The sequence below is a fragment of the Bufo bufo genome, chromosome 1 (genome assembly GCF_905171765.1).
Source record: "Bufo bufo chromosome 1, aBufBuf1.1, whole genome shotgun sequence".
Classification (NCBI taxonomy): Eukaryota; Metazoa; Chordata; class Amphibia; order Anura; family Bufonidae; genus Bufo; species Bufo bufo.
Window position 1 is genome coordinate 291,840,836 of NC_053389.1, and position 138,594 is coordinate 291,979,429.

The window sequence follows — 138,594 nt, forward strand, 5'->3', positions numbered from 1 at the left end:
CCATACCCTCCACCCCATGAACTGTGCCTGCTTATTATGTAGTGGGCCATAACCCCCCATGAACTGTGCCTGCTGCTGTATACTATATAGTGTGCCATTTCTCCTATGTACTTTGTCTGCTGCATATTATATAGTATGCCATTCCATCCACCCCATGAACTGTGCTTGCTGCTGCCTGCTTATTATGTAGTGTGCCATAAGCCCCCCATGAACTGTGTTTGCTTCTGAATATTATATAGTGTGCCATATCCACATGAACTTTACCTTCTGCTGAGTATTGTATAGTGTGCCATACCCCCCATGAATTGTGCCTGCTGCTGCATACTGTATAGTCTTCCATACCACCCATGAACTATGCCTGCTGCTGCATATTGTATAGTGTGCTTAACCCCCATGAACTGTGCCTGCTGCTGCGTATTATATAGTGTGCCATTTCCCCATGTACTGTGACTGCTGTGTATTATATAAAGTGCCATACCCCCACCCCCATGAACTGCTTATTATGTAGTGTACCATAAGCCCCCTTATGAACTGTGCCTGCTGCTGCCTGTAGTGTACCATAATCTCCCCTATCCACAGACTCTGCCCCACCTCCCATGAACATTCTATTTTAAAAACGTAAACAACTCCATCCTATAACAATATCTGTACAGGTTTTACTGAATCTTTTCCCTCAAAAATGTATATCAATCTACTCATCTTCTTCTGCTCTTTAACATGTTCATTTCAGATTGCATTGCATATTGTGGTGACATTTCCTTTTTAAGTGGCAGTGGGTCATTAGCAGTGTTGACTTTACTTACTTGGACTGGCAGAGCACGGTTTGCAGATATTGACAGTGCCTGGACTCATGAATGTGATGCTGCCTGCAGACAGTGCTGGTATGAGGTCACTTGCTGGCAGAAGTCCTGACTCCTGCGTCATGGCTCAGCTCATTAAAGTTTCTATGCTAATCAAGCCAATCAGCAGCAGAACCTTCTAGCCCTGCTAATGCTGATTGGTCAGCCAAGTGCCCATCAGGTAAACAAGACTTCGGCAGGGAAAGCTGCTGGGTATGGTGAAAGGAGGCAGGGGCGGACTGACAACTCTTGGGGCCCCCGGGCAATAGGAGATTATGGGGCCCCTGTGTCCCCGCCCACCCTCAAGCCACACCCACATATCGCACCACCCACATCACCTATATCAATATATAAATCCCAGAGAACCCTTTTACCTTATGTTATCTGTAGTGTTACATAGGACTGCAAAAATACCCAGGAGCCAAATTACATTTTTAGTTGCCAAATTTAAAATACATAAATTATGCTACTTTTACACTTCCATTACTGATAATACAACTATCTGTACCCATTATGAACAGATCCGGTTGTATTATCTTTAAAGGAAACCTATCACCTGGAATTTGGCAATAGAGCTGAGGACATGGGCTGCTAGATCGCCACCAGCATGTCCGCAATATCCAGTCACCATAGCACTCTGTGTTTTTATTGTGTCAAAAAAACTATTTGATAGATATGCAAATTAACCTGAGATAAGTCCTGTCCCTTAGATGAGTCCAGCGTGAAGGAGCCCAGCACCGCCCCGCATCCTCCGAATCTCCTCCTTGTTCACCAATGTCACAAAGCTAGAGCGCCGTAATCTCATGATGCCCGAGCTATCGCATGCGCAGTGTCAACATAGTGTTCCTTCCCTGTGCTGGCATCAGCCTCAGGGAACGAACTGCGCATGTGCTAGCTCGCACATAGCGAGATTACGGCACTCTAGCTTTGTGACGTCGGGGAACAAGGAGGAGATTCGGAGGATGCGGCGCGGGCTGGGCTCCTTCAAGCTGGACTTATGTCAGTGACAGGACTCATCTCAGGTAATTAGCATATCTATCAAATCGTTTTTTTTGACACAATAAAAACACAGAGAGCTATGGGGACTGAATATTGCGGACGTGCTAGCGGCGATCTAGCAGCCCCTGTCCTCAGCTCTATTGCCAAATTCCAGGTTCCCTTTAACGTTGCCAAGACGGATCCGTCATGAACTCCACTGAAAGTCAAAGGGGGACGGAACTGTTTTCTTTTGCGTCAGATCCGTCTTGCTCCACATCCCAGGACGGAAAGCAAAATATTGCGGTTTCCTCTCAGGTATGGGAACGCAACTAAATGGAATGGAATGCATTTTGGAGGATTCCGATCTGTTCAGTTCAGTTTTGTCCCCATTGACAATGAATGGGGAAAAACAAAAGCGTTTTTTTTCCGGTATTGAGATCCTATGACAGAACTCAATACCGGAAAACTTTAACGCTAGTGTGATAGTAGCTTTATAAAAAAAAAGACTTGGAGGAGAAGATGAGATGCAGGTCACAGTAGTGAGCCAGCTCTACATATCGGAGAATACAGCACCACCTACCTCTTACATCCAGTGACATCTCCTGTCATGTAGATCTTCTCTTTCCTCTTCTCCTCCATTTGACCCAGACCACCATGACAAATTCTTTCATCTCGTCTCTACAGAGTTTGTTACACAGACATGTTAGATTTCTCATAATTGGGGTCATTTATCAAACTGGTGTATAGTACAATTGGCTTAGTTGCCCATAGCAACCAATCAGATTCCACCTTTCATTCTCAAAAGGAGCTGTCTAAAATTAAAAGTGGAATCTGGTTGCAACTTAGCCAGTTCTACTTTATACCAGTTTGATAAATGACCCCCAAATGTCCCTATGGTGTCTACAGCAATTATAATGTCCCCTAGAGTACCCCCAGTAATAATAACATCCTATATTGTGCTCCAGGTAATAATACCTGTATAGTGTCCCTGAAAAATAATGTCCCCTAATATGTCCTTGTAATAGAAATGCCCCTATCGTTGCTACCCAATAGCGACATCCCCCACACTTCCATCACAGTAGTAATTGTCCCCCACACTGCCCCCACAGTAGTAATTGTCCCCCACACTGCCCCCACAGTAGTAATTGTCACCCACACTTCCCCCACAGTACAAATTGTCTCCACACTGCCCCCACAGTACCAATTGCCCCCACACTGCCCCCACAGTAGTAATTGTCCCCCACACTGCCCCCACAGTAGTAATTGTCCCCCACAGTACCAATTGTCCCCCACACTGCCCCCACAGTAGTAATTGTCCCCCACACTGCCCCCACAGTAGTAATTGTCCCCCACACTGCCCCACAGTAGTAATTGTCTCCCACACTGCCCCCACAGTACCAATTGACCCCCACACTGCCCCCACAGAACCAATTGTCCCTCACACTGCCCCCACAGTAGTAATTGTCCCCCCACACTGCCCCCACAGTACCAATTGTTCTCCACACTGCCCCCACAGTATTAATTTCCCCCACACTGCCCCCACAGTACTAATTGTCCCCCACACTGCCCCCACAGTTCCAATTGTCCCCCACACTGCCCCCACAGTTCCAATTGTCCCCCACACTGCCCCCACAGTACCAATTGTCCCCTACACTGTCCCCACAGTAACAATTGTCCCCTACACTGCCCCCACAGTAACAATTGTCCCCCACACTGCCCCCACAGTACCAATTGTCCCCCACAATATCAATTTCCCCCACAGTATTGATTTCCCTTCAGACTGCCCCCACAGTAGTAATTTTCCCCCCACACTGCCCCAAAGTATTAATTGTCTCCCACACTGCCCCCACAGTATTAATTGTCCCCCACACTGCCCCCACAGTAGTAATTTTTCCCTCACACTGCCCCATAGTATTAATTGTACCCCACACTGCCCCCACAGTATTAATTGTCCCCCACACTGTTCCCACAGTAATATTTTTTCCCTCACACTGCCCCACAGTATTAATTTCCCCCCACACTGCCCCATGTCGTAGTTTTCTCCCCATGTAGTAATTTGCCCCCCATTGTCCCTTCAGTAATATGTATCCTTGCCTCCTGTGTTCCCCAGTAATGTCCCCCAAAGTTGGCTTGGCACACCAAAAAATCAAATAAAAGACAATACTTACCTGTGTCCTACACTCCTGGCACTCACTCGTCGTCCCGGGACAGGCGCGTGATGACGTTATCGCGCCCGACTGCGCCGGGAATACTATAGGTAATATCGCGATTTGCAACGCTGCGCCAGCCGTCGGGCACGGGTGAATAACTTTGCAGTCCGTGCACATTATGTTATGTGCACGGCTGCGGCGGGCCCCCATCCCGGCTGGGCCCTCGGACAACGTAATTCAATTCAAAAAGTGAAACTCATATACTATATAGATTCAGTACACACAGAGTGATCTATTTCAAGTGTTTGTTTTTTATTTTGGCTTACAGCTAATGAAAACCCAAAAGTCAGTATCTCAAAAAATTTGAATAAAAGAGATATATCAAGACTGGCAGAAGCCTGTTAACAAATCAGGCGATCTCTGCCCTGCCATGCGCCAGAAAGTGAAGTCTGCGCCGGCCTGTAGCTGGCGAAAGTTATAGTATTGCAGTATAGTATAGTAAATGTGTTGTGAAGCCACGCCCCTTCCGCTAAGCCATGCCCCCTTTTTCTTGGCACAGATTTTTTTGTGGCGTATAGGGCTTGATAAATGTCCCCCATTGTGTCTAACTCTAAATAGGTAATCAACACAAAGCCTTTACACGGTCCCTCAGTCTGGTTCAGTAGGCTACACAATCATGAGGAAGATTGCTGACTTGGCAGTTGTACAGAAGACAGTCATTGACACCCTCCACAAAGAGGGCAAGCCACAAAAGATCATTGCTAAACAAGCTGGATGTTCACAGAGCGCTGTATCCGAACATATTAATGGAAGGTTGGAAGAAAAAAGTGTCATAGAAAATGGTGCACAAGCAGCCCTGAAAAGATTGTCAAGAAAAGGCCATTTAAGAATTTGGGGGAAATTTACAAGGAGTGGACTGCAGCTGGAGTCAGTGCTTCAAGAGCCACCACACACACCCAGGACATGGGCTACACCTGTCGCATTCCTTGTGTCAAGCCACTCATGACCCAGAGACAATTCAGAAGCGTCTTACCTGGGCTAAGAAGAAAAAGAACTGTACTGTTGCTCAGTGGTCCAAAGTCCTGTTTTCAGATTAAAGTAAATTTTGCATTTCATTTGGAAATCAAGGATCAGGGTCTGGAGGAAGAGTGTTTGAGGTCCAGTGTTTCCACTGTCAGTGATGGTTTGAGGAGCCATGTCATCTGCTGGTGTTGTTTCACTGTGTTATATCAAGTCCAAAGTCAGCGCAGCCATCTACCAGGAAAATTTAGAGCACTTCATGCTTCCCTCTGCTGACAAGCTTTATTGAGATGCTGATTTCATTTTCCAGCAGGACTTGGCACCTGTCCACACTGCCAAAAGTACCAATACCTGGTTTACTAACCATGGTATGACTGTGCTTGATTGTCCAGCAAACTCACTCGCCTGACCTAAACCACATAGAGAATCTACAGGGTATTGTCAAGAGGAAGATGAGAGACACCAGACCCAACAATGCAGATGAGCTGAAGGCCACTGTCAAAGCAAGCTGGGCTTCCATAACACCTCAGCAGTGCCATATGCTGATCGCTTCAGTGCCATACCGCATTGATGTAGTTATTCATGCAAAGGGATCCCCAACCAAGTATTAAATCATATACTGTACATACTTTTCAGTAGGTCAACATCTCTGTAATAGAAATCATATTTTAAATTGGTCTTATTCAATATAATGATTTTCAGAGATACTGACTTTTGGGTTTTCGTTAGCTGTAAGCCAGGTTCACCAACATTAAAAGAAATAAACGCTTGAAATAAATCACTCTGTGTCTAATAAATCTATAATATATGAGTTTAACTTTTTGAACTGAATTACTGAAATAAATTAACTTTTCGATGATAATGCTTTGAAGATATTGAGATGCACCTGTAGATACATATTAGATACAGTAGATAGATAGATAGATAGATAGATAGATACTTATGTGTATGTCGATTATTGACTCCCATTGTATACTTTTTTTTCTGTATCCCAATACTGCACATTTTTATACGGTAAACAATAGGCATGACAAAGTATACTGACTCAACGTATGTCAAAGTAACACTTTCTTAGCATATGATGGGTGCATGGGCACATATGGATACATTTGGTGTATGGTCCGGGAGTTTTCTGGAAAACATCAGGAAAAAAACAAGGTCTCAACAGAGCCTAAATTGGGTGCCACAGTGAGTTGCCATGCTTCAAGGGCAGAATATCTTTACTGTACGGCCCATTTTCTTTTAAGTTATGACCCATTGTTTATATAGCTCCCACATATTCCAAAGCACTATACATAGACTGCCCTCACATGAATCCCTGTGCCCAGCGAAACTCAAAATCTAATTCTTTATCACTTACCACTGCCAAAATCATAGAATTTCTTGGCAGAAAATGTGGAAGGAAACCGAAGTATCTGTAGGAAATCCACACAAACATTGAACAAATTTCAGACAGATGTTGTCCTTGGTCAGGTTTGAACCCAGGTCTTTTGGAACTGAAAAAAAACATATTTCGGCAATGTCACTTTTTTCGCAAAGCAGTGTTTTTTAAGTGATTCTGCAAAGGTTGCTGTAAGTAATAGCAATAAAACCATCCAAAGCTTTTCCACTAATTGTCCCCATCCGACCTACTTGTTTAGCCCCATCTTGGTTGTGTTGGCCCTGGCTACTTGTGTTGCATTGCCGAGTCAATCTGGACCTGCCTACAACATGGAGGCCACTTTTATACTTTTTTTCCAGCCTGCCCCTGGAACAAGTGATGTATAAGACTCCTGAACACAGACTTGGGTTTGTACAGTGAATGTGCTGTTGGATCAGTATAAGGTGGTGAAGTGACCCCCTCTGGACATGTTCAAGAATGGTATTGATTATCTGTTAATCTTAGCCAAGATTAGAGAAGTTTTCAAGGATTTTTCTATTGATGTCCTATCCTAAGGATAGGCCATCAATATATGATTGGCAAGGGTCCAACTCCCCACACCCTTGCCAATCAGCTATTCTGCAGTAGCCCCGGTGGCAGCACCTGAACTATACATCTCTCCCACTGTGAGCAGAGCTGCAGTAACCAGCTCTATCTGCTACACCAGTGGTTCTCAAACTTTTCACACCCAGTTCCCCCTAGTGACATGAGTACCCCCAAGGAAGCAAACAGTGATAAATGTTAACTACATAAAGCTATTCTCACACCGCTGGCATAGCCTCTGTTCTAAGTCCTTGTCAGCACTTCCTTCAGATTTTACAGAAAGAATGGTGCAGCATGCAGTACATACACTGCCTGTCCAAAAAAATAGTCGCCACCTGGATTTAACTTAGCAAATAGTTATTAGCCTCCTATTGGATAATTACTGCATGGGTGATTATCTTTCAGCTGGCAATAAGTTATTTAACCCCAACTGGTGCAATGAGTTGCTTCTCATTTCTAAAAGAACCATGTCGAAAGACACATCTCGTGGTCGTGGAAAAGTTGGTAGTCTGTTTGAGAAGGGTCAAATCATTGGCATGTATCAAGCAGAGAAAATATCTAAGGAGATTGCAGAAACTACTAAAATTGGGTTAAGAACTGTCCAACGCATTATCAAAAACTGGAAGGATAGTGGGGACCCATCGTATTCGAGGAAGAAATGTGGCCGGAAAAAAATCCTGAATGATCGTGATCGGGGATCACTTAAACGTTTGGTGAAATCAAATCTAAGAAAAACAACAGTAGAACTCAGGGCTATGTTTAATAGTGAAAGTAAGAGCATTTCCACATGCTCAATGCGAAGGGAACTCAAGGGATTGGGACTGAACAGCTGTGTAGCTGTAAGAAAACCCCTTATCAGTGAGGCAAACCAGAAAAAAAAGGCTTCAATTTGCTGGGGAGCATAAAGATTGGACTCTGGAGCAATGGAAGAAGGTCATGTGTTCTGATGAGTCCAGATTTACCCTGTTCCAGAGTGATGGGCGCATCAGGGTAAGAATAGAGGCAGATGAAGTGATGCACCCATCATGCCTAGTGCCTACTGTACAAGCCTGTGGGGGCAGTGCTATGATCTGGGGTTGCTGCAGTTGGTCAGGTCTAGGTTCAGCAACACTATGTGCTCCAAGAATGAGGTCATCTGATTACCTGAACATACTGAATGAACAGGTTATTCCATCAATGGATTTTTTCTTCCCTGATGGCACAGGCATAGTCCAAGATGATAATGCCAGGATTCATCTGGCTCATATTGTGAAAGAGTGGTTCAGGGAGCTTGAGACATCATTTTCACACATGGATTGGCCACCACAGAGTCCAGACCTTAACCACATTGAGAATATTTGGGATGTGCTGGAGAAGGCTTTGCGCAGCAGTCAGACTCTACCATCATCAATGCAAGATCTTGGTGAAAAATGTATGCTACACTGGATGGAAATAAATCTTGTGACATTGCAGAAGCTTATCGAAACAATGCCACAGCGAATGCGTGCCGTAATCAAAGCTAAAAGTGGTCTAACGAAATATTAGAGTGTGTAAATTTTTTTGGGGGTGGCGACTTTTTTTTGGACAGGCAGTGTATCTTCCTATCAAACAGATGCCACATTAGGACTCATGATGGATAACTATTACTTTTTAAATTACATTCTGTGCTATCAAATAGGAGAATACAGCATCACATACCTCTTACAGACAGTGATGTCTCCCCTGATGTCCATGTTCTCTTTCCTTATCTTCTCCATTTGGACCAGACCCCCAGACATCTTAGATTCCTACTTTTCCATCCTCCTCCCATCTTCTGAACACTCCATCCTGCCACCCCCAATACTGTGCCTGTTGTGCTCCCAAATACTATACTGCATGAAAAGATAGCCCCATTGAAAAAAACTAGCACCACACGGATAGTGCCTCCTTCAAAAATTATTGCCACACAGTGCCCTCAAAAATAACTGCATCTAGCAAATAGCACCCAAGAAAGTAATAGAGCTTTACAATGTCTTCCAAAAATAATTACGCTAAGCTGATACTGTGCTGGGTGCACTCATAGTAATAGTGCTCCCAAAAGTCCCACCAATAGTAATAGTTTTCTCCCAGAGTGGCCTAAGTAGTAATACTCTGCCTACAGTGTCCTCAATAAGTTCCCCCAGAAGTAATAATGTTCCCCTAGTACTAATAAAGAAAACCATAATGCCCTCCAATAGTAGTCCCCTAGTAGTAAATATGCCCCTTATAGTGCCGCCAGTAGTACCAAAGCCCCCTTTATGTCTGCCTGTAGAAAAAATGTCCTTTTAAAATATCCTCTCAATATGTGTGTAAGTACAAAAAGTACCCCCTTATAATGTGTGCCAGTACAAAAAAAGACCCCTTATAATGTATGCTAGTAGAGAAAAATGCCCTCTTATATGTGCCAATTAAAAAAATGGCCCTTTATAATGTGTGCCAGTAGAGAATGAATTACCCCCTATAATGTGTGCCGATAGAGAAAAGATGCTCCCTTATAGCCCTTAGCAAAGTCACTAACGAACTGCCAAAGCTAAACGACATTACACTCTCCTCCTCATTGCCTTTGACATAGCTGACCCCTTCTTCTGCTACAAACTCTGTCATCACAGACTTGGCCCTCTCCTGGATGAAATCATACCTCACAAACCAGACACTTAGTGGGTCATTTATCAAACTGGTGGAAAGCAGAACTGGCTTAGTTGCCCGTAGCAACCAATCAGATTCCTCATTTCATTTTCCAAAGGAGCTGTCCAAAATGAAAGGTGGAATCTGATTGGTTGCTATAGGCAACTAAGCCAGTTCTACTTTACACCAGTTTGATAAATGATGCCCTTAGTGTTTCCCACTTACACACCACCTCCTTGCCCTGTCTCCTCTCTGTTGGTGTTCCTTAAGGCTCTGTCCTAGGATCCCTGCTCTTCTCAATTCTATACCTTCAACCTGGGTCAGCTCAAAGAGTCTTGTAGCTTTCAGTATTACTTCTATGATGGCAACATGCAAATTTACCTTTCTGGTCCAGATATCACCACCCTGCTATCCATGGTGTCATAGACCCCAATCTTGTATCCAACATAAATATGAAACGCTAAATAATTAACCACTCCCCTTAAAGGGGTTCTGCAGTTTGTTTTAACTGATGATCTATCCTCTGGATAGATCATCAGCTTCTGATCGGCTGGGGTCCGACACCCGGGACCCCCGCCGATCAGCTCTTTGAGAAGGCAGCCGCACTCCAGTAGCGCCGCAACCTTCTCACAGTTTACCGCCGGACCACTGACGTCACAACTAGTATCAACTAACGTGGGCGGGGCTAAGCTCTGTTGATACTAGTCGTCGTGTCAGTTGGCCGGCGGTAAACAGTGAGAAGGCCGCGACGTTACTGGAGCGCCGCTGCCTTCTCAAAGAGCTGATCGGCGGGGGTCCCAGGTGTCGGACCCCCGCCGATCAGAAGCTAATGATCTATCCAGAGGATAGATCATCAGTTAAAACAAAGTGCAGAACCCCTTGAAGGACCCTAAGATTTTCAATTTCTGCGTTTTCGTTTTTCACTCCCCGCCTTCCCATAGTCCTAACTTTTTTATTTTTACATTCACATAGCCTTATGAGGGCTTATTTTTTGTGGGACAAGTTGTACTTTCTAATGGCACCATTTACAGTTGCATAGCATGTAGTAGGGAGCAGGAAAAAAAATCCAAATGGGGTAGAATTGGGAAAAAACGCAATTCTGATAAAGGTTTTTTTTTTTTTTTTTTACTCTGTACACTATGCGGTAAAATTGACCTGTTATCTTAATTCTCCAGGTCAGTACGGTTCCAACGATACCACACTTGTATCATTTTTCTTGTGTTTTAATACTGAAAAAAAAAGTGAAACCTTTGAGGAAAATTCTTTTTTTTTTTCATAACCATATTCTGACCCCTATAACTTTTTTGTAGCTATGTGTACGGGGCTGTGTGAGGGCTCATTTTTTGCGGCACGATCTGTTCTTTTCAGTGAAACCAATTTTAAGTGTGTGCGACTTTTTGATCACTTTTTATTAAAAAATTATTGCGAAGTTGAAGTGACAAAAAATGGCAAATTGGCAGGTTTTTTTTTTTCCCGTTTCGCCATCTGCCATATGCCATTAATATTGTTATATTTTAATTTTCACACGGGGCAATGCCCATGATGTTTATTTTTTTTATTGGTTAAGTATTTTTATTTTAAGAAAAGGGGGGTTATTTGAACTTTTTGGTTTTTTTTCATTTCTTTTATATTTGTAAAAACTTTTTTTTAACTTTTTTTAAGTCATCTTTGGTGACAATAACTGGCAATCATTCGATTGCCCATAGCCATCATTGAAGACTTCATTTGCACTATATCAATACAAGGCTGCCACCTAGTGGCCTGTATTGATATATACATCTAATTGACTCTGAAGCCTGCTTGAGGCTTCGGTCAATTCGATCGAGGTAACAGGTCCCCCGATCTCAGCTGGGGAACGCTGTTACTGGACCGGAAGTATGCGACTTCCGGTTCCGGTCTGCGCAGATGCCGTGGTCACATTTTGACCACGGCATCTGAAAGGTAAGATGTATGCGATCAGCCTTATGGCTGATCGCATACATGTGCCGCGGGTCTCTGCTATTTAAAATAGCAGAGACCCCGCGGCTAAGGAGCCCGCTGCACGCACGAGTGGGCGCCATGTTTAGGGATCGGACCCATGACGTACAGCTACGTCATGGGTCCTTAAAGGGTTAAATCATTAAATATGTTTTTATTGTTGGAATATAATTGGCCATGGTGCTTAATGTTACCTAATAATTATATTTCATTAAACCATATTAATACCAACATAAATAAATACTGAATAAATAATATCCAACTAGTCCACTCAGCCAGTGACTATTACCCCATTCTTAGCACCATGATATTTTAATTCTAAAATGGGGGAGGGGGGAAGGGGATTCTTCACTGCCACTTACGTGAGTGTGCAGCCACTGATATCTCCTTTCTTTAAAGGTTTCTCCACGCGACCGGCAGTTGATCCATCCTCCAACCGAGATGCTCCAGAAGACTTCAGCCTGCAACAAGTACAACTGTTACCAGTTAAGTAATACTTCACACGCACATCATTTGCGCATGCAAATAACTGGGGGAATGACACCCTGTCCCCCCTATTTGCATCCGTAAATATGGATTCCTCAGAATCTCACAATACTTTTCTTCTATAGCCTCCTTCTTCTCTTCTTGATTTCTTAGATATAACATGGATAAAACAGAATTTATCATTTCCCCCCCATCTCACTCAGCCCCACCCCACCCCATGCCTGCACACTCTCCCTGGTCAACCAAGTCGGCTGCCTTGGAGTAACCTTTGATTCTGCTCTATCCTTCAAACCGCACATTCAAGCCCTATCCACCACATGCCCCTCCAAATCAAAAGTATCCTCAATTCAGAGTGTGAAAAATGCTTGTGCATGCCCTCATCTTCTCCCACCTAGCGTCCTGTAACATCCTCCTCTGTGACCTCCCATCCTGCACTCTCACACCCCTCCAATCTATCCTCAACTCTGCCCTATCACTAATCCCCCTTTCCCCCATTACTCTTCTGTCTCTTCTCTCTGCCAATCCCTTCACTGGCTCCCCGTTGCCCAGAGAGTCCAGTCCAAAACACTAAGTATGATAAACAAGGCTGTCCACAACCTGTCCCCTCCATACATCCGTGACCTGATCTCCCGATACATTCCCACGCGCAATCTCCACTCCTCACAAGACCTCCTTCTCTACTCTCCTGGTCCTACAATCACCTCCAAGATTTCCCCCATGCAGCCCCCACACTCTGGAACTCATTACCCCAACATATCAGACTCTCACCTACTATGGAAACCTTCAAAAGAAACCTGAAAGCCCACCTCTTCAGACACCTCCACATCCTACAGTAACCCTGCTGCCGCTATACCACCATATGACCAGCGATTCGGGAGAAACACTGCAGCACTCGATGTCTTTAAAGCAATTCCAAATTTTTTCACCAAGAATGGGACTTTTTGACTTCTTGTAGCAAAAGACTCATTGTAGTCGAAACATTGCATTCTGGGTGTATACATTAGGAATTGCATTGAAGACATCAAGTGCTGCAGTGTTTCTCCCAAATCCTGGATTATCAGGGGCCTGCTGGGCTAAGGCCTAACACTGCTGGCCCCGCCACATCATGGACTTTCCAATTTGGACCTAATGGTAGTGCTGCTTAATTTTGGATATTACCATATGACCAGTTATACCCTCACCTACTGTATCCTTCTTCCATCCCTGTTAGATTGTAAGCTCTCGCGGTCAGGGTCCTCTCTCCTTCTGTACCAGTTTGTAACTAGTCTTGTTCATGTTTATTGTACTTGTTTTTTTATTATGTATGTGCACCCCTTATCTTAAGTACAGCGACATGGAACGAATGGCACTTTAATAGAAGTAATAATAATAATAATAATGTGTGTCAGTATAAAAAAATGCCCCCTTATGTGTTCCAGTAGAGAAAGTAACAAACTCAAATACTCACCTCCATGCTGCTGTCAACGACTCGGTGCAGGACATAGGTCTCTTCCAGTCTGCTTCTTGAGCTGTATGCTGCCAGGTTTAGGCGGCACATTTATGCCATCGCGCTGCCTGTGCTGGCCTCTATTAGGCTATAGGCGCTAGACCTGAAGTCGGTGGCGGGGTAGGGAGAAATTGCTCCTGTGCAGCATCATTTTACTTTTTTTGCAGTTGTCAGCGACAGTTGAATACCGAGAGGTCCTAACAACCAGCAATAAAATATTGCCCCCTCAACCTGCTGTGCAACCCCAAGGGCCACTGCACTATACAATAGAAGGAGCAATGTAGTTCTAATGCGAACTTTCGGGGCCGGAGCTACTGAAGTATAGCTGATCAGCAAGGGTGCGGGTTCATGGACCCCTGCCAATCAGATACTGATGGAGGGACTATTGGCAGGTAAGTTAAGCCTTTTTTTCTTCCTATTATAAGGCTGTCTGCACCCCAGAAAATTTCTGCCAGTGCGCTCCAAATTTGCTGATTTCTTTCCCATGGTAAATTATAAAACTCTTGACGCTTGCAGCCACCACTAGGGGGAGCTAAGTACATGAATTTATACAGCTAGAGGCTGTATAAATCTCTGTGTGGTCAGCTCTCCTTAGTGGCAGCTGCAGGAAAAACATGCGACAGTGCTGGGAAACAGTAAAAGCAGGTCAGTGCGGAGTCCCTTAGCAGCTGCATGGACTGCCACCATGTACATTACGCCACTGGACTGGGGTGGCTTTACTAACTACAAGTGTTCCAAGACGGTGAAGGGGGAGCGCAGCCCATGACTGTTGCGGTATGACACAGTGGATGGACCAAGGTCCCCGTGCAGAGATGTGCGGTCCGCAAAATGTGGAACGCACATTGCCGGTGTCCGTGTTTTGCAGATCCGCAAATCACATACGGACGTGTGAATGGACCCTTATCCTGAGGATAAATCAATATCAGAATCTTGGAAAACCTTATTAACCACATTCAGCGAGGCTAAGGGCCTGTTCACATCTCGTTTTTGCTGTACGTCAGACGAATACGTTTAGACATACAGCAAACATGCTTATGTTTCAATACGTTTGTGTCCGTTTTTTTAACAAAAACTTATACGTTTTTGTGAAACCTTTCTTTTTTAAATAAAGATTTGTAGTGTATCAAACAAAGTTGGAAGTACCTGGATAAAAACTGATATGTTTAACAGATGATAAACGTATTGTCTTACATTTCCATCTGTCTACCATTCACTGCAATTATAAAAAAACGTATACGCTTCTATAGGTTTATTTTTTTTTTGCTGGACAGAAAAGAGTGGTATGCTACCTTATTCTGTCCTGCAAAAAAAAAAAAACGTACAGAAACGTAAACCGTGACAAACAGAGTCAAAAGTATGCACAACGTTGGCCAAATTATAGTCGTATCCGCTTGACGTACAACAAAAACGAGATGTGAACAGCACCCAACCTGCGCGTGGCTTTTCCTTGCGGAATCACCAGAAGAATGACAAAAATCCACACATTTTCCCCAGTGCTTGTGTGCACGGAATCTGCATCAAATCCAACGTGCACAAACTCTTGGTATGTTAGACCGAGGATTTTGGGCGTGAGTTTCAGCAGAAAACCAGGACAAATCCGTGCTGAAACCATCTTCCATTGTTTTCAATGGGATGTGGCTGAGGGTTTTTGCCGCACAGCTTTCAAGGCAGCGCCAAGAATGGACAGGCTATTCTTTGCCCGGTGACCGCACAGACCCTACGCAAAGCCACGGCGGGAGCCTGATGGCAATCAGGGGGTCTGCATGAAAACTCACTCCAGAACCCACAGCGGTTGCTGCCATGAGATACGCGGAAGGTTTTGTTACGGACAAAATCCTCTGTGTAAACCTACCCTTATCTAGGCTGAGTTCACAATCATTTTTTACAATGTGGATTTTGGCGCGAATTCCGTGCCTAAAATCCACACTGGGAAAAAAGCATGCAATCCGCCTCCCATTGATTTCAATGTTAAAGCCACATGGTAATTTAGAAGGCATGTTCATTTAACGTTCATTCTTGGTGCGGATTCCGTTCTGGATCCGGCGGACTGGCCATAGACCCTTCAGGAAGTTTTCACGGTGGGCTGATGCCCACAGGGCCATCTGAGCAATCCTCACTGCCTCTGGCTGGGTCCATACTACTCGGGGCACTATAGTGGTCATATCAGAGGAAGTCCAGGCAGCATGCTGAGAGCAGGCCCGGCATGGTGCTGCGGCCCACATCTCATCTCCGGAGCCCCCGAATTGGAGGAGGACAGAACGTGGCAGCTATTGATGGCCACCACAGATGGACAGCTTCTGGGGAGGTATTTGGTTCTGTGGGATGGTACTCTGTGCTGCACTATGGTATTACTGACCCTACCCACTTGTATTGGCCCCATCTACTTGTGTTGCCGCACCTTCTGTCAGTTTGGATCCACCTACAACATTGGGGCCACTTTTAGTGTTTTTTTCCTGGGCCACTTTAAGGCCGAGTTCACACGAACGTGTGTGACCCGTGCCCGTGCTGCGGCCCGCAAATAGCAGGCCGCAATGCACGATCGCCGGCCGTAGGTCAGCCGCATCGGATCGCGGACCCATTCACTTTAATGGGTCCGCGATCCGGCCGTTCCGCTAAAAGATAGGACTTGTTCTATCTTTTTGCGGAACGGAAGAACGGGACGTAACCCCAGGAGGCACTCCGTAGTGCTTCCGAGGGGTCCCGTCCTGTGCGGCCGTTCCGCGATTCCGGACCCATTGAAGTGAATGGGTCCGCATCCGTGATGCGGAATTCACACGGAACTGTGGCCGTGTATTGCGGCCTGCGATTTGCGGGCCGCAATACGGCCACGGATCACACACGTTAGTGTGAACTTAGCCTAAGTTCTCGGTCCACGTCCGCATTACGGACAAGGATAGGACTGTTCTATTAGGGGCCAGCTGTTCCGTTCCGTAAAATACAGAATGCACACGGACGTCATCGGTATTTTTTGCGGATACGTTTTTTGCGGACCGCAAAATACATGTGCAGGAGGCCTAGGTGTGATTCTAGGCGGCAGGTATTAAGTACATCTATGAGTGGCAGGTATGGACGGTGTGAGGAGGAGGCAGCTCTGCGGCGTGGCACGGGTTAATGCGAGGAAGCCTTTGTGAAGGGTTTGCTAACCTCCCCCTCCTCTCAGCCTCCCCTCCTCCCCCTCCCTCTCTCCAGCCGTGGTGCAGGCGCTGGATTCCCCCTCGCAGCCTGTGAAAGCTTCTCTCTGCACGGGGACCGGGCCCCGGAGCTTCACAGCCATGGACAGGGCAGGTAAGCTGGCAGCAGGGAGGGCAGGCTGGCAAGAGCACGTCTGTTCAGGCAGGGCACCCGTGCCCATACAGTGCGGGCAGTGCAGCAGCTCTGATCCGGTGGATATGAATGTAATGTGTCTCCGTGCCCACAGCCTGCCGTGCCCTGGAGTGGGGAGAAGCCCTCCACGTGTGGCACCACTTGTTTGTCCGTGTCCTGATGGGACTGGGCAGGTGAGGGGCACATAGGCCACATCCTGGGGATAAAGTTCTGGCTGCAGGCTGGAGCTGTGGAGGCAGATGCCTGGGAGGAGGCCTGCAGACTGGAGGGTCGTTTATGGGGCAATTAAGGGATGGCAGAGCTGTCAGCTGCTGAGGACCAAGTTTGGGGTGAGGGGATCTTCTGGGTCATTTCCATGACCTCAACCATAGTGGTCAGTAGAGTCCTGGTGCAAGTTCGGTGACTACCACATTGTTAGGATGTGCCCTCAGTGCCATGGGGCAGGAGATATAAATGAATGGGACGGTTAGAACATTTTACAGAGCGGAGAGTGAGCCCCCTCCACTCTATTGTCCATAGGGATCGATCTTCTCTGAGCCAAACCCCATGTATTTAAGGATGCCAGGTCTGGGCACCGGGGCTAGCCTCCAACCATGTGATATGCCTTCATCAGAGGACCCCTTTAACTCTGCAGATCCTTCATTGTGTTGCGCCACCAGTGGATATGGCATCAGTCTTCTGTAGAAGTATTCCCATATTACTTTAACATTTTATGGCAAATGTCTCCTAAAAATTGGCTGCGTTATCAGCATAATTATCTATTATAAGTGAAAAATCTAAAAATGACCTTTTTCTGCCAATGACCTGGAATTTTAGAATTTCTCTGTTGCCAGATTAAAGTGCATTTCTTCCCTAATACTGTAACATGCTGGTGACAACCCTTGTAGAACAGCTATAATGGTGCCCGTGGGGTTGTCACCCAGCTTTTCATGCACCCTGAGTAGTATTCACATCTCCATTACATGCTGTAACAATCCGGGTATATATATATATATAAGTGTGGGATGCAGGATGGCACTGCCTGCGGGCACTGTCATGACTGCTGGATGTCACCCAGCATTTGCCACCTTTGTGACTACGCTAACTCAGAGATGTCTCGAGAGGTCAACCCTTACATGGTCTGGAGCTATAGTGCTGATTCATCAACAAAATTCTAGAATTGCCTTGAAGACTGTCCCTTAAAGGGCACATCCACAGCTCCCCATGGTCTCCACATAGGGCTCAGAGGTGGGATCCCCAACTAGCAGACCTTTATGGCATATCCTGTGTTGGAGAAGATGATACGGATTGTTCTGCCATTCTTGTGGAAAGCTGAGTCACAGCCTCCGTGGACACTGTAATGGCTGCCATGTGTGGTTGTCGCCCATCATTTCTTATCCGTGTAAGAGACTAAATGTTAAAATTTTGACAACTCGGAGACTTATATTTGAGGGAAAATAGCTTTTTGTATGTTGTAGTATAAACTCTGATCTAGTTCTCTATGACTTGCCCTTTTGTAGGATTGTTGGAAAGGCATAATAAGTGTTATCCATTTGTTGCAATGTGGACAAATTTGAGGACCAGTGCACTTAAAATGTACCACCAAGGGCACAATTTACAGAGGAACAGTGTACCACCACTGGCACAATGTACTAAAGAACAGTGTACCACCACTGGCACAATGTACTAAAGAACAGTGTACCACCACTGGCACAATGTACTAAGGAACAGTGTCCCACCACTGGCACAATGTACAAGTGTACCACCACTGGCACAATGTACTAAAGAACAGTGTACCACCACTGGCACAATGTACTAAAGAACAGTGTACCACCACTGGCACAATGTACTAAAGAACAGTGTACCACCACTGGCACAATGTACTAAAGAACAGTGTACCACCACTGGCACAATGTACTAAAGAACAGTGTACCACCACTGGCACAATGTACTAAAGAACAATGTACCACCACTGGCACAATGTACTAAAGAACAGTGTACCACCACTGGCACAATGTACTAAAGAACAGTGTACCACCACTGGCACAATGTACTAAAGAACAGTGTACCACCACTGGCACAATGTACTAAAGAACAGTGTACCACCACTGGCACAATGTACTAAAGAACAGTGTACCACCACTGGCAAAATGTACTAAGGAACAGTGTACCACCACTGGCACAATGTACTAAGGAACAGTGTACCACCACTGGCACAATGTACTAAGGAACAGTGTACCACCACTGGCACAATGTACTAAGGAACAGTGTACCACCACTGGCACAATGTACTAAAGAACAGTGTACCACCACTGGCACAATGTACTAAAGAACAGTGTACCACCACTGGCACAATGTACTAAAGAACAGTGTACCACCACTGGCACAATGTACTAAAGAACAGTGTACCACCACTGGCACAATGTACTAAAGAACAGTGTGCCATGGAAGAAACAAGTGGTTCCCATGGGGTCTTAAAGAGATAAGACCCTTCCTGGTTGGTTCCATCCACATTGGTATTAGATGGTGAGAGCACCTCCAGAACTTCGCCCTACAGAGGAACTACATTGTAAACCAGATAGTGGGAAATATAGGGCGAATGGTTTTCTTTGGTGGTAAAACTTGTCACCATATTGGCCCAGTTTGGTCTTATTATGGAGACAACTGCTCTTCTTTGTAAACCCCTCATTGGGACCCAACTTTTTGGACTGTCACTAGCGGTAATAGTGAAAAGTGACTTTTTCTAGCCCTCTAAATAGGTAGGAGCGGCTCCTGGAGAGCTCTGATCAGCTCCTAAACCCTATAGTATTCACCCACTCCTGATACCCTCTAGGAATGATGCAATTCATTAGACTGCAAAGCAGGGATTAGAGGGTTATAGACTTGCAAATTTTATACACCCATGTGAAAAGGTTTGTAATCTAAGGAAACCTTGCCCTTAGGGGTAGTCTAGGAGAAGGTATACTGGTGGCATTCTGGTTGGCCTCTGCTTATACCGTATTTACTTGTGTAGCTCTGCTTGTCAGAATTCCTAGTCTTGGACTTTGTAAATCTCATCAGGTTTTTATTACTTAATATTAAGCAATGTTCCACTCAATCATGTTGTCAGATACGTTTATCAGTCCTCATTAATGGTCAACAGATGAAGCCTAAATTCTTCCTTCTAATTTAGCGATTCATGGGATTTTAGTAGGTCATAACAAATTAAGGTTGTAGCTATAGGAATGTAGAGACCGGTGTCGCACCCAGGTCCTTGTGTCTGGGGGGACTTCGAGGCCCCATTGTCACATTAAACTACACCATGGCATGTGAGGAGTCCCGTTCAAGATTTTGCATTACTCCTCTATGGATAGTTTTGTTACTACAACCACTTTTCAGCCATTTACGGGGGTTGTGTCTGTGGCCACCCACTGTGTCCACTGATGTAGGTCCAGAAGGAATGATCTCTAGGGCTTCTGTCAGTCCCAGTGAAAACTGATATAAATTTATGCTGCAGAATGTTCTTGCTTCTCTTTTCGTATCTCGTGTAGTGTTTAAAAGGATTTGACCAATAGCATTCAGCACTATGGGACAAGCCTACTCACTCGGCTATATGTGACCTACTCTTCATCGTCGTTGCCTTCCTCTTAGGCCTCATGCACACGACCGTATTTTGTTTCCGTGTCCATTCCGTTTTTTTTGCGGATAGGATGCGGACCCATTCATTTCAATGGGTCCGCAAAAAACATGGACAGCACACCGTGCATGTCCTATTTTTTTCTAGTTTGCGGACAAGGATAGGCATTATTACAATGGATCAGCAAAAAAAAAAACGGATGCCATACGGAACGTCATCCGTTTTTTTTTGCGGATCTGCTATTTGCGGACCGCAAAACACATACGGTCGTGTGCATGTAGCCTTAGGATGAAAATTATATGGAATGTACTGTATGTCCTAGTTGAATATCGGGGGTTTTGCTCCTGTCCTGGGTGGTCACTGAGCAACTATTAGGACCATGCGTATCTTTTTCGGGAGATCCACTGTACAAGAGGGAAGGGAAGCGTAATGTATCAGCAGGTCCTGAAGTCTACAGTGATGTTTGCCTGAGCATTACTGCTGTGAGAACCATGCCTAGCCTAGCCTCAGTGATGGCTTCGCTATGCTTTGGGGACCCCATTTTGGTAACAGAGTTACATAGAACAGCTAATCTGCGGGATGCCGGACCCCCATCGCTGATCATACCCTTTAATATAAAATATATTCATTGTACATACCTTACACACACAAAAAAAAACTACACATATTAACTATCTATACAATCCTAATACCTAATTTCAGGTTTTGTTTTAAAACTTGAACAGTATTAAAAATATATATTTTTTCATTATTTGTGACACAAGAAAAAGATAATTTGCACAGTAATTTGTTTGTACCCGTAAGAAAATACAGTTTCTCCCACATAAAACAAGGTGTCTTACAGACTAAATTAAGTAAGATTTTTTTTTTTTTAGGTCATTATAGGGGTTCTCCCATTACAAACACTGGACCGGCACTCCATTCAAATGAGGGGACACTGGGCCCCTGTTCTTTTGATTAGCGGGATTCCCAACAGTCGGACCTCAGCAGATCAGACACTTATCTCCTGTGGATAGGGCTAAGCGTCATGGGACAACTCCTTTAAGTGGTTGTCTAGCCGCCCTTTAATAGGCAGCCTGTCTGTGTGATGGTTTGTTCCCACAAAATCCACAGTGCAGTCGTGGCAAAATTTACAAGTAACACGTGGATTCCACATTAAGCATTTGCAAAGTGTGAAAAGTGCAGCATAAAACGACACTTTGCTGTAAATGCACAAACTATTCCGCAGCGAAAAATCTGTAGCATCTCCATCCTGTGGGAACATATTGTACAATTCACAGGTATCAACGTGAATTTTAAAGGGGCTGTCTCATCTCATATATTGGGGCATATCGCTAGGATCAATGTTAGATAGGTGCGGGTGCCACCTTTGGGACCCATTCCTATCTCCAGAAAAGGGTCCTCAAAGTGAATGGACGCATGTACGACCACCCCCGTTCACCGTTCTGAGCAATAGCATTTACCACTATGGGACTTCCGAAAATAGTCAAGCATGCTCACTCGGCTATTTTCATAATCCCATAGAGATGAATGGAGAGGACGCCGCGCATGCGCATTGTGTTCTCCTTTGCTTTGGGGGCCCTGTTCTGGATATGGGTGCAGATCCCAGCTCTGGGTTCCACTCCTATCTGACATTGATGGCATATCCTAGCGATATGTATGAGATGAGTTAACCTCTTTAAAGGGGTATTCCGGTTAGATTAAGTTATCCCTTATCCACAGCAGTAGGACCCCCACCCATCACGAGAACGGGGGCCCCCGTACCCCCTGCGGCCCCCTGAAATGAACGGAGCAGCGTGTTGCACATGCGTGTGGCTGCTCACTTCATTTCCATGGGAGTTTAGGAGATTACCAAGTACAGCGCTCAGCCATCTCCAGAATTCCCATAGAAATGAATAGAGGGGCAACGCTCATGCCCAACCAGCCACTCTGTTCATTTCAGGGGGGGGCAGCAGGGCGTACGGGCCCCCCATTCTCGTGATTGGTGGGGGTCCCAGCGGTAGAACACCCACCGATCTAATAGTTGTCCCCTATACTGTGGGTAAGAGATAACTTAGTCTAACTGGAATACCCGTTTAAATTCCCTTTGGCTTAACAATTTTATTTTATTCTAAAAAAAAAATAAAGAAATACAAAATAAAAATAAAAAAAAACACCTTTTCTACCACAAATCCTATAAAAAAATTAAAAAAAAAGTCTTTGTTTATCCCACCTCTGCTAAAACCAAATAACCCCCTGATCAGATGTTTGTAGAGGTTGTGGCGCTCGTGTGAGCACCATTCCGTCTCCCTTGTGGTGGCGGCGCAGTGTAATTACAGCTGTTTGTCCCGTTCACTTGGGGACGTGGCTTAGCGAGAAAGCAGGCATGACTTAAAGGGATTATCCGTCTAAAAGATCCCCGCCCAGGCCCCTCGTTTACATTATACTTACCTGGCACCCGCGTCGCTCAGGATCCCTGCACGGACGCCACTGCATCTCGCGCGGATCAAAACCTCCAGTGTTGGGGTGGGAAGCAGCCAATAGCAGGCCGCGACAGGGACGATCCACCCTAGCTGCTAGCTGCCTGCTATTGGCTGCCGAACTCCCCCCACCCCGCTTGCCAGATGTTTTGATCCGCGTGACGGGGAGATGCAGCAGGTAACTATAATGTACGAAGGGGCTCTTTAAGGCTACTTTCACACTCGCGTTTTGACTTTCTGTTTGTGAGATCCGTTCAGGGCTCTCACAAGCGGTCCAAAACGGATCAGTTTGCATTCTAATGCATTCTGAATGGAAAAGGATCCGCTCAGAACGCATCAGTTTGGTCTCCATTCCGCTTTGGAGGCGGACACCAAAATGCTGCTTGCAGCGTTTTGGTGTCCGTCAATGGGGGCGGATCCGTTTTCACTGACACAATCTGGCACAATAGAAAACGGATCCGTCCTCCATTGACTTTCAGTGGTGTTCAAGACGGATCCGTCTTGGCTATGTTAGATAATACAAAATGATCCGTTCTGAACGGATGCAGACGGTTGTATTATCTGAACGGATCCGCAGCTGGTCATGTCTGCGTTCCTGCTAGGCCACGCCCACAAGTGAACGGGACAAACAGCTGTAGTTACACTAAATCTTGGTGACAACTAAGCCAAACAAAGGTGCTTTTACAGTTGGATTTCTCACCCCCCTGAGCCATCTTTAGGCCATCTGCATGTCAGACAGGATAATGTCCTCTGTTTTCAGCTATCCTGATCTTTAGACACCAGGTGGCAACCACTCCTACTGTGTGTCCGTCTTCACTGCAGTTCTGGAATTCTATTCAATAAAAAAATAAACCATGCTAAGTATACAGTACATTCCATACTTTTGTCTTCCAAATATGTATACAGCACTCCTTTACGGTATATTTTTTATGATAGAAAAATATATTTAAATATATCCATCCCCAAGCAAAGTGTCACTACTAATGAAGTAAGTGCCCCCCGCCTCTTTCCAAGGGACGTGACCCTGACCCTATTTCTTTTCTAGGTCCGGGGTTAGGTATTTGAAGCCGCCACCTTTTGTCTGATTTCTACATAAACACCTTTGTTCCGCGTCCCCTGTGCATTGTTCTTCGGTGTACGATGCCGCCGAAATATATTTGCTCTGTTTAAATAAAGGATGATAATTTGTGTCTCCGTCAAAAGCTAGAGCGTGCGGCGGTGACAGGCGTGCTCGGGCCAGGCCTTCTGAGAATCGCACAGTCTTTAGAAACGCACTCTATGAAATCTAATGCTTCTGCATCCCAGAGGCAATTATGGCATTTAAATCCTTTTACTGCTCAGCATTACCGGTCCGGCGGTGACGTGACTAACCATTTTTCTGGCTTTGTAAGCCGTTTGCTGAGGCTATTATGAAGAAGAATAGAGGCGAAGGCCCGGGTTTCTTCTGGGAGAGTGCGGTATGGAGGCATTGTCTGGGTAGATATCTCCGTCACCAGATGGAAGCACAAGGTGAGTTATTTAGGGAGAGCGAGCGGTGCGGATGCTGCAGCAGTCATTAGCTGCCTGGGGCAGATGTGCATTATACATGGAATGTGCTGGAGAGGGCTTAGTGCAGCTGCAGGCTACGGCTGGCATTTTTCTTTCCTTTTTTTTTTTCTTGCTTGTGCAAATTTTTAGTTTACCCATGCAGAATGTGACCCCAGTCATATGAATATCTTGGTCATTAAAGGTAAAAGGGCTACGAGTCGGCCTTCTGACATGCCTGTGGTGTTTTTTTTAATTTTATTTACTTATTGTATGCACTTATATAGCGCTACTATATTCCGCAGCGCTTTACAGACATTAGCATCCAACCGTCCCCAATGGGGCTCACAATCTAAGGCCCCTATCAGTATGTCTTTGGAGTGTGGGAGGAAACAGGAGTACCCAGTGGAAACCCACACAAACACAGGGAGAACATACAAACTCCATGCAGATGTTGTCCTTGGTCGGATTCGAACCTAGGACCCCAGAGCTGCAAGGCACCAGTATTAACCACTGAGATCTTTTCTTACAACTCTGCATTGTGTTGTACCGTTGTTATTACTCTTAGAGATCAGAAATTTACCTCTTGTATTAACCACTTGCCGCACACGTAACGCCGATAGGCGTCCGGGCGGCAGCGCTCTCAGCGACGCCTATTGGCGTCATCTCGTGAGACCCGAGATTTCCTGTGAACGCGCGCTCACAGGAGCGCACGTTCACAGGATCGCGCAGTTCACAAGTTGATCTACAGCCTGCCAGCGCTGATCATTCGCTGGCAGGCTGTAGATGTTAAAAAAATCGCATCAGAAAGGTATATTAGACGCTGTTTTGTTAACGGCGTCTGATATACCTGGTCCTCTGGTGGTCCCCTTTGCTTGGATCGACCACCAGAGGACACAGGCAACTCTGTAAGTAGCACCAATCACCACACTACACCCCCCCCCCCCCCCCGTCACTTATTAACCCCTTATTAACCCCTGATCACCCCATATAGACTCCCTGATCACCCCCCTATCATTGATCACCCCCCTGTAAGGCTCCATTCAGACGTCCGTATGTGTTTTGCGGATCCGCACATTGCCAGAACTATATAGAAAATGCCTTTTCTTGTCCGCAATTGCAGACAAGAATAGGACATGTTCTATATTTTTGCGGAACGGAAGTGCGGACCCGGAAGTGCAGATCCGCAATTCTGGATCCGAGCGGGACAAAGTATGTCCCCATAGAAATGAATGCGGAACAGAATTGCAGACGTGTGAGTGGGGCCTAAGGGTCCCTTATCACCGCCAGTTAGTTAGCTACTTGTTAGCATCCAGCCCACTGCACCGCAGTCACTGATTAGCGTCATTGCTGTCGCTAATCAGCACTAGTACTATATAGTATCTGTAAGTGATCAAGACTGATCGCAATCAGATCTATATCAGTACATTAGGGTCACCTTAGGCTCTACAAAAAACGCAGTGTTCGCCCGATCAGGCCTGATCTTCTGCGCACACTTGCGTTCAGTCCACCCCACCGCAGTGACAGAAATTATTTTTTTCTGATCACTGCAAAAACACCGTAAAATCGCTGCAGCGCTATAAAGATCTTTTGAGCTTTTTGGATCTTTATTAGCGAGCAGCTTTACTTCGCAAGCACTCCTATGTCCTTTCCCCTTTTTTTTTTGCTCATATTTTTTGGCTGAGATTTTTTCATCCACATTGATCGATGCGAATGAAGAAATCTGTGCCGTTCATTTTTTCTTTCAGCCCAGAGGCTGAACGGAAAAAAAAAAATCTCATTACCCGTATGTTTAATATAAGGCCTCATGCACACGACCGTGCCGTTTTTTGCGGTCCGCAAAAAACGGAAGGCGCCCATGTTGCATTCCTCAATTTGCAGAACGGAACAGGTGCCGGCAATATAAATGCCTATTCTTGTCTGCAAAGCGCGGACAAGAATAGGACATGTTATATTTTTTTTAGCGGGGCCGCGGAACGGAGCAACGGATGCGGACAGCACACGGAGTGCTGTCCGCATCTTTTGCGGCCCCATTGAAATGAATGGGTCCGCATCCGAGCCGCCAAAAAGGCGGCTCGGATGTGGACCCAAACAACGGTCGTGTGCATGAGGCCTAAGGAGAATAGCAGAAACTCCTATTGCTGGCCATACATGTAATGATTGCTGAGACCCTCAAATGCCAGGGCAGTACAAACACCCCACAAATGACCCCATTTTGGAAAGAAGACACCCCAAGGTTTTCGCTGAGGGGCATATTGAGTCCATGAAAAATTTAACTTTTTGTCACAAGTTAGCGGAAAGGGAGACTTTGTGAGAAAAAACAAAAAAAAATCTATTTCTGCTAACTTGTGCCAAAAAAAATAATCTATGAACTCGCCATGCCCCTCACAGAATACCTTGGGGTGTCTTCTTTCCAAAATGGGGTCACATGTGGGGTATTTATACTGCCCTGGCATTTTAGGGGCCTTAAGCGTGAGAAGAAGTCTGGAATCCAAATGCCTGCCTAAAAATGCCCTCCTAAAAGGTACTCGTTGGACTTTCGGCCCCTTTGCGCATCTTGGCTGCAAAAAAGGGTCACATGTGGTATCGCCGTACTCAGGAGAAGTAGGGCAATGTGTTTTGGGGTGTATTTTTACATATACCCATGCTGGGTGAGAGAAATATCTCTGTAAATTGACAACTTTGTATAAAAAAATGGAAAAAGTTGTCATTTACAGAGATATTTCTCACACACAGTATGTGTATATGTAAAAATACACCCCAAAACACATTGCCCTACTTCTCCTGAGTACGGCGATACCACATGTGTGACACTTTTTTGCAGCCAAGATGCACAAAGGGGCCCAAATTCCAATGAGTACTTTTAGGATTTCACAGGGCATTTTTACGCATTTGGATTCCAAACTACTTCTCAGCTTTAGGGCCCCTAAAATGTCAGGGCAGTATAAATACCCCACAAGTGAGCCTATTTTAGAAAGAAGACACCCCAAGGTATTCCGTGAGGGGTATGGTGAGTTCATGTAAAATTAAATTTTTTGTCACAAGTTAGTGGAATATGAGACTTTGTAAGAAAAAAAAAATATCAATTTCCGCTAACTTGTGCCAAAAAAGAAAATCTTCTATGAACTCGCCATGCCCCTCACGGAATACCTTGGGGTGTCTTCTTTCCAAAATGGGGTCACTTGTGGTGTATTTTAGGGGCCCTAAAGCGTGAGAAGTAGTTTGGAATCCAAATGCGTAAAAATGCCCTGTGAAATCCTAAAGGTAGTCATTGGAATTTGGGCCCCTTTGTGCACCTATGCTGCAAAAAAGTGTCACACATGTGGTATCGCCGTACTCAGAAGAATTAGGGCAATGTGTTTTGGGGTATATTTTTACATATACCCATGCTGTGTGTGAGAAATATCTCTGTAAATAACTTTTTAATTTTTTTTTTTATACAAAGTTGTCAATTTACAGATATTTCTCTCACCCAGCATGGGTATATGTAAATATAAACCCCAAATCACATTGCCCTACTTCTCCTGAGTACGGCGATACCACATGTGTGACACTTTTTTGCAGCCTAGGTGCGTAAAGGGGCCGAAAGTCCAACGAGTACCTTTAGGCTTTACAGGGTTGCTCACAATTTAGCCCTGCCCAAAATGCCAGAACAGTAAACACACCCCACAAATGACCCCATTTCGGAAAGGTATTCACTGAGGGGCATAGTGAGTCCGTGGGAGATTTTTTATTATTATTATTATTTATTATGGGAACGCCTCTGTGTTAGAATATACTGTCGCTAAAAAGCTTTTATGCAGACGGATCAGCGGATCCGTCTGTGTGAAAGTAGCCTACGGATACGGATGACTGACGCGGATGACAATCTTGTGTGCATCCGTGTTTTTTCACGGACCCATTGACTTGAATGGGTCCGTGAACCGTTGTCCGTCAAAAAAATAGGACAGGTCATATTTTTTGGACGGACAGGAAACACGGATCACGGACGCGGATGTACAACGGTGCATCTGCCGAGTTTTCAACGGACCCATTGAAAGTCAATGGGTCCGCAGAAAATCACGGAAAACGGATCAACGGACACGGATGCACACAACGGTCGTGTGCATGAGGCCTTTCACTGAGATTTCCTGTTCTCTTGATCTTCCCATCTCCAGTGACATTGTAAAGGTGGAAGTTAATTGCAGCATGACTGCTGATGGTGGCCATGGTTCAGAGGTGATATTATATTGAAGATATCAGCTCTTATCATCCTGGTAGATTGCTATTAAATCATTGTACATACAGACCATAGACTATTACAGTCTTATGTCATGCGGTGTGAATTGGGAATTAATTCTACAGCAGTAGCATTGGTATGGAGTAGGTAGAGGACATGGAGGTTCTGGTCCATGTCCTCTACCTACTCCATACCAATGCTACTGCTGTAGAATTAATTCCCAAGTAAAGGGCCACCTATGGAGTCACTTTAAGGGCTCGTTCACATGAACGTGTGCTGCCCATTGCCGTATTGCAGATCGCATTTGCTAATCCACAATACACGGGCACCGTTTCGTGTGCATTCCACATCACTGATGCGGATCCATTCACTTTAATGGGTCCGCAAATCCGGAGATGCGGAACGCTACGGAAGCACTATGGAGTGCTTCCCGGGGTTCCGTTCCGTACCTCCACACCGCAGAAAGATAGAAAATCTTTTTGCGGAACGGAGAGATCGCGGACCCATTCAAGTGAATGGGTCCACGATCCCCATGCGGCTGCCCCACGGACAGTGCCCGTGCATTGCGGACCGCAATTTGCGGTCCACAGCATGGGCACGGGCTTCACACGTTTGTGTGAATGAGCCCTAACAAATATGCAGCATTGCCAAATCATTTGGGTATGTCTGAGATTAGGAAACACTGCCACTCCTGTCCATGGTATAGCAGCACAACCCCATTCACTGAACAGTGGATGAGTTGCAATACCAGACATGACCCAATGTCAGTAGTGGTGGGGAAGTTAGTTTGGTAGAGCTTAGATGTTAAGGTGGAAGGTATTGGCAGGGAGAGGTTCTATTTTAAGTATTTCCTTGGTAGATATCAAGTTCCAGATGATTGCTCCTGTAGTATACCCACAATACCCAACAATGGATCTACTAACCCAAACTAATGGCATCATAGAGACTAGCTTAAAGGGAACCTGTCATCAACTTTATGCTGTCCATACTAACGGCAGAATAAAGTAGAGACAGGTGAGTTGATTTCAGCGGTCTGTCATTTATAAGTTAAAGGGCTTCTGTCACCCCACTAAAGTCATTTTTTTTTTTGGGCTAGTTAAATTACTTATATTGTGATATTTGAAAATATAATGGTCTTACTTTGATTCAGCAGTTTCTTCTAAAAACGAAGTTTTATAATATGTAAATTGGGTCTCTACCAGCAAGTAGGGCGGCTACTTGCTGGTAGCAGCTGCAGAAAACCGCCCCCTCGTCGTGTTGATTGACAGGGCCAGACGGGATCTCCTCCTCCGGCCAGGCCTGTCGGCATTTCAAAAATCGCGCGCCTGTGTTCATTCGGCGCAGGCGCTCTGAGATGAGGAGGCTTGCCTCCTCAGAACTCCCTCAGTGCGCCTGCGCCGATGACATCACCGAAATAGAAGACGTCATCGGCGCAGGCGCACTGAGGGAGTGCTGAGGAGGCGAGCCTCCTCATCTCAGAGCGCCTGCGCCGAATGAACACAGGTTCGCGATTTTTTAAATGCCGACAGGGCTGGCCGGAGGAGGAGATCCCGGCTGGCCCTGTCAATCAACACGACGAGGGGGCGGTTTTCTGCAGCTGCTACCAGCAAGTAGCCGCCCTACTTGCTGGTAGAGACCTAATTTACATATTATAAAACTTCGTTTTTCGAAGAAACTGCTGAATCAAAGTAAGTAAGACTATTATATTTTCATATATCGCAATATAAGTAATTTAACTAGCCCAAAAAAAAAAAATGACTTTAGTGGGGTGACAGAAGCCCTTTTAAAAGTAAGTGGTTCCTGAGAACCAACATCACAATTATTGCAGACTAGGCCTGGAAAAGAGTCACGGCCACCTGAGAAGAGTCATGGTTATTCATAAATTCCTGCTCTCCCTGCCCACCTGCTGATGACTGACAGTCTTCTACCCAGTTTTATCCCTTTCTCTTTAGAAGAGAACAGCCAATCATCAGCAGATGGGTGAGAGATTATGAATAACCATGACTCCTTCTCAGGTAGATTTGACTCTTTTGCAGGCCTGTGCTGCAATGATTATGATGCTGGTTCTCAGCAACCACTTACTTTTAGCTCATGAGTGACACGCCGCTGAATTCAGCATTTCTGTCACTAATTTATGCTGCCCCCAGTGAGGTCAGCATAAAGTTGATGACAGGTTGTCCGAGTTATTTTTTTTGTTCTTTGTATGTTTCTAACTAATCAAATGTAAAAGCTTTACCATGCACTTACTGCATCTACAGCTGCTGCTTTCTCAGATTTCACTGAGGGTCACATGACCTGTGGTGTCGGCTTCTCTCCCTGCTCTGATGATGATTCGTGCGTTACCTGCGCAACCCTGAGAGAGCAGATATGTGTCTGTACACGAGACATCACTGTGCTGGCCACACACCCCATGCACTGCCGGTTGCTGCTGTCTGCTCTCCCTGGATTCTTCAGGAAAAACTTTAACCCCTTCAGCAGCACAGGCTGAGGGCTGAAGGCTTTACTGAGTAGCTGCAGACAGTGAGGAGACAAATGCTGGGCATAGGAACTGACAGACTAGAGGAGTTCTGCAGAGCATTGCACAAGAACAGGTAGGGGGGAGATCCTGTGTGTACCAGCAGTGTCATTGTACAGGTGGGACTTGTAGTCCTACACATACAACATGCTGCTGAGTCTCCCAGCAGGCAGACATGTCATTCAGGGCAGCTCTTGTATTCACTCCCTTTACAGAGCAGGGGGAGGGGCAGAGATTGTTGTTATTGCAAGTAAACAAAGGGCCAGAAGAGAACCAGGGAAATTAGGAAATACAATATTTTTTGCCTCAAACTTGCTTAGCTTAGTTATATATTGCTGCCCATCAGATTTACAGTGCTATATATATATATATATATATATATATATATATATATATATTTTATTTTTTAAAGGGGGTTTCCAAGTGTTCATTATTAATGGCCTGTCCTCAGAGTAGGCCAACAGTATCTGATCAGTGGGGGTGCAATGCCCTGAACCCTTGTAAATCAGCTGTTTAAAGAGGTCACTGTGTTCCAGTGAGCTCTGTGACCTCCTAACACAGTGGTCTCGACCCACCGGGCCACTGACCAATACCAGGCTGTGGGTCATCTAATACAAGTCCGTGGGGAGCGCTGCAGTTGAATGGCGAGGACAGGAACTATTGGCTCCTGGGTCCCGCCGTTTAGCCTCATATGCTGATGCCTGCTAGGCCTGAGGCCTATGAGGCAATACTAAGGTACAGGATGGTCGTGATTACCGGCCCCTGATACAAAAAAGGTTGAGGACCACTGTCCTAACAGCTTACCAAGCAGATGTATAATGGCTGTGCTTGGTAATGCAGCGCAGAGGATGGGACTTAGCTACAAATAGGTCATGTGACCGTTGAACGCGCCATTGCTTTTTCAAACAGCTGATCAGCGATGGTGCTGGGAGTTGGGCCTCACCGATCAAAGATTGTTGACTTTATAGAACATGTCAGATTCTTGTCCGTTTTGTTTCATACAATGGGGCCCTAGAAAAGTGCGGGATGCCCACAGACCACATCCTTATTTTGTGGACCGCAAAACAGATACTGTCGTGTGACTGTAGCCTAATTGTGCGGATAGGCCATCAATAGTAAACTCCTGGAAAACCTTTTTAAACTGGCTTAAAGGTGATAGGGGCTACAAAAAATATTTTAATAGGTCCAACAAAAACAAATTTCTTATTTTTTATTTATTTTTGTACAGATTTTAACTTAAACTCCATGCTAGATCTTTTGATCAGGTTTGGTTGCTTGGTTCATGGTGGTAGGCCTCAGCATTGTTTCCCTTGTTTTAGGCCAGGGATCAGCAACCTTCGGCACTCCAGCTGTTGTGAAACTACAATTCCCAGCATGCTCCATTCATTTCGATGTGAGTTCTAAGAAGAGCAGAACAAGTTTGCATGCTGGGAGTTGTAGTTTCTCAACAGCTGGAGTGCCGGAGGTTGCCTACCCCTGTTTTAGGCTATGAAATTCCAGCCTCCATTATGGAAGTAAATTTCTGTTCAAAATGTAAAATGGCTGCCCTGATGAATCAAAATATAACGTGGCCGTGTTGTTATCGGGGTGCAGTGATATTATCTGTGTAGGTCCCCTCGTTAGATGCTTTTAATGTTGTCTTTTACATTTAATGGCAATTTTTGGGTCATCACCTGTCTGTGGCTCTCAGTAGGATATAACAAATTCCGACTAGTGTTCAGCGTTGACAGCCTGGCTTCCAGACACCTTCCCCTGGGAAAAGTGCTATAATCTTTCCAGGTATCCTGAGAGATCAGCAGATGCTTGTAAACACCACTTCTACAAATGAGAGGTTCCCAAGTGGTGTGCCGTACAGGAGCCACAGTATTGAAGCCTACTGAGTTGTATGTAGGCCTAGGGGTCTAACAGCCTGAGCAGTATGATTTTTTTTTTTTTTTTTTTATATATTTTTATTTTTTTGGGATTCTAATGAGATGCGAAAATAAGTCTTTTTGCTTTTTTCTATTTGATTTTTTATTTTTTTTTTGGCGTTTTTTTTGTTTCTGATTTATTTTTTATATTTTCTAATTTGTATTATCCAGGGCTGTGGAGTCGGTAGATAAATGGTCTGACTCCTCAGTTTTTGGTACTTCCGACGACTCTGTATTTCATACATTCCTTGAAGGAAAGAAAGGCAACATACATGTCATTACCACCGAACTACTGGCTAGGAAGCTGCTGCCTTCTCCTTTGTGTGCTGATCTTCTGCTGAAGATGGGGCAGTGGGGGGATCCAGGAAGGGGCAGGGGAAGGGGCATTTATTGTAAAACATGATTTCCCTAGTAGAATCCCATAGTCATGTTTAAAGTTTAAGCAAACAATCTGAGTTTACAAGTTTTTATAACCTTAGCTGAATGACAGCAGTTTTTCAAATGGTTTACAGCTTCAGTCTTGAGCTATTGACTACCCATTCCCTTCACTTATACAAGTGTCTCTAGTCCTGCAAAAGACATATCTACTTAATCAGTTATCAGTGAGAGGCTAGGTTAACCTGTAACAGCGGAACACAACACAATGGAAAGTATAAGTATTGCCGCTCCTTAACTGTGCGTTGCGTGCCATATAGTGAAGCACATGAAAAGCATGCTTCTTCATGGTCACTTAACGTGTTCGTTTTGCGGTAACGTGACACACTGCATGCATTGGCCTTTATTCTTACAGTAGAGAAGTACCGAATTTTTCGCAAAAGTGGGGGAAAAATAGCAGTGCGTCTTATAGGGGCGAATGCTGCGACCGTCCGGTGAATAGGCTGAGAGGGAGGAGGGGCTGGGGGCCGGCATCTGTTTCTGTAATGGCAGCGGGGCCCGGTGCAGTCACTGTATTCTACTACACCGGGCCCCGCTCACTGTAGTATACGGTAATCATATCTAACTTGTGGGTATTGTTAAAGTATTCCAATCATCTTAAATCTAGCGCTGTACTACTTACTACTAACTTCTTGGCAGTCAGGAGGCCGGGTGGGCGCTCGTTGTGTAGCTCACCACGTCACGCGCCTGCTCCGCCCACTTTATGAATGAACAGTGCCACCCACAGACCACCATTAGTTCAACATTTTTTTTTTTCTTATTTTCCTCCTCAAAAACCTAGGTGCGTCTTATAGGGCGAAAAATATGGTAATTCATTATAACGTTTTGTGAATTGGGACATTTAAACTTGCTTTTTTTTTTAATTTTTATTCCAATTTAAATCTAGTCTGAGTTGGTTCATTTTTTGCTGACTCCAGGTACCCAAAATTGCCTCCGACTCCTCGACTCCGACCCCCTCTCCACAGCCCTGGTATCATCTTGTGTAGCAGAAACCATTTTTATCCGGCTTTTTTTTTTATTTTTATATATTTTGAGTCCAGCTGAACAGGTTAAGACCTTTCTAGTGAGAACACAAGGCAGATGCAGTTAGAGGAGCTTGTCATTACCTCAGCACCCCTGGGAAGGAGCTCTGAAAGTGGTGATTGTGGAAATTACGACAAGGGAATACCGGAATGACCGGTAGCCAGCCAGAGAGGTGCTAAATACAGTATGGGTACCTTAGAGTAGCACAAAGGAAGGGGGGGGGGGGGTATTCTTTGCCTTCTACAAGCTTAGATGAAGAATGCTGTGTGTGGGCTGAGATCTATCCTAATCTTCCATGTTTCAGTAAAGTTGAACAAGTATTAAATCTACTGAGATAAGACAAGAAGCTGGTTAGTTGCTAAGGAAAGCAGAGACTCCTATTCTGCTTTTTATTTTGAGTCAGTGATTTCTTTTGCCCACACGAATTACGAGGGCTTATAGTCATAAGAGCTTCAGAAATTCTTCATTTTTAATGGTAAAGTAACATGATCATAGGTTATTCCACTGCTGGGATCCCAATCAATCAGAAGAACAAAGGCTATAGCTAGGGAGACGTAGCCACTCTCTGCCCTGGTCCTAGACAAGGATCACCCGTTATTAACCCAGAACACCTTATGGGATATTTCAAAATGGTTTTACAGATAACCCCTTAATTTCTGATGGTGGGACCTGGCTGATCATCACCAACACATTTGTGGTGCACAGCTTAACCATTTTAGAACTCTCTCTCGTAATTGACTGATGGACCACCGATGTCTCAGTATTGGGCTGGATTCAAGTCACTACTTCTGCTGTCTAAGCTTATCAGTCACCATTCAACCTTTGTCGTTTGTGTTAGGAACATAGCTAAATACCTGTGTATAGAATGCCTGACAGTCCCTGTTCCTAACCGTGATTAAATATGGACACCTAATTTATATTGTCTCTTGCAGTTTGTGTGAGGGAACAGAGCAAGATGTCTCCTAATGTGAGATGTGGCTGAAGCCCCACTATCTTAGATGTACAGTAGACAAGCACACACTAACTCTGGATAAATGGAAACTCTGGTATAGAAAAGATAGGCTTACCATTTTTAATTACTCATCATGTCAGTAGTCCTTAATATGTACATCTTCAGAGGAATTTTTTTAATGATTGCATTTTACTCAATTTTGGCTCCAAATCATATTTTCATTTGGTTTATATTTAAAATGCTCAGCCATATCTGAGTTAAAAAATCAGTCTGTGTGCAAGCAGTCACTTTCTTTTTTTTATCCTGTCATCTGACTGCTTATGTGTAGCTCTTATCTGACCTTATGACCTCATAAACACTTATTTAAGCCATATTCTTATCAGTTTGATAAATTGAGCTATAATCTGAGTTTATGAAGTCAGGAGATCAGAGATGGGAGCTATGCATGAGCTGTCAGGAATTCAAAGAAAAGACAAAATTACAGTTTACACACAGACTGATTTGTTAACTTTTGCATCTCAGAAATGGCTGAACATTTTTAATAAAGACCAATTGAAAACATGATTTGTAGCCCAAAATGAGCAAAATGCTATTTAAAAAAAATTCCCTCGAAGGAGTACATGGTCTTTAACCCCTTAAGGACTCGGCCCTATTTCACCTTACGGACTTGGCCATTTTTTGCAAATCTGACCAGTGTCACTTTAAGTGCTGATAACTTTAAAACGCTTTGATTTATCCAGGCCATTCTGAGATTCTTTTTTCGTCACATATTGTACTTCATGACACTGGTAAAATGAAGTAAAAAAAATTTCATTTTTATTTATAAAAAAATACCAAATTTACCAAAATTGTTTCCAAGTTTCAATTTCTCTACTTCTATAATACATAGTAATACCTCCAAAAATAGTTATTAATGTACATTTCCCATATGTCTACTTCATGTTTGGATCATTTTGGGAATGATATTTTGTTTTTTGGGGATGTTACAAGACTTAGAAGTTTAGAAGCACATCTTGAAATTTTTCAGAAATTTTCAAAAACCCAATTTTTAGGGACCAGTTCAGGTCTGAAGTCACTTTGCGAGGCTTACATAATAGAAACCACCCAAAAATGACACCATTCTATAAACTACACCCCTCAAGCTATTCAAAACTGATTTTACAAACTTTGTTAACCCTTTAGGTGTTCCACAAGAATTAATGGAAAATAGAGATACAATTTCAAAATTTCACTTTTGTTGGCAGATTTTCCATTTTAATAATTTTTTTTCCAGTTACAAAGCAAGGGTTAACAGCCAAACCAAACTCAATATTTATGGCCCTGATTCTGTAGTTTACAGAAACACCCCATGTGTGGTCGTAAACTACTGTACGGGCACACGTCAGGGCGCAGAAGGAAAGGAATGCCATACGGTTTTTGAAAGGCAGATTTTGCTGGACTGTTTTTTTTTTTTTTTTTTTTACACAATGTCCCATTTGAAGCCCCCCTAGAGTAGAAACTCCAAAAAAGTGGCCCCATTTTAGAAACTACGGGATAGCAGTGCTCCAGACAAAAAAAAATGACCAGGAGCCATTGGCTCCTAAACTAAAAAATTTAGAAGCCAAATTCAATTTTTTAGTCGCCAAATTTAAAATGCATATAATTTTTAAAAAAGGACTTTGAGAAGATGAGACGCAGGTGCACTACATATAGGAGAAAACAGCACCACATACCTCTCACATCCAGGGACATTTTCTGGGGGACAAGGTGACTAAAAATGGCGAATTGCGTGGTTTAGAGTTTTTTTTTTCTGTTACGGCCTTCACCGAGCGGAAATATTTTTTTTATATTTTAATAGCTCACACTTTTTGGGACGTGGCGATATGTAATATGTTTATTCTTTATTGTTTGTAAATTTTATATGTAAAACTGGGAAGGGGGCCATTTAAACTTTTAGTATTTTGGTGTTTCTTTTTTTTTTTTTTTTTTTTTTTTTTTTTACTTTTTATTTAATAACCATTTCTTCCCTTAGGGACTAGAACCTGGATTTTTTCATCCCTTGTGCTATTCACCCTGATAGAGATCTATCAGGGTGAATAGGATCTCACATCTCCCTGCTGCTCTGTGCTCTGTGCACACAGCAGCAGGGAGCTGAACATGGCAGCCAGGGCTTCAGTAGCGTCCTGGCTGCCATGGTAACGATCTGAGCCCCAGCAGTGTAATCTGCCACTGCCACCAATGAACGGGATGGGACCCTGTGGCCACCATATAACAATGGGGGGGGGGGGGGACACGACAACTTGTGGCCAGTGATAATGGGGGGGGGGGGGGGAGAGGCTTTGGGAGAGCGCCACCACCAATGAATGTAATTAAAGAGGACCTTTCATGGGTCCAAAGAATATGTACTTAGTAGCAGGATGCATAGAGCGGCGCCCAGGGATCTAAGTGCACTTACTATTAATCCTGGGCGCCGCTCCGTTCGTCCACTGTGGCCCCCGGTATTTTCAGCATTCAGAGGAAGGAGGAGGAGACGCCAGTGTCTCTCCTTCTCCCTGACAGCAGCGCTGTCCAATCACAGCGCAGAGCTCAGAGCCAGGGAGGTTTTTTCCTCCCTGGCTCTGAGCTCTGCGCTCTGATTGGACAGCGCTGCTGTCAGGGAGAAGGAGAGACACTGGCGTCTCCTCCTTCCTCTGAATGCTGAAAATACCGGGGGCCACAGCGGACGAACGGAGCGGCGCCCAGGAATTATAGTAAGTGCACTTAGATCCCTGGGCGCCGCTCTATGCAGCCTGCTACTAAGTACATATTCTTTGGACCCACGAAAGGTCCTACAATTGTCAGCAGCGGTATAACAGACCCGGCACCCGGCCTCAATAACAGGGCATGCGATCTGGGGCACCTGAGGGGTTAATGGCCGCGGATCGCATGTCCTGTTATTGAGGCCGGGTCTGTTATACCGCTGCCTATACTTATGTTTTACATTCATTGGTGGCGCAGTGGCGACAGCTCCTCCCCTCCTCCTCCCTGCTATAACCCCATTGGTGGTAGTGGCGGCCGCGTCACAGTGGAGAGGGAGGGACTCCTTCCTTCTCCACTGTGCACTGTGCTACCGTAGTGAAGAGAACGTAGGCTGCGCAGGATCGCGGCGGTCCAGTCGCAATTGGCGACAAGACTAAAAAGTCTTGTCGCCATCTGCAAATTTTAAGGCGCATTGGCGACCGTTTTGGTCGCCATCTGGAGCCCTGGATAGGGTGGCAGTATTGTTGGTACTAGTTTAGGGTACATATGATTTTTGGTTGCTCTATATTACACTTTTTGTGAGGCAAGATAACAAGAAATAGCTGTTTTGGCACCGTTTTTATTTTTTGTTATTTACAACATTCATCTGACAGGTTGGATCATGTGATATTTTTATAGACCAGGTTGTCACAGATGCGGCGATACCTAATATGAATACTTTTTTTATTTATGTAAGTTTTACACTGATTTCTTTTTTGAAGCAAAAAAAATCATGTTTTAGTGTTTCCATAGTTTGAGAGCGATACTTACTATGTATACTTTTTTTCCCTCTATTTTTTACCATTTTTTTTTTTAACTTTATTTGGGGAAAATTACGTTTTTGTTTATTTTTACTTGAAACTTTTAATTTATTCACTTTATTTTTTGTCCCACTTTGGGACTTGATCTTTTGGGGGCCTAATCCTTTACAATGCATTCCAATACTTCTGTATTGGAATGCATTGGCTGTATGAGTAATACAGTGTGTATTACTCATACAGCTTCCGGCCTGTGAGATCCAGGGGGCTGGATCTCACAGGCTCTTCACCGGAAGGCAGTGTGATGCCTCAGGAAGGCATCGCGCTGCCTTCCATGCCATCGGGTCCCCCCCACAGCCCCATGGGGACCCGATGGCACCGCCGCCGCACCAGGTAAAAGCCGCAAACCGCAGGTCTGAATTGACCTGCGGCGATCGCCGACACGGGGGGGGGGTCACGGGACCCCCCCGCGCATTTAGCTGTGGTGCCTGCTCAATGATTTGAGCAGGCACCGTGTTGCGATCACCGGGCGGCGGTGATCGGAACTATAGATGACGTACCGGTACGTCATGGGTCCTTAAGGACTCGGGAACCTGCCATCTTGCCTGAGCTGTTAACAGCATTTAGAGAGAGGCTTTACAGCAGCCACCATAGGTCAAAGGCAGGATAGTCTAGAGACCACTCATGGGCTCCTATGGGAGAGTTTTCTAGGCATGCTGTGTGACCTGTACTGACGTCAGGAGGGAGAATTGTGGATCCTGGATTATCTATACGGCGGTGATAGGTCATTATAATCCTGCATGTGATGATAATGAAAGGGCTGCTGAAAAGTGATCTGTACAGAGCAGGAAGTGATGCCTAGTGTAAAAGTGAATTAAGATGGGCATATGAGCCACAGATTGTTGGGAAGGAAGCTCTCCTTCCTGACAGTCGGCTGCACGTTCAGTGGAGGTGAAGCTATTGTGATCACTCATCCTCATACAGCTGCATTGTTTCTGGGCAGCAGATTACTGTTTTGACCCCGAGATTTGCTGCCCAGAAACGATAATTTAGGTGCCTACACTAATGACAGTTGATCTGCTGCAACTTTAGATGGGCGTATTGTCAGGAACGAGTGTTTGTTTGCAGGAACGTTCATTCCCAATAATCTGCCGGATTATCTGGCCATCTAAATCCACGTTAACTGGGTTCTATGGGAATTAAGAAAATGAAAATACTGAAATATTACTTTATTATAAATATATTCCCAAATACCTTTCATTAGTTATAATGGCTCATTTTGTCTGGGAAACAATCATTAGGAGAAACAAAATGGCCGCTGTCCTATAGGTACAGACAAACCCTGTCCTAATCACACATGGACAAGTTACTTCAGAACGAGGACAAGTTACTTCAGAACACGGACGTAAAGAGCTGCCTCATCCTCCTCTCCTGCTTGTCAGGGATTATGTTCCCGAATACAGATAAGAACTTCAGCTGAATCTTTGTAGGAATGGAGGAGACATGAAGTACAGAGAGGACAGACAGTGGTAATGTGTGGTAATGGAGACTGCATACAAGTGCAGCTGCTCATTAGCCACATCCCCACCTTCTCTCTGTACTTCATGTCTCCTCGTGAACTCCATTCCTACAGAGATTCAGCTGAAGATCATATTAAACTATATTTAGGATCATAATACCTGACCAGCAGAGAGGAGGATGAGGAAGATCTTTATCTCAGTGTTGTGAAGTAACTTGTCCTCATGTGTGATTAGGACAGGTTCGATCTGTACTAAAAGAACGGTGGCCATTTTGTTTCTCCTAAAGATTGCTCCCCAGACAAAATGAGCCAATTTAACTAACGAAAGGTATTTGGGAACATATTTATAATAAAGTAATATTTAAGTATTTTCATTTTCTTAATTCCTGGAGAACCCCTTTAAGGCTTAGTGGCCACCGCGAAAACGGGAAGATTTTTTTTATATAGCCACATTAATATGACACTTTAAGGATCAGTTTACTACCATGTGTCTGGATCCTGAGACCCTCATCAAACAGCTGAAAGTTTCCTTTGGAGAAATGTAATATTCCATCAGTTCAGTTAATTGAATGGCCATCCTTGTATTACATGGATATACCAAGTCCTCCAGAGCCATTATTTATTAGCATCTCTCCTCATATTACATAAGTTTGATCTGATAACTAGGGTATATGGAAAGGGTTTGTTGGGATGAGAGCTTTTTGCTAGGCATCACCTCCAGTATTATAATTTAAAGGGAATCTGTCACCAGTGACCTCCTTACCTAACTGTTTGCATAGACACACTGAATACAGTTTTTCTTTTTTTGATCTGAGGCTACGTTCCAGAGTTAGGGTATTTTCACACTTGCGTTAACGTTTTCTAGTATTGAGTTCTGTCCTCAGGGTTTTATCCTAATGTATTCTGAATGGAAAGCATTCCATTCAATATGCATCAGGATTTCTTCAGTTCAGTCCTTTCACGGTATTTGGATGGAGAAGAAACCACAGCATGCTGCATTTTTCTCTCCTTCCAAAATTCCGTAACACTTGCCGGAATGCTAGATCCGGCATTCATTTTCATTGAAAATTAATGATCCGGCATTAAAATTGTAGCATTGACGGATCTGCTGTTCTGCTCTGCGCATGAGCAGACCTTTAAAAATGTGAAAATAATAAATACCGGATCCGTTTTTTTGGATGACACCGGAGAGACAGATCCGGTATTGCAATGCATTTGTAAGACGGATCCGCATCTGGATCTGTGTACAAATAGGAGTCATTTGCATACAGCTTGCCGGCGATGGAACTGCCTGCCGGAATTCTGCAACGCAAGTGGGAAAGTACCCTTATGATACTTTTTCTTAATATGCAAATTAGGACTTTGGTGCAATGAGGGTGTCTCCATTGCTCTTTTTGCACCCAAGCTCAGCTTCTTTTTGTGACCAGCCACTCCTTCACAGCTTTGCCACTGCTTGGTCAGGTCAATCAAAGCAGCTAGGGAGGGGCTGGCCATAGGAAGGAGCGGAGCTAGGAGGCAATGATAATGCCCTCATTGCACCAAATTTGCATATTAAGAAAAAGTATCAGAACTTGGATCAACAAAAGAAAAACGGCTTTTTAATCACACAGATCTCAGCTACTGTGTCCCTTTAAAGGCAAGTTTATCAGTGGTTGACAACGCAAAATGTCCATACTGTTGTGGGCACCAGGATAATCTTCAGGATGTCTGCACAAGTGTTGGTGATGCCTACTGATTCACAACATGCCCTTTGGTACCAAGTATATGTATATATGTGTGTGTGTGTGTGTATATATGTGTGCGTGTGTGTGTATGTATATATATATATATATATATATATATATATATATATATATATATATACACACTGCTCAAAAAAATAAAGGGAACACTTAAACAACACAATGTAACTCCAAATCAATCACACTTCTGTGAAATCAAACTGTCCACTTAGGAAGCAACACTGAGTGACAATCAATTTCACATGCTGTTGTGCAAATGGGATAGACAACAGGTGGAAATTATAGGCAATTAGCAAGACACCCCCAATAAAGGAGTGGTTCTGCAGGTGGTGACCTGACCACTTCTCAGTTCCTATGCTTCCTGGCTGATGTTTTGGTCACTTTTGAATGCTGGCGGTGCTTTCCTTCTAGTGGTAGCATGAGACGGAGTCTATAACCCACACAAGTGGCTCAGGTAGTGCAGCTTATCCAGGATGTCACATCAATGCGAGCTGTGGCAAGAAGGTTTGCTGTGTCTGTCAGCGTAGTGTCCAGAGCATGGAGGCGCTACCAGGAGACAGGCAGGAACATCAGGAGATGTGGAGGAGGCCGTAGGAGGGCAACAACCCAGCAGCAGGACCACTACCTCCGCCTTTGTGCAAGGAGGAACAGGAGGAGCACTGCCAGAGCCCTGCAAAATGACCTCCAGCAGGCCACAAATGTGCATGTGTCTGCTCAAACGGTCAGAAACAGACTCCATGAGGGTGATATGAGGGTCCGACGTCCACAGGTGGGGGTTGTGCTTACAGCCCAACACTGTGCAGGACGTTTGGCATTTGCCAGAAAACGCCAAGATTGGCAAATTCGCCACTGGCGCCCTGTGCTCTTCACAGATGAAAGTAGGTTCACACTGAGCACATGTGACAGACGTGACAGAGTCTGGAGACGCCGTGGAGAACGTTCTGCTGCCTGCAACATCCTCCAGCATGACCGGTTTGGCATTGGGTCAGTAATGGTGTGGGTGGCATTTCTTTGGAGGGCCGCACAGCCCTCCATGTGCTCGCCAGAGGTAGCCTGACTGCCATTAGGTACCGAGATGAGATCCTCAGACCCCTTGTGAGACTATATGCTGGTGCGGTTGGCCCTGGGTTCCTCCTAATGCAAGACAATGCTAGACCTCATGTGGCTGGAGTGTGTCAGCAGTTCCTGCAAGACGAAGGCATTGATGCTATGGACTGGCCCGCCCGTTCCCCAGAGCTGAATCCAATTGAGCACATCTGGGACATCACGTCTCGCTCTATCCACCAACGTCACGTTGCACCACAGACTGTCCAGGAGTTGGCAGATGCTTTAGTCCAGGTCTGGGAGGAGATCCCTCAGTAGACCGTCTGCCACCTCATCAGGAGCATGCACAGGCGTTGTAGGGAGGTCATACAGGCACGTGGAGGCCACACACACTACTGAGCCTCATTTTGACTTGTTTTAAGGACATTACATCAAAGTTGGATCAGCCTGTAGTGTGTTTTTCCACTTTAATTTTGAGGGTGACTCCAAATCCAGACCTCCATGGGTTAAAAAATGTGATTTCCATTTTTTTTTTTTGTGTGATTTTGTTGTCAGCACATTCAACTATGTAAAGAACAAAGTATTTCAGAAGAATATTTAATTAATTCAGATCTAGGATGTGTTATTTTTGTGTTCCCTTTATTTTTTTGAGCAGTGTGTGTATATATATATATATATATATATATATATATATATATATATTTATTTATTTTTTACTATTTTGCACTAATTACATTTTATAGCAATTTCTAGTACTGATGGGGCAGATAGCGCTTCTGCACCATGGAGTGACAGACTGTCTTCAAAGAATGAAAGGCAAGGCAGGCTATTCTTGGCGTTATGTCGCCCGGTGGCTGATTGGCAGCCAGCGCTATGCCTAAAAACATGCTAACTATTGACTTCCTAGAGTCTGAAATTGCTTTGCAGCCATTCCCAATGATGTCAGACGATATCTGCTCCATAGGTTCAGATATGTATTTTCCTGATTGCCGAGGAAGCAGTTCATGCACAGTTCACACGTCTAATGGGGCTCGCTTAATTGACAGGGAACGCAGATTCCACTGCATCCATCTTCCAAGTCTAGGAATCGCTGGGCAGCGGCAACACTCTCCAGATACTGCAGGCACCCAACCGTGTGCCTTCTTTGTGATAAGACATGCTGAGAAGAAGGAAAAAAATCATCTTGTGGATGCCGGCTGTGTGATAACAAAAATAATCAGCTTAAGGCATTGTTACTTGAGCATCTTCCATTCCATGGCGGCCTGGAACTAATTGCTCTAGGATGCGCTTTGGTGTTTGATGGATTTGAATGTGATAAATGTCTTAAATGTTGCTTGAAAATGTAAAATAATGGCGGGTGGGGGGTGGGGTTATTTTAATGATTTACTTGATAATGGCTGTGGGACTTCACTCCCCTCCATTTACCAGAGAAAAGACAGAAATCAAAATCTTGAGAGAATGTACAATGCTGACTATTGATGCACCCAGCAAACGTTACTTTACATGGATCTATGAAAGTGAAGACTAGGGGATAGTTTTCACGGCAATGTGCGAAGATAGAATAGAAAAATGCTAAGGCTTTACATGTCTGAACGATCCTCTGGAAGGATTGGGATTATTCCCCAACTGTTAGATCTCAGACCACAGTCCAGGGTATGGAATGGTGCATCTCAAGCTGGGGCTCAACTTCTAATTTTCTGGTCTCAAGGCTAGACAGATCCCTGGAGTTAGTCAGTATGCCTGCAAATGTATAGTTATTGGCTAATTTTTGAGTAGTTTTCATTTGACTGCTAGGAAAATAATTTATTCCCTTTGTCTTCATAGCACCAGCATATTCTGCAGAGATGGTCCTCAATCGCATCAGTCCCTGTCCCCAGTGGGGCTGTAATTTCCTTGTCTCAGACACCTGTCCATATACCTCATTCAGCTGCCAGCTGTTACTCCAAGTCTTGCATACACACATGGTTGGCTGAGTGTGCATGTGTTTTCAATGGCAAGAGAGGAGATAGGTGCTACCAGATATCTCTGGTGGCTTACAGTTGTGTTCAAAATTATTCAACCCCCAATGCTGTAAAGGGTTTTAGGGAATTTAGTGTACATTTGTAATTGTGTTCAGAATGAAATCTTACAAGGACTTTTTAAAGAACCAAATGCAACTAAAATGACATCAATTGTTTTTGTAATACAGTATTAAATGTTTTTTTTGTGATTTCTTCATTGACACAATTATTCAACCCCTTAAAGACTACCACTCTTAAGAACAGAGGTTCATTCAAGTGTTTTCGATCAGGTATTGAAAACACCTGTGGATGTCAAGGAGCAGCAATCAAGCATAATAAGCACCAATTAGGCAGATTTAAAAGGACTGTGATACTCAGCTCCTTCTAGACATTTACTGGTGTGTTTACAAACATGGTGAAGTCAAGAGAATGGTCCAGGAAGACAAGAGAAGAGGTGATTTCTCTTCACAGGAAGGGCAATGGCTATAAGAAGATTGCAAAGATGTTAAACATACCAAGAGACACCATAGGAAGCATCATTCGCAAATTCAAGGCAAAGGGCACTGTTGAAACGCTACCTGGTCGTGGCAGAAAGAAGATGCTGACTTTGACTGCTGTGCGCTACCTGAAGCGCAAAGTGGAGAAAAGTCCCTGTGTGACTGCTGAGGAACTGAAAAAAGATTTGTCAGATGTGGGCACTGAAGTTTCAGCTCAGACAATAAGGCGCACACTGCATAATGAAGGCCTCCATGCCAGAACTCCCAGACGCACCCCCTTGCTGTCTCCAAAGAATAAGAAGAGTCGACTGCAGTATGCCAAAAGTCATGTGGACAAACCACAAAAGTTTTGGGATAGTGTTCTGTGGACTGATGAAACAAAATTAGAACTGTTTGGGCCCATGGATCAACGCTATGTTTGGAGGAGGAAGAACAAGGCCTATGAAGAAAAGAACACCTTGCCTACTGTGAAGCATGGCGGGGGGTCAATCATGCTTTGGGGCTGTTTTGCTTCTACAGGTACAGGGAAGCTTCAGCGTGTGCAAGGTACCATGAATTCTCTTCAGTACCAGGAGATATTGGATGAAAATGTGATGCAGTCCGTCACAAACCTGAGGCTTGGGAGACGTTGAACCTTTCAACAGGACAATGATCCCAAGCATACCTCCAAGTCCACTAAAGCATGGTTGCAGATTAAAGGCTGGAACATTTTGAAGTGGCCATCGCAGTCACCAGACTTAAATCCGATTGAGAACCTCTGGTGGGACTTAAAGAAAGCAGTTGCAGCGCGCAAGCCTAAGAATGTGACTGAACTGGAGGCTTTTGCCCATGAAGAATGGGCGAAGATACCCGTAGATCGCTGCAAGACACTTGTGTCAAGCTATGCTTCACGTTTAAAAGCTGTTATAACTGGAAAAGGATGTTGTACTAAGTACTAAGATTGAATGTCACTTGGGGGTTGAATAAAACTGATAATGATGTGAGCACAGAAAAGACATTTGTGGTTATTTCATTATAAATGTTATGTTATATTTGTCTGACTTACAAGTGCCTCTTTGATTTAATTGTAAACAACATGACTGAAATGATCAAAATCAATGTCAAACTGGCCAAAACACTCAATTTCAGTGGGGGTTGAATAATTTTGAACACAACTGTATCTCCTGCCAAAACAAAAGGATTGACGGATGATAATTTAATGTGTATGGGGGCCTTAGGTTAATTGGTTTCCTATGAAATTGGAACTCATACAAACTCCATGTAGATTTTGCCCTTCATCCCAGGACCCTAGTGGTGCCCATTCGAGTCATGTTGTCCCCATTTCTTCTCAAATGAAAACAAAGTCATTTTGAGGTGGTTACTTGGTTCCTAGAATCTAACAATATATTCTCAGCCCCTGCTTATCTCACACATCCCTAGGGCCAGTTGTCTAAGGAAACTAGTTCACCTACAAATCGATTTTTGATTTATGAGGGAACATAATATGAAAACGTTGATGAAAATGTTCTTCTTGTATACCTACTGGATCCTGGAAATCCATGCGCATGTGGCATAGGAAGTTGTTCTTCACAGAAATACTTTTTATAATACGAGCATGGATTTCCAGGATCCAGAAGGAAACAACCGGTTGGTGTTAGCTAGCCATCTTAAACGGGTGAAAATGGACAAATATCTTTCAGAAAGTATACTGAATTTGCTTACTTTGAACAGCACTCTGACAAGATTCATGTTAAAATTATTCCGCCATTTCAGTATGTTTTACTGAAAACCTTCAAATCTGTGGTCAAAATCCATTGTTGTGCAATGCTTCGGACGTCATTCATTTCTGTTACTAGAAACAAGCATTTATTTTCATTGAGGGTCAATGCTAGGGCCACCATTCAAAGTGCCGTGGTCCTTTTGTTCATAGTCCCTAAAGTACTTTGGTGGGGGATGAGTGCTTTTCTTATACCGTATTTTTGCTTGTCCCTGAACCAGAAGGAAGGGTAATTAGGGACTGTGAAATTAACCGGGTCCCATGTGTGCACATTATTTTCTGGTACACGGAGACCAATGATACAGGTAGATATGTTACAGATCCATGCAGCCAATAGGTGAGCATGAGTCCCTTTATTTGGACTCATTAGCCTGGGTCCCTGACTATAGTACCACCTGTACTGCCTAGGGTTGTCTCATTACCAAAATTTTGATTCGATTTCAATACCATAAAAAAGTATTGCGATTATTCGATACCACGCGAAAAAAATAAAGCACCAAAAATGCAGCGTGCATTCCGCATTTTATGGAACGTCCGGCCCATAATCGAACAGTCTGATCCTATTTTTGGGGGGGGACAAGGTGGCTAAAAAATGGTGGTGAATTCCCCTTTTTTTTTTTCTTTTGCTTTTTTTCCTGTTATGGCGTTCACTGCATAGGAGATATTTTTTATACTTTTAATAGTTCGTACCTTTTTGGGCGTGGCAATATGTAATATGTTTATTGTTTATATATTTTATATGTAAAATTAGGAAATGGAGCTTACCATGGAAGGCTTCAGTAGCGTCCTGGCTGCCATGGTAACCGATCGGAGCCCCAGGATTACACTGCTGGGGCTCCGATCAGAAGCTGCTGCTGCACCACCAATGAATGAAGAGGAGGGGAGGGGACCCTGTGGCCACTGCCACCAATGATTAGAATACTGGGGGGGGGGTGTGCACTGCGCCACCAATGAAGATAAGTAACCTTTTAATACAAATACAGGAGGCGGGTGCCAGCGGCAGAATCACATAGCCAGCACCCGACCTCTATGACAGGGCGCTGCGATCCGCGGCAGTTAACCCCTCAGGTGCGGCACATGAGGGGTTAACTGCCGCGGGTCACAGCCCCCTGTCATACAGGTCGGATGCCGGCTATGTGATTCTGCCGCCGGCACCCGCCGCCTATATTTTATTAAAGGGTGAGTTATCATTGGCGCAGTGGCCACAGCCCCTCCGCACCTCTCTTCTTATTGGCCGCAGCACAGGGAGGTGAGGGAGTGACTCCTTTCTCCCCTGTGCTGCTGAGGAGAACATGGAGTGCACCGAGAGCAGCGCGCGCCATGTTCTCTGATACTAGGCTGTAGCCCAGCCTAGTATCGAATCGATACCGGTACAAAAGTATAGATTGGGTATCGATAATTCGATACCCGCTGCAACCCTAGTACTGCCATAAGGGTCCCTTTTCTATGATAATTTGTATTGTAATTTCCATAGGCTATGAGACTATTGTTCTGATCATAGAGAACACATTGCACATGAACTGTTCTCAAACACCAAACTGCTAAGAAAATCTCATGACCATAAAGGATTATATTGTTTGGGTCACTTGCACGGGCAATGCTTTTGCAAGTACATTCCTGCACTGCCAAAGATGCTTGAGACATCTCTTGCCCAGGGCTGCTGAGCTAAATATCTTAGTAATGGCTCATTCATGTACTAAGTTTCCATTTATTAGTTTTCAAGGTGTATTGGACTGTACTGCAAGGTACCATGAAAAGAGTTGAGACCCTCTCCTGTAAAGCTCCATGACTTATAGCACCAACGACATCTCCGTGCCAATACAGGGGAAATGAAGCCTTACATAGTTCCCATCAAAATCAAAGGGCTCCTGGACATTCTACTCTTTGAAGCCACTCTCCACTCTGGCTTATACATTTTGTTTCTTAAAGTGAAGCACCCTTTTTCTCAATTAACTCCAGATATCCTTATCAAGTTCTTAAAAAATGAGTTCTCTAAAGCCACTCAGTGCTCAGAAACTGTAATGCATTATCAGTATGTTTGTACACCTGGGAATGTGTTGTCCCAGGATATGAACTGCACCAGACACCTGCAAGTAGATCTATTGTCACGCCTCAAGGAGACCTGAAATCTCAGTATCTGTCATTTATTAAGTGGAGAGTTCCTGAATAAAGCCTGAACACTTAACCGTAGACTCTCTTGTCCTTTATGTGTAGATATCCTGTTTTGAGGCATCTACTGATAAGTTATGTCTCATAGGCTGTGTCTATGCTACATGAAGGACCGAGCAGTCTACACAACTATAATAGCCCATGGTATACAATGCATTTGAAAAGTCTTCAGACCCTTTAAATTTTTTTAACATTTTGTTATGCTGCGGCCTTGTGCTAAAGTAAAAACAAATTCAAGTTTTTTTCTCATCATTTTGCACTCAATCCCTCTCAATGGCAAACTGAAACAGAATGTTAGAAATCTTTGAGATGTTCGATTGGGTTCAAGTCAGGGCTGTAGCTTTGCCACTCAAGGACATTCACAGAATTGTCCCTATTTAAAGAGGACCTTTCATCGGTCCAAACATTGTAAAATAACTATCAGACTGTGTAGAGCGGCGCCCCAGGATCTCGCTGCACTTACTATTATTCGGGGCGCCGCTCTGTTCGCCTGCTATGTCCCCCGGTATTTTCGCTGACCTGGTTATACTGGGAGGAGCCTGCCCTTTTTCTCCTGGGTGTCTCCTTCTCCCAGGCCATGAGCTCTGCGCTGCGATTGGACAGCCTGGGAGAAGGAGACACCCAGGAGAAAAAGGGCAGGCTCCTCCCAGTATAACCAAGTCAGCGAAAATACCGGTGGACATAGCGGGAGAACGGAGCGGCTCAGTTCGTCAGGTGGACAGCAAAATGCTGCAAGCAGCGTTTTGGTGTCCGCATCCAGAGCGGAATGGAGATCTGAGCGGATCCTTTTCCATTCAGAATGCATTAGAGCAAAACTTGATGGATCTCGCAAACGGAAAGCCTAAACGCGAGTGTGAAAGTAGCCTAAGAATATCTCTGTACTTTACTCCATTCACCTTTCTCTACAACCTGACCAGTCTGCCTGCCCCAGCCACTAGAAACTACCACCACAACATGATGCTGCCCTACAATGCTTCACTGTAGGGATGATATTGGGCAGATGATGAGCACTGCCTGGTTTCCTCCAGACATGACGCTTACAACTGAAGCCAAAAAAGTCAATCTTGGTTTCATCAGACCAGAGAATCTGGTTTGTCATAATCTGTCAGTCAGGTGTTTTTTGTTCTTGTTTTTTTTTTTATATATATTTTTTTTTGCAAACTTCAGGCGTGCTTTAATATTTCTTTTACCAAGGAAAGGCTTCTTTCTGGCCGCTCTTCCATAAAGCCTGACTGGTAGAGTGCTGTAGTGATGGATGTCCTTCTGGAAGTTTTTGCCATCTGCACAGAGGATCTTTGGAGTTTAGCCACAGTGACCATTGGGGTTCTTGGTTACCTCTCTTACCAAGGCCCTTCTCCCCCGTTTACTTAGTATGGCGGGATGGCCAGTTCTAATTTGCTTCAAACTTCTTCAATTCAATGCTCTTGGGAACTTTCATTGCAGCAGAAATTGTTTTTGTACCCTTCTCCAGGTCTGGGCCCCCACACAATCCTGTCTCTTTGCTCTACAGGCAGTTCTTTCTCTTTATGGTCTGATTTGTGCTCTGATATGCATTGTCAGCTGTGAGACCTTCTATAGACCGGGATTTGTCTTTCCAAATCATGTCCTATCAACTGAATTTACAACAAGTGGACTAAAAAACCTCAAAGACGATCAAGAGAAAAGAGAGGCCACCAGAGCTAAATTTCAAGTGTCTAAATACTTATGTCCATGTGAAATTTTCTTTTTTAATGTTTGCAAAAAATGCCGGAATTCTGTTTTTACTTTGTCATTATGGAGTATTGAGTGCAGATTGATGGGGGAAATAAAATGTATTTTTTATATAATATCCGTAGTGCTTCCGTGGCATTCCGCTCCATGCCTTCGCACCGTATGTTCTGGATTGCGGACCTTTTCAAGTGAATGGGCCGTATATTGCGGATCCTCTGTTTGCAGGCTGCAATATGGGTACGGCCGACACATTGGTGTGCATGAGCCCTTAAGTGACCCCTATTATAAGCTTCAGTGGCCAGTGCGAAAACTGCAGGATGCCCTATAATAAGGACCATAATATTACTCTAAACTCCAAAGAGTACTGTGTACCACGTTCCACCAGCTGCCAGCACTGCTCAGGAGACACATAATGTCTTATATTCACCCCCCAGTCATGGATTCCTTATGTGTGTGGATAGTTACAACATGTAATTCCAGAATACTAGAGGGGTTTTTCCAGTCAGTAAGGTAGTAAGTATATATACTATATATTTTGGTGCTGGTTAGGACCGATAGATAGCATGAATTGGATAGATATGGGATAGATGAATTTTCACATAGTATCTGTATACTATACAAAGAGCATGCTTAATGTTATAAGGGAACACGGTGCAAGAACATTAGCTTTGGCTTCAACTAACTGGATTGGCATGCTGGGACTTTCTATAAAAAAATGGCATCTAGTTACATGTAGTTCCCTGTGTGCCACCGACGCCTCTGATGTCAGCAGGATCTGCTGACAACCTAATGTCCATGGTACCTGGCAATCTTGGGTGAAGGCCAAGGCTTTGCTCACACGATTAAAATCAATGTCAGAAAAATCACTAGCAGATTTAGTAGTGGAAAACAGGTTGTTTTTAGTGGCAGATTTGTACTTTGGTGATGGTTTTAGAGGATTTTTTACAAACATTTTAGAAAATATTAAGAAGCCTTTTTGCCAGTATTTGTCTGATCCAGCCCTTCAGAAGCATTTTGGCATCAGAAACACTTGTAAAGCCACTTCTAAAACTGCTAGTGTGCTTCTCCATTGACCATGTAACATGCCAATTCTGAAATAAAAACTTTTCTGTGTGGAAAAGTGCCAGTGGGCAATGCAAGGTCCAAATCTATTCATCAGTGTGCACCAGGTTGATGAATATGGCGCACACTACTCTAACACTGTTATGCTGTTAGGCATATTGTCATAGGTTTTCCTTATATATTACATTGTCATTTTTTTGTTTGAATGCTTCCATGATACAGTTTTAGTGCACAATGCACTAAACCCACAATTTTACTTTACTTTAGTTTTTTTCCCATGATGCAATGGTGCAACCTCCACTACCAGTTCATGTAGTTAACTGGCAAGTGGAAAATTAAAAGGAAACCAGTCCAGCTCACCAGTGGATAGTAGCTTCAGGATGTCAGGCCACATGTAAGATGGTGAACGGATACAACATACCAACAAAAGGATCCCAGCTGACCATCCTAAAATCTTTTCCTTTATTGGCTTATATTAAAAGAATAAATATACAGCAAAGTGCCTTATAGCTAACGCATTTCGGATAGTCCCTGTTATCTTTGATCATGGTGTCATAACGCAAGGGCAGCAGGTCACATGCCCCCCATCAACAGGATGTTGATATCAGCACACCAGGGAGATGAAGAGTCGGCTGGGCAGTGACAGAGACTGAACCAAGTGGTGGGGACAGTAAGGCCTCATGCACACGACCGTTGTTCTGGCCCGCATCCGAGCCGTAGTTTTTGCGGCTCGGGTGCGGACCCATTCACTTCAATGGGGCCGCAAAAGATGCGGACAGCACTCCGTGTGCTGTCCGCATCCGTGGCCCTGCAAAAAAAAATATAACATGTCCTATTCTTGTCCGTTTGGGGACAATAGGCATTTCTACAATGGGCCGCCTGTTCCGTTCTGCAAATTGCGGAAGGCAGACGGGCAGCTTCTGTGTTTTGCGGACCCGCAATTTGCAGACCGCAAAAAAAACGGAACGGTCGTGTGCATGAGGCCCAAGTATGATCACTGCGGGTCGGCCACTCTGTGAGGTCTGTTATAATGTTGGATAACCCCTTTAAGGCTCTTCTTTCATCACATGGTGAAGCACAGATTACACTGCATAGGTGGTGACTGTAGCCCAAAGGCGTTGCTATAGGGGATGCAGAGAGTGTGGTTGCATCCAGCCCCAGGAGCCTGAGGGGCCCCATAAGGTCTCTCTTCCCCATATGAGGAGACCAGTACTGTAAGTGAAGCATGATATATAGGGGGCCCTGTTAATGATTTTTGCATTTGGGCCCAGAAGCTACAAGTTACAAGCCCCAACCTATGCCACTGTATAGTATACTGTATCACGAGTCATCACTAGGCCACCATGCAAAAACATGATGTACTTTTTGGAGCATTGGCTCACGGTATTGGAAAATATGGCAAAAAAGCTATACGTCCTAAAAGGACACACTTTGGTTTCCATCAGGTCTGTAAAGATCCATGGACCGTTTAGCGTATACTCCTGGTACACACCATGAATTGGTGTTGACACCTGTTTACCTAAAGCCTTGCGGTTGTTTAGTAGATTCAGTTGCATTCAGGATTTTTGGTGCAATGTTTTGTGAGATTTATATTTCCGTGTAATATGCTATTAATTGATGATCAGGATTTTTTATTTTTTTTTAAGTACTCCTTGAAAAGTAAAGCGCTGTATTGTGACCTGTTTCTGTCTTATGTGTAAATTGTACCATGCTGGTATTTCACAGCTCTCTGTGCCGTGCTAGAAAATGCTGCCCCCAGAGGCCAATTACCAGTGTCACCACCTCGTCTGCTGGAGAGGGGTACAGTGGGGCATTTTTGACAGTCTGTAATGGATGGTATAATAATTACGAGTATATGTCTCTGTTTTGGGCAAAGCTCTAAGGGTATAAAATAGAAATATGAGCTGGTGTTGCCAACTTCACCCCCTCCCCCAGTTGGAGTAGTTGCTCATTGTAGGACAGTGTTGGCAGAGCGTTGTGTGATTTTTGTCAGGGTAGATGAGCTTGGTAGGAGAGGATTAGGGTGCAGTAGGAGCCATGTTTGCAGAATACTAATTCAGAAAAGTCGAGTAATTGAAAGCTGCGGGGCAGAATTAGGATGCTCTTGCAAATGCGCATTACTCATGTGGGTACCTGGGAAGCATATACGGTGGCCTTCTAGAAATGCTTTGGGGAGTCTTGGCCTGACCACTTGTCAGTGAGAGATTAGATCTCCAAGAAGCACCTGTCAAGGTGTTGAGACGCAGCAAGAAGTATCTAGCAGGCTTCTCCCCAGAGGGAACATGACCTAGATAGTTGTTCTCTCTCTCTGCCTGTCACTGGGCAGGTTTGATTCATGTGGAGGGCCAGGAGGCGGAAAGGAGAAAAATTGTTTTGGGAGTTTAGAATGCAAATGAGCCTCAAGTAATGAGGGCTTAGGAATTCCAGCAGGGCAGCATTGTGTATGTGCTTCATGCCTAATCTAAAATTGAAAGGGTGTTCGTAAATGAGGAGAGGTGATATGATGGAACCATTGAAATCTATCAGGGATAATATAGGCTAAAAAGGAATTATGCTGTCACGTTCTAAAGAAAAGGTTAGCCTATTTAAGCATTGCTGAGAATGTAGCATTCGTGCCGGGCCTTCAGCACTGGAGCTTACAATCTAATTTCTTGACTGTGCTTAACAAACTGGTATGAATCAGTAGTCAATAGTACAGTGTTCTGTGTGTGGGAAATTGGAGGGAAACAATACAGGTGACTGCAGAGAACATCCAGACAGGAAGGAAAACCAAAGCCATGGGAGTGCTTTGGAAATCGGGGTATCCCATAGTTCTCTCACACAGTCTCATTGTAATTCTGCTGCCTTCATAGATGCAGTGCATTCATATGGATGCATACATGACTGCTGAGGGCAGTGGTTGGCTGCAGCAGTCATGTGACCAAGAATGGGAAGTCATTACTTCCGGTGTGGTGTGTGTGTTACAAGGAGGAGAGGGGTTGTGAAGCCGCTCAGTGCAGAGAACACTTCACAGTGAAGTTCTGCCTCCAGTCAGTGGCGTAGCATGGGTTGCCAACACCCGGGGCAAGCCATGTATTGTGCCCGTCCCTCCCGCCCCAACCTGTGGACACGCCCCTTTTTTTTTTTTTATACAGATAATGTAGTAGATGTCACCTGCAGTCCTATGTAACATCACCGATAAAATAAGTGATAACTGAGTACAGATAATGTAGTAGATGTCACCTGCAGTCCTATGTAACACCACAGATCACACAGTGATAACTGAGTACAGATAATGTAGTAGATGTCACCTGCAGTCCTATGTAACACCACAGATAACACAGTGATAACTGAGTACAGATAATGTAGTAGATGTCACCTGCAGTCCTATGTAACATCACCGATAACAGTGATAACTGAGTACAGATAATGTAGTAGATGTCACCTGCAGTCCTATGTAACATCACCGATAACACAGTGATAACTGAGTACAGATAATGTAGTAGATGTCACCTGCAGTCCTATGTAACATCACCGATAACACGGTGATAACTGAGTACAGATAATGTAGTAGATGTCACCTGCAGTCCTATGTAACATCACCGATAACACAGTGATAACGGAGTACAGATAATGTAGTAGATGTCACCTGCAGTCCTATGTAACATCACCAATAACACAGTGATAACTGAGTACAGATAATGTAGTAGATGGGTGTGAGGCCCCAGAATTCAGACAACGCACAGTGTGACCTGAAGTCTGGGTTCAGAATGTGGCAGGGTGGGCCATATTCTCAATCCACCCCCAACCCTACCGTGAAACAGATATGTGGATGGACATTACATACATCACTACAAAATATACAGGAGAATACAGCACCACATACTTCATCCATATCCTGTGATGTAGACTCTTTCCTCAACATCTTCATTCAGAGATAAGACCGCCATGATACCTTCTTTCAGCCACGTCTCGTCTCTGCAGAGTTTCACTGAAAACATTTTTAGATTCCTCACTTTACAATCATCCTCTACTATCATTATACACAGGGGGCAATATATACTAATAATACAGAGAGGGCCATTTTTATATATATATATATATATATATATATATATATATATATATATATATATATATACTAATAATACAGAAGGGGCCATTATATATACTAATAATAAAGAGTGGGCCATTAAATATACTAATAATACAGAGGGGGCCATTAAATATACTAATAATACAGAGGGGGCCATTATATATACTAATAATACAGAGGGGGCCATTATATATACTAATAATACAGAGGGGGCCATTATATATACTAATAATACAGAGGGGGCCATTATATATACTAATAATACAGAGGGGGCCATTATATATACTAATAATACAGAGGGGGCCATTATATATACTAATAATACAGAGGGGGCCATTATATATACTAATAATACAGAGGGGGCCATTATATATACTAATAATACAGAGGGGGCCATTATATATACTAATAATACAGAGGGGGCCATTATATATACTAATAATACAGAGGGGGCCATTATATATACTAATAATACAGAGGGGGCCATTAAATATACTAATAATACAGAGGGGGCCATTAAATATACTAATAATACAGAGGGGGCCATTATATATACTAATAATACAGAGGGGGCCATTATATATACTAATAATACAGAGGGGGCCATTATATATACTAATAATACAGAGGGGGCCATTATATATACTAATAATACAGAGGGGGCCATTATATATACTAATAATACAGAGGGGGCCATTATATATACTAATAATACAGAGGGGGCCATTATATATACTAATAATACAGAGGGGGCCATTATATATACTAATAATACAGAGGGGGCCATTATATATACTAATAATACAGAGGGGGCCATTATATATACTAATAATACAGAGGGGGCCATTATATATACTAATAATACAGAGGGGGCCATTATATATACTAATAATACAGAGGGGGCCATTATATATACTAATAATACAGAGGGGGCCATTATATATACTAATAATACAGAGGGGGCCATTAAATATACTAATAATACAGAGGGGGCCATTAAATATACTAATAATACAAAGGGGGCCATTATATATACTAATAATACAGAGGGGGCCATTATATATACTAATAATACAGAGGGGGCCATTAAATATACTAATAATACAGAGGGGGCCATTAAATATACTAATAATACAGAGGGGGCCATTATATATACTAATAATACAGAGGGGGCCATTATATATACTAATAATACAGAGGGGGCCATTATATATACTAATAATACAGAGGGGGCCATTATATATACTAATAATACAGAGGGGGCCATTATATATACTAATAATACAGAGGGGGCCATTATATATACTAATAATACAGAGGGGGCCATTATATATACTAATAATACAGAGGGGGCCATTATATATACTAATAATACAGAGGGGGCCATTATATATACTAATAATACAGAGGGGGCCATTATATATACTAATAATACAGAGGGGGCCATTATATATACTAATAATACAGAGGGGGCCATTATATATACTAATAATACAGAGGGGGCCATTATATATACTAATAATACAGAGGGGGCCATTATATATACTAATAATACAGAGGGGGCCATTAAATATACTAATAATACAGAGGGGGCCATTAAATATACTAATAATACAAAGGGGGCCATTATATATACTAATAATACAAAGGGGGCCATTATATATACTAATAATACAGAGGGGGCCATTATATATACTAATAATACAGAGGGGGCCATTATATATACTAATAATACAGAGGGGGGGCATTAAATATACTAATACAGAGGGGGCCATTATATATACTAATAATACAGAGGGGGCCATTATATATACTAATAATACAGAGGGGGCCATTATATATACTAATAATACAGAGGGGGCCATTATATATACTAATAATACAGAGGGGGCCATTATATATACTAATAATACAGAGGGGGGGCATTAAATATACTAATACAGAGGGGGCCATTATATATACTAATAATACAGAGGGGGCCATTATATATACTAATAATACAGAGGGGGCCATTATATATACTAATAATACAGAGGGGGGGCATTAAATATACTAATACAGAGGGGGCCATTATATATACTAATAATACAGGGGGGCATATATATATATCACACTAATAATACAGAGGGAGGCATTAAATATACTAATAATACGGAGGGGGCCATTATATATACTAATAATACGGAGGGGGCGGGTGAGAGCAAGGCGACCAACAAACATGGCTCAGTTACACCAGTTTTGTCAGGAGGAATGGGCCCAAATTCCGACCAACTATTGTGAGAAACTTGTGGAGGGATATCCAAAACGTTTGACCCAAGTCACACAGTTTAAGGGCAATGGTACCAAATAATAATGAAATGTATGTAAACTTTTGACTTTGCAGAAAGTAATAAAAATGCCTTAAAACATTCTTTCTCTCATTATTCTGGCATTTGGCAAATAATAACCATTATGGTAATCCTAATTGACCAAAAACAGGAAAGGTTTATTCTGATTTCATGTCCGATATTGAGAACATGCAGATGTGTCTTTTTATATAATGTATATAAACTTCTGGTTCCAACTGTACACATGGAGACTTGGCTCAGCTGAGTATGCGTGAGTTCTCAATAGGGATGGTGGAGTAAGCTGCTGCCAGACACCCCTGGAATCTTATCAGTTGAGACCAAAAGTATTTGGACATGTTGTAATTCAGCAACCCAATCCTTCTCTTAACAACTGCCTTCAGGGAGGGAGTCTGGAGGCCCTCATTCACATTAAATGGTCGCCGACACCTGCTGAGATCAGCGGGTTTGTCCAACCTATATATAAGGGTACTTTTCATACTTGTGTTGCTGGATTCCGGCAGGCAGTTCCGTCGCCGGATCCGGCAATCTGTATGCAAAGTTTGCAAACGGATCCCATTTGTAGACAGATCCGGATGCAAATCAGTCTCACAAATGCATTGCAATACTGGATCCGTCTCTCCGGTGTCATCCGGAAAAACAGATCCGGTATTTAGTATTTTCACATTTTTAAAGGTCTGCGCATGCGCAGGCTGGAAGACCTGATCCGTCAATGCGGCAATTTTAATGCCTGATCCGGCACTATTACATTTCTATGGAAAAAAAAATTCCGGCAAGTGTTTTTTTTTTTTTTTTTTTTCCTCCGTCCAAATACCGTAAAAGGACTGAACTGAAGACATCCTGATGCATACTGAACGGATTGCTCTCCATTCAGATTGCATTAGGATAGGACGGAACTCAGTGCCGGAAAACTTTGACGCAAGTGTGAAAGTACCCTAAGATGTAGGCCAGCTTTAGTTGCAATGCTGCTGTATTGTGGTGACCCCACAAGTTCCTCCTTGCCTTCAGGCTACTTTTCTTTATTCAAAGAAGAGTCTGTTATTTTTATGATTTTGATCCTCCCTATTTAGTTATCTGTCATGAGTTGGGGCTTTTTACACAGGTCAGGCAAATTATGAGAAATGAATGTTCATACGAACACCCGATCCTCTGTAAATGTGCCGGCAATCCCTTGAAGGAGAATTCCTCCTCTTTAACGAGCAGTTGTGGCAGGTTTTTACTGATGAGTAGGACATATTTTATACCATCATAAGGTAGATCTGACTTTGCAGTATGAGTTGCAATTGCTGTAAAGTTTGAAAGTGACAATTTCTAAGCGTAAGGCTGGGTTCAGACCTGAGCGTTTTACAGCGCGTTCCTACGTAAAACGCTCAACAGGCAAAAACCAATGTTTCCCTATGGGCATGGTTCTCACCCTACGCCTCAAGTACAGGAGCTTCTTTGGGGCATATTGTCGCGCGTTCCCGCCCATAGACTTCAGCGGGAACGCGCCTAAATGGGCGTTTGCTTGTTTCCTGCCCATTAAAAACGCCTGAAAAAAGCGCATATCGCATACGCTCAGGTCTGAACCCAGCCTTAAGCATACATCCTTCAGTCAGCTGCCAAGCTTAGTTTCATTGTGCAGCCCTGTAAGCACTCCCTTTATGCAGTCCATGTTGCCTTCAATGTCCAGAATTTGATCGCCACAGCAGAAGATGGGAAAACCTGGTGACACCATTGCTTGTAAGCCACATCTTCTATGGTCTAGTCCAGGGATCAGCAACCTCCGGAACTCCAGGTGTTGTGAAACTACATCTCCCATCATGCACACTTGCTTAGCTGTTCTCTGAACTCCCACAGAAGTGTAAGGAGCATGCTGGGAGTTGTAGTTTCACAACAGCTGGAGTGCCGAAGGTTGCTGATCCCTGATCTAGTCTTTATTTCAGGCCTCACCTTTTTTTCTCACCAATGATGATTCTGTCTGTTTAGTTCTCTGCATTCTTTTCTACATATCTGGCTACTTTCACACTGGCGTTTTGACTTTCCGTTTGCGATATCCGTTCAGGGCTCTCACAAGCGGTCCAAAACAGATCAGTTTTGCCCTAATGCATTTTGAATGGAAAAGGATCCGCTCAGAACGCATCAGTTTGCCTCCGATCAGTCTCCATTCCGCTTTGGAGGCGGACACCAAAACGCTGCTTGCAGTGTTTTGGTGTCCGTTTTACGAAACTGAGCCAAACGGATCCGTTCTAGCACAAGTCAATGAGGACAGATCCATTTTCTATGGCACAATAGAAAACGGATCCCTCCTCCATTGACTTTCTATGGTGTTCAAGACGGATCCGTCTCGACTATGTTAAAGATAATACAAACGGATCCATTCTGAACGGATGCAGACGTTTGTATTATCTGAACGGATCCGTCTGTGCAGATCCATGACGGATCCGCACCAAACGCCAGTGGGAAAGTAGCCTAAGGGTTCACTGATGTGAGTTGCAACAGTTTTCATGTGCATGAGAAGAGATATGAGCAGATGGGTGCTACTGACTATACTTGTTTGATCTCCTGCTACTGCTGAACTCTTGAGAAGTTGTTGGACCCTCCTTTGATGTTGATAACTTTGATGTTTTCTCTTACAGCCAATGAATTCCATCAATACCCTGTACCTTTGCAATCCTGATTCCACAAATGATGAATGACAGCCAGTTACACCTAAGCTTTCCTCCGGCACATAATCTTTCCAACACGGCCGGAGAATCCTGCAAGAAACCAGCCTTACACACCCAATTCCTTCTAGGGTTGGACTTCCGATGGACATGCCATGGTGACATGAACAGAATGAGTTAAGGGTACTTTCTACATAACTAAGGTGTGTGGGCTTGTGTTAGTGAGTGCTTGTGCCACTCCTCCTGGGAAGGTGCAAGGACCATGAGCTTGCCCCTGAAGTTACGAAGGTTTGGGAGGCCAGTAAGCCCACAACTAGTTCTTTTACTTTTGTTTGCTTTCTGTCTTCTGAGTGTCTTCATCTCAGCCTATTATCTCTATGGATGGAAAAGAGGACTGGAGCCTTCAGGTGGTGAGACACAATCCCTGGACTGTGATGATTTCAAGATTAGCCCTTCACGTCTGCTCCCTGTAAAACCTATGAGATCAATGGACACTTCTAGAACTGACCCACTGGTGCTAGTCTTTGTGGAAAGCCTATATTCTCAACTTGGGCAGGAAATAGTGGCTATATTAGAGTCAAGCCGCTTTAAGTATCGGACCGAGATAGCTCCAGGCAAGGGTGATATGCCTACCCTTACCAATAAAGATAGGGGGCGATTTGCACTAATTGTGTATGAAAATATTCTAAAATATGTTAACCTGGACGCATGGAATCGAGAGTTACTGGACAAGTACTGTGTGGAGTATGGCGTGGGCATCATAGGCTTCTTCAAGGTAAGGTGGTCATGGATTTATATGCTTAAGTCTCTTTTTTTTCTGGATACACAGCATTGAGGAACATGTTTTAAACTGCATCCAGTGGTAGTACAATAAAAGTCTATTCTAATTCTCAATGTCTGATAGTTGTAGCATTGATGCACTGAAATTCTCCTGTCTGTGGAATCTCTTTTGTGGTCAGCTCATTTGTTCTCTTTTCTTCCCTGTCCCCAATACTCAACTTATTTAGTCCAGTTGAGTGGCCTTAATCTTCTGAAAACGCTGTAAAAGGAACATTGTTCTGGAAGCGGGGTCTTGCTGGACAAACCCTTTTCAACTGATGTCGTTCCATTCATTACGTTTCCCTTCCTCTCCCTCCCAGTCTGCTAGACAACACATGGCCTTTAAGCCCTATTTAGACTTTTTAGAATTTTCGACTTTTATGTTTCATCTCAGATGCAGCAGTTATCTTGGGCAGAGTAAATGAAATTAGCAATGCTACTTGCACTTACATTTCTGTATGTTGTTTGTGACTCAAGTGTTGTGGGGGTGGTAGGTTTTATGTAAATCACCTACTCGCTTATCAAAAGCTGTAGTCTGTGATGCAGTCTATAAGTGACCATTTTAAACCATCCAGGCAATTGCCCAGTCTGTAGGTGACATTTTTGATATATGATTTTACACTTTAATGTAATATTTTACATATTCTTCCCATTGTGTATTGTGTACTGATCTTCAGCTATATACTAAATTGCACTCCGTTCTCACCCAGAGCTGGGTTTGGAATCCTCAAGGGGTCTCGTCCCTGTCGTGGCCTGCTATTGGCTGCTGTCCTCCGTTGCCGGATGTTTTGATCCGAGCGACTGGGAGATGCAGCAGCGGCTGTATAGGGATCTGGAGTGATGTGGGTGCCGGGGAGCAGGTAAGTATAATCAATACAAGGGGCCCGTTGGGGGGGATATTTCAGATATGGGATAACCCCTTTAACACCACCCCCAACAGCTGAGATCCCATAATTTACTACAGTCTAATACATTACGGGAGGTTTTTTTTTTGTGTGTGTCATGCATGTGAGCACCACAGCCATAGAATTCTATGCTAGGCAATATTTCTGAAATGCTCTTGTTTTCTAGTAGTAAGATGCTGAATGCTGTATACTATACTTCCTTCAGATACATCAATACAGCCTAATGGATCAGTAGGTCTGTTGGTTCAGGAAGCCTTCCACTATGACTGGAGGCCTCCATAGAGTGCAATAATATGGTATGGCCCATAGCACTTTCTATCCTGAGCTTCTGATACTTGCACAGGGAGAGAGGTTATATATGTGTGTAACTGCAAACTATTCAGTGATTGGTCTCTGAGCACAGCCGAGTGACCACCTATAGGTATTGAATACTGCTGCTGAACACTATTGGTAGCAATCCTCGTTTGCTATCCTCCTTTAGTCCTACGCTCCATCTTTTACTAGGACAATGCATATAACCAATACTTTCCAACATTTTTTAAACAAAATATTTTCTATGGTCAGGTTGTGGTTTATTGGGGTGAATCTTCTTGCGCATGGCTTGCCATGGGTAAGGTTTGTCAAAAAAATAAATAAAAAAATCCTGACTATCCCTGCATATTGTCCTCACTATGAAGACCTTACAATGAGGACAGTGTAGAGGGAGGGGATAGCCTCTCGTACACCATTTGTTGTTAAAGTTACAGCTTTTTTTGTAATACTTGGAGAAACCTTTTTACCAAGACCAGGCTCCAATATTCAAACCTCAGATCATACCCCATAACTGAGACCTTAGACCAGGGATGGCCAACCTGAAGCTCGCCAGCTGTTGCAAAACTACGACTCCCAGCATGCCCAGACTGCCTACAGCAAGGCATGGTGGGAGTTGTAGTTTTACAACAGCTGGAGAGCCACAGGTTGGCCATCCCTGCCCTAGACTGAACCCCAAAATTCAGACCCCAAATCAGACTCTCTTAATTTCTCTCTCTCTCCTCGGTCCTTGACATCATGATTCTGGCAAACACAAAGACTTTATGTGAGCTGCTGTTGTGGTTCTCCTGATCTCATAGGGGGACAGCGTATCAGACAAGTCAAAACCCAATCTATCCAAACTTTGTTTCCTCTAATGGGAGATTAATAGAGACAATTCATATGTTCAAGTACATAAACAATTGTGTGTTGGATCTACCGATAAATATTTAGTGTATGTCATCGGCTTTACTGTTAGTAGGAGACCAAAGTAATACAAAGTTATTGGAATGCTGGAGAACCGCTTTTGGGCAGGTAATAATTTTTTTTTCTTTTGGGAAGAAATTGTTTTTTCATCCATATTAGAAAAATTTGTAGCAGGTGTCAATATCGTGACGGATAGAACCAGGAATAAAAAAAAAATCCTAAAGACTTCAGGAACAAGATACACCAGTGCAGGAGCCATTGTGACCTTACAGTGACATAAAGCACTTTCATTGCTATCCAGAGGAACCTCAACATATGAAGTAGCAGTATATAATATGTTGACACCATGGAGTAAGGTATGTGAGATATGGAGGGCAGTTGTTTTATCTCACCGTGAAATCCATACCAAGAATTTGATCCTCACAGAGCTGATCATTATTAGAACATCTAAAATACTCTGGATTCTTCTAGAAGCTCATTCTCTCTGTACTTCAGACCTTTCACACGTGTAGCTCCTTTGTATAGACCCAGTTAACATAATGCTGCTGTCTGGAGTGACCTAACAGAATAGATAGGAGCCAGTAGTTTCACCACATGCTTACACTTTTATAAATTCATATTTCGATATGTGAGACACTCGTGTATTGGTTTTTGTCTATTTCAAAACCTGGCAGACCCCACTGACTTGTATGCAGTGCTGTTCTTCACATTTAAGGGGTTGTCCCACAAAAAATATTCAACGGTTTTCAATCCAGCATCTGGATCTGAATACTTCTGTACCTGGATGTAATTAAGTGTTTAGTATAGCAGCTGAGTTATTCAATGAAATGTATCTGCATAGCGCCACCTGCTGTCTGCTATTTTTCAAATTTCTCTGTCCACCTCAGGGACGTTGATGCCCATGCTTAGTTCCATCCTTCAACTTCCACCAGCTGCAGTAGAAAGTACCTGAGCAGCCAGCCTGAAATAATTCTAGCAGAACTATTGGAGCAATGGATGGGGATATCTCTGGATCCATGCAAGATACAAGGCTGGTTCTAACTTTGTACTATATGATGTCAGATGATCCTTTTTTTGCATTAATCATGGAATAACCACTTTAATTTTGACCAGATTTTTTATAGAGGCTCTGAAGGGAGGCTTCAACAAGAATGTGAGCAGAGCTTTATCGCCATCTTTTCAACAGGTCTTGTAAACTAAATAGAGAAAATAAACACAATATGGAAGAAAATACTAATGATACATACAAAAAAAACACAATAAAGCTAATAATCTATGAATCTAAAGGTATCTATTCACATATGAGCAAAGTCAGCCAAAGCAGCCACTTTCCAAGGGCCTGGATGACTATTTATTTTGTGCAGGGGCAAATTGGCCATAGACCCTACAGGGAAATTTCCTGATGGGCGGATGCCTAGGAGCGCCACCCAAGCCCTCTTCATGGCCACAAGTTGGGTACAATATCATCTGATTGTGAGCCGCAGTGGGGACAGGGACATATGTGCTATGAGTCTCATTCACTGCAGAATGTCGCTTCTATAAAGCAACGAGAAATAAATATAAAATTAAAACACAGAAATGTCACACTTTTCAGAAATGTGTTATAGTTTCTAGGGTGTATAAGCATCATGTGTGAGTGGGTATGGTGCCGTGCTATATCCTTAGAGAGCAAGGTAGTGGCATACGTCTAACTACCATGGAAGCGGGCATAGCAGCTGCTACAAGGTCCCGCAGCTGACTTCCACTTTTAAAGATGACCTATAACCTCTCCTGACATGTCTGATTTATTAACTACTTGCATTCCTTGTGTAATACCATTTCTGGGTCTATTCTTATGACTACGCTGTGCCATTCCTTTATTATTCCTTCTACAAGTTATGAATGGATTACTAGCAGTATACAATGGAGGTCCAAATGGGTGTTACCAGATAGCGGTGTTTTACCTCCACAGTTTGACACTGGCAGCACTGATTGAATAATGGCAGACTGTGCAGGGACACTCCCCCCCCCCCCCCCCCCCCCCCCTTCCCCCAACTAAACCTTAATCGCAAGCTGCTAGTAACCATTCATAACTTCTAGTAGAAATAATAATGTAATGGCACAACATAGTCATAAGAAAAGATGCTCCAGAATTGTTATAAGTACTTACTAGGGGTACTTTCACACTTGCGTTGTTTGATTCCGGTAGGCAGTTCCGTTGCCTGAACTGCCTGCCTGATCAGGCAAACTGTATGCAAACGCATGTCATTTTTCTGATTGATCAGGCATTTTTCAGACTGATCAGGATCCTGATCAGTCTGAAAAATGCCTGATCAGTCAGAAAAATGCATTGCAATACCGGATCAGTTTTTCCGGTGTCATCAGGCAAAACGGATTCGGTATTTATTTTTTTTCTCATTTTTAAAGGTCTGTGCATGCGCAGACCGGAAGGCTGGATTCGGCATTCAGGTAAGTCTTCAGTTTTTTTCGCCAGAGATAAAACCGTAGCATGCTACGGTTTTCTTTTTTGCCTGATCAGTCAAAAAGACTGAACTGAAGACATCCTGATGCATCCTGAACGGATTACTCTCCATTCAGAATGCATGGGGATAAAACTGATCAGTTCTTTTCCGATATAGAGCCCCTGTGACGGAACTCTATGCCGGAAAAGAACAACGCAAGTGTGAAAGTACCCTAATGTGAAAGTAGCCTAAAATAGACATGTCAGAATGGGTTACAGGTCCTCTTGATGGATACCTGCACACAGGTGCAGGCTGTCTTTCAGAAATTCTGCACGAATTGCCATGCGGCTTTCTGTGTATTTCCACCCCCAAAAACGCACGTGTTAGGCTGCGATCACACGGGCGAGTATTCCGCGCGGGTGCAATGCGGTAGGTGAACGCATTGCACCCGCGCTGAATCCTGACCCATTCATTTCTATGGGGCTGTTCAGATGAGCGGTGATTTTCACGCATCACTTGTGCGTTGCGTGAAAATCGCAGCATGCTCTATATTCTGCGTTTTTCATGCAACGCAGGCCCCATAGAAGTGAATGGGGTTGCGTGAAAATCGCAAGCATCCGCAAGCAAGTGCGGATGCGGTGTGATTTTCACGCATGGTTGCTAGGTGACAGTCTATTCACTATATTATTTTCCCTTATAACATGGTTATAAGGGAAAATAATAGCATTCTGAAAACAGAATGCTTAGTACAAGGTCAATTGAGGGTTAAAAATAATAAAAAAAAATTAACTCACATTTTCCTCTTGTTCGCGTAGTTCTCCCGGTCTTTAGTTCTTTAAAAGATAAACTATGGGCTAAAGGACCTTTGGTGACGTCAGATCACATGCTCCAATCACATGGTCCATCACCGCGGTAATGGACCATGTGATTGGAGCATGTGATCTGACGTCACCAAAGGTCCTTTAGCCCATAGTTTATCTTTTAAAGAACTAAAGACCGGGAGAACTACGCGAACAAGAGGAGAAGGTGAGTTAATTTTTTTTATTATTTTTAACCCTCAATTGACCTTGTACTAAGCATTCTGTTTTCAGAATGCTATTATTTTCCCTTTATAACCATGTTATAAGGGAAAATAATAACATCTACACAGCCCCGATCCCAAACCTGAACTTCTGTGAAGAAGTTCGGGTCTGGGTACCACAGTCTGTTTTTTATCACGCGCGTGCAAAACACATTGCACCCGCGCGATAAAAACTGAACATCGGAACGCAATCGCAGTCAAAACTGACTGCAATTGCATTCCTACTCGCGCGGGTTTGCCGCAACACACCGGGACGCATCCGGAACTAATCCGGACACGCTCGTGTGAACCCAGCCTTAGTTGCGGTTTTTGATGCAGATTAGATGCGTTTTTTCTACAGATCTCACCCTTGCATTGAAAAGGGTGAAATCTGTATAGAAAAAAATAAAAAAAATGCACAAAGACATGCTGCAGATTTCAAAATCCACATGGCGGGTCAATTTCCGCACAGAGCAAAAAGATTAGTGGTATCTCATACACTTTACTGGTACTCCTTGCTTTTGTGATGGTGGCATTTGTCTCCCTGTTGTTGGTCCTTGATATGTATCAGGGCCCAGAAGTATGGCACCATGTTATAGCTATGATCGCGTGTTGCTCAACATAAGGCCGCCTATGTCATCAGATTTCGGTGTAACAAGATCTGTACTTAGCAGTCCGACTATGTAGGGCCACCTGTTTACATAACTTTTCATACGTAATCCTGCATTCTCTGCTATGTTGAATGGAAAAATAAACAGATTTTATCCTTCCTTTTGAAATTCATGTATGTGACATAATATGCTGCCATGTTCTGCATGACTTGGCTTCCTCCCCTCTCTTTTATGTGAAGAGAGCAAAATAACTGAAAGCACAGCAGTTCCTTACTTTTTACATGTTCAACATTTAGTTTTGATCACCATATTTTCTGATGTATTTGCAGAGGAAGAAATTCTTTAGAAAATGAAAAAAAAATAAAAAAAATATATTATAATATATATATATATATATATATATATATATATATATATATATACACATGCATGCATACATATATATACACACTCAATCGCATCGATTCCCTCACTGCTCCTGCTTCGACACTTTTCAAGCCCGTGCTGGTCCTTACTTCCTGGTCCCGTCTCCACGTCTGCTCATCCAATCACAGGCTGAGGCGGTCACCAACCAGTGGGGACCTGGTAAGCTCGGAGCATTTTTATATTTCTTTCTACAGAATTTTCCACCACCGGACAGCCTCATTAAGTCGAAAATGAACCCTTTTCTACCAGGAGGCGGTGCAGTATTATATGTTTCGTTACTGCACTAAGACCTCCTGCACCAAATGACTCCCACCTTTTATGCTGGTAGCTTTGTAGGCAACTTTAATTATGGCACCACCTCATGTTGTGTAGGGGTTTATAGTTTGGCCACAATTCGTGATGGTGTGCGTTTTTCAAAAACTTAAGATTTTTCAGTGGTCTTGCTTTCATTGCCAATTATCGATCCATTAATGAATACTTCAGTAGTTTGGGTTTAGTAACCCAGTAATTTATTAATGATTTGGTTTCAGCAACAATGAAACCAGCTGTGCTTTGCAAAGTCATTAGAGTACAAACATATACCAAAAGGTTGTATCTGTCTCCACCGTTCCAAAGCCATTTTTGGTCCATGCAATTGGCTTTATCTGAGACTTAGGACAAGGCATATAGTGAAAACAATCCATTTCAAAAATGCTTTAGATCACACTAAGATTTTCCAGGATGTCAAGGTGGTCATTCAGAGTCAGAGAACGTGTTCTGCTGACTGCCAGCCCTCCTGACATCCCCAAAAATTTACCCTTTTAGATCTGCCAAGTATACAAGTTGGACAGCTACTTATTCCTTTCTCCGTCAAACCTCTGGCAGTAGGTATTTGCCTGGGTGAACCATAGGCATATGCTTAAGTCTGACATGCTCAATCCTTATTTCCCCTGATGGCTTATGTAGGAGGACTGTTGGCCTCCCACCATGCATTATGTATGGCAAGCTTTTAGGCACAGTCCTAGGTTGACACTTATTAGGTATCATACTTTGACCCCCAGCCATCTGGTGGAAGTGAGGGTTACCAAGGATACCCAGTCCACTGCAACACACTCAGTAGTTAAATAGATGCAACACAAAGTCATCTGATGGGTTCGCTGTCAGCTCTTATAAGCAGGGAATCGCATCTCATAAGAATACACTGGAGATTCTGCACACAGCAGACACTGGTAGTACAGACAGTGTGAGTCAGTGGAGTTCTATACTAGATCATTGCACTCCCAATCTCTTCAGTAAAGCACTATATAAAAGAAGAAAGGAACAGGGAGGGTGGATGTGAATTGGGATGCAGGATGGATCTCATAACTGCTGATGTAATCCTGTAGCTCACACGAAGTCAGCCATACAGGAGAGTAATCTCTGGACTGGTGGTCAGACTGGTGATCAGCTGCCCACAAAGAAACATTCTTTCAGCCTTTCAATTGAACTTCTTATTGGCACTATTAAAGTGCACATTCTTTAAAGGGAACCTGTCGCCAGTTTTATGGTGTCCTAACTAAGGGCAACATAAATAAGTGACTGATTCTCCTAGCAAAATGCTGGGTCACTTTCTTTAATTGAACCAGTCAATCTGCCAACATCTTGTATTGAAAAGCTCCAGCTGATAATGAGGAGTCCTGAATATTCATGAGCTCCTGACTCTCCCCGCCCACCTGCTGCTGAATGACAGTTATTTTCCATATGAATCAGCAGCAGGTGGGCAGGGGAGTGGCTATAGCTCTGAATTAAATATACGCTGGACTCAATGACATCACGCCGGACTCCAATCATCTCATTAGCATGCGGCATCTTTGTGTGTATATTATGAGGTAACCATCTGTCACACCAGTAAGTGACTACATCTAAGGCACTTTTTAGTAATTAATGATTGTATATAATTAGTTAGATTATAATCAAATATCCACATGACAGGTTCCCTTTAAGCATTGTTGTTTTCCTTCCTTCTATTTCAACAGACACTGGGGGAGATTTCTCAAACTGGTCTAAAGTAGAACTGGTTTAGTTGCCCTTAGCAACCAGTCAGATTCCACCTTTTCATTTTCCAAAGGATCTGTGAAAAATGAAAGGTGGAATCTAATTGGTTGCTATGGGCAACTAAGCCAGTTCTACTTTACACCAATTTGATAAATCTCCCCCAGTACTGAGTCTTGTCTATACCAGCACTACAGTAGGCTTCCTGCGATGCAGTCTTGCAGTGTTGTTGACAGCGCATAAACACTTTCTCTTTTTATGTGTGATGTTTGTCAAGGAAAAGTGCTAAGAAAATTCAGTAATTTTGCTTCTTGTATCTGGAAGCTGTAATATTTAGCAAAACACTCTTTGTTGTCACTTGAGCAGGAGATGTGGTTTGTACCCTGTAGGAGCAGGTGTGAATATTTCTTGTGCTCGGTAAGCAAAGCTTTGTATTTGTCTCCAGTGTAAATAGAAACACAAACTGTTGGATTAAATGGAATATGACTGGGCTTGAGAAGAGATGGATGGGGCATGAAGGATTTTGTGCACGTATAGAATTACATTCTTGATGTATAGCATAGGCCTATACTCTAATGTGACTCTTATTCCTGCTGCTTGGTTCTTGGCATGCTGACCATGCAGTATTTAATCATCTTCTGCCAAAAATAGTTGTGGTCATGACTACATTAGAAATACATTTCTTTTTTTTCCACCCACAGGCCAATGAAAACAGCCTACTGAGCGCTCAACTGAAAGGATTCCCCCTATACCTTCACTCCAATTTAGGCCTCAAAGACTGCAGTTTAAACCCCAAGTCTCCTCTCTTGTATATAACCAAGCCCAACCAGGTGGAAAAGGGTGATCTACCAGGAGAAGACTGGACAGTTTTCCAGTCCAATCATTCTACCTATGAACCGGTTCTTCTGGCCAAGACAAAGTCAGCGGAGACCATACCTCACCTAAGTGTCGACGCAGCCCTACACACAACTGTAGTACAGGATCTTGGGCTACATGATGGTATCCAAAGGGTCCTTTTTGGTAACAACTTGAACTTTTGGCTCCATAAGCTAGTGTTTGTGGATGCTGTATCATTCCTGACGGGAAAGAGGTTGTCTCTTCCACTAAATCGCTATGTACTCGTTGACATCGATGATATATTTGTTGGCAAGGAGGGAACTCGTATGAAAGTAGAAGATGTGAAGGTAAGAGTGGTTCTGTCAATTTTAGCGGTCTACTTGTTCATTTATTAAGTGTGTGTCCAAAAGTGACTTACCCTTGTTTCATTCTAGGCTCTCTATGACACGCAAAATGAGTTGAGAGCACACATCCCCAACTTCACTTTTAATCTTGGCTTTTCTGGAAAGTTCTTTCACACTGGTGAGTTTTCTGAGTATTGATTGTTTCAACTCCGTTCAGATTGGAGGTGCTATGCTGATCGGCTGAATGCTTGTTGTCCAGCCTCCAGCAAACAGCTGATATTACCGGGGGAAGCTGTGGCCACTGCTAGGGATATGTAGTGTTATTGGGCGGACATTCATATGAATGGCTGCCAGTGTAATACAAGTACGGCTTAAGTCCACCAGAATAGGACATGCTCATACATAGTAACTAGAGGATGGTGTCATCCTGGAAACCTATCTTTATGATATACATATACTTTAACAGGCTACCTGGGCAGGGGTCGTGTTAATCACAACCCTGTAACTCAAGTCCTCATCATTTTAGTGTAGAAAAGGTTACTAACAATAGAGAATATCTGAAAATGATAGATCTGCAGTGGAAATTTTTAGATATCAGCCAGCCTACAGACTATATATTGATGCACAGTTCTGCGATGGGCAACCACAGGGAATCTGAACCTCCCAAGCCCCCCACCCCCACTATGCAGTGTTTTTCCATTACTCCTACAAATTTTTATTTGGACTTGTTCTTCTGAAGTCTGGGACATATTTAAATAACTGAACTTTTAAAGGAATGATAACAAAATAATTGGAGCAAAGCTGAAGGATATACTGCAGCAACAGAGATATTATGAGCATGGTCTAGAGTCTTCATACATGGTCTATTCTACTAGGAACGGATGCAGAAGATGAAGGAGATGACCTCCTGCTTTCTTACGTGAAGCAGTTCTGGTGGTTTCCTCATATGTGGAGTCACATGCAACCTCATCTCTTCCACAATCAGTCAGTGCTGGCAGAGCAGATGGCATTGAACCGGAAGTTTGCTGTGGTGAGTGGGTCCATTAGATTTTTTGCATATCAGTCTTGGGAAGCTCTTCCATGATTATGCCTCTCTTGCCTAACTATTGGAGCACAAGAGGTTCTCATGGGTTAGGAGGTTTCTTTTTTTTTTTTTTTAGCATGACTTCTGCTAGAGTTGAGGGAACCTGCAGGTTTGAGTTTGGGGTTTAAGTAAATTAAGTAATGGGTTCTGTTCTCACGGAATCCATCACGTAATTCAATGCCGGCATGCCTCATAATACAAGTGTATGGCCAGCTCCGAGGGTTCCGTTCTGCTGGCCATGCACTTGTTTTATGATTGCATGCAAAACGGAATGCCTCTAAAGGCGTTGGGATAGCACACAATAGTAGCTCTTGGGACAGCATTGGGACTCAGAAGTGACTTAAAATCGGATGGAGACATATGCTGACTCTGGTGTTAGGATAACCTCTCACCCCTCAACCACTCAGGAGTAAAGGATTAGAAACTGTAGACTATGGGACTGCACAGTAAAGTAGCACCAGAATTTTTTTTTGTAAAGTGAGACTTCTGTAAGTTGAGCATACTGCCATTTTATATTTTAGGATCATGGAATACCTACTGATATGGGGTACGCTGTGGCCCCTCATCACTCTGGTGTGTACCCCATACATGTACAACTCTACGAAGCCTGGAAGCAAATTTGGGGAATAAAAGTTACGAGTACTGAGGAGTATCCACACCTGAAACCTGCACGCTTCCGAAGAGGGTTCATCCACAATGGCATTATGGTTAGTCCTAACTAAGAGTTCCTACAGTTTTTAGTACAACCACTGTACCACATAGGAATCTTTGAATGTCCCTCACCTATATGGATGAAAAATAAGAAATTCATCCTTCTCCCAATTAGTACCGTGACCCATTTTATGACAAGGACTTCAGGACCTGAGGTCAGAAAACGTAGGTATACAATATGACATGTTGGTGACAGTTGACGGCTGTCTGGGGGGTAGCACTTAGTTAAGGGGTTGTGGTTTAGTGCTTCTGAGCCAGTATTGCAAACAGTGGGGGAGGTCTCCTGCAGCCAGTTGCAGGCAGACACTGGAATTGTGAGAAAGAGGAAAGAAATAGACCTCTTTGGGGGCGCATATAAAAGAATTGTTTATAGATTTCGGATCAATGACGTTATTAAGAAATAGTCGGTTATGAGAAATGCATGTTCACTTCTAACAATTTGCTTTCTTTGCCACAGGTGCTACCGCGCCAGACCTGCGGCCTCTTCACACACACCATATTCTATAATGAATATCCCGGGGGTCCTGTGGAACTGGATAAGATTGTTAATGGAGGCGAACTTTTCCTCACCGTACTGCTAAACCCTGTGAGTTCCAAAGAAAGCAAAATGTCTGGGTGTGGGATCCAGCCGCGTTGTTTATTTTCCGTGTGCGTTCGTCTCCCCCGTGATATCATTTGTTCTGCTCATTCCTGTCCCCATGCAGCTATTTGTGTCCAGCGTGTGATCTAGTGCTGCAGCCTGACCCTCTTTACTGATGCTTTGTGTACAACCTCAGATATATAGCGGAACAGATGAGGCTGCAGTGTCCCAGCCGCGGATCCCAGGTGCTTGCGTTGAGGCTGTTCCAGTCGGTCCGATCAATAAACTGCCAGGCTGTTGTAAACTATAAAAAGCCATTAAATGCTCTATCAATATTTGATGAAGGAGTAATTGTTTCCCAGCTTACTTCATGGACCATATACATTGCAGTGCACTGATAACCTTCCCTCGGCTCCAGCATTCTGAGATTTATTCCTGTTAGATAACGGAAGCCTGAACTCTGCTTCCTGATAGATGCTTGGAGGACACTGGGGACAAAGCCACCAGGGATGAAGTCACCAAGCACAGATTTACTAAAAACTAGACATTCTAAAAATGCACCCAGTTTATCATGGTGGCTGATGCTGAATGACAGTTGTGATACACCTTAACCCCTTACCAACCCTGTAGTGCTTAATTTATTTTTTTACAGCGTTCACCGTAGGGGATAATTTACATGATATTTATGTAGTGTGGGTCATTACTAATGCGGCAATACCATATTGAGGAGATTTTAATTTATTTTGACATTTATTTATTTATTTTCCTTAAAAAATCGTATTTTCAATGCGAAGAAAAGCGTATTTTTACTGGAATTTTTTTATTTTAATGTTTGTTTGTTTTTTACACTTTTTTTGTAACTTTTTTTTTTTACCACTTAATAGTCCCAAAAGGGGACTATAACAGACAACATTCTGATTGATTTTTAAAATGCAATGCACGATCTTTGTAGTGCATTGCATTTTAATGTGAGTGCTTTACTAACATTGACCAGCAGGCTGAGCCAGAGAGGCGCAGCCTGCTGGAAACTACTCAAGGCTGGTTTGGGGCCTACATCAAACCTCAGCCAGCCTTCACGCACACACCGCCACCCTGTGCATTTGTGGGATGCCGATGCGAGACAGAGGGAGTCTGCTCCCTCTGTCACTGCTAACATGCGGCGGGCGCCATTGCACGTGCTGGCCTGGGTTGTTAGAGCAGGAGCGCGGCTCTCTTGTGAGAGCCGGGCCCCCGCTCCCCGGGGGACCCGAACAGCTCTTAGACTGGGCCGCCGTAAAAAAAGCCGTGGCCCAGCCTAAGGCCCCTTAGTGACTGCCGTAAAAAGGCGTATGGGTGATCACTAAGGGGTTAAAGGAGTTGTCTCACTTCAGTAAGTGGTATTTATCATGTAGAGAAAGTTAATACAAGGCACTTAATAATATATTGTTATTATCCATATTATTTCCTTTGCTGGCTGGATTCATTTTTATCACATTATACACTGCTCGTTTCCATGGTTACAGACCACCCTGCAATCCATCAGTGGTGGTCATGCTTGTACACTATAGGAAAAAGCACCAGCCTATATGCGCTCCCATGGTCCCGGCTACCAGAGAGGCTGATGCTTTTTCCTATAGTGTGCAAGCATGACTACCATTGATGGATTGCAGGGTGGTCGTAACCATGGAAACGAGCAGTGTATAATGTGATGGAAAAATTATTCCAGCCAGCAAAGGAAGCAATATGGATAATAACAATACATTAGTAAGTGCCTTGTATTAACTTTCTCTATATGATAAATGCCACTTACTGAAGTGAGACAACCCCTTTAATACAAGGGTCTTATGAATGTATTGTGATTGTCCATATTGCCTCCTTTGCTGGCTTGCTTCATCTTTCCATCACGTTATACACTGCCCGTATCCTGGCGTTATGACCACCCTGCAATCCAGCAGCAGTGGTCGTGCTTGTACACATAATAGTGCCGACCTCTCTGGTGGCCAGAAGTACAACCACTGCTGCTGGATTGCAGGGTGGTCATCACCCCTGGATATGAGCAGTGTATAATGCCATGGAAAGATGAAGCCAGCCAGATTAGCTCCTCGGCTCTTTTTTCAGCTTCTCAGCAGCAGGAGACATTTCCTTGGATTGCGGCTCTGTGGAGATTCACAGTAATGTGCCATATGTGCTATCGCACTGCAGTAGAGTTGACTTCTATAATGTAATCTCATTTGGCACTTTCTTACTTTGAAGCATAAAATGTAAAAGAGCCTTCCAGAAGCTCAAGGCTGCAAACCTATCAGCTAGTCCCCATACTGCTGCGAGCCGGGAATTGAACATGGCCCAGTTCATTTCTGGCATCGCTTGGTAGATGAGGCCATTTAGTGAAATACAGGACAGTTCTAATAACCTCGCTGTATATATCCGCATTGGATAGTTAGCTCTCTGGCATTGCCCTGAGATGCCGCAGACACGGTAGCCATAAATGAGCTGAGATCTTCTGTACACTGAATAGGACGGCATTATTGTGAGCTCTTCTCTATACAGTATGGCTGTATAATGGGGACATCTGTGCGTCATGCTGCTTTAAAGAGGTCTCACTGTCTTGGCTGCTTTCTTCCAAAAAGAGTGCCACACCAGCCTGCAGGTTGTGTGTGGTATTGCAGCTCAGCCCCATTCACTTCATTGGAGCAGCTGTAATACCACATACAAAGAGTGTGGCACTGTTTCTAGAAGGGAGCAACAATGTTTTCCAGTTGTCTAAAACACCTTGAAAGCCATGATGTTCAGATGTGATCTCATTTGTAAGTGTGCAGAAGATGGCCACGGGCGACCGGGCAGCTTTGCAGGAATGCAAGACACTATCTTGGAAGAAATCATTAAAGTCTTATTACATTATACTTTCTGTCTAAGGGTACTTTCACACTAGCGGTTTTCTTTTCCGGTATTGAGTTCCGTCCTCTGGGCTCAATACCGAGGGGGGGGGGGGGGGGGGGGGGGGGGAATAATCAGTTTTATCCTAATGGATTCTGAATGGAGAGCAATCCGTTCAGGATGCGTCAGTTCAGTCCCTCTTACGTTTTTTGGCCGGAGAAAATACCGCAGCATGCTGCAGTTTTCTCTCCGGCCAAAAATCCTAAACACTTGCCAGAATGCCGGCTTAAATTTCCATTGAAATGTATTAGTGCATTAGAATTGCCGCATTGACGGATCCGTTCTTCCAACCCGCGCATGCGCAGACCTTTAAATCTGTGAAAAAAATAAATACCGGATCCGTTTTTAATCGGATGACACCGGAGAGACGGATCCGGTATTTCAATGGATTTGTCATCCGGATCCGTCTGACAAATGCCATTCGTTTTGCGTCCGGATTGCCGGATCGGGAGGGTGGAGGGTTTTCTTAGTATACTTGATAAGGTTATGCAGTATGTTGTGTTTTTTTGGGCTTTTGTCCTCCATACATTAGGTTAAAAGTCTGGGCTTCCTGTTTCCTCTCCTATTTAGATCAGTAGGTACAACTGTATACTAACCACTCCCCTAGTGGTGACAATTGTAACAGCAAGTAAACTTCAACAGTTTCATCAGAAATGAGGATTCATTTTGTATTCAGCATTCATGGAACCATTTTTCTTTCATTAATTTTTTTCTTTTTCTTTTTTTTACATTTTTTTGCTGTTTTTTATTTTATTTTATTTCACATTACAGTGCCATTGCAAAATCTAGTTCTTCTGTAGCAGTCAGCACAGAGATAACACTCCCGTATTCAAAGATAATCCATTGTCAAATAACTGCAGCTGTGAGAAGATGTTATCTGACGGGTAATCCTCATGATAATAGTAGATGGCACCTCTATTGTTCTCTTGATAGGCCTAGATAAAGATGGCCACAGAAGAGCAGTGTACTTATCAGTGTAATGTATGATGTAATTAAGTCACTTATCTCCTTCTGTCTCTGGTCATAGTGAATGCTCTGACTGAAAAGTCCACACAAAGAGGAAGTTAATTAAAGGGTTTATCCGGTGATAAATATTGATGACCTCTCCCCAGGATAGGTCATCAATATCAGAATGTAGGGGGTCCAACACCCAGGACCATGCTGATCAGCTCCATGACGTCTAGGTGCAGCTCAGTCCCATTGAAGTGCGCTGTAATACCCAGCACAGCCGCTGTACTATGAGTGCTGCACCTCCCCATAACATCTGATCGGAGGGGGTGCTGGGACCTGGACCTCCACTGATATAATGATGACCTGTCCTGCGGATAGGTCCTAATTATATATTACTGGAAACCCCCCCCCCCCCCCTTTAAAATAAAAACTAGAAAATTATTCACATACGGCAGTTAATATGTGAGGAAAAAATGATAGAAAAGCCTTTACTCATGAAGCGTTAGCTTAAACACCACAAGACTGCATGTGCCTTCCTTGTCTAGGTCTCTAATGACCACTCCTGATGAGTATAAAATGTTACACCCATGTTGGTGGTATGGATGCCATACATGACTGCAAGGATGCGAGTACAGCACTAAACCATGAAGCAGAGCGTGCCGAGTGTTAGCGGTCATCACCGGCTGTTAGAAAAGAAGAATCATGACCAAGAGCTTTTCCTTTCAGTATGGTTTGTAAAAAAAAAAAATCTGTGCACCAAAGTCTAAGGCTACTTTCACACTCGCGTTTTGGGCAGATCCGTCAATAATACAACCGCATGCATCCTTCATGAACGGATCAGTTTGTATTATCTGTAACATAGCCAAGACGGATCCGTCATGAATACCATTGAAAGTCAATGGGGGGACGGATCCATTTTCTATTGTGCCAGAGAAAACGGATTTCTCCCCATTGACTTACATTGTTGTGCCAGGACTGATCCGTTTGGCTTCTCTTCGTCAGGCGGACAGCAAAACGCTGCAAGCAGCATTATGGTGTCCGCCTCGAGAGCGGAATGGAGACTGATCGGAGGCAAACTGATGCATTCTGAGCGGATCCTTTTCCATTCAGAATGCATTAGGGCAAAACTGATCTGTTTTGGACCGCTTGTGAGAGCCCTGAACGGATCTCATAAACAAAGCCAAAACGCGAGTGTTAAAGTAGCCGAATCTTGTATCTGAACTTTATGATATATTTATGCTTTATTTTATATTTTTTCCTGACTTGCTCTGATTTTTATTTTATTTTTTTCAGATCAGCATTTTTATGACCCATTTGTCTAACTACGGCAATGATCGCCTGGGACTGTACACTTTCAAGCACTTGGTGCAGTTTCTTAACACCTGGACGAACCTCAAACTGCAGACTCTGCCTCCTGTACAGCTGGCCCATAAGTATTTCCAGATATTTCCAGAGGAGAAGGACCCCTTGTGGCAGGTAAGGAAATTGTTGAAACAAAGTTACAGAAGAAAATGCTTCATCTGACAGACCCTTTTAGGGTACATTCATACGACCGTGTGCAATCCTTTCCGATTTGCGGTCCGCAAATAACGGAACCAGGTGTCTGCATTTTGCGGACAAATGACTTCCGTATGTCTTCTGTTTTTTACGGTCCGCAAAAAAACGGAAGGAAAAAAGAGAGAGAGAGAAAAATTTTTTTTTACGGCCTTCAAAAATACGTAAACGGATCCGCAAAAAACGGATGACATACGGAAATCATTCCGTATGTCATCCGCAATTTGCGGATCTATTGACTTGAATGGTGCTGCGGACCGATCTGTACGGACAATAGTAGGACATGCTTCATATTTTTGCGGAATAGAAATGCGGACAACATACTGAATGTTGTCCGCACATTTTATTCACCCATAGGAATGAATGGGTCCGCTTCTATTCCGCAACATGCAGAACGGATACGGATCGTGTAAATGTACCCTTAAGTGGGACCAAATGGGAACTTGTCACCGCACCTTCTCAGCTTGTCGGAATCGAGGGGGCTAACATGTCATTGTTTCCGTTCCCCCCACTACCCTCTTGAGGAGCATTAGGGCTCATGCACATGAGCATAACTGATGGTTCTAAGGGAGACTAGATTCTTAATGGCTCATGCACACAACCATATATTTATTTTACGTTTCTTTGCCGTTTTTTGTGGCCCGTATTTGGATACATTCACTTTAATGGGTCCGCATAAAAAACGGAGTTTACTCCGTGTGCGTTCCATTTAAGTATGACCGCATAGCCATTCCACAAAAAAATAAATATAGAATGTCCTATTGTTGTCCGCATTACAGACAAGGATAGGACTGTACTATTGAGGGCCGGATATTCCGTTCCGCAAAATGCAGAGTGCACAATGCCGGTATCCATGTTTTGCGGGTCAGCAATTTGCGGACCCCAAAACAGGCAACGGTCGTGTGCATGAGCCCTAATGCAGAGTACCATACGCCATTGTATAGTACCTAAGTCTCTGGAATTGGTATGTTACATGACTTATTTGGTACCAGTCCCAAGTGTTAGTCTGCATTATATCCCAATGTTGCACTCAGTCTTAGGGCTCGTTCACACGAACGTGATGTCCGTTGCCGTGTTGCGGACCGCATTTGCGGATCCGCAATACAGGGGCACCGTTCCGTGGCCATTCCGCATCACGGATGCGGACCCATTCATTTCAATGGGTCCGCAAATCCGGAGATATGGAACGGAACACTACGGAAGCACTACGGAGTGCTTTCTGGGGTTCCGTTCCGTGCTTCCGCACCGCAAAAAGATAGAACATGCTCTATCTTTTTGTGGAACGGAAGGATCGCAGACTCATTTAAGTGAATGGGTCTGCGATCCCCATGCGCCTGTCCCACGGACGGTGCCCCTGCATTGCGGACCGCAATTTGCGGTCCACAGCACGGGCTTCACACAGTCGTGTGAACGAGCCCTTATATGTACGACAACGAGGTTGCCGTCAGACACTTTCCGGAGTTCCTGTAATGTAGTGGGACAGTTAGAGCTTCCTACTTCAGTTGACTGTATAGTGCCTGTTATAAAGATTACAGTTCCTAGAATGCAAATCACTAGTGGGGATTTCAGCTCTGAAGCCTGTAGAAGTGTTAATGCGGTTCTGGAATACAATAAAGCCTGTGAATTCTGATCAGTACGAGATAAGTAGAAACATAGAATGTGTCGGCAGATAAGAACCATTTGGCCCATCTAGTCTGCCCAATATATAAGTAACACTATAACTTGTTACATTACTTAAAGGTGTTTTCTTGTGAAGATCCCGTCCATATGCTTTATATGCACATCAAGTAGTAGGGTCCCCACTGCAGGGGATATGCCTGGCTGGCCGCGACGTCACACACAGCTGTTTTCTGGAAGTTGACCTGTGTCGATCAGGGGGCCGCATTTTGAAAGGGGTTTTTGCTTATTGAGATCATACCCTTTAACCATTTATGTAGATTCATGGGGTATGTACACTGAACGCTGTATAAAAAAACCTGCAAAGTAGATTTTAAATCCTCAGCATGTCAATGGATTTTCGCAGTGGATTTCACAATTTGCAACACATAGGGTGAAATCTGTGGCAGAATCCATGAGAAATCTGCATTCATTGTAATTTTGCTGCAGATCCAGCTTTTTTTCTGCTTTGATTTACGTCACATTCGGTCGTAGCCTAACAGTGGCCTCCATTCCTAAAATCTTTCCTCTTCCTTTTCTAAATGCTTGGGGCCCATTATTACAAGTATATGGAGATCAGGCGTGGTCACCCACAGGCCACATCCTTGGTTGCTAAGCAACATGTCCTGGCCAGTGCTCACTCATTAGTGCTTAAGAATAATGACATCAATCTTTATGGGCTCAGGTAGGGAACATTTCACCCCCCTGTCGCCTTCCTGTTGTACATGGAGCCTCTAGAGACGCTTGAGCCCTGCACATTCCAGTGGAGTTTACTGCTCCATTAGGATTTCTTCCAATTATCCCACCGCATGCTAAAAACAGACTGGGACTTCAATAGCATCCAAAACTGCTAAGAAGCGCAGCCCCTGGGGGAAGTGAGAGGTTACCCTCTACACAGATCTATCATGTCTTCCCAGAACAAAGCCGCACAGAGCCGCCAGGGGATCGTTACTGTATTTACTGCACAGTGCCCCTACACCCATATAGAAAGGTGTAGCAATAACCTATTCCAAGATCTAGAATCGCCGTTTTCTCCACTTTTTTGCTAATAGGTTGCATTTCTTGACCGCATAAGTGGTCAATAACAGGTTAAATGGGTTGTGCCACAGCATACTCTACATTTTTCAAACCAGCACCTGGATCTGAATACTTTTGTAATTAAAAATGTAGCATAGCCACTGAGTTATTCACTAAAATGTATCTGTATAGCGCCACCTGCTGTTTGCTGTCCACCTCACTGATTGGCTCATTTCTTGTCCACCTCACTGATTGGCTCCTGTGTTAATTTTTAAAGGGTTTTTGTCATCAGAAAAATCGTTATGTAGCTGGCTGACCGTAGCGATGTGCTAAAGTCAGCAGTACATAACAGTGTGCTTTATAACTCCCTGCCTGCCGCCGTTCGCGCTAAATAATGACTTTTATAATATGCAAATGAGCCTCTAGGTGCTAGTATAAAAGCACTAGCACCTAGAGGCTCATTTGCTCGTTGCTGCAGCACCTAGAGGCTCCGTCCTCTCACCGCAGGCGCAGTAAGTGAAGGACGGCAGCAGACGCAGGATTTGCGGGGCGAGGAGACCGAGGATGTCAATCACCTTTACAAGAGCATGCCAAATGGTGAGAGGACGGAGCCTCTAGGTGCTGCAGCAACGCCCCACTAGCACCTAGAGGCTCATTTGCATATTATAAGTCATTATTTAGCGCGAACGGCGGCAGGCAGGGAGATATAAGTCACACAGTTATGTTCTGCTGACATTAGCACATCGCTCATGTCGGCCAGCTACATAACGATTATTCTGATGACAGAAACCCTTTAATAACTGCCTCCCAATCTCTCTTCTGTTAGAAGCTGCGTCAGGTACAGAGAAAGAGCTATAGCAGAAAGGACCCCCCCCCGAGAAGGGACACGCCCCCGACCTGCCAGCGTATAATAAATCTAGCAGGACAATAGGAGCAATGAATGGGGAGATCTTTAGCTCCAGGGCTGGTTCTAGCTTTGTTAGAAAGCGATTGTCATGTACTATATGATGTCTGTCATTTTTATATCAATCATGGGATGACCCTTTTAAATGGCAAACACATTTTACATTTGTATTTTTATTGCTACATGTTTTTTTTATGGGGTTCGGCTTATATACGCTGGGGAAATCTTCTCTTGCCGTACAGTGACATACTGTATGTCAACCATAACTCCCAATGTTAAAAAATCCAGCACACCGGGTGGGATACATTTTGTGAGATGGCCCACTGTATATTTCCCATGTACAGTGTTAACACACACACTTGGTGAGTTATCACGTCTAGGTAATGCGTTATGACTGTGACCGTTAACTCTGCTACATCTGTACTAAAAAGTAAAGGAATGCCAACATATACCAGCCTGGTGGGTGCCAAAAGAACGTTCACCGGTTCCATAGATACGTTCAGCACATGCGCTAGGAGCATCATTTAGCTTATACATAAAATGTGGTGTGAACACAACCGAACCTGTTTCACCTGCACAATATGTATCACAAAACCGCTGCTTTGCCATTAAACCACATATGGCTGAAGGTTTTCACCCCACCATGGCCAAACATCAACTGCTACTTGTACATGTCCTGACAGCCGGCACACTGTGCAAAATTCTTGTCATTACAAGGTTAACTATTAAAAAGGATGAATTCACACTTTTTTTTTTTTTTAGCCACGCAATTTACACTGGGGAAACATAAATATAAAGAGGTTGTCTCACTTCAGTAAGTTGCATTTATCATGTAGAGAAAGTTTAATACAAGGCTCGTACTAATGGATTGTTGTTATCCATATTGCTTCCTTTACCGGCTGGAATAATTTTTCCATCACATTATACATTGTTAGTTTCCACCCTGCAATCCATCAATGGTAGTCATGCTTGCACACTAGGAAAAAGCATCAGCCTCTCTGGTAGCCGGGACCATGGGAGCGCATATAGGCTGGTGCTTTTTCCTATAGTGTACAAGCACGACCACCACTGATGGATTCCAGGGTGCTCTGTAACCATGGAAACGAGCAGTGTATAATGTGATAGAAAAATGTATCCAGCCAGCAAAGGAAGCAATATGGACAATCACAATCCATTAGTAAGTGGCTTGTATTAACTTTCTCTACCTGATAAATGCCACTTACTGAAGCGAGACAACCCTTTTAATGCTTAGAGGACCTTGCGATTTTCCATTTTTGCGTTTCAATTTTTCACTCCCTGCCTTCCCATAATCCTAACTTTTTTATAATTCTGTTCACATAGCCTTATGAGGGCTTATTTTTTGTGGGACGAGTTGTATTTTCTAATGGTTGTATACAATGTTGCATACACTGTTCACTATACGATAAAACTGACCTGTTACCTTCATTCTCCAGGTCAGTACGGTTACAACAATACCACACTTGTGTAATTTTTCTTGCGTTATAATACTGAAAAAAATATATAAAAGCCTTGAGGGGAAAAAAAATGTTTATCACCATATTCTGACCCCTATAACTTTTTTTTAAAGTCATGCGTACGGTGCTGTGTGAGGCTCGTTTTTTGCGGGGCGATCTGTACTTTTCAGTGATACCATTTTGAAGTGTGTGCTACTTTTCGATCGTTTTTTTTTTTATAAAAAGAAAATTCTTGGAGTTGAAGTGAAAAAAAAAAAAAAGCCAAATTGGCTGTTAATTTTTTTTTCCCATTGCGCCATTTGCTGTATGGCATTAATATTGTTATATTTTAATTGTATGGGTATTTTCGCATGTGGCAATGCCCATGATGTTTATATTTTTTTTATTGGGTAAGTGTTTTTATTTTAAAGGGGTTATCCAATTTCACAAACATTCCCCCATGCGCCAGGGCCCCTCACAGGTAATATACTTGCCCCGCTCCTGGTCCCCGCACCGCCACTGCTTCTCCCTATACACGGATGAAAACATCCGGTGTCGGGGGAGCAGCCAATGGCAGACGGGGACGAGCCTCCCTAGCATCGCAGCTATAGCACCCGCTGAACATGCGAGCAGGCGCCATGTTTAAAGACAGGACTTCCACCGTACATGAAGAGGATAAAGGGGTATTCCAGTTATAGAAAGTTATCTCCTATCCTCAGGTAGGACCCCCACCGATCACAAGAGCCCCACTGAGATGATCAGAGTAGCTGGTCAGAAAAACATGCCTCGCCTCCGTTCATCTCTATGGGAGCTCCGGAGACGGCCAAGCTATCTACCGCTGGTACCCCCACCAATCTGATGGTTATCCCCTGTTCTGTAGTTAGGGGGTAACTAACCAGAATTCCCCACTAGTTTGCTGTGCATTGTCTTGGTTTTCCGATGCAGTATTTGCCCCCACAGCTTGTCTAGCTGTAAAATTTGAAATCATGATTCACCTGTTCAAGCCGCATGGACCATAAGGTGAAATCTGTGGCAGATCTGCAGCAACATCGACTACAAACCTGCGTGTAAAATGTGGCATCACAGTGGACTTTCTTCTGCGGAAATCATCTGGGTGGTTGTACTGTTCCATAGCTGATGCTGGAGTTGGCACTCAGATTTTCTAGACCACTGAAAGGTCTATCCGAGACAGAGGTGTCAGGACATGAATAGGTAGTCTAGCAAAGTTGTGGACACCCCCCCCCTCCCCCATCCAAAATAGAAACCCTATTAGTCACTTATTTACTAATTTAAATTTTAGGAGGAAATAATTGATAATCTTTCTTTCCTTGCAGGATCCTTGTGAGGACAAGAGGCATAAAGACATTTGGTCGAAGGAGAAAACCTGTGACCGCTTCCCCAAGTTACTCATAATTGGACCTCAGAAAACAGGTATGCCTCTTTAAGAGCTGCCAGATGCCGGCCTGGAGTAATGGCCTGCATATCTGCGCGCTGGGGTGATCTGCGAACCTGTAACACCTCTAAGCATTGGATGATATATTTCTCCCATGGGAGGTGGGATTATAGCAAGTGTGGAGGGGCAGGAAGGATTACAACATGATGAAGAGTCTGAAAGGGGGGAAAACGGCGATTAATACAGGATGTGGCATGTTCACAGCGGGAGCCGGGATTAGTACAGGATGTCGGAGGTGGGTGGAATTAGTGTGGGAAAAAAAGTCGTCAGGGCAAGGGGCGGCAGTGTACTGAATATGAAGCTGGTAGCCCCTGTTCACTTTAAGGCTGGCACAGCTGCCTTGGGTAGTGTGTGCACATAGTGCCAGCGGCAATGAATGCTTGTTAAAGTGAATCTATCACCACGTTTATGCTGCCACCTCTGAGGTAGTGACAGGCACGCGGACTCTTATGGGTATACATTAAGTAATTTTTTTTTTATGAAGCAGCCCTAATAATCATGACCTTAAAGGTGTTTTCCCATCTCAGACAATGGAGGCATATCGCTAGGATATGCCCCTGTTGTCTGATAGGTGCACCTACAATGAGAACGGAGCCGGGAAATGAACGGAGAGCACTGGCTCGGCTATTGCTGTCTGCCCCATAGAAATGAATGGGAGCATGGGCCGCGCATGCGCGGTGCGCTCCCATTCACTTCTATGGGAGCAGTGCTTGGTGGTAGACGGAACCCCGGGAAATCCGGTGGGACCCGCACCTATCAGACAATGGGGGCATATCCTAGCGATATGCCACCATTGTCTAAGATGGGAATACCCCTTTAAAGAACAGCTCCTATAGTCCCGACCATTCTCCTAAACAGTGTGATTGGGTAGGGATTCCCTCTAACAGTGAGACTGAAGGGTGGACGCCATACTCCAATAACCCACACAATGCTGTTATATAGTTCCTACACAGTAATGCAGTTCAGTTCACAAATAATACCACACTATGATTTTACCTGGCTCCCCTTGTTCTCGTCCCTGAAGGCCTTGTTTAGTTTAGCCCCCTTTTGCATTGCGTAGAACTGGCCTGACTCTACTTTTCTACGCCTTTTCAGTTTTCCACTAAACCAAAGTGCTTTTTTGGTACCACATCCAAGTCTGTTGCAAGCAAGCCAAGGCGATACCATGAAGGTCACATGAAAACCCTTCTGACTAGGCATTACACATTTCTTTTGCTTCATTCAGCCTCTAATTTGACTCCTTGTTGTGACAAATAGCCACAAACTGACAACCAGGAACAGCATTCCTGTGCCTTCCATATCCTCCATTGTTCCTGTATTGTCACTGCAGTGTTGTGCCCGCATTGCTGAGAAAAATTAAAGTTTTAATATCTGCAAATGAGCCTCTAGGAGCAAGGGGGGCGTTGCTGTTACACCTGGAGACTCAGCGCTCTCTGCAGCTGCTGCGCCCGCTCCACTTTGATCAATAGGACCAGGCAGTGTAAATGTCTTTATGCTGAAGTATAAGCTTGTAATGTCATTATTTGTGCGCAGTGAGCATCGTAAAAACAAAACCCAAAAAACACAACAAAGATTTTTCCTGTTTTCTAATACAAAATATGGTAAATTAATTGGTGCCGTTAAAAAGGGAAAAGTAAGGCTACTTTCACACTTGCGGCAGAGTGATTCGGCAAGCAGTTCCATCGCCGGAACTGACTGACTGCCGAATCCGGCAAAACGTATGCCAACTGATGGCATGATCAGTCCGAAAAATGCATTGAAATGCTGGATCCGGCATTCCGGTATTTTGAATGCCGGATCCGGCACTAATACATTCCTATGGAAAAAAATGCCGGCATTCAGGCAAGTGTTCAGTTTTTTTGGCAGGAGATAAAACCATAGCGTGCTGCGGTATTATCTCCATCCTGAAAAGTCAAAAAGACTGAACTAAAGACATCCTGAACAGATTGCTCTTCATTCAGAATGCATGGGGATATACCTGATCAGTTATTTTCCGGCATTGAGCCCTTTTGACGGAACTCAGTGCCGGAAAAGAAAACCGCTAGTGTGAAAGTACCCTTAGAAAGTTATGGGTCTTGGAAAAAATGAAAACTGGCCTGGTCCTGTAAGGTTAAAGGGTTAGTATCATGAAGTAATTTGATCGTCGCAGGTCTGGTTTCCTCCCATCCGTCAGTCAGCTTTTATTTCTGGAGAAGCCTTATCAAAGCGTGAAGGGTAAATGCATCATTACAAAGCAGCCATTTTGATTGCATGGCCGTCAGGTTAATGCATGGTTGCACCCAGGGCTGCACCTAGCCTTTCTGCTGCCTGAGGTGAAAACTGAAATAGTTTAAAACCTCCCACCGGTGTTAAATTCTCAATTCAACCCCCCCCAACCCTACTGTTATACATATGTACTGTTACACTGAACATACACACCTCTTACATCCAGTGATGTCTCCTCTAATGTAGACATTATATATACTCCTCTCCTCCCTTTGGACCAGACCACCTCGATGCCTTCTTTCACCCACATCTCATATCTGCAGAGTTTACCACACATACATCTTAGGTTCATCACGTTTCCATCATCCTCCCCCTCCTCATGCCCCAAAGCGGTTATCCTGCTGCTAACCCCAATACTGTGCCCGCTGTTCTCCCCAATGCTCCCAAATACTATACTGCAAAAATAGTGCCATACAGCTTGTTCCCCCCCATAGTAAGTGCTCCCTAATGTCCCACCAATGGTAATAATTTTCTCCCAAAGTGCCCAAATAACAAGAATGGTCCCCAGGATTGCCCCCTTTAGTAGTAATGCCCTCAATATTGTGCCCTATAATAATGCCCCCACAGTAATCCCAGTAGTAAGAATGCCTCTTAAGTGCCCCCAGTAGTAACAAGGCCACTCTATAAGGCACCCCTTTAGAGCCAACAATAGTAATAAAGCCCTTTAGTAGCCCCAAAATTTCTAAAGCCACACTTCAGTGCCTCCTGTGGTGTTCCCGCCTGTATAATAATTCCCCCTTCCTCATTGTAGTGCCAGTACATACAGTCCTGATCAAAAGTTTAAGACCACTTGAAAAATGGCAAAAAATCTTATTTTACATTGTTGGATCTTAACAAGGTTAGAGCTTCAACATGCAACAAGAAGAAATGAGAGTGAGACAAAACATTTTTTGAGCATTCAATTAATTGAAAATAACGATTAAACTGAAACAGGCTGTTTTTCAGCTCATCCAAATTTTAGGACCACATGCCTTTAAAAGGCCAAATCTGTGCAAAGATGTGGATTCATTGTCATTTTCTGTCAGGTAGTCACACGTTGTGATGGCAAAGGCAAGAAAACTCTCCCTTTTTTAACGTGGTCGGGTTGTTGAACTGCATAAGGCTACTTTCACACTAGCGTTGTTTGAATCCGGCGTTCAATTCCGACACCGGAACCGAAACTTGTGAAAGCGGATTACATTTGAATCCTGATTAGGATTTTGATCACAATGAAAAAATGCATTGGAAAAAACGGATCCGCCATTTATGGACTGTAACTTTTTTTTCACATTTTTCGGGTTTAACATGCAAAAGCCGGATCCGGTTTGACGGAACACACGGCGTTAATGCAAGTCAATGGGAAAAAGGCGTTCAGTCAAAGTGTTCAGGATTTTTGGCCGGAGGTAAAAATACAACATGCTACGGTTTTCTGAAAAGCCTGATCAGTCAAAAAGACTGAACTGAAGACATCCTGATGCATCCTGAACGGATTACTCTCCATTCAGAATGCATTAGGATAAAACTGATCAGTTCTTTTCCGGATTTGAGCCCCTAGGACGGAACTCAGCGCCGGAAAAGAAAACCGCTAGTGTGAAAGTACCCTCAGCAGGGTCTCTCACAGCGCGCCATCGCTGCTGAGGTGGGACGCAGTAAAACAGTCATTTGGAATTTCTTAAATGATCCTGAGGGTTATGAAACAAAAAAGTCAAGTGGAAGACCCCAAAAAATTTCATCAGCACTGAGCCGGAGGATCCAATTGGCTGTCCGTCAAGACACTGGACGATCCTCGACCCAAATTAAGGCCCTTACTGGTGCTGACTGCAGCCCCATAACCATCAGACGGCATCTGAGACTGAAGGGCTTCAAAAACTAAAAATGTCTTCAAAGACCTCGTCTCCTTGAACGCCACAGAACTGCTCGTTTGGACTTTGCAAGATAGCACCAAACATGGGACATTCAAAGGTGGAAGAAAGTTTTATTCTCTGATTAGAATTTTTTTTACCTAGATGGTCCTGATGGTTTCCAACATTACTGGCATGACAAGCAGATCCCACCTGAGATGTTTTCTACGCGCCACAGTGGAGGGGGCGCCATAATGGTCTGGGGTGCTTTTTCCTTCAGTGGAACAATGGAGCTTCAGGAAGTGCATGGGGCGTCAAACAGCCGCTGGCTATGTGCAGATGTTGCAGAGAGCATTCCTCATGAGTGAGGGTCCTCGTCTGTAACGACTGGGTTTTTCAACAGGACAACGCTACAGTACACAATGCCCGCAGGACAAGGGACTTCTTCCAGGAGAATAACATCACTCTTTTGGCCCATCCTGCATGTTCCCCTGCTCTAAATCCAATTGAGAACTTTTTGGGGATGGATGGCAAGGGAAGTTTACAAAAATGGACAACAGTTCCAGACAGTAGATGGCCTTTGTGCGGCCGTCTTCACCACTTGGAGAAATGTTCCCACTCACTTCATGGAAACGCTTGCATCAAGCATGCCGAAACAAATTTTGGAAGTGATAAACAATAACGGCGGAGCTACTCATTACTGAGTTCATGTTTGGAAGTTGGATTTCTGTTTTGGGGGGTTTAGGAGTTTTTTGGAGGTGTGGTCCTAAACTTTTGATCAGCTGAAAAACAGCCTGTTTCAGTTTATTCGTTGTTTTCATTAAATTGAATGCTCAAAAAATGTTTTGTCTCACTCCCATTTCTTCTTGTTGGATGTTGAAGCTCTACTTGGAACCTTGTTAAGATCCAGCCATGCTCAATATGATTTTTTGCCATTTTTCAAGTGGTCTTAAACTTTTGATTAGGACTGTATAATGTTCCACCCTGTAGTGCCCCTATCATTACAATGCCTCCCTGTAGTGCTAGTATGTATGCTTTAATCACCCCTCTACTACAATGACCCCATAGTGATAGTATGTATAATGATCTCACCCCCCCCCCCTGCAGAATAATGCCTCATGTAGTATTATGCCCCTCTGCAATATAATGCACCCCTGTGGTATAATGTCCACCTGCAGTAAATGTGCCCCTGTAATATAATGTGCCTTGTAGTTCCCCTGTGGTATACTGCACCTCCTGTAATAAAATGCAGCCCTATATATTGTACACTACTACTCATATCCAGATATTTAGGACACTGGTCCCATCTCCTATGTACAAAATAAGAAGATACACATACACACTCACACAGGCAAACACATACACACAAGTACACAACCTTATTTACTTACAGGCTGCAGGTTCTCCATTCTCCTTCTCCTCTGGTGTCCATTTGGAAGCTAAAGGACCTGGGATCATGTGACATGACATCATCAAAGGTCCTTTAGCCTACCATTACTGTATTCCAAAGCTCCTTGATATTCTGGTATGCTGATTTGCAGTTTGCAAGTTTTTGCAATGAATTGCGACAAAAACCGCAGTAAAACTGCAGTGTACAATAATCCCCAAATACACAGTCAAAGATATTTTCAGGGCTGTGCTGAAATGCAAGGCTGGAAGCTAAATTGCCGCCCCCTGCTATCCTAGCACAGCACCGTCTGAGGCCACCAGATTCCTCAGGGTGGGATCTCTCCATTCTGGCACATAGATGGGGGAGGGGGGGTTGAATTCAGGGAGGTTTAGTAGTAATAGAGCACTGTCAATTCTGATATAGAAAAAGTAATTCTCAAAATACATGCAGCAGAAATTGTTTAATGGTCTCTGCTTGGCGATCTGTCAGCACGTTGGTGGTTTGGACGTGACTAGAGCAAGGATCAGTACAATGTAATGTTCGGACAGCGCTGCAGAATTTAATCTCAACTTTGGCTCCATCTTATTCTTCAGGCACTACTGCATTGTACCTCTTCTTGGGAATGCACCCGGACCTAAGCAGTAATTACCCCAGCTCGGAGACCTTTGAGGAAATCCAGTTCTTCAATGGTCAGAATTACCACAAAGGGATTGACTGGTGAGTTGTATCTGTAGGTTGGTAATGCTGTAACCCAAGGGTTGATATGAGAATAACAGGACTGTTGGGGAGCATGATCGTGGACAATGGATTATCTTCATCACAAATGAAGATGTGAGACTTAACATGGAGAGATGCAAGTGTACTCCTGGCAGACAAGATGTATGTTTCATGGGTCCCATTTTAAATAGGGTCTGTGCATGACCCTGGACAGGCATCCTGCAGTTTGCTCAGCAGCTGTACTACCCATCATGTAGTTGTGTCTTCCCTCGGATCCCAAGAGGTCTAATTTAAAGGGCATCTGTCAGCAGATTTGCACCTATGAAACTAGCTGACCTGCAGGAGTAACAGGGGCATCCTCTAGGTGTAACTTCCGGGCCCTCTCCACTTTGGCAGGGCCAGGTATGATGATGTTTTCACTGCCTGGTCCTGTCAATCAAAGTGGAGAGGGTGCGGCAGTTGCAGGGAGAGCTGAGCCTCTTGCTCCTAAAGGTTTTTTTTGGGAAATATTTATGGTATATCCTCTGGATAGATCATCAATATCAGATTAGTGGGGGTCTGACTCTCAGCACCCAGGCTGATCAGCAGTTTCAAGGGGCTACACCACAGACGAGTGCAGCAGCAGTCTCTTCATAGTATAACAAGCACCGCTCTGGACATTGTATTGCGGTTGTGTTTGGTATTTCAGCTCAACCCATTCACTTGAACGTGAGCTGCAGGAAGACCATGTGACCGATGGACGTGGTTAGGCTGAGGTTGACTCCCACCAATCTGATAGGTTTTGGAAAACCCCTTTAATGTAAATTCCTGGACAAGAGTTTCAAAAATATTTAATCCGTATTATACCCTAATAGCATATACTGTCCATACGCACATATAAAACAGTGCAGGGGTAAGCATACAGTACACACCCAGTTTGAGACCTCCTGGGCTGTTACCTGGGTGTGTTTGTGCCCACTCGGTATTTGTACCTCAGATCTCAAGGATCCTTTATACTTGGACTAGAATTGGGTTTTCTCCATACACGGATATGGCTTGGATGTAAATCATTTCTTGTCCTGCCCATTCTCTAGGTACATGGAGTATTTCCCTATTCCATCGAACACCACTTCAGACTTCTACTTTGAGAAGAGCGCTAACTACTTTGACTCAGAAGTTGTTCCCCGTCGGGTGGCGGCCCTTCTGCCGAAGGCTAAACTCATTACAATCCTCATAAATCCTGTGGACCGTGCTTACTCCTGGTACCAGGTACGTGACTCATTGATATGGCCATCTTCTAAATAGCTAGTGTGTTTCTTAAAGGGCCACAAGTCTTAGGATTTTAACAACCCATCATAAAATGTCCTGTGCCTGCCACTAGGTGCCCTGATTTTAATTTTTTTTTTGTCTTGCTGTCAGCATCAAAGGGCCCATGATGACCCTGTGGCCATGAAATACACCTTCCAAGAAGTCATAACTGCTGGCGCTGATGCCTCACCCAAGCTACGAGTGCTGCAGAGCAGGTGCCTTGTCCCAGGATGGTATTCCACTCATATTGAACGATGGTTAAACCACTTTCACGCTAACCAGGTCAGTGAATGCACTTGCTTCCTTACTCTTTAGGAAATGTAGAGCTATGGAGGGAAAAACGGCACGTTTTCGGCTGAGTTCACATCTGTGTCAGATGGAAATGAAAGTGCAGCATGCAACACTGTCTTTTTTTTTGTTAAAATGACACCACGATGGAACCCAATGGACCCCACTAAATCAGTGGGGTCCATCAGTACTGTTGATTTTCCAATGTGTGACTAGTCCAATACAGGGGTGGCTGCTGTTATAAATGAAGGTGTGAACATAGCCTTACATATGAATTTTGCTGCAGAGTTAGCCATTTTCAGTTGCAAAGGCTAAAATCTCCATCATTCCACAAGATAATGGACATGATGTGAATTTGAAAACCATCTGTGTGCCCTGAAATCCACAGATTTTTGTACCTTTTACATGTGGATGGGGCTTAGAAGAACACAATTCACATATATTGTAATTCTATATGGTGGAACTCACCCCTGAAAATCTACAAATAATCCACCACATACTGTATGATTGTGGCCTTAAAGGGGTTGTCCGCTTTTTTTACACTGACGACCTAGTTCGTCAATATCAGATCGGCAGGGGTCCAACTCCTATCTCTCCCCCCCCCCCCCCCCTCCGATCAGCTGTTTGAAGAGACTGCAGCACGAGTGCCTGTAAAAAATTCACAGCCCCTTTAAAGAACTCCACTTCTCTGCTAGGTCAAAGAGAAATGTTGATATACATCCACTGTAAATCCACTTTTTGAAATCTCTTCCATGCTTTTTTCTCGCTTTGTGTTTTTGCTGCATACCAGATCCTTCAGTGGCAGATCTGTACTAAGTTGTTTTTTTCCCCCTAGATATTGGTTTTAGATGGTAAGCTTCTGCGCACTGAGCCTGCCAACGTAATGGAATCTGTTCAGAAGTTCCTTGGAGTGGCAAATGCCTTAGACTACCACAAAACTCTGGCGTAAGCACACGTACTTGTTAACTCATTGTGTCGAATGATTCGCTCATCCCTAGTCATTACCATAGAAATGCTCTCCTTATAGTAAATTCCTTCAATGCTTGCAGATCACTATGGTATGCCATAACTTGTTGATCATTGGAGATCTATTTGCCACCAATCTTCAGAATGAAAGGGCCGTGGTACGTGGCTCATTCAAAGTTTCTCACTGCAGAACGGCGCTCTTTAATTTACGTCGCAGGGAACTGCAGAACAGTTGTCCAGGATTAAAAAAACATGGCTACTCCCCCCCCTCTCCCAGAAACACAGCTGAACCAGTCTGCAGGTTGTGTGTGGTGTTACAGATCAGACACTTCAGTGGAGCTGAGCTGCAATACTATACACAATCCATGGACAGGTGAAAGCAGCCATGTTTTTTGAATCCCGGAAACCCCTTTAAATGGAGCTGGGTTGCAGATAAGAAAACACCTGGTTCCCAAAAATGTAAATTGGGTCTGCCCTTTCATTCTCAAGCTCAGCAAGGAGTGACCCCACCATAATAATTTGATGGCATATCCTAGTGAAGTAAATACCCCTTTAACTAATAACTACTAGCTCAAAAATCCTCATGAAAACGTCCCCAGTGTCTGAGGGGTTAAGCCGTTAAATGCATGAAATTCATTACAGTTTTGCTCACACTGTCATTCAAACGAACCTGCCATCTACCTATAACTTAGAAAGACATCTGGCACTGGTATAGCTGAGAATTTGACTCTCTTGACATGTCTTAATGGCACACCACGTCGGCACAGGCATTTTCAAGTTTTCATTTGCACTGTTAATTGGCTTACATTTTGCCCTTTTTGTAACACTTTTTTTAAAGCTGGCAGTGCAGACCTGTAATTGGCGCCATTATCTCAGATCCGTAGCACCAGGAAAGACCAGGTCCTTCATTTCTTATTACTATTTTTCCAGGTTTGATGCCAAGAAGGGATTTTGGTGCCAACTTCTGGATGGTGGGAAAACCAAGTGTTTGGGAAAGAGCAAAGGGAGAAAATATCCAGATATGGACCCGGATGTAAGTGTGAAACAAAGGCTCAGTGTTTCAAAGTCTAGTTTAAAGCACATGCTCCCCTAGTGAGTTGTACAGTTGAAATAGTATGGCTTCAGTCCGCAAACATCAGGTCCACAAAATACTGATCCTTCCTGTGTGCACTCTGCATTATTCTCACGTCCATCAACAGAAACTACTATTCTCGACCACAATAGGACACGTTCTAGAATTTGCAGAAAGGCCACATGGATCCACCAAAAATTTGGATGTGTAAATGGCCCCATAGAAATGAATTAGGTCAATGTGCGAAAAATAGTCATATGCATGAGGACTAAGGCTTTTGGATCCATTTTCTGCCCATCTGGCCATTTTTAATGGTTGTCTTGCACCATTAAAAACAGTCGTTAAAAATAGGTGATTTTCATTTATTTATTTTTTTATAAAATCAGAACCAGTGCAGTATACATAATGTCCCATATAGTGGCCCCCAGCAGTAATAATGTCCCCCATAGTGGCTCTTAGCTATAACAATGTGCTTTTTTTTTTTTTTTTTTTTAAGCTGAAAAAAAATGACCTCACCCGTTTGCATGCCCAGAGGCAGTCGCTTCTCTCTTGATGCTGAAGGACCTGTGACGGACCTGAAGCGCAGGTCCTTCAGCATCAAGGCTGCCTCTGCATGTGCAAGTGGATGAGGGGAGTAATTTTTTTTTATGCCGTAAAAGGTAATTTTGCACTAGTGTACCTATTTTTAACGGGCTTACTCCTGTCCAACTGCTTTTAAAAACAGTCCCATTGATTTCAGTGGGGTCCATCTGGCTGTGAAAACGGCTTATAATAGGACATATCCTATTTTTTTAATGGCCGCAATTCGCTGACTGTTAAAAAAAAAAAAACAGCCATGTGATCAGCCCCATGGACTTCAATTGGTTCTAAAAAAAACGGCTGTGTGACGGCCGTTTTTCACTTTGTATGAATGTAATGTAAGACTCCAAAAAAAGGAGAGAATATAGGGCATAAATACTAGAAGTAGGCAGCTGCTTAGGGCTCCTTTGGGAGGGGAGATGCAATTTAGAGAATCAACGAAGACAAAGTTAGGATGCTGTCAGATCCTACTACAAATACAGGGTACATAGAAGACCAAACTCTGCAATTTCTTAATAGTCGAGTCCACTTTTAAAGACCTTTCCAGACCAAGTATAGCGGCGTCCGTAGTGTTTTGTGTGGTTATATGCAGCAGTGTTTATACCTCTTGAGTAATCCCAATTTCCTTTTATTTTTGCAGTCCCAATCCTTCTTGACAGATTATTATAGGGACCATAACATCGAGCTCTCCAAGCTGCTGTACAAGATGGGTCAGACGCTGCCGACCTGGCTGAGAGAGGAGCTGCAGAACACGAGGTAGCTGTTGGCTGCTGCTTTTGGGAAGAGGATATGGGCTTGACCAAGTTGATATGGTATCAAGGAACTCGCTTGGCAAGTGACTTCAATGGACAGACATCGAGATGGACATCCTCTACTCCTGGAGGCATCACACAGCAACTGATAAGCATCCTGAAAGGCCTGTTTTAGAGGCCTGGTTTATATTGTGTAGGATCCTCTGCTTTCTAGGGTCTTACAAGTTTGTGTGACTGTTGAACTTGGACTCAACCACTTATAAAAGTATTAATAAAAGAGCCCCACTGATTTGGAATGACCTGGGCATCATGTGAAACTTGGATAGGTCTGAAATCAAACTGTCCTACCATGTTGGCTATGGTCAAAAATCACTCTCTACTATTAATGGAAGTGCCACTAAGCTATGAAATACCATGTATTTCAAGAATATTTCTTGGTCTTCCCACAAAGAGACTGCAACTGTTTCCAAGCTGTGTCTTGGAATCCTGAGGTCACGTAGATAACTGAATGTGATGATGTTTGGTTGAGCGAAATCCTTATTATCCATGTAATTAGTGTACAGTTTGGTGCAAGCAGTGTATTGAGTTATTTGCTGATTAACATGCCTCCTACGGCAGCACTAATGCCACAGGTACGAAAGCTTTAAAGGGGTTGTCAACACCAAAATGGTCTTCACATCCCTCATCCCCCCCCCCCCCCTCAAAAATAAAACAACATTGGGAACTATCACAGTGTGAAAACTTCAGTATCCAAACGCCCAACAAGACAGCACTCTCTTCTCCTATCACAGCATGTTCCAGCTTGACCTTGGAGGGGTTGTCTGGCAGGTATATTTTATATACATATGTAGTTTAGAATGGGTTAAAAAAGAGGAACGTTACTCACCTCACTGGTTCCTCGTTGGTCTCTTTCTTGGTCCTTTTCAAAACACAGAAAATAATCGCTCAGCAAATCACTGGCTGAGGTAGCTCAACGCTGTGGTTAGTAATTGGGTGAGCGGTCATTTCCTGGGTTTTAAGAGCAATGTAAAGGAGGAGGATTCACGCACCCACCCCATTCAGCTGTTCAGGTGTAGCTTTGTCGTCAGATGTTGGTGCTGGAACTACACAACTCTGTCAATCTTGATGTGGAGGTAGCTTGTTGGTACAGCTCTGTTCCATCTACACCCGAACAGCTGATCGGGATAGGCCATCAGTTAGTATAGGCTGGACAACCCCTTTAAGCATCAATCAGGGACTGTATTTCACCCAGCTAATGAGCCATATACTACGTCTTACAAGCTTTGTGAACACCATACGGTCAGCATAATTCCGCTTGACGGGTTACACGGGTACGTCAGAGACTAGACAGTCTACTACATCCTATTACTACAATCCTACTTTTTTTTTTTTTTTTGCTGTTCACAATCCCTTTAAAGATGAAAAATAGTCTAGGGCCTCTCCAAGGTATCTAGAAGGCATCTAGAAACATTTTGCCGATTTTAGAGAATATTATCTGAAGAGGGAAGAATAAAAGTCTTCAGACTTTGCCATCATGGGAAATCTGACTAGTATACACTGTAGCAATAATAATCAGGGATTCTGTGATGTAAAGTCACTTACGTTTCCAAGCTTTCAAGGCAGAGTGGCGACTGGTGACTAGATGGGAAGCGTCCCAGCATGTGATGCTATTATACTATAGAGTCCACATATTTGCCAGTTCCTGCTCTTTTTATTCCCTGTGTACCTTGTTATTGGATTTTCTTTTTGCGTTTGCTGGTCATTTTAACCACTCAGATACTGAGGATTACTAATGTTTTAAAGGTGCAGTCCCACTTTCCTGTATTTGCTGCGGTTATAACTGAGATGCTCAGTAAAATATCCTGTCTTAATTACCATTAATATGATTTTTTTCTAATGGTTTCCTGTAAGACTGAGATGATTGAATTATGGATGTCACAGAATGCAGCAGATAACGTTCTTACCGTGTAAATTATATTACTATTAATCTTTTTTTTTTTTTCTTTTTTTTTTTACTTGTAGCATTGTTTGAAATTTTGCCCCCTGGTCTTTTATTAACCATGTGGTAATGTCATTAAATGGAATGAAATGAAGGTAAATCTGGTACAAATAATTTGGGGTGACGACTACAACGTTCCTCCTGCAATGGTAATTGGGTCAGAATAAAGTGTGCTATGTATGGTAACAACTACTGATGATACTCCTCGTGGGTAGTCTTAAAGGACAAATCCCCATCTTCACCCCTCCGGTCCCCCTGATATGAGCATCAGAGCATTTCATGTTTGTTTACAATGGCGCACTGCTAGGCGTAGGCTTCCGCCCAGCAGTGTTCCCAGTGACGTCACCGGCTCTGATGGGCGGGCTTTAGCGCTGCCCTAGCCTGTAAAATGGCTGGGGCAGCGCTAAAGCCCGCCCATTGGTGCCGGCGACGTCACAGGGCTCACTTATGGGCGGAAGCAGTCCCTATGGAGAGCCCAATACATAACCGGATCTAAAAAAAATGCCTTTGCCCTGCGACTCATCTGGGGGGCCGGAGGGATGAAGATGGGGATATGTCTCTGAACCCAGGCAACCCCCTTAACTAGTGAGTAGGACTTCGAGGGCTCAAGTATCAAGCCTTATGCTTTAAGAGGTATCTCCACCATTACTATTGATAGCCTTTTGCTAGTATATGCTGTCGATTCCTGATGGCTAGGGGTCTGACCACCAGGCATTGGAGTGGAGGTATGCTGCAGGAGCACAGCTGTGCTGGGAAACCACCAAAAATACTTCAGCCCCTTCGTTCTCGGGATCAGTGACAGACTCTGTTATTCTGGAAATGTGCCATAACGTTATAATATATGAATTTACTCTTTTAAAGGGAATTTGTCACCAGGAAATTCATTGCTAAACCATTTATTATATATTCCTACAAGGCATAATGCCTTGTTAGGAATATACCTTTCACCAAGCGATTCATTCCTTCATTTTGGAGAAACAGTTCTTTTTAATCCGTGTGCAAATAAGCAGTTAAAGCGAACCTTTCACCTCATTTTCACTTTATAAACTAGCAACAGTACCTTATAGATTATCTTGAGTGTGTTGTTATGCATGTTAGTGCCGCTTTCCTGGGCTCTTTATACTTCAAAAAATCGTCTTATAAACTTCACATTCGGTGCTCCAACAGTCATGCAACCAGTCAAGGGGGTAGCCCTTCCATCTCCTCTGGCCGTACCGCCCCTGCCCTAACCCCTCCTCTATGCTCCTTAACTGACAGCCGGCTCAGTCGCCGGGACGGCGCTTCTGAAACCTGCGCATGCGCCGTCCTCCTGATTCGCCGCGCGATCCCGTCTTTCTTGCTGACAATAGTGGAGCGCGCGCACGGGAGGGAGAGCAGACAGGCCGGCATCGCGTAAGGCGCATGCGCGATTCTCTTACATGATCGCGCTTTTGTCAGCAAGAAAGACGGCATCGCGCGGCGAATCAGGAGGACGGCGCATGCGCAGGTTTCAGAAGCGCCGTCCCGGCGACTGAGCCGGCTGTCGGTTAAGGAGCATAGAGGAGGGGTTAGGGCAGGGGCGGTACGGCCAGAGGAGATGGAAGGGCTACCCCCTTGACTGGTTGCATGACTGTTGGAGCACCGAATGTGAAGTTTATAAGACGATTTTTTGAAGTATAAAGAGCCCAGGAAAGCGGCACTAACATGCATAACAACACACTCAAGATAATCTATAAGGTACTGTTGCTAGTTTATAAAGTGAAAATGAGGTGAAAGGTTCGCTTTAAGTGCACTGAGGGCGGAACCAATCCACTCTCTGCACCCATGCTCCTCTTGCTTCTTCTGCCAGCATGTCCCTCTCCTTGATTTGACAAGGCCAGGTTCCTGCATCGTCATCTTGCCTGTCTTGACTTGAAGGGACCAGTCCTGTGTGAAAAACGGAACAGAAAGACAGAAAATGTTGTGATGGTCTCTGAACTGACAGATGGGATATATGAATAAACCCAGTGGAGCAGATTTACTATTCAAAAAATACACTATTTTTGTTACATTTGTGGGTGCTGATGGATGGTTTCAATTTCTTATCTGTCACCATCCTGACATGCCCATCACAGGAAATGCTCATATCCTTCAAGAATAATGTTCCTATGTTACTTCTCCTTGAAATTTATGAATAAATTGTCAACTGGGTGTTACTAGTTGGGGGGGTGTCCCTGTAGAGTCTAACACTGTCTGGTCGGTGCTGATGGTGTTGAACTGTGTTAGGACATGCCCCGTTGGTAAGGCGTGGTGACAGGTCCTCTTTCAGCTAGGACTACACTGCCATCTTGGCCGCCACAACACCAGTTATGCAACTAGAGATGGCACTTTCACTATGCTATAGTCACGTTGTGACAATATGACCACAAGAAATCCAATGGTGTTGTGTCATGATCCCTGCAACCTGCGAGTCCAAAAGCGACTCCATTCACTCTCACTATGCTGCTATGCAGCAGCATTTCTGTTTTTTTCAATTGGAAAACTTTTTTTTAAATAGTATCTAGATATTGCTGTTGTATACTTATTATGGCGCCCCCTGCTATTCTTTTCATTCTCTGTCAGATCCTCCCAATGTGTCCAGTGCTGGGGAGAAGAATCCGCCTCTAGTGTACCGAATGTTAATGGCTGACCTGCACAATAGCAGGAAAAACTGTTCCACCTCTGTTCAAGAGGACCTGGAGGGTCCGGCTAAGCTACTGAGCATGTGTGACCACCAGCACTGGACACATTAGATTGATGTTCCAAGAGGGAACGAAGTGACCAGCAGGGGGCGCCATAAAAAATTATGTAACAGCTATATGTAAACATGGTAGTGTTCTTAGAAATGCTTCAAACTGAAAAATAGTTTTGCATAGAATGTAATATTTAATTGTGGGACAACCTTTTTCACTCAGAGTGGGATATATGAAAATTGGTTTTCTAAATTTATGTCCAATGTTTCATCATGATTTATTTAAAGTGTACCTGTACTTTAGTGCCGGGACCCCTACCAGTTGCGAAAACAAGTAGAATGCAGCGCTTACACAGACCGCTGTGTCTCCTGACCTATCTGTTTTGCTCCCCATAGGGGGCAGTATAATAGCAGGGTTCAGTTCCTTAAATTAGGCTGGTTTGACACAGCCATAATGCCGCTGCGTGCTACACTGTTCTACAGGTGGAGCATCTTGACCCTTTCTACTAAACTCGCTAACACCCAGTTCACACTAGCTACATGGCTTTTGTCTAAAATGGAGCAATAGATCTGTACATGAAAGGTTACTGACAAATCTTGACCGACCTCATTGGCTTATAATAAGGTCCATCCATTGCGATCTTGTTTTGGGACGCACGTCACCGTGTAGCCCTAGCCTAAAATCACCATAGGACATGTGCTGATCCAAGTTTGGATAAGGGGACTGACAGGAGTCCCGTAATATGGCTTTCTGTAAAAGCTGGGTTTACATGCTGCAGCGAAAAGCCTGCAGGCCCATGGTGGCCAGTGGCCACAGAATTTTGAAGATAATACCTCGGTATTAGCAGGTGGTTGAGGTTTGGCCTGCATGTGGTAGACGCAGTGTGTAAACCCAGCCTCAGGCCTGGTCCACATTTCTGTGTCTGTTTGAAGTCCATGAAAAAAAGCATCCGTGTTTCAACTGTGAAGATGTCCATGAAAGATTCGTGTTTACCCTCTGTGTCATCTGTAATCTACGGACACTGCTCAGCTGAAAATTAATTTCCAAAGCGTCATCTTCTCAGTGAAAAACAGATTCAACACTGATGCCATCCATGTTGTCTGTGACTTTCACAGACCCATAGACTTTAAAGGACGCGTTTGGTCTGCATCACGGACCAAAGTAATGCACGTCTCCATGATTTTTCCACTGACCCGACGGTCAGTAAAAAATATAGGAGACAATGCGGCAGCACTCTGCAAATCAGACAAAGTACAACAATGCTTACAAAAATTATGGTGCTAATACTACGCTTATTTATAAAAGCGAGATGCTTGGTCAATGCACTCCTGATTAGCCTGTCTGCCCCATAGGCTGATTTTAATTATTTTCAGTATAAAGCTGTGGCCTGCTCTCACTACATTCATTGGAAGCTGTTTAGCACCAGGAAGGGTATAGAGTGGGCTCAGCATGCATGTTGGTACCTGCATCCCTTGTAATGGAGGCCATTTTGGCACAAAAAACGGAAAAAAGGCAGAGTGGATCCAACATGCATGTGGGTCCAACACTCCCTGAATTTTATGGCGGTCATTATGGCGCATAACAGGTAGTATTTAGTGTTAGGACCCGTGTAACAGAGATCGCCTTGACGTTTGGCATACGGGCTTAGATGGTTTTGTACAAAATGCATTGACCAAGCATCTCGCTTTTATAAATAAGCGTAGTATTAGCACCATAATTTTTGTAAGCATTGTTGTACTTTGTCTGATTTGCAGAGTGCTGCCGCATTGTCTCCTTTTTTTCCTCTAGGTCTTTGCCATGGCGGCGTGCACCTGCGCACTGGGAGGTGCTGACTAACCCTCTTTTTTTTTTGCAGTAAATAATATACTGATGTGTGAACAGACACTGTCAAATCAATGGGTATGTGTGCTGTCCACAGAAAAAGCACACGTCAGTGAAAAACTGAAATGTGGACGAGGCCTAAGATTGTTGAGTCAACAGCTGACTACTTGAACAGTTCTAAGTCAGAAACCCATACTTTCCCATACTTCTCTGCATAGATGATATATGGACTATTACTCAGCGCGGGTTGGCAAAGAGCAGTGGAGAGAGCACCCCCCAATGGTGAAAGAATATAAAATGTAGAGTCTGAAAACTCATGGCATATTTAGAATTTAAAAGGCTATTTTACATCTAAAATGAAAAATTAAGCAACTTAAACGTAAATAGTTTTGATTAAAATCCTATTTTGTGTATACAGCTCCTATGCAGACCTACACTATGATATTTGTCTTTCAGGTGAAATTTATGTAAAACGTTCACTCTCCAGTGATATTATATCATGAAAGTAGGGCATTTAAGTAGAAGCATGCAATGGTGATTTCCACATCTCAAAGAATGTATTGGAACTAAAGCCTACAACAGTGGTGGGTATACCCCAACAGAAAATGTCAATGTCTCAATAACTTGTCATGTGACCGTGAGCATCAATTACAGCTTGACAAAGACGTCTCATGCTGTTCACAAGTCGACCTATTGTCTTGTTGTGAACGGCATGCACCCCACTCTTCTTGAAGAGCGGTCCTCAGGTCACTGAGATTCTGGGGTACAGAGTTACGAGCCTCTACACAGCGACTCAGCTGATCCTATAGGTTTTCAATGGGATTCAGGTCTGGAGAAAGGCCACTCCATATGAGGTACCCCAGTCTCTATCCGCCGTTCCATAATGATGCAGAAAAATTAGGCCTGTGTTATTCATGCAGAGGCACAATGACTGAATAATGATGTTATTATAGAAACATAGAATGTGTCGGCAGATAAGAACCATTTGGCCCATCTAGTCTGCCCAATATACTGAATACTATGGATAGCCCCCGGCCCTATCTTATATGAAGGATGGCCTTATGCCTATCCCATGCATGCTTAAACCCCTTCACTGTATTTGCAGCTACCACTTCTGCAGGAAGGCTATTCCATGCATCCACTACTCTCTCAGTAAAGTAATACTTCCTTATATTACTTTTAAACCTTTGCCCCTCTAATTTAAAACTGTGTCCTCTTGTGGTAGTTTTTCTTCTTTTAAATATGCTCTCTTCCTTTACCGAGTTGATTCCCTTTATGTATTTAAAAGTTTCTATCATATCCCCTCTGTCTCTTCTTTCTTCCAAGCTATACATATTAAGGTCCTTTAACCTTTCCTGGTAAGTTTTATCCTGCAATCCATGTACTAGTTTAGTAGCTCTTCTCTGAACTCTCTCTAGAGTATCTATATCCTTCTGGAGATATGGCCTCCAGTACTGCGCACAATACTCCAAGTGAGGTCTCACCAGTGTTCTGTACAGCGGCATAAGCACTTCACTCTTTCTACTGCTTATACCTCTCCCTATACATCCAAGCATTCTGCTGGCATTTCGTGCTGCTCTATTACATTGTCTTCCCACCTTTAAGTCTTCTGAAATAATTACTCCTAAATCCCTTTCCTCAGATACTGAGGTCAGGACTGTGTCAAATATTCTATATTCTGCCCTTGGGTTTTTACGCCCCAGGTGCATTATCTTGCACTTATCCACATTAAATTTCAGTTTCCAGAGTTCTGACCATTCTTCTAGTTTTCCTAAATCCTTTTCCATTTGGCGTTTCCCTCCAGGAACATCAACCCTGTTACATATCTTTGTGTCATCAGCAAAAAGACAAACCTTACCAGCGAGGCCTTTTGCAATATCACTTATGAAGATATTAAACAAAATCGGTCCCAGTACAGATCCCTGTGGAACCCCACTGGTAACATGACCTTGTTTTGAATGTTCTCCATTGACTACAACCCTCTGTTGTCTGTCACTCAGCCACTGCCTAATCCACTCAACAATATGGGAGTCCATGCTCAATGACTGCAGTTTATTGATAAGTCTTCTATGTGGGACAGTGTCAAAAGCCTTACTAAAATCTAGATATGCGATGTCTACTGCACCTCCACCGTCTATTATTTTATTCACCCAGTCAAAAAAATCTATAAGATTTGTTTGACATGATCTCCCTGAAGTAAACCCATGTTGTTTTTCATCTTGCAATCCATGGGATTTTAAATGTTCCACAATCCTATCCTTTAATAGGGTTTCCATTAATTTGCCTACTATTGATGTCAGACTCACTGGTCTATAGTTGCTCGATTCCTCCCTACTACCTTTCTTGTGAATGGGTACGACATTTGCCAATTTCCAATCTTCCGGGACGACTCCTGTTACTAATGATTGGTTAAATAAATCTGTTAACGGTTTTGCCAGCTCACCACTAAGCTCTTTTAATAATTTTGGGTGTATCTCATCAGGCCCCTGTGACTTATTTGTCTTCACTTTAGACAGCAAACTTAGAACATCTTCCTCTGTAAAGATACATGCATCAAACGATTTATTAGTCATTCTTTCTAGTGGAGGTCCTTCTCCTTTTTCTTTTGTAAAAACTGAACAGAAGTATTCATTAAGGCAGTCGGCTAGCCCTTTATTCTCTTCTACATACCTTCCGTCCTTTGTTTTTAATTTAGTTATTCCTTGTTTTAATTTCCTTTTTTCATTTATATATCTGAAGAATGTCTTATCCCCTTTTTTCATAGACTGAGCTAGTTTTTCTTCTGCCTGCGCTTTAGAAGTTCTTATAACTTGCTTGGCCTCTCTCTGCCTAATCTTGTAGATTTCCTTATCTTCATTGCTCTGGGTTTTTTTATAATTACAAAATGCTAGCTTTTTATTTTTAATGATTTGGGCCACTTCTGCTGAGTACCACAGTGGTCTCCTCCTTTTTTTGCTTTTACTGACAAGTCTAATGCAATTTTCTGTTGCCTTCAATAATGCACCTTTTAAGTAGTCCCATTTCTCCTGGACTCCATGTAATCCGTTCCAGTCTGATAAGGACTCATTTATGACTAATTTCATTTTTGAAAAGTCTGTTTTTCTAAAATCTAAAACTTTTGTTTTTGTGTGGTGGGACTCTTTCACAGTTCTTATATTAAACCACACTGACTGGTGATCACTAGATCCCAAGGTTTCGCCTACAATGACATCATATACCGAATCCCCGTTTGTGAATACCAAATCCAAAATGGCCTCCCTCCGGGTTGGCTCCTCAACCACTTGTTGTAGAGATAACCCCAGTAGGGAATTTAGAATATCTGTACTCCTGGTAGAACTTGCTATTTTGGTTTTCCAGTTTATATCTGGAAGATTGAAATCTCCCATAATGATAACTTCTCCTTTCATTGTCATTTTAGCTATTTCTTCAACTAGTAGATCATCTAGTTCTTTAACTTGACCAGGTGGTCTATATATCACACCTACACGAGTTACTGCATGGTTAGCAAACTGCAACGTAACCCAAACTGACTCTATGTTGGCCTCACCAACTTGTATTAGGTTAGATTTAATGCTATCTTTCACATACAGGGCTACTCCTCCTCCTTTCTTGCCTTCTCTGTCTCTTCTGTATAAAGAGTACCCTGGTATGGTTATGTCCCAGTCATTTCTTTCATTAAACCATGTCTCCGTAACAGCCACTAAATCTACATTCTCAGATGCCATTATTGACCCAAGTTCATTGATTTTTTTACCTAAACTGCGAGCATTTGTAGACAGGACTCTGAGCTTATCATTTCTTAACCTCTGTGCTTCTGACCTGTTCTGGCATTGTTTCGGGGGGCAATTGGACTCTTTTATTTTCACTCTTTTGCCCCCCCCTTACTAGTTTAAATACTCTTTCGCAAATTCTTGGAGTTCACTAAGTACATTTGTTCCTTTGAGAGAAAGATGCAAGCCATCTTTTTTGTACAGTTCCTTTCTATTCCAAGTAGAGCTATCATGAGAAACAAAGCCAAATCCTTGCTCTTGACACCATTTACCAAGCCATATGTTGAACTCCTTTATGCGCCTCTGCCTATCATTCTGAACATTATGCACAGGCAGAACTTCAGAAAATGAAATAGTGGATGCAAAATCCTGTACGTCATTACCAAGTGTGATAAAAGATTTTTTCACCTCTGACACTTCATTGCAAGCCAGGTCATTTGTCCCTAGATGGACAAGAACATCCACGTCCCCTTCCTGCTTTGCTTGCTTAACAATATTAATAATACGTCTTCTATCTCTTCTAGCAGTAGCCCCAGGGAGACATCTCACAAAACCATTTTCTTTAAGCTCCACACTTCTTATGATTGAATCACCCAGCAACAGCTGCTTCCTTTGAGACTTCACTTTATCTTTTTTGTTGCATACATTAGACATAGGAGTCGATGGTTTCTCACCCTCTGTGCTTGAGTCCATATCCATGTTGTCCTTACATTCTGAGAGTGCTGCAAATGAATTATGGAGAACCACCGACTGTGGGACATGTCTTCTATCCACCACTCTAAGTCTTCCAGAACCTACAGTAACCCATCTGCCATTTCTGGGGGTCCTCTGTGGCAGTGGCATTGCAGCGGTCCTAGCTGGAGTTTGTTTAACAGATAATTTAAATATTTCAGCTTTCAAAAATGCAATTTCCTGCTGCAGTAAGGAGAACTGTCTACAGATCTGACAGCATCCGAATCTCCAAAGAGTGGAACATGAAATAAATGCACAACAGTTCCTGCACTGAACCAAGTCTGCCATTTTAAAGAGGAGGAAAAAAAAAAAAAAAATTTGTAACTTTAAATCAAACAAATCTTACCTTTTTTTTTTTTTGTATTGTTTCCACCTTCCAGCCTACCTCCTGACTATCTCCTGCAATATCTCTTTACTAGTACTTAATGTAGTACTTGAAGCTAGTACTTGCAGCTAATGAATTGGTAGTACTATTAGTAGTATTCAAGTAGTATGGGCACTGTACCATTCACAAAGTACGAGTGTACTGTAAGACCAACAGTGGCTGATGCATAGCGCTCTCCTTGACGTCGCCAACATCGTTGAGGCTATCATTTCTGCCCAGCGTGAATTGGATTTCATTAGTGAACAGCACTGAGGCCCACTGGTCCCTCGTCCAGCACAGATGCTCTCTGGCCCATGCAAGACGGCATCTGTGGTCAGTTACCCTTGCAGGTCGTCTAGCATGCAGTCCACGTTGATGTAAACAGTTTAAAATGGTCTGACGTGCTACTTGGTTGCCTCTGACCTCCCTTAAATGAGCCTGGAGTTGTGTGGCATTCATCATCCGGTTCCACAGGGCATTGTTCACAATGAAGTGGTCATCAGTGTGGGATGTGGCCAAAGGACTCTTCCAGTCTCTTTGTATCTCTGTTGCAACTCTAAGCTCAGTGGGCACTTTCATCTGCAAACATCCTGCTTGAAGCCTCGCAATGGTGAGGTACTGTTGATCACATTTTAAAATCATGAGACCAAGACGACACCTAACAATTGAACAGCGTGATGAAGAGGACTGTTTAAATACCAATTCTAAATTGAGCAAGGAAATTTATTGGGTGATTTCTGGATCAAACACCTGTTTTGAATGTTGCCGTTAAGCTCCTTGTTAGAGAACAGCAGGTTGTTCAAAAGGTACTGAAACACTGAACAGTTGAACATGTGCATTCAAAAGTTTAGAGAAGGTCACATTAAGTTCACCTGTAAAGGTTAGAGTGCATTTTAGGTTCATCCTGAAATTTCACCCACAAGCCAAATATCCCTAACTTTTTGTGAGTAGTGTATGTTTCTCCATAGTTACAAATAAATAAACCTTGGCCTATCAAGTGTTTATGTGAAATGTATTTTTAAGACTATTTGGTGTTTTTTAAAAAATTTTATATAACTAATGGAAATCCTGAAATCTTGCAGTTTCAGTTCCTCTGTAGAGATCACTTTTCAGTCGTCTCATTATCGTCACAGGATTACAATATTAATTAACATCTATATGCAGAATAACATGAGTCACCACCTCCCTGCACAATGACCTCTGCGTAGGTCACAGTTAATGTCTGCAAAACAAGGATCATCTCCTGTCCACTGTTTCCTATGGTCCATTGGTTGCTGTCATGTGATAGCTTAAAGAGGACCTTTCACCAGAATAAAACCTCTAAACTGACTATACAGATGTGTAGAGCGGCGCCCAGGGATCCCCCTAACTATGAAGATACCGGAGGCTATACCGGGCAAACGGAGCGGCGCCCGGGGATAACAGTAAGTGCAGGGGGATCCGTGGGCGCCGCTCTACACGTCTGTATAGTCAGTTTAGAGGTTTCTATTCTGGTGAAAGGTCCTCTTTAATGATGTTAGGAAAAAAAAAAAATGTATATCTGACTTATATTAGTGGTGGGTGTCCAACTCCTAGCACCCCAGTTGACAAGCTAATTGAAGGGGCCACATTGTGACCTCCATTGTTTACTAGGCATTGCTCCATGCTTTTGGTAGTGGATGGGCCTAAACAGCTCGGTCCCATTCACTGGAACAGGACTGAGGTGAGTTTATTAAGAAAACACTACAGGTAAAACTTTTACATGAAAGGGAATCTCACCCTGCCTTTGGACTATCTACAGTAATACATGATTACTACTGCAAATAAGGAGTCCAGATCTCTATTTTTAATTTTTCTACTGTGCCCGATTCCCAGCACTCAAAGCTGCACTGAAATACACAGTCCGGACTGCTGTTCTGTTCTAACATAATGGAGATGTATTTCAATGCAGCCCTAGGTGCTGACAGCGGGGGAACGAGGGCTGTAGGAAAATAGTGATCTGGTCTCCCGATCTGTAAGGCTACATGCACACAACAGTGTGCGGCCCGCATACAGCGGGTCCGCAATACACGGGCACTGGCTGTGTGCATTCCGCATCACGGATCGCAGACCCATTCACTTGAATGGGTCTGCAGGCACGGATCGGAACCCCACGGAAGCACTACGGAGTGCTTCCGTGGTGTTTCTGGCCGTGCCGCCGCACTGCAAAAAAGTAGCGCATACACTACTTTTTTGCAGTGCGGATCGCAAACCCAATTCAAGTGAATGGGTCCGCGATCCGCGTGCGGCTGCCCCACGGTCTGTGCATTGCGGATCCGCAGCACGGGCACAGAGCCCTAATATTCGTGTGCATGTAGCCCAATACTAATCATGTATTACTGCAGATAATAGTCCAGAATCTGGGTGACAGATTCCCTTTAAGGCTGGATTCACACATAGTTTTTTTTTTATGGCATTCGTGTTTTTTTATGTGTATTTTTTTCAATTAGGGTATGTTTTTGTGCCTATGCCATTTTGTTACTGTAGCAATGACTTCAGAAAAACATGTCACTATAGAACATGTATGACATGCAAAATAAAATTCATTTTTACCAGCATATTTTTTTTTTTGAGTAAGATGCTAAAGCAAATTCATGTGTGAAGGAAGCCTAAATAAAAACTGCTTATAAAATACAAATATTAATTGGAGCATTCTGAAAGCTACACTTAAAGGGAGTCTGTCACTAACCTGACCGGTTTTAAACCGATCACATAGTCAAGTGGGACACAAAGACATGACACAGATGTTACCTTTGTTTCGTTTTTCAGATCATCCAAATCGCCCAAAAAGTCGTTTTTATGATATGCTAATAAGCCGTCGCAAGTGCCCAGGGGCGGAGAGTTTGCTGAAAGTGCCCAAGTTCCCCTGCCTCACTCGCGCCTAACTCTGCCCCTCAGTAAGCTCAGGCCAGCCCTGTGGCTCTGTGACATTATACACTGCTCAAAAAAATAAAGGGAACACAAAAATAACACATCCTAGATCTGAATTAATTTAATATTTTTCTGAAATACTTTGTTCTTTACATAGTTGAATGTGCTGACAACACAATCACACAAAAATAAAAAAATGGAAATCAAATTTTTTAACCCATGGAGGTCTGGATTTGGAGTCACACTCAAAATTAAAGTGGAAAACACACTACAGGCTGATCCAACTTTGATGTAATGTCCTTAAAACAAGTCAAAATGAGGCTCAGTAGTGTGTGTGGCCTCCACGTGCCTGTATGACCTCCCTACAACGCCCGTGTATGCTCCTGATGAGATGGCGGACGGTCTCCTGAGGGATCTCCTCCCAGACCTGGACTAAAGCATCTGCCAACTCCTGGACAGTCTGTGGTGCAACGTCACGTTGGTGGATAGAGCGAGACATGATGTCCCAGATGTGCTCAATTGGATTCAGGTCTGGGGAACGGGCGGGCCAGTCCATAGCATAAATGCCTTAGTCTTGCAGGAACTGCTGACACACTCCAGCCACATGAGGTCTAGCATTGTCTTGCATTAGGAGGAACCCAGGGCCAACCGCACCAGCATATGGTCTCACAAGGGGTCTGAGGATCTCATCTCAGTACCTAATGGCAGTCAGGCTACCTCTGGCGAGCACATGGAGGGCTGTGCGGCCCTCCAAAGAAATGCCACCCCACACCATTACTGACCCAATGCCAAACTGGTCATGCTGGAGGATGTTGCAGGCAGCAGAACGTTCTCCATGGCATCTCCAGACTCTGTCACGTCTGTCACATGTGCTCAGTGTGAACCTGCTTTCATCTGTGAAGAGCACAGGGCGCCAGTGGCGAATCTTGGTGTTCTCTGGCAAATGCCAAACGTCCTGCACGGTGTTGGGCTGTAAGCACAACCCCCACCTGTGGACGTCGGGCCCTCATATCACCCTCATGGAGTCTGTTTCTGACCGTTTGAGCAGACACATGCACATTTGTGGCCTGCTGGAAGTCATTTTGCAGGGCTCTGGCAGTGCTCCTCCTGTTCCTCCTTGCACAAAGGCGGAGGTAGCGGTCCTGCTGCTGGGTTGTTGCCCTCCTACAGCCTCCTCCACGTCATCTGATGTACTGGCCTGTCTCCTGGTAGCGCCTCCATGCTCTGGACACTACGCTGACAGACACAGCAAACCTTCTTGCCACAGCTCGCATTGATGTGCCATCCTGGATAAGCTGCACTACCTGAGCCACTTGTGTATGTTGTAGACTCCGTCTCATGCTACCACTAGAGTGAAAGCACCGCCAGCATTCAAAAGTGACCAAAACATCAGCCAGGAAGCATAGGAACTGAGAAGTGGTCTGTGGTGACCACCTGCAGAACCACTCCTTTATTGGGGGTGTCTTGCTAATTGCCTATAATTTCCACCTGTTGTCTATCCCATTTGCACAACAGCATGTGAAATTGATTGTCACTCAGTGTTGCTTGCTAAGTGGACAGTTTGATTTCACAGAAGTGTGATTGACTTGGAGTTACATTGTGTTGTTTAAGTGTTCCCTTTATTTTTTTGAGCAGTGTATTTCCCTATAGGCCGTTCGTGCATCGCAGAGGCACATAGATATGCAGTGCGCATGCGCCGATTTTACGCCAGTAACTGGCACATGCGCACTGCATATCTCTGTGCCTCTTCCCACTGTGGGCAGAACACTGCGCATGCCCGGGCCCGGCAGCGATGCGTGAACGGCCTATAGGGATATATGATGCCACAGGGCTAGCCAGAGTTTACTGAGGGGCGGAGTTAGGCGCGAATGAGGCAGGGGAACTGAACTCTCTGCCCCTGGGCACTTGCGACGGCTCATTAGCATATAATAAAAACGACTTTTTGGGCGATTTGGATGATCTGAAAAACGAAACAAAGGTAACATCTGTGTCATGTCTTTGTGTCCCACTGAACTATGTGATCGGTTTAAAACCGGTCAGGTTGGTGACAGACTCCCTTTTAAAGGGGTTCTCCAGGCTACAGCTTTGATGGCCTATCCTCAGGATAGAACATAAAGAGAATCTGCGCTTCATAGTGTAAAACCATAGTTAAAACCGCAGCGCCGGAAGTATAAGGCCCCTTTCACAGGGGTGAGAATTCCGCGCGGGTGCAATGCGTGAGGTGAAAAAATATTATAAGAAGATCTTCAGGCATCTTCTGGAACAATGCCTTTGGAATGCATACAGGGAGTGCAGAATTATTAGGCAAATGAGTATTTTGACCACATCATCCTCTTTATGCATGTTGTCTTACTCCAAGCTGTATAGGCTCGAAAGCCTACTACCAATTAAGCATATTAGGTGATGTGCATCTCTGTAATGAGAAGGGGTGTGGTCTAATGACATCAACACCCTATATTAGGTGTGCATAATTATTAGGCAACTTCCTTTCCTTTGGCAAAATGGGTCAAAAGAAGGACTTGACAGGCTCAGAAAAGTCAAAAATAGTGAGATATCTTGCAGAGGGATGCAGCACTCTTAAAATTGCAAAGCTTCTGAAGCGTGATCATCGAACAATCAAGCGTTTCATTCAAAATAGTCAACAGGGTCGCAAGAAGCGTGTGGAAAAACCAAGGCGCAAAATAACTGCCCATGAACTGAGAAAAGTCAAGCGTGCAGCTGCCAAGATGCCACTTGCCACCAGTTTGGCCATATTTCAGAGCTGCAACATCACTGGAGTGCCCAAAAGCACAAGGTGTGCAATACTCAGAGACATGGCCAAGGTAAGAAAGGCTGAAAGACGACCACCACTGAACAAGACACACAAGCTGAAACGTCAAGACTGGGCCAAGAAATATCTCAAGACTGATTTTTCTAAGGTTTTATGGACTGATGAAATGAGAGTGAGTCTTGATGGGCCAGATGGATGGGCCCGTGGCTGGATTGGTAAAGGGCAGAGAGCTCCAGTCCGACTCAGATGCCAGCAAGGTGGAGGTGGAGTACTGGTTTGGGCTGGTATCATCAAAGATGAGCTTGTGGGGCCTTTTCGGGTTGAGGATGGAGTCAAGCTCAACTCCCAGTCCTACTGCCAGTTTCTGGAAGACACCTTCTTCAAGCAGTGGTACAGGAAGAAGTCTGCATCCTTCAAGAAAAACATGATTTTCATGCAGGACAATGCTCCATCTCACGCGTCCAAGTACTCCACAGCGTGGCTGGCAAGAAAGGGTATAAAAGAAGAAAATCTAATGACATGGCCTCCTTGTTCACCTGATCTGAACCCCATTGAGAACCTGTGGTCCATCATCAAATGTGAGATTTACAAGGAGGGAAAACAGTACACCTCTCTGAACAGTGTCTGGGAGGCTGTGATTGCTGCTGCACGCAATGTTGATGGTGAACAGATCAAAACACTGACAGAATCCATGGATGGCAGACTTTTGAGTGTCCTTGCAAAGAAAGGTGGCTATATTGGTCACTGATTTGTTTTTGTTTTGTTTTTGAATGTCAGAAATGTATATTTGTGAATGTTGAGATGTTATATTGGTTTCACTGGTAAAAATAAATAATTGAAATGGGTATATATTTGTTTTTTGTTAAGTTGCCTAATAATTATGCACAGTAATAGTCACCTGCACACACAGATATCCCCCTAAAATAGCTAAAACTAAAAACAAACTAAAAACTACTTCCAAAAATATTCAGCTTTGATATTAATGAGTTTTTTGGGTTCATTGAGAACATGGTTGTTGTTCAATAATAAAATTAATCCTCAAAAATACAACTTGCCTAATAATTCTGCACTCCCTGTATATCCTGCACAGAGCAAAGAGTGACAAGCCTCTTGTTCATTCTGAGTTTATATGGAAGGTGGTTGAGCGGATTTTTGTCAACCACCAGACGCCATCAGTGGCTGTAAACAGACCTGGACGTCGTGCTGTTGACGTTGTCAACCCAGAACGCCTGACTGGTCGTCACTTTATGGACTACATCCAGCCAACCGCAAAAAAGGCAGCACCTACCAGGATGTGCGTGGTTTGCTGCTCAAAGAAAGATGGCAATGGAAAGAAAGTCCAAAAAGAAACCAGGTTCCATTGTCCTGATTGTGACGTCGGACTTTGTGCAGTCCCATGTTTCAAACTTTATCACATCTGGGATGTCTACTAGAGTCTTGTTTGGTCAGGTTTAAGTAAGTAATTGCTAAGAATTGCAGGCCTACAATACATAACACCAAATTTCCATGCAAAAAATTGTACCACTTTTGGTACAAAATTCCTGACATAATCATACGGCCAGAGAGGTTAAAGAAGAAGAAAGAAGACAAGCCGGGCTGTGCGATCAAGTGGATGAGGTGAATTTAATTTTTTATTTTTAACCCCTCCATCCCTAATTTACTTAGCATTCTGTATTAAGAATGCTATTATTTTTCCTTATAACTATGTTATAATGGAAAATAATAAAATCTACACAACACCTAACCCAAACCTGAACTTCTGTGAAGAAGTTTGGGTCTGGGTACCAAACATGCCGATTTTTCTCACGCGCGTCCAAAACGCATTAAAAGTTTTAACGCTTTGCACCCGCATCTTCCCCTCACATGCGGTGCCCGTGTGAAAGAGGCCTTAGGCTACTTTCACACGAGCGTTCGGAGCGGATCCGTCTGATGTTTCATCAGACGGATCCGCTCCGATAATGCAGACGTTTGCATCCGTTCAGAACGGATCCGTCTGCATTATTACTTAGAAAATTTTCTAAGTCAGAAAGTAGCCTGAGCGGATCCGTTCAGACTTTACATTGAAAGTCAATGGGGAACGGATCCGCTTGAAGATTGAGCCATATGGTGTCATCTTCAAGCGGATCCGTCCCCATTTACTTCCATTATAAGTCTGGACGGATCCGCTCGCCTCCGCACGGCCAGGCGGACACCCGAACGCTGCAAGCAGCGTTCAGGTGTCCGCTCACTGAGCGGAGCGGAGGCTGAGCGCTGGCAGGCGGATGCATTCTCAGTGGATCCGCCTCCACTGAGAATGCATTAGGGCCAGACGGATGCGTTCGGGGCTGCTCGTGAGCCCCTTCAAACGAAGCGCACGAGCGGACACCCGAACGCTCGTGTGAAAGTAGCCTAAGGCTGCTTACCAAATTCAGTTTTGCAAGCAGACACAACTCTGGTTATGGCTTCAGGTAGCTGAAGCAACTTATGCACACCTGAGCTGCTCCCTCCTGGGTCGGGGAAGCTGGAATTTTGCTTGCTGAACAGTGGAAGATCAGACAGGCACTTAAGTCGGCAACATTTATCAAAAGACAGTAAAAACACAATAAAATGGAAATTAAAGTACAGAGTCTGATGTGTGGTTCAGTGATGGCCTGCTGCCTTCATCAGCCATGAGAAGACTGGCTTGGCGGGAGCATTACCCAGAAATTTGTATGGCTGCCTACAAACTCAAGTGATAGTCAATAAAACTACAGCAGTGTTCATGAAAATAGAAAAATAAAAATGTAGGAATAATATCACAGAAAATATGAACATATAAGTAAATACATGCAAAAAATAATAATAATAATAAGTGAAAAATATATATATATCATGCTAGTAGACTGGTTGTATAAAAATAGGATTAGCAACATTTGTGTAAAAGAAGGAGAAAAAGGACGTGTATAATCTCAAATTATTGTTAATTCGTGAGCAGAAGATTAACCAGTGGTCAGAAAATGAAAGGAAATGGATATATATTAATATAGCAAAAGGATATATTAATGGATGTTGCTAGGAGACCTACTATTTAATTATGAAAAAGACACATTGCTAATTAGTGTAACCAGGTAACTGTCTTTTCAATAGAAGAGGTCATCCATAAACTGTAGGGGAGCGATCAGCTCCTGAGGAGAGCTGCTGATACTGGTAGGCCCACTGCCGAAACACGTGTTGCACTTTAATTTCTATTTAACTGTTTGTGTTTTTACTGTCTTCAAATAAATGTAGCTGACCCAAGCACCCAACCTCACCTGGTCTTCCGTTGTTCTGCTATCCTCAGGATAGGTCATCAGTATCAGATTGGTGAGGATCCGACACCTGGTACCACAACTGATCAGCTGTTTTAGGCAGCCATGGCACCAGAAACTATACTGTGTATGGAGTGGAGGCAGAAGGCTCCATATACTGGTGCCACCCCAGAATAGGAGCTGACGACACTACACAGTGTACACAGTACAGTCTCCATCTCTGCAACTGCCTTGTCGGTGGAGGAGTCACCATTCTTTTACTGAGATTACTAATCCTGATGATAGGTTCTCTATACTACACCACACAGGAGAGCTGAGGGATCCTCTATACCAGGGGTCAGCAACCTCCGGCACTCCAGGTGTTGTGAAACTACACATCCCATCATGCACACTTGCTTGGCTGTTCTCTGAACTCCCACAGAAGTGAAAGGAGCATGCTGGGAGTTGTAGTTTCACAACAGCTGGAGTGCCGGAGGTTGCTGATCCCTGCTCTATACTATACCACAAAGGACCTGACAGATCCTCTATAATACACTACATAGGACAGCTTACAGATCCAGCACCTTGCACCCTCAAGGTGCCTTATAGTGTGAGCATCGGAAGTCAGTGCCGGAACTGCATAGGTCCATTCATAGCATTAGTAGATGGACCTGGTTACTGTAGCACTCCGTCCCACAAGAAAAGAGTATGAAGAATCAGCAGAAAAACCGGATGCCGCAATCCACTGGCCGGTGTCACTGCTACCCGCCAAAAGATGGAACACATGTCAAGTATACCAATAATATGCAGCAGGGTGATTCACAATACAATAGCCCATAAAATATGACTAATCTAAGTCAATGTGATCGTCACCCTGGTGCATAACCACCAGATGAATTTCAGCCACTAGAGTCTAGCAATGCAAGAGAAAAAAATAAAAATATACGTAGAGCCCTCACATAAGTGAGACCACACACACCAAGCCTTATTATAAATGATATGAGGGAGCTCGTCTGTGGATAACAGATAGAAAGTTAAAGCATACCATAAGACATGATGGAGGGTAAAGGCAGCAGGCACGGGACAGGCTAGGAACCTCAACGCGCGTTTCGCCTCAGCTTCGTCAGGAGGTCGAAGCTGAGGCGAAACGCGCATAGAGGTTCCTAGCCTGTCTGTGCCTGCTGCCTTTACCCTCCATCATGTTTTATGGTATGCCTTCACTTTCTATCTGTTATCCACAGATGAGCTCCCTCATATACTTTATAATAAGGCTTGGTGTGTGTGGTCTCACTTATGTGAGGGCTCTACGTACAGTCGTGGTCAAAAGTTTTGAGAATGACACAAATATTAGTTTTCACAAAGTTTGCTGCTAAACTGCTTTTAGATCTTTGTTTCAGTTGTTTCTGTGATGTAGTGAAATATAATTACACGCACTTCATACGTTTTGAAGGCTTTTATCGACAATTACATGACATTTATTCAAAGAGTCAGTATTTGCAGTGTTGGCCCTTCTTTTTCAGGACCTCTGCAATTCAACTGGACATGCTCTCAATCAACTTCTGCACCAATTCCTGACTGATAGCAACCCATTCTTTCATAATCACTTCTTGGAGTTTGTCAGAATTAGTGGGTTTTTGTTTGTCCACCCGCCTCTTGAGGATTGACCACAAGTTCTCAATGGGATTAAGATCCGGGGAGTTTCCAGGCCATGGACCCAAAATGTCAACGTTTTGGTCCCCGAGCCACTTAGTTATCACTTTTGCCTTATGGCACGGTGCTCCATCGTGCTGGAAAATGCATTGTTCTTCACCAAACTGTTGTTGGATTGTTGGAAGAAGTTGCTGTTGGAGGGTGTTTTGGTACCATTCTTTATTCATGGCTGTGTTTTTGGGCAAAATTGTGAGTGAGCCCACTCCCTTGGATGAGAAGCAACCCCACACATGAATGGTCTCAGGATACTTTACTGTTGGCATGACACAGGACTGATGGTAGCGCTCACCTTTTCTTCTCTGGACAAGCCTTTTTCCAGATGCCCCAAACAATCGGAAAGAGGCTTCATCGGAGAATATGACTTTGCCCCAGTCCTCAGAAGTCCATTCACCATACTTTCTGCAGAAGATCAATCTGTCCCTGATGTTTTTTTGGAGAGAAGTGGCTTCTTTGCTGCCCTTCTTGACACCCGGCCATCTCCCAAAAGTCTTCGCCTCACTGTGCGTGCAGATGCGCTCACACCTGCCTGCTGCCATTCCTGAGCAAGCTCTGCACTGGTGGCACTCCGATCCCGCAGCTGAATCCTCTTTAGGAGACGATCCTGGCGCTTGCTGGACTTTCTTGGACGCCCTGAAGCCTTCTTAACAAGAATTTAACCTCTTTCCTTGAAGTTCTTGATGATCCTATAAATTGTTGATTGAGGTGCAATCTTAGTAGCCACAATATCCGTGCCTGTGAAGCCATTTTTATGCAACGCAATGATGGCTGCACGCGTTTCTTTGCAGGTCACCATGATTAACAATGGAAGAACAATGATTTCAAGCATCACCCTCCTTTTAACATGTCAAGTCTGCCATTTTAACCCAATCATCCTGACATAATGATCTCCAGCCTTGTGCTCCTCAACATTCTCACCTGAGTTAACAAGACGATTACTGAAATGATCTCAGCAGGTCCTTTAATGACAGCAATAAAATGCAGTGGAAAGTTTTTTTGGGGATTAGGTTAATTTTCATGGCAAAGAAGGACTATGCAATTCATCTGATCACTCTTCATAACATTCTGGAGTATATGCAAATTGCTATTATAAAAACTTAAGCAGCAACTTTTCCAATTTCCAATATTTATGTAATTCTCAAAACTTTTGGCCATGACTATATATATATATTTTTTTCCCTTGCATTGCTAGACTCTAGTGGCTGAAATTCATCTGGTGGTTATGCACCAGGGCGACGATCACATTAACTAACATTAGATTAGTCATATTTTATGGGCTATTGTATTGTGAATCACCCTGCTGCATATTATTGGTATACTTGACCAGTGGCGTACACACAATCCATGGGGCCCCGGTGCGAAATTTAATTCTGTTGTGATAAACTAGTCTATGAAGCTTATTTTCATTCACCAAATTTAAAATACATTTTTATTTACCATCCTTTTGCCTTTGCCTCTATTATGACAATTATTGTACAATTGGACCAAGAAAAAAAAAAAAACTCAACTTACTCAAATTCTCCGCTGGATCCAAACTGTATTTTATTTGCTACAGCAAGCTGGATGAAGTCTGAACCTGCAGAAATAAGAAACAGCAATAACTTACCACTTTATTCTATTTCCACTGTAGTTCAGACACATAATAGAAGTAACTTACTCAAATCTTCCATAACGAGGAATCTTATTCATGAAACAGGATTGCAAGACAAACAATGGTAACTTCCAACTTGGAAAATTCAAACGTGATGCCTTCCAGCTCCGTAACATTAAAATCTTCTTTAACAGAACTTTTCAACAAACATCCACAACACAACGAGAAGACCGATCTGCAGAAATTAACCAAAGAACAACCATGTATTAGCACCTTTTAGTAACAATAAAGCAAGAAAGAAAGAATAAACTGTTAAATTACTTGGTTAGTACAACAATTTAAAACCATGCAACAAAGGTTAGTATAAACTTAAAACTACAAGCCAAACTAAGGGCCAAAACGAGGCCCGAACTGAAGGCAGAAATGAGGGCCGAATTCAAGGCCGAACACAAGGCCGAACTGAGGGCCGAACTCAAGGCCGAACACAAGGCAGAACTGAGGGCCGAACTCAAGGCAGAACTGAGGGCCGAAATCAAGGCCGAACTGAAAACTTACGAATCTCTTTAAAATGGACGCTGCCATGCTTTCATTTCAGCAAAGTTGTCCACAATTGCTTCAATGTTAAGTCTTCTAGCTCTCTGATTTTCAATACTTAACAGAGCTAGGCCAGAAAGTCTCTGTTGGGACATGGTGCTTCTCAAGTAATTTTTTATAAACTTTAATTTTGAAAAGCACCTTTCTGCACTTGCAACTGTAACTGGAATGGTGAGGAACAGCAGCAACACTATGCACACATCTTGTAGATTAGATGAGAAGGCACAATTTTCAACAATTAGAAGGTGAGAAAGGTCCTTTACAGTGGAGCATCTACGAATCTCTTCCTGAAATGTTGATCGGAAGCTCAGAAGCTGTTCTAGGAAAGCTGGTGACATGTCCTCTGGGTAGCATTCCTGTAGCTGTGAAGCAGCTTTGAACAAATCATCATCGGTTTCAGAGGCAAGTACTGTAGGCTGTAGTATATTAAATCGCTGCATTACATTGCTCATTCTAGCAAAACGGTTAGACAGCTGGTTGGTCACAATGTCTAAACACCTACAGTCAGGTCCATAAATATTGGGACATCGACACAATTCTAACATTTTTGGCTCTATACACCACCACAATGAATTTGAAATGAAACAAACAAGATGTGCTTTACCTTCAGACTGTCAGCTTTAATTTGAGGGTATTTACATCCAAATCAGGAGAACGGTGTAGGAATTACAACAGTTTGCATATGTGCCTCCCACTTGTTAAGGGACCAAAAGTAATGGGACAGAATAATAATCAAAAATCAAACTTTCACTTTTTAATACTTGGTTGCAAATCCTTTGCAGTCAATTACAGCCTGAAGTCTGGAACGCATAGACATCACCAGACGCTGGGTTTCATCCCTGGTGATGCTCTGCCGGGCCTCTACTGCAACTGTCTTCAGTTCCTGCTTGTTCTTGGGGCATTTTCCCTTCAGTTTTGTCTTCAGCAAGTGAAATGCATGCTCAATCGGATTCAGGTCTGGTGATTGTGTTGGCCATTGCATAAAATTCCACTTCTTTCCCTTAAAAAACTCTTTGGTTGCTTTTGCAGTATGCTTTGGGTCATTGTCCATCTGCACTGTGAAGCGCCGTCCAAGGAGTTTTCAAAGCATTTGGCTGAATATGAGCAGATAATATTGCCTGAAACACTTCAGAATTCATCCTGCTGCTTTTGTCAGCAGTCACATCATCAATAAATACAAGAGAACCAGTTCCATTGGCAGCCATACATGCCCACGCCATGACACTACCACCACCATGCTTCTCTGATGAGGTGGCATGCTTAGGATCATGAGCAGTTCCTTTCCTTCTCCATATTCTTCTCTTCCAATCACTCTGGTACAAGTTGATCTTGGTCTCATCTGTCCATAGGATGTTGTTCCAGAACTGTGAAGGTTTTTTTTAGATGTCGTTTGGCAAACTCTAATCTGGCCTTCCTGTTTTTGAGGCTCACCAATGGTCATCTTGTGGTGAACCCTCTGTATTCACTCTGGTGAAGTCTTCTCCTGATTGTTTACTTTGACACACATACACCTACCTCCTGGAGAGTGTTCCTGATCCGGCCAACTGTTGTGAAGGGTGTTTTCTTCACCAGGGAAAGAATTCTTCGGTCATCCACCACAGTTGTTTTCCGTGGTCTTTTGGTGTTGCTGAGCTCACCGGTGCTTTCCTTCTTTTTAAGAATGTTCCAAACAGTTGTTTTGGCCGCGCCTAATGTATTTGCTATCTCTCTGATGGGTTTGTTGTGTTTTTTCAGCCTAATGATGGATTGCTTCACTGATAGTGACAGCTCTTTGGATCTCATCTTCAGAGTTGACAGCAACAGATTCCAAATGCAAATAGCAGACTGGAAATGAACTCTGGACCTTTTATCTGCTCATTGTAATTGGAATAATGAGGGAATAACACACACCTGGCCATGGAACAGCTGAGAAACCAATTGTCCCATTACTTTTGGTCCCTTAACAAGTGGGAGGCACATATGCAAACTGTTGTAATTCCTGCACCGTTCACCTGATTTGGATGTAAATACCCTCAAATTAAAGAGGACAGTCTGCAGTTACAGCACATCTTGTTCATTTCATTTCAAATCCATTGTGGAGGTGTATAGAACCAAAAATGTTAGAATTGTGTCGATGTCCCAATATTTATGGACCTGACTGTATAAAACACACCGGTTTTAAAGCATTGTTCTGGATCCTGCAACCTTTAATCTATTGAAAGTTCATCAAAGTGACGCTTCACTTTTCTTACTCTCTTGTTTTCAAACTGCGGCTGGATGTCCCACTTTTCTGCCAGTTCTACTGCTGTTTGTTTTGCTCCATCAAAATTATCCCTATATTTTGAAAGGACTTGAGCTGCCTTTTGTATAAGATGTGCTGCACTGGATAAATCCAAATTTTTTGACTGCAACAATTTAGAAACCACATTTATGGTGTCAAAAATCTTGCTTTGCAGGACAATGAGACAAACAAATTCAAAAGATCCCAAAAAAATTCTAAGGCGAGTAGCATCATCCCTTTCTTTTGGCTTGGGTGACATCAAGTTTATTTTTGTTAAAGCTTGCATAATGTCCACAAAACGAAAGCATAGAGCAAGCAGTGAATCATGGCGAGATGACCATCGAGTGGGGCAAAGTTTTTTCAATGTAATTGAGGACTCTGTAGAGAATGATGAAAGAATGTTCCATCTGCGTATGCTTTCCCCCAAAAAAACATTCCTGAACCACTTCAAAAAAACTAGAAATTTCTGGTATGTTCCCAACAGCATCCTGAAGTACCAGGTTGAGATTGTGAGCTGCACAATGTACAGTCGTGGCCAAAAGTTTTGAGAATTACATAAATATTGGAAATTGGAAAAATCGCTGCTTAAGTTTTTATAATAGCAATTTGCATACACTCCAGAATGTTATGAAGTGTGATCAGATGAATTGCATAGTCCTTCTTTGCCATGAAAATTAACTTAATCCCCAAAAAAACTTTCCACTGCATTTCATTGCTGTCATTAAAGGACCTGCTGAGATCATTTCAGTAATCGTCTTGTTAACTCAGGTGAGAATGTTGACGCGCACAAGGCTGGAGATCATTATGTCAAGCTGATTGGGTTAAAATGGCAGACTTGTTAAAAGGAGGGTGATGCTTGAAATCATTGTTCTTCCATTGTTAACCATGGTGACCTGCAAAGAAACGCGTGCAGCCATCATTGCGTTGCATAAAAATGGCTGCACAGGCAAGGATATTGTGACTACTAAGATTGCACCTCAATCAACAATTTATAGGATCATCAAGAACTTCAAGGAAAGAGGTTAAATTCTTGTTAAGAAGGCTTCAGGGCGTCCAGAAAGTCCAGCAAGCGCCAGGATCGTCTCCTAAAGAGGATTCAGCTGCGGGATCGGAGTGCCACCAGTGCAGAGCTTGCTCAGGAATGGCAGCAGGCAGGTGTGAGCGCATCTGCACGCACAGTGAGGCGAAGACTTTTGGGAGATGGCCTGGTGTCAAGAAGGGCAGCAAAGAAGCCACTTCTCTCCAAAAAAAACATCAGGGACAGATTGATCTTCTGCAGAAAGTTTGGTGAATGGACTGCTGAGGACTGGGGCAAAGTCATATTCTCCGATGAAGCCTCTTTCCGATTGTTTGGGGCATCTGGAAAAAGGCTTGTCCGGAGAAGAAAAGGTGAGCGCTACCATCAATCCTGTGTCATGCCAACAGTAAAGCATCCTGAGACCATTCATGTGTGGGGTTGCTTCTCATCCAAGGGAGTGGGCTCACTCACAATTTTGCCCAAAAACACAGCCATGAATAAAGAATGGTACCAAAACACCCTCCAACAGCAACTTCTTCCAACAATCCAACAACAGTTTGGTGAAGAACAATGCATTTTCCAGCATGATGGAGCACCGTGCCATAAGGCAAAAGTGATAACTAAGTGGCTCGGGGACCAAAACGTTGACATTTTGGGTCCATGGCCTGGAAACTCCCCAGATCTTAATCCCATTGAGAACTTGTGGTCAATCCTCAAGAGGCGGGTGAACAAACAAAAACCCACTAATTCTGACAAACTCCAAGAAGTGATTATGAAAGAATGGGTTGCTATCAGTCAGGAATTGGCCCAGAAGTTGATTGAGAGCATGCCCAGTCGAATTGCAGAGGTCCTGAAAAAGAAGGGCCAACACTGCAAATACTGACTCTTTGCATAAATGTCATGTAATTTTCGATAAAAGCCTTTGAAACGTATGAAGTGCGTGTAATTATATTTCACTACATCACAGAAACAACTGAATCAAAGATCTAAAAGCAGTTTAGCAGCAAACTTTGTGAAAACTAATATTTGTGTCATTCTCAAAACTTTTGGCCACGACTGTACATACAAGGCATTTTTTTTCTCTCTGTGCAATTCGAGCCTGAACACCTGAATACACCCCACTCATTGTCGCTGCCCCATCATACCCCGGGCCACGACATTTTGTTATATTGAGGCCGTTGCTCTCAATGCACGAGACAATGTCATGTTCAAGGCCTGCAGCACTCTGGTCCTCAACGGCATGAAACCCTAGGAAAACCTCTGATCTTCACACTAGTTGCTCTCTGGCATTCATCTCTTTCCACAGAAACATATCTTATTATTTGACTCATTTGGTCCACTTTTGATATATCCTGTGTAGTATCCATTATAATAGAAAAAAAAGGTGCCTGTTTTATTTCAGACACAATGATGTTCCGGACCTTATTTGAAAGTATGTCTATAATTTCATTTTGGATTCTAGGACTCAAGTATCTTTCAGATTTTTGGGGTAACTGGAGGAGTTGCCTTAGAACAGGGTCATACTCCGCGAGCAGCTCTATAATAGAGAGAAAATTCCCATTGTTTACCTCGCCAAGTTTTTCTCTATGACCGCGGAAGGAAAGATTAGCCATTGACATTGTCAATGTTACATCCTATGTAATACTTGTCTCCAATAGTCTTTTTCCTGTCTAATTTGCTTTTTATTTTCCTCCTCTATTGTTTTGTTCTTCCTCCACTGGTCATACACTACACAGGCTTCTATATGAGTTTTGGAAGACTCATGAGCCTGAATTCTTGCAGAAAGCCTTTGCCATTTCTGTATTCCTTTTGCCCATGCAGGTTCAAATCCTGTCTTTTTACGGTCTCCAAACAGCCAGCATGGTTCACAGTAGGCTACGTTAAGTTTAGGTGAGTAGCATAGCCACATCACAGGAATCTTAAGGCCTGTTTTTGTAACTCGTTCATAATAGCTTTCAGAAAAGCACCTTCTCTCATCATCTCGTGGAAAAGGTCCTGGAGGTCGGCACGCGCCATGAGCTATTATAAATCTTTTGATATTTGAATCCATTATTGTAATAGGGTAATGTCCCCTATCAGTAACATGTTTCTCTCCCACAACAATACTTTCTATAGAAACCTCTGTAGATTTCAACAATTCAAAATCATCACCTGATTTGGTGCTTTCTGTTGACTGCACTATTTCTTTAGTTGGTAGACTTGTGCTACTACCTTCATCGGGATTCTCGTCACCTGCTACATCTAAAGAACTGGAGTAAGTGCACTCGCTGATTTCCACCTCTCTGACATCAACAGCACTTTCCACAGACATTTCACTTTCAGTGTTACTCTGTACAGGAGGAACACTAGCAGGTGTAGGAGTGGAAAAGTAGCTGCTTATTTTTGGAAGTTTGGAAGTTCTCAAACTGTCTTCCCTTTTCTGTTTACGTTTCTGAGCACCACTCTTATGTTGATAGGATGACATACTTTGAAAAAATTGTTTTCTGTAAATAAAGTTTAAAAAAAAACCTTAACCTAATTATTCTTATAATTCCACCATAAACTGCAGCCCTGAATATGCGTCCCCAACTCCTCCATCTGTCTCTCCAATATGGAGCATGCTGGTATAACCTGGGCTTCTCCTGTATATAATTATATATGTACAGCTGGTATAACCTGGACATTTCCTGTTATGTATATAATTATATATGTACAGCTGGTATAACTTATACATCTTCCTGTATATAGTGATATGGACCATGCTGGTATAACCTGGTATCTCCTTATATGATTATATATGTACAGCTGGGCAGCTGGTATAAGTTATATATGTTAATATACCAGAAGATGTATACCTTATACCAGGCCAGCTCACATATAATAATATACAGAACATACCAAGGCCAGATAAGAACTATTACCTGGGCTGGCTCCGGCTGAAAGCTGCTGAATCGACCTGCTGAAAGTCAGTGGCAACTGGCAAGGCTGAATGCTGGAGGCTGGCTGGGCTCAGTGTAGGCTCTGGCTGGCTGAATGAGTGCTGCTCCTGGGCCAGGTTCAGGCTGGCAGAAATGTCTGGCTGCTGGCAGAGAGAGAGAGAATGAGGTGGGGTGAGTGACTGTAGTATAGAGTCAGGCAAGGGGGCAGTGGCAGACGAGCAGTGACTATGCCTAAGCCGGACCCGCCGTCCCATAATCTTTAACAACAAAAAAGGGGGACTTATTATGGCCGTCCGTCCTGGCCTTGCGTCGGACCAGGAATCTAAAAACCAGACTGTCAGGCCTCAAACCGGACGTCTGGCCACCCTAAAAGCAGCAGTGGCAGAGAGACTGAATCCAGCAGCAGCCATTTCAGTCAGATTAGAGACAAAGCTGCAGAGTAGCTGTAATCTGACTAAAATGGCTGCTGCTGGCCTCAGTGAGTCTCTCTGCCACTGCAAAGAGACCTCATATCAGCTACCTCAATCCCATCAGACCTCAGATCAGCCCAAAGACCCCCCCATCAGACACCCAGATCAATCATCAGCCCAAAGACCCCCCCGTCATCCCCCATGCCCATCAGACCTCAGATCAGCCCAGACCCCCCCCCCATCAGACCCCCCACTCAGCCACCAGATCAATTATCAGCCCAAAGACCCCTGGCCCCCCAGTCATCCCCCATGCCCATCAGACCTCAGATCAGCCCAAAGACCCCCCCCCCCCATGAGACCCCCACTCAGCCACCAGATTAATCATCAGCCCAAAGACCCCCCCAGTCATCCCCCATGCCCATCAGACCTCAGATCAGCCCAAAGACCCCCCATCAGACCCCCTACTCAGTCACCAGATCAATCATCAGCCCAAAGACCCCCCCAGTCATCCTCCATGCCCATCAGACCTCAGATCAGCCCAAAGACCCCCCCATCAGACCCCCACTCAGCCACCAGATCAATCATCAGCCCAAAGACCCCCCCAGTCATCCCCCATGCCCATCAGACCTCAGATCAGCCCAAAGACCCCCCCATCAGACCCCCCACTCAGCCACCAGATCAATCATCAGCCCAAAGACCCCCCCAGTCATCCCCCATGCCCATCAGACCTCAGATCAGCCCAAAGACCCCCCCATCAGACCCCCACTCAGCCACCAGATCAATCATCAGCCCAAAGACCCCCGGCCCCACAGTCATCCCCCATGCCCATCAGACCTCAGATCAGCCCAAAGACACCCCCCCCCATCAGCCACCAGATCAATCATCAGCCGAAAGCAAAGACCCCTCAGATGATCAGATCAGCCCAGGCCCCAAAGACCCCAATTCCATCAATAAATTCAGCCCCCCACACAACCGGGCTGGTCATTATTCTCAGGCCAGGGCCCCCACAAAGACCCCTCAGATGATCAGATCAGCCCAGCCCAGGCCCCAATCCCATCAATAAATTCAGCCCCCCACACAACCGGGCTTGGTCATTATTCTCAGGCCAGGGCCCCCAGGGCCCTCACTACTCGAGTCAGTGCCCTGAGGCGGGCTTTTCCTGCCAGAGTGCCAGTGCAAACCCTCCTCCCCCCCCCCCGGTCATCTGCCAGGGGCCAGGGGGGGGCCGGGGGCCCTCACTACTCCAACTCCAGTGTCATAGTGAGTCAGTGGACTGTGCCGCGGCTTTTCCTTACTTACCGAGGTACCGGCTGGCGGCTGCTGCGGCGCTGTCTAGGGGAACTGTCTTAACTCTTCTGGTCGGCGGTCCTCACTGTTCGTCCGTCCTCTCTCACGTCCGGATCCCGTCTGCTGCGTGAGTTCAGGCGCGCGCGCATGTTCCCGCGAGACCTGCCACAGGAGTTCACAGGTCTCACGGGATTGACGCCGTGCTCGCTCCTGCCCGGGGTGCGGGGCCCAGTCGCAACTGCGACCCCTGCGACCCCTATATGTACGCCACTGTACTTGACATGTGTTCCATCTTTTGGCGGGTAGCAGTGACACCGGCCAGTGGATTGCGGCATCCGGTTTTTCTGCTGATTCTTCATACTCTTTTCTTGTTATCTCTAATATTTTAGTAATCATGATATGTTTATTATAATTAAATAAAGTATATTTTTTTTAATACATTGGGCATTTTTTGTTGTTGTTTGTTCAACAACATTATAGGTTTATATAACATTATAGTCCTACAGTGTACCATTCCTCTATTATACCTACTAGAATTTTATGAATAAATTCATACCTCCCAATCGTCCCAGATCCAGTTGGACAATTCCTAATTGCGCCCTCTGCCCTGCATTCCTGGGACGGCTACCACACGTCCCGACTGCAACTGTATCTGCTTTCTCAGGAGGCAGAAACTGTTGAATACAATGTTATTTTGAGCATCAGTTGTGCTGCACACTGAGCTTTTTCTCCCGTCAGAACGTTTTTAGTTTTTTTTCAAAAACAGATCATAAGAACAGAAAGCTAAATGGCAAACTCGCCCTCACTTGTCTACAGTCACACCATACCTGTTCCAAGCTGCTTCCAGCCCCAGCAGACCAGGAAGTGGCTTGGTCCTGTGATGACTGTCAAGTCCCCCGAGGGGTTAAGTCCATTCAGAGGTGCAAGCAGTGATAGGCCCTAGACTACGGGCCCCTTGCAGACACTGTAAGAAGAAATACTGCGGCACTCTGTGTCTTCCTTCAGTGGTAATTAGATTTATTCACCAAGTCATATGCAATGTTTCAACTACAAAGTCTGTTTCAAGTTTGATAAAGACTGTTTGTCATCGAAACATCAGACATGACTTGGTGAATAAATCTAATTACCACTGAATTATAACCGAAATAATCCTCAACAAAAATGAGAAAATCATGTGTGAGCGCAAACTCAATAAACCCAATAGACGAGAACACACATATACATGAATAACAAAAGTTTTTTTATTAAATAGTCACATAAAAGACAACCATATAGACAATAATGAATGTAAATAGTACATAGCAGTAATGTAGTGGCGCTCCAAATCAGCGCTACACCAAGGTTACACCAGTACGCTGTACCCCCTTAATGCACCCCTCCTAATGGCCTAACAATGCTATGCAGAGATAAGATATCTCAACCATAGGCCAACGGAAGACGTGCATTAAACTGATCATGCAGGTGATACCATGCCAGCCAAAGTTATCATGGTTAATGGACATAGTATGTAAACATAATATCTAAAACATCAGGCACACTTGTGTGCCACATCCATCTGGAACCCATCGGGATTTTGTGTATAGAGCTGAGGACACGGGTTGCTAGATGGCCGCTAGCACATCCACAATACCCAGTCCCCATAGCTCTGTGTGCTTTTATTATGTAAAAAAAAAACGATTTGATACATATGCAAATTACCCTGAGATGAGTCCTGTCCCTGAGATGAGTCCTGTATGTGAGATGAGTCAGGGACAGGACTCATCTCAGGTTAATTTGCATATGTATCAAATCGGGTTTTTTTACACAATAAAAGCACACATAGCTATGGGGACTGGGTATTGCGAATGTGCTAGCGGCCATCTAGCAACCCATGTCCTCAGCTCTATACACAAAATCCCGGTGACAGGTTCCCTTTAAAGAGGTATTACCATCACAGACAATGGGGGCATATCGCTAGGATATGCCCCCATTGTCTGATAGGTGCGGGTCCCACCTCTGGGACGCACACCTACGCTGAGAATAGAGCGGGGAGAGTGTTGGCTGGCCACCGCCAAGCACTCTCCCTATACAAGTGAATGGGAGTGCACCGTGCTTATGCGGCCACCGCTCCCATTCATTTCTATGGGGCCGACAGAAATAGCTGAGCCAGCGCTTGGCTATTTTCGGCGGCCCCATAGAAATGAATGGAGGGAAGCTGCGCATGCGTAGTGCGCCCTCCACCACCTTTCCCCGCTCCATTCTTGGTGTAGGTGTAGGTCCCAGAGGTGGGACACGTACCTATCAGATAATGGGGGCATATCCTAGTGATATGCCCCCATTATCTGACATGGGAATACCCTTTAAAGGAGACATTGTACTATGTCGGGGACATCACACTGTGTGTGGGGAACATTCTACTGTATGGGGACACTTAGGGGCATCACTCTGTGTGGTGCACTTAACCCCTTAACAACCAGTACCATATATGTACAGCAGAAGTTGACACTTTAAATTTGGCGCCCACTCGCTACCACACCACAGCATAGCTGCCAGGTTTCTGTCTTTCAAACAGCAGAGGCGCAGGGCTAATGTCTGCAATCGGCCATAACGACGATCGCATAAATTTTACCCCTCATATGCTGTGATCAAATGTGACCACAGCATCTGAGTGGTGAAAATGCATGAGCCGCACGCCATCACTCAAGTAACAGCTTTCCCCAGCTGCGATCGGAGAAGCTGTTACCTTGTAGTGATAGGTCAGAGTCTGCTTGAGGCTCTGATGCCGATTACTGGTATATTCCAATATATGTCTGCAGATGACAGCACTACATTGGAATAAACTTAATTCTGTATTCTGTTATGGATAAAATACCATTACAGAATACAAATTGCAATCTAATGATTGTTTGTTATAGTCACCTAGGGTGACTTAAAAAAAAAGGTTAAAAAGTTATTAATACATCCCGGATATGAATAGAATTATGGCTCCAGGAAGGCAGTGAGTGAAAAACGAGAGCACAAACATGGAAAATTGGCGTGTCAGGAAAGGGTTAAAACCAATTTAAAGGGACACTATATATATTTATTTTTGTCCAGTGCTGAAAGTGTTAAATTTCTGTTCACCTTGGGTTCAGAATTCCAGAGGGTGGTTTTATACCTGTTCCCAGCTGCCCCCAGTCCCAGCAGGACTAGGAAGTGGCTTGGTCCTGTGATGGCTGCAGGCAATCACATGCCTCAGCGGTCGCATCTGCTTGAATGATATACAGTCCTGATCAAAAGTTTAAGACCACTTGAAAAATGGCAAAAAATCATATTTTACATTGTTGGATCTTAACCACCTCAGCCCCCAGTGCTTAAACACCCTGAAAGACCAAGCCACTTTTTACACTTCTGACCTACACTACTTTCACCGTTTATTGCTCGGTCATGCAACTTACCACCCAAATGAATTTTACCTCCTTTTCTTCTCACTAATAGAGCTTTCATTTGGTGGTATTTCATTGCTGCTGACATTTTTACTTTTTTTGTTATTAATCGAAATTTAACGATTTTTTTTGCAAAAAAATGACATTTTTCACTTTCAGTTGTAAAATTTTGCAAAAAAAACGAGATCCATATAGAAATTTTGCTCTAAATTTATAGTTCTACATGTCTTTGATAAAAAAAAAATGTTTGGGTAAAAAAAAAATGGTTTGGGTAAAAGTTATAGCGTTTACAAACTATGGTACAAAAATGTGAATTTCCGCTTTTTGAAGCAGCTCTGACTTTCTGAGCACCTGTCATGTTTCCTGAGGTTCTACAATGGCCAGACAGTACAAACACCCCACAAATGACCCCATTTCGGAAAGTACACACCCTAAGGTATTCGCTGATGGGCATAGTGAGTTCATAGAACTTTTTATTTTTTGTCACAAGTTAGCGGAAAATGATGATTTTTTTTTTTTTTTTTTTTTTCTTACAAAGTCTCATATTCCACTAACTTGTGACAAAAAATAAAAACTTCTATGAACTCACTATGCCCATCACGAAATACCTTTGGGTCTCTTCTTTCCAAAATGGGGTCACTTGTGGGGTAGTTATACTGCCCTGGCATTCTAGGGGCCCAAATGTGTGGTAAGGAGTTTGAAATCAAATTCTGAAAAAAATGACCTGTCAAATCCGAAAGGTGCTCTTTGGAATATGGGCCCCTTTGCCCACCTAGGCTGCAAAAAAGTGTCACACATCTGGTATCTCCGTACTCAGGAGAAGGTGGGGAATGTGTTTTGGGGTGTCATTTTACATATACCCTTGCTGGGTGAGAGAAATATCTTGGCAAAAGACAACTTTTCCCATTTTTTTATACAAAGTTGGCATTTGACCAAGATATTTATCTCACCCAGCATGGGTATATATAAAATGACACCCCAAAACACATTCCCCACCTTCTCCTGAGTACGGAGATACCAGATGTGTGACACTTTTTTGCAGCCTAGGTGGGCAAAGGGGCCCATATTCCAAAGAGCACCTTTCGGATTTGACAGGTCATTTTTTTCAGAATTTGATTTCAAACTCCTTACCACACATTTGGGCCCCTAGAATGCCAGGGCAGTATAACTACCCCACAAGTGACCCCATTTTGGAAAGAAGAGACCCAAAGGTATTCCGTGAGGGGCATGGCGAGTTCCTAGAATTTTTTATTTTTTGTCACAAGTTAGTGGAAAATGATGATTTTTATTTATTTTTTTTTTTTCATACAAAGTCTCATATTCCACTAACTTGTGACAAAAAATAAAAACTTCCATGAACTCACTATGCCCATCAGCGAATACCTTGGGGTCTCTTCTTTCCAAAATGGGGTCACTTGTGGGGTAGTTATACTGCCCTGGCATTCTAGGGGCCCAAATGTGTGGTAAGGAGTTTGAAATCAAATTCAGTAAAAAATGACCTATGAAATCCAAAAGGTGCTCTTTGGAATGTGGGCCCCTTTGCCCACCTAGGCTGCAAAAAAGTGTCACACATCTGGTATCCCCGTACTCAGGAGAAGTTGAGGAATGTGTTTTGGGGTGTCTTTTTACATATACCCATGCTGGGTGAGATAAATATCTTGGTCAAATGCCAACTTTGTATAAAAAAATGGGAAAAGTTGTCTTTTGCCAAGATATTTCTCTCACCCAGCATGGGTATATGTAAAATGACACCCCAAAACACATTCCCCAACTTCTCCCGATTACGGAGATACCAGATGTGTGACACTTTTTTGCAGCCTAGGTGGGCAAAGGGGCCCATATTCCAAAGAGCACCTTTCGGATTTCACTCGTCATTTTTTACAGAATTTGATTTCAAACTCCTTACCACACATTTGGGCCCCTAGAATGCCAGGGCAGTATAACTACCCCACAAGTGACCCCATTTTGGAAAGAAGAGACCCCAAGGTATTCGCTGATGGGCATAGTGAGTTCATATAAATTTTTATTTTTTGTCACAAGTTAGTGGAATATGAGACTTTGTATGAAAAAAAAAAAAAAAAAAAAAAATAATCATTTTCCACTAACTTGTGACAAAAAATAAAAAATTCTAGGAACTTGCCATGCCCCTCACGGAATACCTTGGGGTGTCTTCTTTCCAAAATGGGGTCACTTGTGGGGTAGTTATACTGCCCTGGCATTTTCCAGGGGCCCTAATGTGTGGTAAGTAGGTAAATGACCTGTGAAATCCTAAAGGTACTCTTTGGAATATGGGCCCCTTTGCCCACCTAGGCTGCAAAAAAGTGTCACACATCTGGTATCGCCGTACTCAGGAGAAGGTGGGGAATGTGTTTTGGGGTGTCATTTTACATATACCCTTGCTGGGTGAGAGAAATATCTTGGCAAAAGACAACTTTTCCCATTTTTTTATACAAAGTTGGCATTTGACCAAGATATTTCTCTCACCCAGCATGGGTATATGTAAAATGACACCCCAAAACACATTCCCCACCTTCTCCTGAGTACGGCGATACCAGATGTGTGACACTTTTTTGCAGCCTAGATGCGCAAAGGTGCCCAAATTCCTTTTAGGAGGGCATTTTTAGACATTTGGATACCAGACTTCTTCTCACGCTTTGGGGCCCCTAGAATGCCAGGGCAGTATAAATACCCCACATGTGACCCCATTTTGGAAAGAAGACACCCCAAGGTATTCAATGAGGGGCATGGCGAGTTCAAAGAAATTTTTTTTTTTTTGGCACAAGTTAGCGGAAATTGATATTTTTAATTTTTTTCTCACAAAGTCTCCCGTTCCGCTAACTTGGGACAAAAATTTCAATCTTTCATGGACTCAATATGCCCCTCACGGAATACCTGGGGGTGTCTTCTTTCCGAAATGGGGTCACATGTGGGGTATTTATACTGCCCTGGCATTCTAGGGGCCCTAAAGCGTGAGAAGAAGTCTGGAATATAAATGTCTAAAAAATTTTACGCATTTGGTTTCCGTGAGGGGTATGGTGAGTTCATGTGAGATTTTATTTTTTGACACAAGTTAGTGGAATATGAGACTTTGTAAGAAAAAAATAAAAAAATTCCGCTAACTTGGGCCAAAAAAATGTCTGAATGGAGCCTTACAGAGGGGTGATCAATGACAGGGGGGGTGATCAATGACAGGGGTGTGATCAATGACAGGGGTGTGATCAATGACAGGGGGGTGATCAGGGAGTCTATATGGGGTGATAACCACAGTCATTGATCATCACGCCCGTGTAAGGCTTCATTCAGACGTCCGTATGCGTTTTGCGGATCCGATCCATCTATCAGTGGATCCGTAAAAATCATGCGGACGTCTGAATGGAGCTTTACAGGGGGGTAATCAATGACAGGGGGGTAATCAATGACAGGGGGGTGATCAGGGAGTCTATATGGGTTGATCACCACAGTCATTGATCACGCCCCTGTAAGGCTTCATTCAGACGTCCGGATGCGTTTTGCGGATCCGATCCATCTATCAGTGCATCCGTAAAAATCATGCGGACATCTGAATGGAGCTTTACAGGGGGGTGATCAGGGAGTCTATATGGGGTGATCACCACAGTCATTGATCATGCCCCTGTAAGGCTTCATTTAGACGTCCGTATGCGTTTTGCGGATCCGATCCATCTATCAGTGGATCCGTAAAAATCATGCGGACGTCTGAATGGAGCTTTACAGGGGGGTAATCAATGACAGGGGGGTAATCAATGACAGGGGGGTGATCAGGGAGTCTATATGGGTTGATCACCACAGTCATTGATCACGCCCCTGTAAGGCTTCATTCAGACGTCCGGATGCGTTTTGCGGATCCGATCCATCTATCAGTGCATCCGTAAAAATCATGCGGACATCTGAATGGAGCTTTACAGGGGGGTGATCAGGGAGTCTATATGGGGTGATCACCACAGTCATTGATCATGCCCCTGTAAGGCTTCATTCAGACGTCCGGATGCGTTTTGCGGATCGGATCCATCTATCAGTGCATCCGTAAAAATCATGCGGACATCTGAATGGAGCTTTACAGGGGGGTAATCAATGACAGGGGGGTAATCAATGACAGGGGGGTGATCAGGGAGTCTATATGGGTTGATCACCACAGTCATTGATCACGCCCCTGTAAGGCTTCATTCAGACGTCCGGATGCGTTTTGCGGATCCGATCCATCTATCAGTGCATCCGTAAAAATCATGCGGACATCTGAATGGAGCTTTACAGGGGGGTGATCAGGGAGTCTATATGGGGTGATCACCACAGTCATTGATCATGCCCCTGTAAGGCTTCATTCAGACGTCCGGATGCGTTTTGCGGATCGGATCCATCTATCAGTGCATCCGTAAAAATCATGCGGACATCTGAATGGAGCTTTACAGGGGGGTAATCAATGACAGGGGGGTAATCAATGACAGGGGGGTGATCAGGGAGTCTATATGGGGTGATCACCACAGTCATTCATCACGCCCCTGTAAGGCCTTATTCAGACGTCCGGATGCGTTTTGCGGATCCGATCCATCTATCAGTGGATCCGTAAAAATCATGCGGACATCTGAATGGAGCTTTACAGGGGGGTGATCAGGGAGTCTATATGGGGTGATCACCACAGTCATTGATCATGCCCCTGTAAGGCTTCATTCAGACGTCCCGGATGCGTTTTGCGGATCGGATCCATCTATCAGTGCATCCGTAAAAATCATGCGGACATCTGAATGGAGCTTTACAGGGGGGTGATCAGGGAGTCTATATGGGGTGATCACCACAGTCATTGATCATGCCCCTGTAAGGCTTCATTCAGACGTCCGGATGCGTTTTGCGGATCCGATCCATCTATCAGTGGATCCGTAAAAATCATGCGGACGACTGAATGGAGCTTTACAGGGGGGTAATCAATGACAGGGGGGTAATCAATGACAGGGGGGTGATCAGGGAGTCTATATGGGGTGATCACCACAGTCATTCATCACGCCCCTGTAAGGCTTCATTCAGACGTCCGGATGCGTTTTGCGGATCCGATCCATCTATCAGTGGATCCGTAAAAATCATGCGGACATCTGAATGGAGCTTTACAGGGGGGTGATCAATGACAGGGGGGTAATCAATGACAGGGGGGTGATCAGGGAGTCTATATGGGGTGATCAGGGGTGATCAGGGGCTAATAAGGGGTTAATAAGTGACGGGGGGGGGGGGTGTAGTGTAGTGTAGTGGTGCTTGGTGGTACTTTACTGAGCTACCTGTGTCCTCTGGTGGTCGATCCAAACAAAGGGGACCACCAGAGGACCAGGTAGCAGGTATATTAGACGCTGTTATCAAAACAGCGTCTAATATACCTGTTAGGGGTTAAAAAAAACACATCTCCAGCCTGCCAGCGAACGATCGCCGCTGGCAGGCTGGAGATCAACTCTCTTACCTTCCGTTCCTGTGAGCGCGCGCGCCTGTGTGC

General features: G+C 43.8%; 1 protein-coding gene across 2 annotated transcripts; it reads left to right on the forward strand.

The window, feature by feature from the left end:
• The first annotated feature begins 16,695 nt into the window (after window positions 1-16,695).
• NDST1 (N-deacetylase and N-sulfotransferase 1) lies at window positions 16,696-99,614 on the forward strand. Of its 2 annotated transcripts, XM_040440531.1 has the most exons (15): window positions 16,696-16,806; window positions 61,530-62,331; window positions 71,745-72,227; window positions 72,315-72,402; window positions 73,100-73,254; window positions 73,830-74,015; window positions 74,477-74,605; window positions 79,757-79,939; window positions 86,383-86,479; window positions 92,570-92,693; window positions 93,767-93,941; window positions 94,092-94,262; window positions 95,104-95,213; window positions 96,165-96,267; window positions 97,526-99,614. In XM_040440531.1, exons 2-15 carry the CDS (start codon window positions 61,819-61,821, stop codon window positions 97,643-97,645), a joined length of 2,637 nt encoding a protein of 878 aa, XP_040296465.1. In that variant the 5' UTR covers window positions 16,696-16,806; window positions 61,530-61,818; the 3' UTR covers window positions 97,646-99,614. The 2 variants fall into 2 exon arrangements, with proteins under 2 accessions (XP_040296465.1, XP_040296475.1); XM_040440541.1 differs by lacking the exons at window positions 16,696-16,806; window positions 61,530-62,331 and adding an exon at window positions 63,480-63,576.
• Window positions 99,615-138,594: the final 38,980 nt, after the last annotated feature.

What these genes read in the sequence shown, in the direction of transcription:
- NDST1 (XM_040440531.1), top strand. Translation starts at nt 61,819, where the DNA reads ATGAGCTTGCCCCTGAAGTTACGAAGGTTTGGGAGGCCAGTAAGCCCA. An exon ending in TCATCCACAATGGCATTATG is followed by an intron (nt 74,016 to 74,476) that starts GTTAGTCCTAAC and finishes TCTTTGCCACAG; the next exon opens with GTGCTACCGCGCCAGACCTG. An exon ending in AATTGGACCTCAGAAAACAG is followed by an intron (nt 86,480 to 92,569) that starts GTATGCCTCTTT and finishes CTTATTCTTCAG; the next exon opens with GCACTACTGCATTGTACCTC.